The sequence below is a fragment of the Mobula hypostoma genome, chromosome 21, assembly GCF_963921235.1.
Source record: "Mobula hypostoma chromosome 21, sMobHyp1.1, whole genome shotgun sequence".
Lineage (NCBI taxonomy): Eukaryota > Metazoa > Chordata > Chondrichthyes > Myliobatiformes > Myliobatidae > Mobula > Mobula hypostoma.
The window spans coordinates 25,974,042-26,118,220 of NC_086117.1; positions in this window are offsets into that span (position 1 = coordinate 25,974,042).

Below are 144,179 nucleotides of genomic sequence, written 5' to 3' on the forward strand. Positions count from 1 at the left end.
TTTAGACCCATATTAACAAAAGTAAAAGGAATCGTAAGTTCAACATAAATTTAGTATCAGAATTGCTGAGATACATCCTAGGATGTGCTGGGACACATCATCACTGATACAACTCGGGGTCATCAGGTGTTTTGAGTCTTTCAACATCATACACTCACCCAGGCAACCTAGCCAGGTTGATCAGGCCCTGGTTTATCTCCCAGCAGCACTGGACCACAGGTCACACCTCCTGATCCATAGCTATCTGGAGGCTCGCTCAGCAGCCTCTGTGACGGTCCTGATGTTTCATTTCTTTGCAGCCCCCGTAATGCCAAGGAGAGAGTAGGTTCTGCACAGCAAGCAGCCAGCAAAACCTCTACACTTCCACCTCGAGAGACCCACATTGTGCCCTCCACTCCTGTCTCTGGCATTGCTCTATCGGCTCCTGGTGTTTGGCTTTATTACGCTCAAACACCTCCTCAATCCAGTCTTCCCAAGGAATTTGACCACCTACCTTGTAATTTCTGACACAATGACCATGCCAAGCCTCAGGAATTCATATATGTCACCATATACAACTGTGAGATTCATTTTCTTGCAGGCATACTCAATAAATCTAATAACCATATTAGAGTTCACTGAAAGATTGCACCAATAGGGCAGTCAAATAGTGTGCAAAAGACAGCAAACTATGCAAATGCAGAAAGAAAGAATAAAATAGATAATAATAAATAAATAAGCAATAAATGTCGAGAACATGAAATGAAGATTCCTTGAAAGTGAGTTCATAGGTTGTGGGAACAGTTGGGGTAAATGAAAGAGTGAAGTTATCCCGCCTGGTTAAAGGGTAATAACTGTTCCTGAACCCGGAGGTGTGAGTCTTGAAACTCCTGTACCTTTTTTCTGATGGCAGATTTGAGGAGAGAGCATGACCTGGGTGGTAGGGGTCTCTGATGTTGGACACAGCTTTCTTACAACAGTGCTCCATATAGATCTGCTCAATGGTGGGAAGGCCTTTATCCGTGATGGATTGATAAAGTCCTTCTTTTTGTGGCATTTTCCATTCAAGGACATTGGTGTTTTCACATCAGACCATGATGCAGCCAGTCGATATACTCTACGCATCTGTAAACGTTTGTCAACATTTTAGATGTCATGCCGAATCTTCACAAACTTCTAAGGAAGTGGATGTGATGCCATGCTTTCTTCGTAATTGCACTTTCATGCTGGGCCCAGGACAGGTCCTCTGAAATGATAACACAGAGGAATTTAAAATTACTGACCCTCTCCACCTCTGATCCACTGATAAGGTCTGGTTCATGGACTTCCAATTTCCTCCTCCTGAAGTCAATAATTAGCTCTTTGGTCTTGCTAACATTGAGTAAGAGGTTGTTGATGTGGCACCACTCAGCCAGATTTTCAATCTCCCTCCTATATGCTGATTTGTTACCACCTATGAATGCAGCCTACGACAGTGGGGTCATCAGCAAACTTAAATATGGCATTGGAGCTGTGCTTAGCCACAGTTATAAATGTAAAGTAAATGGCAAACTGTAAATCGGTGTAATTGTTAAAATGATTTAGTATCTCATTTGACAATAATACTGAAAAGTTCATATAATTGCAGAGTGTGTGAATATTAGTCTTGTTTTTAGGGACTCCTGATATCAGGAATGCTTGTAGAACATTTATTTTTTTGGTTAACTGAAGGTAATCGGGAAAGTAAGGGTTAATGAAATTGTAGATTTTATCTTGGTTTTGAATAGATTTTCATCTCTAATGGATACTTGCATTATCTTTGATTGACCTTAAACATCAGTTACCTTCCATTTCCATATTACTGCTGACTCACCAAAATGCATGTTGCTGGTTACAGAATACTACTTATCACATTACTATAATTTTAGATCCTATTTTCCTATTGGTGAAATGTGAAATTGGCCATTTATCTCATTGCTCTTTGTTGGACCTTGCTGTGAACAAAGCAATAGATGACAGGGTTGTTCAAAGTGACAGTCCAGAGGATAAAAATCTTTGGATCTGTGACTTAAAAGTTATTTCAACAGAATTACAGCCTTTGATAATCCTGAAGAATGAGTGGGTAAAAATGAATGAAAAAATGCAGCATGAGTCTATAGATAAGTCCTCAGGAATAGTTTCTGAGGTAGCAATGATGATTTGGGATGCCTTTTTTTTTCACACCATAAACTCTCCTTCAAATCATCTATTCGAGAAGGAGCTGGAGTTAGATCTATTGTAATTGTTATGCACGTGTTCATGTAGTAAACTACAAGTTTGCCGAACCAGTACCAGTTAAAACATGTCCCTTGGTTGTTGTTGGGTAGGCATGGTTGTGGTAATCTTTAGATATAAGATTTTACTTTGCTTGATGTGGCCCAGCATGTTATGCTGGCTCTTTAATCAGTTTGTATGATTTTTTTCTTTAAGGAGTATGGAAAGTGGCTAGAGTGTTAATAAACCATTCACACCAGGTATATTTGTCACCACCTAACTTTGGAACCTGAAGCAAGGAACAGATTTACTTGCAAGTGTGAGTGTTAATACAGACGAGCACAGAACACCTCTGGTTTAAACTGGCTGCTTCTCCTTTCTCTAATATTCCTGTACAACACTGAGAAATCTAACATTTGAGGACACTCATTACAAATGCTGCTAGCATCATGTTCTTATTCCTCTCCGCACCTTGTGGTGCATCAGGCAGCAACTTTGCCATTTCTTTACCATTTTGTCTGTTTTTTTATGAGGCTGAGTTGCTAGCTTGATGCTCAACCCAGCATAGGTGGAACGCGTGCAAGGAGACGGCCAGGTTCAAACTTGGGACCACTTGACTGGAAGTCCGGTGCTAACGTCATGTCCACCTATAAAAGCTTCTTTTGACGCAATGGTGTCATTTATGCAGAATGAACTTTTGTCCTGTTTCAATTCACAAATTTTTGAGCTACGTCGTATTCATCTTGGGATATCTCCAGTTTCTGCTTTAGAGAATATATTTTACCACAGAACAATCAAGCCAATGGTTCATCAGAATCAAAGCAGATGGGTGAATGTGTTGGGAAGGGAATTGTAGGAAAAGCCTTAAAAATTGACATGTGAAGAATTGAAAGTTGCTAACTTACCTTTGAAATCACAGATGATTCTCCAGTAATTTTGGATTTCCTTTTCAATGGGTAGCATTAATATTTGATAGGCTGGATTTTGACATTGAGTGTTGTGGAGACTACATGATAATGAATTGACAATACATTTAAAATCAATGCCGTTTGTTTTCCATAATGCAATGCCACAATTTACACTGATATTCTCTGTGCTAAGATTATAGAGCTGTATAGAATGAATGTGTGTTTAACATTTCGTTCAATTAACTCTGCTGAAGAGGTCAGGAGGTAGCAAAAAAGGATCAGACTATACATTCTTAACAAAGCAAAGGATTTGTCTTGTGATTCTTCTGGTTCCTTGCCAAGGAAAGAGAATCAAAACTTTATTGATAAAGAATTTATGATTTCTATAAGATTATAAGACGTAGAAACAGAATTATAATTTCAATAATCACAACAAAAATATTCTTTCAACTGGTAGACCATGAGCATAAGTTGACAAAGATTTTATAAGAGCATTATAATTCTGAATTCCTTTAGAACAATACTGTCAATAGCTCAATACAAAATATGATATTCTTCTTGACTGATTTGTTTTTATTGACTTTTTTCCCCAAGAAAATCATAAAAAAATATGTAAAAGACAAAATATTGGATACTTGGCATTTTTTGATTCTTAGCAATCAGAGCCAGCATTTACTTACTCATCCCTAATTACCCTTGGGATGGCTACCTCCTTGAACCGTTGCAGTCCTTGAGGTGTGAGTATGCCCACACTTCTGTTAGGGGGGGAGTTCTAGGATTTTGACCCAGTGATAGTGAAAGAATGGCAATATATTTCCAAATCAAGATGGGTATGGCTTGAAGGGCAACTCCTGGGTAGAGGTGTTGCCATATTTCTGCTGCTTGTTTCCTTCTAGTTGGTAGAGGTCATGGGTTTAGATGGTGCTGCCTGAGGATTCTCAGTGAACAGATGCAGTGCATCCCCGAAGTAGTACGAATTACTGAAGCTGCATGTCAGTGGTGAAGTGAGTGAAATGTTGTAGATGGGGTGCTATTAAGTGGGTTGCTATGTTCTATGTTGAGACTGTTATGTTGTTAAGTTGCTCTTGTCCAGGCAAGTGGAGAGTACTCCGTCACACTTCTGACTTGAGCCTTGTAGATGGTGGACTGCCTTTGAGGAGTTAGGAAGTGAGTTACTTGCTGCACAGTTCCTAGACCCTGACCCACTCGTGCAGCCACATTGTGTATATGGCTACTCTAGTTCAATTTCTGGTCAGTGGTAATCCCCATGCTATTGATAGTACAGATTATGTATTGTAATGTCTTTTAATGTTAGGAGGTGATAACTGGATTTTATCTTTTTGGATATTGCCATTGCCTAGCACTTGTGTGACATGAATATTACTTGCCACTTCTCAGCCCATGCAAAGTCTTGCAGTATTTGGGTATGGCTGCTTCATTGTCTGAGGAGTTGCAATCATGGCAAGTACCCTTCTTCTGACCTTACAATTGAAGGAAAGTTACTGATGAAACAGCTGAAGATGGTTGGGTCTGGGACATTATCTTGAGGAACTCCTGCAGAGATGTCCTGTAGCAACAATGAAGCATTCTCATAGGAGTAGTGTAGACCTAGTTTTTGGTGCGTTATGAATCTATTCTTGTCTGTTACTCTGCCTCATCCTGCATTGCACCAGGTGAAATACAGAAAAGCAGAAGAGAACAACATTAGAAGCCTGGTGTAGCACTATTTTCTGTCAACAGAGCTCTCTTGGTGGGGTAAATGAATAAGTGGAGAAGTGAGTCAGTTTACGAAAATCAGGAGAGGCGTTAGTCAAGGGTGTGTTTTCTCCCCTGATTTGTTTAATGTGTACAGTGAAGCAATATTACAAAAAATAAGAGACATCTTTGGAATCAAAGTTGGCGGTGAAAACACCAATAATTTCAGATATGCAGATGATACTGTGTTAATTGCAAGTATGGAGGAAGATACAGTTGTTGAAGAAAGTGCAAAAATGGGTCTATCTATCAATCGCAAAAAGACAGAATACAAAAAGACAGATGATATCCAAAAAGAAGGAGAATCCTATCTACAGGCATAAACAAGTACAGAACTTTTGCTACTTAGGAAGCTGGGTGACATCAGATGGTAGGTGCGACATGGACATCAAAAGAAGAATAGGGATGGCAAAAGACACCTTTAGGAGAATGAAGAGTATACTGACCAATACTAAACTAGGCATGACAACCTGCCTCAGAGTACTGAAATGTTACGTTTATCCAGTTATGTTATATGGACCAGAATGTTGGACAATATCTAGTAACATGAGGAAACAAATTGAAGCAGCAGAGATGTGGTTTTTGAGGAGGATGCAAAGAATATCATGGACGAAACGAATATCTAATGAGGATGTCATGAGCAGAGCAAGCACAAAAAGAAATAATGTATGAGATCATGAAAAGGCAACGTAACTTCATTGGACATATGATTAGGAAAGAGGAGTTAGAATGCACGGTAATTATGGGAAGGATTGAAGGGAAGAAAGCAAGAAGAAGGCAAAGACAAATGATGATGGAGACAGCAGCCAGAGAACTGGAAATGAATACCAATGAACTGAACCACTTGACCTGAAACAGGAGTGTGTGGGCCATGGCAGTCAAAGCTCAATCTGGGCATGGCACCTGATGATGATGATGATGATGATGATGAAATATTTTTCTCCATTGAGTGCCAGATTGGTACGCATGCTCTTGTGGTTGAAGAAGTTGAAAATCAAGTTTATATGATTAGTTGTCAAGCTTGACAGCCCAGTTCCACCTAAATGATGACTAACAGCCTTGAAGCAAATCTAATTCAATAAATTTTGCATTAATATTAATTTTTAAAGTCTGGAAATTGGAGTCTATTTGTTTTATTTAAGGATTGTTTTTGATATGTGCATCAGACATCAATTTAGAAATATTAGTAATTGTACTTTTAAATAAATAAATGTTTCAGTACTAATTTTTTGTGGATAGCATTAGATCAAGTGTCAGTTTAATTTATTGAATCCTAAATCACCCAGCTCCTCAGAAATAGGAGGATGTTATTCAGCCCTTCAGCTGGCAGTTCTTAGTTCAACTTTACCACAACTGCATTTACAGGCTTTGCAGTGTTTCTGCTGATATGTGTACCTAACAGAATCTAGCCTTCAGTTTGGAAATTTGTAAGTTCCAAGCCCAAAACTATATACAATAATCTAAAGCTCTAAAAAATCTCAGCTAGACTTCCTTACTTCTATAGCACAACTTCCTTTCCACTGAAGTCATCATACCATTTGCTTTCCCAATTACTTTTTGGACCTGCTTGTTTGCCTTTTGCATCTCGTAAGTCAGCATATCAAGATGACTCTATAGAGCAACTTCTACTTTTATTCACCGTTGAAGAAATATTTTTCTTCTGTTTTCTTACCAATCTAAACAACCACACCATTTCTCCACATTATTCTTCATCTGTCCTTTGTCCACTCACTTAATCTTTTTATACCTCTTTTCAGATTCTTGTCAAGAAATTTAACATGTATTGATACATATATTTTCACTCTTTGCAATTAAAAAAAGATTTTTTCTTGAATTGAAACATAATTTTCATTTTTATATTATATTATGACACCCTAGAAATTTGACTTGGGATTTTCTAGTTCAAGTCAGTCTGACAATTAGCACAATTTATGTAGTTTCTTTATCATTCATATATTGAATGATATTATTACTTATGTAGTGGGGTAACTTAAACCAAGTTGTCTCAGGCATCATCGAGCATTCCTAAGATGACTATGTTTTAATAATTCGGCACTGAACTGTCTCCCTGTAAGCAATTCTTCTCCTTCCTTTTGATTTTTCTGGCCATCGCCTTCCTTGTCCATGCCCCAAATCCCAGCCTCTCACCCCCTCATATACTGAGTACAGTCTCATCCACTAGCAGGTCAGGCCCACTGGAGGTTGTAACACCATAAGCTGTAAAAGCACAATTAGGCCATTCAGCCCAACCCTACTCTGCTGCCTTTTCCCTGTAACCTTTTACACCCTTGCTAATCAAGAACCTATCAACCTCAGTTTTAAATATCCACAATGACTTGACTTCCACAGCCATCTGTGGCAATGATTTCATGACCCCATGACTAGAGAAATTCCTCCTTATCTCTGTTTAAAGGGATATCCTTCTATTTTGAGGCTATGCCCTTTGGCACCAGACTTCCCAATATTGAAAACATCCTCTCCATGTTCACTCTATTTAGGCCTTTCAATAGTCAGTAGGTTTCAATAAGATCCCCCCCATCCCTCCATTCTTCTAAGCTTCAGCTATTATAGGCCCAGAGCCATTAAACACAATCATACATTAATCTTTTCATTCCCAGGATCATTGCTGTAAACCTCTGGGCCCTCTCTGATACCAGCACATCCTTTAGTATGCTGGCAGGAGGGTGCAACATTGATCCTGGATCTTTTGAAGTCTTATCAGATCAAACACGGGCAGGAAAACTTGCTGATTACTTGTTCCTCAGCCAATGAATCACCATTACCCCATATAGAATAGCAGTTTAGAGAAGCACCAAGGGAAGCAAAGACACAAAACAAACTCTTAACCCAAGAGTGGCTGGGTTGTACCTACAATGAACGTTGGCTGAGTCTTGTAGAACTTAATTGTCAAACTGAGTCCATGGCAAGTATTGAGTGAACCAGCAAAAGGGATAAATTTACTTTGAACTTTACTTCTTTATGTGTTACAGATAAAACTGTTCTTGATGGAATTGGCATTTGGGACCAATGCATCACCCTTTGGATGGAGACAAAATTCCCTTGTTGCAAGAAGGAAATCCTTCATTTTTGTGACATTTATCAGTGCGATAGGTTCAGAGAAGATCTTGCATTCCAAAGCTAGGCATCCATGAAGCTCTGTAGGCCATCAGCAACAGCAGATTTATATTCCATCAGAATCTACCTTCATGAGCCAGCATGTTCTGCACTATACCGTATGTATCAAGCTTGGGGATCAACTGTGGTTCAATAGCAGGTGTAGAAGGATGTGGCTGGAACTCGTATCATGAAGAGATGACTATGCAGCAAAGCTGCTACACAGAGCTATGCATGTGAAGCAACAAAAAAACACCATGCAACTAACAGAGTAAGCAGACACAGTCTGATGAAAGCTTTGCAGTTTTGTCACACCACAGAGTAATTATACACCTGATGAGAGGAAGAGGTATCAAAATTATCCCCATAATCCATGAACCTAAATCTTCATTGCTAAAGGCAAGGTTGATATCCAATGCAGCCATAAGTGACAAGTGGATGATCTATCTTGACTTCCTTCTAAGATCCTTGACTCCAGAGAAGCCATTAATCAATTCATGTGTAATGTGGAGGGTAATGGATAATCAAACAACTAGTGCGAAGTAAAGGCTACAAGAACATCTCTATTCTTCATGATGATAAGGTGAAACATGTCTGTACTGAAGACAGCTAAAGCATTCACAACCATGTTGAGCCGGAAGAGCCTAGTGGATGTTCGAACTCTGCTTCCTCCTGAGACCCCTACCAGAGCAGAAGCTAGCCTTCAGCCAGTTTGATTAATTCCATGTGACATCAGGGCATGTTTAAGAGGTCTATATAAAACAAATCAATGGGTATTTCTAGCTGTGGTACTGAAGAATTATTCTTCAGAACTAGCTGTGCCTCAATTGAAGCTTCTCTAGTACAATTCAAAAGTTCAAAGTAAATTTATTATCAAAGTACTGTACCTACAGTGGCATGCAAAAGTTTGGGCACCCTGGTCAAAATTTCTGTTACTGTGAATAGTTAAGTGAGTAGAAGATGAACTGATCTCCAAAAGTCATAAAAGTAAAGATGAAACATTCTTTTCAACATTTCAAGCAAGATTAGTGTATTATTTTTGTTTCGTACAATTTTAGAGTGAAAAAAAGAAAAGGAGCACTTTGCAAAAGTTTGGGCACCCCAAGAGATTTGAGCTCTCAGATAACTTTTACCAAGGTCTCAGACCTTAATTAGCTTGTTAGGGCTATGGCTTGTTCACAGTCATCGTTAGGAAAGGCCAGGTGATGCAAATTTCAAAGCTTTGTAAATACCCTGACTCCTCAAACCTTGTCCCAACAATCAGCAGCCATGGGCTCCTCTAAGCAGCTGCCTAGCACTCTGAAAATTAAAATAAATGATGCCCACAAAGCAGGAGAAGGCTATAAGAAGATAGCAAAGCGTTTTCAGGTAGCCATTTCCTCAGTTCGTAGTGTAATTAAGAAATGGAAGTTAAGAAAGGCAAATCAAAACCCCTGTTTGACTGCAAAAGACCTTCAGGAAGATTTAGCAGACTCTGGAGTGTGGTGCACTGTTCTACTGTGCAGCCACACCTGCACAAATATGACCTTCATGGAAGAGTCATCAGAAGAAAACCTTTCCTGCGTCCTCACCACAAAATTCAGCATCAGAAGTTTGCAAAGGAACATCTAAACAAGCCTGATGCATTTTGGAAACAAGCCCTGTGGACTGATGAAGTTAAGATAAAACTTTTTGGCCGCAATGAGCAAAGGTATGTTTGGAGAAAAAAAGGGTGCAGAATTTCATGAAAAGAACTCCTTTCCAACTGCTAAGCACGGGGGTGGATCGATCATGCCTTGGGCTTGTATTGCAGCCAGTGGCACGGGGAACATTTCACTGGTAGAGGGAAGAATGAATTCAATTAAATACTGGCAAATTCTGGAAGCAAACATCACACCGTCTGTAAAAAAGCTGAAGATGAAAAGAGGATGGCTTCTACAACAAGATAATGATCCTAAACACACCTCAAAATCCACAATGGACTACCTCAAGAGACGCAAGCTGAAGGTTTTGTCATGGCCCTCACAGTCCCCTGACCTAAACATCATCGAGAATCTGTGGATAGACCTCAAAAGAGTAGTGCATGCAAGATGGCCCAAGAATCTTACAGAACTAGAAGCCTTTTGCAAGGAAGAATGGGAGAAAATCCCCCAAACAAGAATTGAAAGACTCTTAGCTGGCTACAGAAAGCATTTACAAGCTGTGATACTTGCCAAAAGGGGTGTTACTAAGTACTGACCATGCAGGATGCCCAAACTTTTGCTTCGGGTCCTTTTCTTTTTTTTGCCCTCCCTCCAAGCCACACACCATCCTGACTTGGAAATATTCGAATTATCTCTTCTTGGGATTCCAGGCGGGTGCAGGTATCGATTATAACCAACGTTTGGATGACAATCTCTGCCATCTTCATCAGAGGTGATGCCTGGGCATGTCTAGTCTGGTGTAATTTATCTCCTCGTAGTCCATCCCTCCTGATTGGTTAGTTCTCATCCAGTCAGGTTTCCGCTCACCCATCTTGTTTACAATCGAATTCCAGTTCTTACTTAGAGTGAGACCTTTGTCTTTGTTAAAATTCTTTTCCTCTAGTTTTATTTCAATGGCTTCCTTTACCAGGTGGTCCCAAAAGCCAATGACGCAGCACAGTAGTTTTGTGCCTTCAACGCCAAACCGAAGGCCATTGCAAATGCAGTGTTCTGCTATCACAAATCATCATTCCTTCACCATGGCTGGGTCAAAATTGTGTAAGTCCCTCCCTAACAGCATGTTGGATATATGCACCCTCAAGGACTGTGGAGGTTCAAGAGCAGCTAGGGATGAGGAATTAAACACTGGCTCAGCCTGTGAAGCCCACAGTCCTTGAATAAACATAAAGAAACAAATACCTCCAGATCTCATTATAGCCTGAACACGACATGAATTCCACAGGCAATGTGAGAGTGATGTTCTTGATGTCAGGGTAGTGGAAGGGAACATTTTCACTGTCTGAAGTCAAATCTTCAAATTGAGAACTTGGATGCAGAGCATATGCACCCTGTGGGCTATCAAATGCAGATTGCTAAGGCAACCCTGTACAATACATAGTGTCTGTGTTGGAGCTAATTGCTTTCTGTCTCAAATCAAGTGATTCGGTGCCTTCATGATCATACTTTTGTTGTTAATTCACTACCATCTGGCCAGGTGGAAATTTCTGGCTATCTGCCAAGAGAGTTGTAGGAATTGGGCTATAGTAAAGGGGGAGGAAGAGTTAAATGTGCGCACTTAGTTTGAGTATAGTTTGCAGTCAGTAGGGACGGTGCATTAAAGAGAGGGTGGAATATGAGAAGTAGAGTTGCTAATAAACATGATCGTTGTCTTCATTGTTCTCTATGTTGCTTCTGACCATAGTTTCTTCGATAACTGTTCCACTTTTGGTCAGCACCTTCTCTACCTTTATTCTCATTCTCTTGCTGCTACCATCACATACAGTTTCAAAGTTCAAGGTAATTTTGTTTTCAATGTACGTGTATGTCACCATATATTTCCTTGAGATTAATTTTCTTGAAGACATTCACAATAGAACAACAAAATACAACAGAATCAGTGAAAACTACACACAAATGAAGACTGACTAACAACCAATGTGCAAAAGAGGACAAACTGTGCAAATAAATAACCAACTGAATAAATAAATAATGCTGTGAGCATGAATTGTAGGGTCCTTGAAAATGAGTCCATAGGTTGTAGAATCAATTCAGAGTTGAGGTTACTCATATTATTTCAGAAGCCTGATGGTTGAAGAGTAATACGGTTCCTGAACTTGGTAGTGTGGGATCTAAGACTCTTGTACCTCTTTGTTAATGGCAGCAGTGAGAAGAGAACATGGCCTGGATGGCGAGGATCCTTAATGACAGACGCTGCTTTCTTGTGACAGCACACTTTGTAGATGTGCTCAATAGGGGGGAGGGCTTTGCCTGTGATGGACTGATCTGTATCGGCCACTTTTTGTAAGCATTTCCGTAGAAGGGCGTTGGTGTTTCCATACTAGGCCATGGTGCAACCAATTGGGATATTCTCCATGTGCATCTATAGAAGTTTTGTCAAAATTTTAGATGACATGCCGAATCTGCAAACTTCAAAGAGAATAGAAGTGCTGTCATGTCTTCTTTGTAATGGCACCTATGTGCTGGTCCCAGGACAAATCATCTGATGTGATAATGCCAAGGAATTTAAAGTTACTGACACTCTCCACTTCCAATCCCCTAATGAGAATTGCTCGTGGACCTCTGGTATCTTTCTTCTGTAGCCAATAAACTCTTTGGTTTTGTTGCCGTTGGGTGAGAGATGCTTCTTTTGGCACCACTCAACCAGATTTTCAACCTGTCTCCTATAAGCTGAGTCATCACCACTTTTGATTCGGCCAACAGCAGTGGTGTCATCAGCAAACTTAACTACGGCATTAGAGCTGTGCTTAACCTCACAGTTATAGGTACAAAGTGAGTAGAGCAGGGGGCTAAGCACACAGCCTGACATGCTATTCGGTGATGACCCAAGTGCAGATAGAGAGACACAAAAGTGGAATGAATAGTTCAGTTTTTATAAGAACTGTACAGAACAAAGGAAGATAATAAATTTTATCCCTTCTTGCTAACATCGTTAGGTGGCTAGGTATCCTCTTTTACTGGGCACCTGGGACATGATGCCTGGAAGTGTCCTGGAGAGCCACAGTAGAGACAGCAATCTGTTCTCCTGCGTCGATCTTGTTCCTCCTGAGATACGGGCAGGACCTCCCCCCCACCTGCATGGGTTCCTCCATGGACTGTGTGCTGAGTGATGAGAGAGAGAGTGTGAACACAGATGGTGATGTAAAGATTGGGAGGCTCAGGGCATTCTCTCTCTGCACCATTCAGATGTCCGATTGTCTATACAAATGGCTAGGTTTATCAGATCATCCAGGCTGTCTGGTTCATCACGCACTGCAGTCTCATGCTGGACAGTTGCACTTTAGCCCATGCCGGAAAGCAGTGTTGAGGGATCTCTCGATCCACTCCACTTCAACTGCAAGAGTGCAGAGCTTTACTGTGTAGTTCGCACTATCCCTTTCCCTTGGCACAGGTCCAGGAGTCAGTGGTCAGCCACATGTCCATGTACTGGAAAATTAAACACACTCTTCAACTCAACTACAAATTGCTGGAAAGACTGAGCTGCAGGAGAATCTTGTTCTCGTAGATCATTGAACAGACTGAGTGGGTGTCCGTCTAAAAGATTCACCATGTAAGCCAGTTTACATGCATCTCATCACCGAACTGACCTGGCTGGACTGGAAAGTCAGCTCACACTGGGTAATAAAGTTCCTGCAGCTGTTGGGGTCGCTGGAGTATCTGCCTGGTGGATGCTGAGGGTGGGAATGTCCTGGCAGAAGGCTGATGCTGGGAGTGGGACTGTCCTGGCACAAGGCTGATGCTGGGAGTGGGACTGTCCTGGCACAAGGTTGATGCTGGGAGTGGGACTGTCCTGGCACAACACTGATGCTGAGAGTGGGAATATCCTGGCAGAAGGCTGATGCTGGGAGTGGGACTGTCCTGGCACAACACTGATGCTGAGAGTGGGACTGTCTCGGCAGAAGGCTGATGCTGAGAGTGGGACTGTCCTGGCAGAAGGCTGAAGCAAGAGTGACAATGGCTGCCATCTGATTCTGGCTGTCTGTATTGAGGTGCTAAACCATCAAGGCGACTGCTGACACCCATTTTTCCTGCTTGGACTAGGCTTGCTGCTCTGGAAGTGGTTGTTGCACTGCATGAACCATTTCTGCCAACCTAGCCTCCACTGACTTTAACTTCTCCTCCATCTGACCAATGAAATTCAGGGCTGGGTCCACTGGGTCGATTTTTTGGTTGAGTGTCGCTGACACGTTTGTTGATGGCCCAAGTGCAGAGGGAGAGAGACAGAAGCAGAATGAATAGTTCACAGAGTTTTAATAGGAACTGTACAGAATAAAAGGAAAATAATAAATGCTAGGCCAACAGGACAAAAAAAATCTAACTTTGTCACTGCAGCTCAGAAACAGTAACTTAATACCAAATTAATACCACTCCTTCACAGCATTAATCTAAATGTAACCTTCTTTGTCGGAACATGGACTAAGGTAAGCAGAGAGTGTTGCTGTCACTGTGCTTCCGTCAAGACTTGACAAGACTGAAACAAAAGGAAGGGAGTTAAATACAACCACAAAGAAACTCAAATTGGCTGGGATGTGCATTCTCATGAGTGTGATTAATGACCCCTGCCTGTGAGGACACAGACCCTGTGGCAGAGTCTGTGGTTGTGACATAGCCTTGTGGTGTACCTGGGCTGGTGGTGATTGTGGAGGGAGTTATCTCAGCAAAAGAGGGGGAAGTGTTTGAATGATTGTCATCTAGGTATCTTGGGTTTTGTTGATCTAAATGTGTGTGGGTGACTCATCTAAATATGCTGTCAAAGTTGAGTAGCTGGCAATCAAAGCGACAGTGCACAGAGTATAAGAGGGGTTCTAAGGCCATAATGGGCCATCTAAATTATAGTCTTATTGGAGATGGGCAGTATTCCTCAGATGCAAAGAAATCCACTCCATCCTCCTCTCCCTTTATCCTGCAGTAGCTGGGGCATCTCTTGTAATCTTCATGCGTTCTTCTACTATTTTCACGTTGTTGACCCCATTCAAGATACCAATGAACAACCACTCATTCTGATGACTCTTGTAAAGAGACTTGCTTGAACTCCTTGAAGAATTTTGGGAAAAAATATTGACATGAGTCTTAAGTTGTCAACATGTCCTAAGAGTCCAACGGTGTTTTGCAAAGCCTTCTTCAAACTCCCAGATGCAAATCACCAAATAAGGTACACAGCTGGCTTAACGAGTGCTAGTATGGAACACTACCAGATGATTATCATTACAACTGTATTAAGAGAAAATTTAAACTATTTCAAGATAGGTTTTCATATTAAATCTTGGCTAGGCTGATGTTTGAGTTTAAGAACCATCTTGGACTCTTAAGCATCCCTTTAATACAAGGAATTTTACAGGTGGGAAACCATCTCCTCAGCCCAGCAAATCTGTACCCAACCATCAAATGTGCATTTACACTAAGTCCATTTTATTTTCCACGTTCTCATTGTTGTCACCCACACTTTAGGAGCAATTTATAGTATCCGATTAGCCTAACAGCCTAAAATAGCAGAGGAAAACTGACCCTAGTATTTCACCATTAAACTCTCTAAAATAATTGAAGCGTAAATGACTGGATGGTTACAGGTTTAATCCATATCTGTAAAGAGGCAATTTTTACCTTGTAGATGATCTAATTCTTATTTTCTTGGACAAGAGAGGATCTGTGCTAGCTAAGGTTCCCCATTTACAATTGCATTCTTATGAGTCTTATTGGAAGTTGTACCTGTGATGTCAGGTGAACTGTAATACATTGCATGAATGAATAGCTTCCCCATTCTTCATGTCTAGGCTCACACATAAAATACATTGCTCCTAGCGGGGTACTTCTGAAGATTGTTGATTCAATGAAACTCCATTCTAGAGAGAGCCAGTGGATGAGATAGTTGGTCACGTTTTTAATCCTATGTTTCTACCATTTTAATAACTTCATCTATAACTTGATCTTTCTTAGTATATAGATTATTTGATGCAACAATAATAATTACTCTGTGGTGAGTATGACACGTGATTAAATTGTTCCTCTGCTCACGTGCATACACTACTTCATCTTAATATACTAGATGGAATACTCCCTTGTACATTCATAAATTGTTTTGTTTTAAAGTTCTATATAGTATATATCCCCATTTTACATTATTTCTGACCAGTCTAATTGCTCTTCAAGATTCAATACACATTTATTATCAAAAAATGTATAAATTATATACCTTGAGATTTGTCTGCTTACAGGCAGCCGCAAAGCAAGAAGTCCGAATAACCCAATTTTTTAAAAAACCACTGCACAGAGAAGAAGAAAAAAATACAACTCATGCAAACAATTGAAGCAAGCCAACGGCATTCTGAACCAAACTGAGTCCTCAGATCTGCAGCCGGAGTAGGCCTGAAGCCTCGGTCCTAGTTGCTTAGTGAGACTCAACAAATATATTGTACATCTTATACATATCATAATCTGATCCAAATTATTAGCTAGTTTTTAATTCATTGATTGTTGCTGGAAGAAATGTATTAAATCTTTCCGAATATAGACAATATATAGATCATTCAGCCCACGTAATATCATCTTAGGGATTGTCCAGTGTAGATATTTTCCAGTCTTCCTCAAAGTTAGTCAGGCATATTCTAGAATATTCACCCATCCTTGCATTCTGTTAAGCAACACACATAAAAAATGCTGGTGAACACAGCAGGCCAGGCAGCATCTATAGGAAGAGGTACAGTCGACGTTTCGGGCCGAGACCCTTTGTCAGGACTAACTGAAAGAAGAGATAGTAAGAGATTTGGGAGGGGGAGGGGGAGATCCGAAATGATAGGAGAAGACAGGAGGGGGAGGGATGGAGCCAAGAGCTGGAAAGCTGATTGGCAAAAGGGATATGAGAGGATCAGGGGATGGGTGGCCTAGGGAGAAAGAAAAGGGGGAGGGAGGAAGCCCAGAGGATGGGCAAGGAGTATAGTGAGAGGGACAGAGGGAGAAAAAGGAGACAGAGAGAAGAAAAATAAATAAATAAATAAATAAATAAATAACACATGGGGTACAAGGGGGAGGTGGGGCATTACGGAAGTTAGAGAAGTCAATGTTCATGCCATCAGGTTGGAGGTTACCCAGATAGAATATAAGATGTTGTTCCTCCAACCTGAGTGTGGCTTCATCTTTACAGTAGAGGAGGCTGTGGATAGACATATCAGAATGGGAATGGGATGTGGAATTAAAATTGTGGCCACTGGGAGATCTTGCTTTCTCTGGCGGACAGAGCGTAGGTGTTCAGCGAAACGGTCTCCCAGTCTGCGTCGGGTCTCGCCAATAAATAGAAGGCCGCATTGGGAGCACCGGACGCAGTATATCACCCCAGCCGACTCACAGGTGAAGTGTCGCCTCACCTGGAAGGACTGTCTGGGGCCCTGAATGGTGGTGAGGGAGGAAGTGTAAGGGCATGTGTAGCACTTGTTCTGCTTACAAGGATAAGTGCCGGGAGGGAGATCGGTGGGAAGGTTTGGGGGGGGGGCAGGGGAACGAATGGACACATGAAGTAAATCCCATGGTAATCTTCTTTATCTCTTTTTGGGCCTTGCCCTAGCCTTGTGCCTGCTTTTTGCTCACAGCAAACCACACTCAGCTCATGTATTGTACTGGGAGACTGAGCTAATACAATATATCCTAAATGATTATATTTTTTATATGTGGTCAAAGTGCATGTTACAGAATGTGGAAAAATACCCTTTAATCCAGGTTTATGTCCTGCTGAAGGGTTTCGGCCCGAAACGTCGACTGTACTTCTTTCCATAGATGCTGCCTGGCCTGCTTTTCCTCCAGCATTTTGTGTGTGTTGCTTGGATTTCCAGCATCTGCAAATTTTCTCTTGTTCGTTGTCAAAGTGCTCGTGTTTTCTGATTTGTTCTATTTTCCACTTGTATTTTTGTTTATAACCCTATTCCTTCCATAGCAAGACATGTTGAAACACTTCTGGGCCAGATCATTGCAGATGGATATTAAGCGGTTGTCCAGATTGTTTTGTAGATAATAAGAATGCAGGTGGATGTAACAAAAATGCTTGGATAAGACAAGCAATATGTTTAGTGCAACAAAGTCTGTAGCATGAGTGATACAAGGTGGGACTATATTAAACTGCATGACAGTAAGTAACTGAACCAGTCTGGCATAATAATATTCATAGCTATTATAGTTCACTTAATTTATCCTGGAATCAAAATTTATCCAAAAAGAATGGGGCTGAGTTGGATACAGAAAGAGTGCTGAGTTTGCAACACAGTAGTGTAGTGGTTAGCACAACAATATTACAGCTTAGGATGGCAGAGCTGGGAGATCATTTCCGGCACTGTCTGTAAGGAGCTGGTATGTTCTCCTTGTGACTGCATGGATTTCCTCCGGGTGCTTCATATTCTTTCCACAATCCAAAGACATACCAGTTAGTAGGTTAGTTGGTCATTATAAAAATTGTCCTGTGATTAAGTTAGAGTTAAATAGGGGGGTGGGGTCATTGCACGGTGCAGCTCGTTGGGTCAAAGTGGTCTGGTCTGCACTGTGTCTCTAAATAAAACACACAATTATCCTAGATCTGTTCAATATGGTATAAACCATACACTAGATCTGATTATCCATTCATCTCAGCAATCAGCTGTATCATTGATTGGACCAGAAGAAGTGAGACAATGTCATGAGTACTCAGCATCAATTCAAGATATCCTACATCAATTAAATCCAGCCTTCACCTTTTAAGAATGGTGGAAGTGGCCGATCATGGGTGATAAAAGTCTTCTAGACATATATTGGAGAAGCAAGTATAGGCCTGAAAGTAGGGATTGCAACCTGGATCTTTTGCTACAAAATCTTCAAAGATTTCAGCTGCCTGTTCAGGGTTAATGAACACATCTTTGAATGCCCTATCCCAGCAGTCTCGTGCACCATAAAGGAAAAAAAAAACAAAGGTAATGGAACCAAGTAATATCTCAGCTATGATCTTGATGACCTTTTAGAATTAGCCGTGCAGCGACAACATGACCTCCCATATGATGATGTATAAAAGTGTCTATGCACATGTGGTCTGTAAAGGCAGAACATTTCCACTCTGACTAATTATCGTTGTTTCTATAGTCACTAGAAAAGTGGTGGAGGGCTTTGTTCACAGTATTATTTAAACAGCGTTGTTTTCACCAGTGACCGGTTTACCAGAGCTCAGTCTGTTTTATTTCCTGTAGGACCACTTAGCTCAGACCTTGTTAAAACCTTGGGGGTTGCTGGGGCAGCATGGCTCAAAGGTCTGAGAGGACCTATTCCAAGCTGTACTGTATCGCTAAAAAAAATAAATAAACCTTGGTCCAAACATGAACCAAAAGAAAAAAAAACAGGACTCCAGAGATGAGCTGTGACTAATCACCCCTTGACATCAAGACATTTGACTGAGTTTGCCTTCAAGGAGTCCAGGTAATACTCAAGTCAATGGGAATTGTGAAAACTCCACTGACTGTAATTATGTCTCTCACAGAGGAAGAGTATTATGATTATTTCAGGTCAATTATCTGCTTTGGGGCTGTGCCCTGGTTCCATCTGGTTTCGGCTGTTTCGTCAATCAGCTTAAAAGTAAGAAGTGGAGATGTTCATAGGTGATGGCACAGTGTTCAATTCCATTTGCAACTCCTTAGAAAATGAATGCTATCCCTCCAGGCAGCAAAGTTTATGCAACATCTTTACATTTGTGGATGTTGCATTTAACTTCTGGCTACACAGGTGTCAGCAAATGACCATCTCCAGCAAGAGAGTCTACCCTTGATATTCAATCAACTATTGTCAATAAGTCATTCCCCCATTAAGATTCTGGACCCCACCATTCTTAACTTGCCCTTTGGTCTAACTATGTGGCAACAAAGGCAAATCAGAAGTCGATTTGAGTCTGGCTACGAACTGATCTGACTCCCCATACTCCTTCTGTAGAATCACACATATTTACAACGCCAAGAAACCATATGGTTCATCATTTCCTGCAAGTTGAATATGGAGCTTGGTCCATTTTCACCCAGTACTTGATCAATAACTTTGTAAGCTCTGGGGATTCATGTGCTCATTCAGCTGCTCAAGGTCAATTTAGTTGGGTTGGTGAAGGGACAAATTTAGGGAAAAGGGAAGGAACACTTTGTACTGTTGCATTCAGTTATCAAAGTAGACACAGAGATTGAATGGAGACACTTAAGGACTGCAGGCACTGGAATCTAGAACAAAACACAAAATATTGAAGGTACACAGCAAGTTAGGCAGCATCTGTGGAGGAAATGGACAGTTGACTATAAGACATAGGAGCTGAATTAGGCCATTTAGCCCATTGAGCCTGCACTGCCATTCCATTATGACTGATTTATTTTCCCTCTCAACCCAATTCTCCCTCTCACTGTAACTTTTGACAATCTCGTGAATCAAGACCCTATCAAGCTCCGCTTTAAATATGTGGCAATGAATTCCACAGATTTGCTACCTTCTGGCTTAAGAAATTCCTCTTCATCTCAATTCTAATGGATGTCCCTCTGTCCTGAGGCTGTGTTGTCTGGTCCTAGACTCCCCTACTATGGAAAGCATCCTCCTCATGTCCACTCTATCTACACCTTTCAATATGTTTCAATGCGATCCCCCCTCATTCTTCTGAACTCCGGTGAGTACAGGCCTAGAGCCATCAAACGCTCCACATATGTTAACCCTTTTATTCACAGAATCATTCTTGTGAACCTCCTCTGGACCCCCTCCAGCACCAACACATCTTTTCTCAGATATGGGGCACAAAACTGCCCACAATGCTCCGTGCAGTCTGACCAGTGCCTTATAAAGCCTCAGCATTACACCCTTGCTTTTATATTCTAGACATCTTGAAATGAATGCCAACATTGCATTTGCCTTCCTTACTATCGACTCAACCTGAAAGTTTGTAGTTTGCAAGTAGGGAATTCTACATGAGTACTCTTGAGTCACTTTCAACTCTTGATTTAAAAAATTTTTTTCTCCATTTAGAAAATAATCTATGTTTTTATTCCTTGAACCAAAGTTCTTCACTTTCCTACACTGTATTCTATCTGCCACTTCTTTGCCTATCCTCCCAATCTGTCTTGACGTTTTGGGTCAAGACCCTCATCTGGTCCAAAAGATAGAGGGGGAGATAGCCATTATAAAAAAGGTGAGGGGAAGAGGTAGGTGGATTCAGGTGAAGCAGGGTGATAGGCTGATGAAGAAGGGGTGAGTGGAAATAGTGACTGAAACGGGGAGGTGATAGGTGGAGATGACAAAGGGCTGAAGATGATGAAACCTGATGAGAAAACATGGAATCACGTGAGGGAAGTGGGGAGGGCAGATGAGTTGAGTGAGTAATGGGAACCAATGGGAAGAGTGTGTAGGTGGTGGGAAGATGGAATAGGTGGAGAAAGAGAAAGAAACGCTGATGGGGGGCTGCAGTGAGTATAGGAAGAACTGGGTAAATCAAGAAGAGAGAGAGGAAAAGGACCAAGGGGAGCAGTTCACCTGAAACTGGAGAATCTCATGTGGATAGACAATGAATGCTGTTGGTCTATATGTGATGGTAGCCTGCAAGTCTGATCACATTACCTGTTCCTACGAACAATATAAGGAATTTATATTTGAATAAAAGTATTATTCCAAAAAGATCATTCCACTTTAATGAAGGGGTCATAACCTCAGATGACCTCTCCACAGAACGGCAGTTACTGTTTTATTCCTTGTAGTTGTCCTAATACTGAAGGATTGCATTAGGCGTTTCTGTGAGTTTCTTTTTCCAGATGAGGCTTAGTCAGTGCTAGCATTCTTACCTCAGATTTAAAGCTAGTGAGTTTAGGTCCCAATCTAAGCATTCCTGGTGAATGAAGTCAAGAATTCCATTTGCCTAAATTGGATAATCACTGAAAACTGGAGTGAGGATCACAAAGACTACATCTAGAGAGATGTGTGTAGAGTCCATCTCTTGAAGAAAAGTATGGGATATATGTACACGCAGAAGCATTTAACCAGCAGGTTCAGACGCAGCCCCCAGAGGAAATGATGGAATGACCTTAAAAATGATGGTAGGGTTACTAGTTCCTAATTTGCAGACCTTATACATATGAAGGAACTCCCATAGTATTAAATGCAGAACTCAAATGTTCATTTTTACGAATGGCAGAACTAGTTTCCCCTCTTCACTTTCTTATCGGTCTTATGTGTGTTTTTATGCCTTTCATTGCAATACTTGGGAAGTATGGTTACTATATCAAATAATTTTTGTGTATTCAAACAACAAACAAAATGCTGGAGGAACTCAGCAGATCAGACAGCGTCTAAAGTTCAAAGTACATTTATTATCAAAGTACGTATACTATATACAACCCTAAGATTCATCTCCTTTCTGGCAGCCAATAGAACTCATTAAAAAAAGACTGTCAAGCCCCCTATGTGCAGAAAAAACAATATGTGCAAACAATTAAATGAAGCAAAATAATGTTCAGAACTGAAGTTCACGAAAGTGAGTCCACAGCCATGGAGTCAATCACAGCCAATCCAGAAGCCTGTTAGTTGTAGGTCACAGCCTCAGTTCAGCATAGAGACAGTAAACCTTGTCGAGCTGTGAGTTGAATACAGGCCCGATCCTCTCCTCCATCCTGACCAACCTTTTCAATTGGATCCAGTGCTTAAATTGGCCAGACTTCGCTCTAGAACCTGGACCCTGCTGCTTTGATACATTCTCGGACCAGGGCCCCACTGTCTTGATTCAGCCTGTGCCGGACCGTTCCAATTTGGCTTGATGCTTAAATTGATCAAACGTCGGCATATTCCCTGCTCTCGGGCCTGGGCCACGCCACCTCGACTTTGCCTCACCTTGGTTCTACCACTTCAAATCGGCTCCAAGTCTATTCCAGCAATGACCATACATTGGCTCATTCTCCACTCATGGGCCTGGGCCCCGCTGCCTCGATTTGGCCATACATGCCACACCACAACTATCCTGCGCCTTTGAGACTTCAGTTCACACCGCAAAAATGCCAGGTCATACAGGCGGTTCAAAAGCTTAACTCTGAAAAGGAAGTTACAGGCCTTTGATTGCAGTGATCATTTTTTGGAAAAAGTGTGATTAATAGAGTGGCTAGTAGTTTGTTTACTGTCAACAAGTCGTCGCTGTGTCTCACCAGTGCCATCTTAAACTGGAGACAGTCAATGACCCCAAAACATTGATCATCCATTTGCCCCCACAGATGCTGCCTGACGCACTGGGTATCTTCAGCGCTTTTTTTTTGTTCCAGAATGCAGCAATCTCTTGAGTCTCAATTTTTATGTATTTTCTGATTTATGGAAAAAAATCCATTTAAGGATGCCTGTAAAAATGGAACCCATTCATTACCTGGAGATGGCCTATATTCTCATATCTAAACTATAGTCTTGCATACATACATAAAAAAGGAAAACAATTCTGAAATAGCCTGCTGATTGAGTAACATGTTTGGAGAGAGCAGCAGAGTTATTGGTTTAAGTCAAGGTCCTATCATCAGAGCTAGAAAGAGTTGGAACTCAATTGTCTTAGGTCGCAGAGAAGGTGAGTGGGTGGAGAAGGCATAGGTAATATATGATAGGTTAGGGACCAAAATCAAGTGAATGAGACCATTGGTAGTGAGTAAGCTTGTTCATCTATTTTGATCTGTTTGGAGAAGATTTAAGTAGATGAAAATGATAAAGAACAGAGGAGAGATGGATAAGTTATGCTAGATTGAGATACATAGAAACATAGAAAATAGGTGCAAGAGTAGGCCATTCAGCCCTTCGAGCCTGCACCGCCATTCAGTATGATCATGGCTGATCATCCAACTCAGAACCCTGTACCAGCCTTCCCTCCATACCCCCTGATCCCTTTAGCCACAAGGGCCATATCTAACTCCCTCTTAAATATAGCCAATGAACTGGCCTCAACTGTTTCCTGTGGCAGAGAATTCCACAGATTCACCACTCTCTGTGTGAAGAAGTTTTTCCTGATCTTGGTCCTAAAAGGCTTCCCCTTTATCCTCAAACTGTGACCCCTCGTTCTGGACTTCCCCAACATCGGGAACAATCTTCCTGCATCTAGCCTGTCCAATCCCTTTAGGGTTTTATATGTTTCAGTCAGATCCCCCCTCAATCTTCTAAATTCCAACGAGTATAAGCCTAGTTCATCCAGTCTTTCATCATATGAAAGTCCTGCCATCCCAGGAATCAATCTGGTGAACCTTACAAAACAGTTCACTTGCTGGGAATCTGAAATAGGAGAAATACCCAGCAAGACAGGCAGTATCTGTGGAAAGCATGCCCATCTTCCTTTTACACCCTTCTCACTGTACTCCTACTCCAAAATGAGAAAGCACAACAATTTTATGGTGTGCTGGTGTTGTGGTTAGCACAAACCTTTACAGTACCGGTGATCCAGGTTCAATTCCTGCCGCTGTCTGTAAGGAGTTTGTACGTTCTCTCCGTGACCGCGTGGGTTTCCTCCGGGTGCTCTGATTTCCTCCCACAGTCCAAAGATGTACCAGTTAGTCAGTTAATTGGACATTGTAAATTGTCCCATGATTAGGCTGGAGTTAAATAGGGGGATGCTGGGCTCTAAAGGTCAGAAGGGCTTGTTCCATGCTGTATCTCAATGAACAATAGATAGATTTCAACCCGATCAAGTGGTATTATAAGAGCAGGAAGTGTGGGGGATACCTGATTTCCTGATGCTTGTAGGTACAAGGCTGTAATTTAGTGTTAGCTTTACTTGGATCAAATTCTGGGGTGCATGTGGAACTAGAGGTATGGAAAAGATAACTTGGAAACAATTTCTTACAGGGGTGAGTTGCATTAAAAACTGCTTCAAGGGAATTGGTAAGGGCTGAAAGCTGGAGAAAATTGCTGGCTGTGAATTTTGAAATTATTTGTGGGTTGGAAAGTTCAGCTGAAAACCTGTCTGAAATGTCAAGGGCCATAGAAGAATTTAACATAAACATGCTAAAGGTTTTCACCAAAGTTTGGAGCCCATCCTTTTAAGCATGAAAGTGTTAAGTAATTTCATTTGTACATTTGTGGATATAACCATTTTTTTGGCTTCAATTCACAAAGACCACCCACTGACAACTTACCAGTAGGACTGAGAGAGCAGCACTGGCTACGTTGAGCAAGAAATCTTACTTTTTTTTCTCAGAATGACAACTTTTGTGATCCCACAAGTATGCCCTGGTTTGCTTTTGTTGTTGCCTGTCGTACTCTTAAAAAAAAGAGAATAAAATGTACTCAGCATTTTTGAATAAAGAATATCAGTAGCATCTCTTTTGAAGCAGTGGAAGGTAAATTGTCAAATGTTGTAACCTTCTGTAGCTTCAGTCACGAAGGATACTGAATCATAAAAGTTTACACACACAGTGACCTTGACAACCACAGGAAATGTAGATCTTGCATGCTCAGAGCTGAGGCAAAATTAGGTGATGAAATATTCCCTGAATATACTGCCCAGTTATGGCTTTGTACTAGTACCCTTTTTCCCATTTTAATCAACTTGTTCTGGTCTCTGTGTTCATTCTCCCTGTTACACTGCAGTCCTAGGGTGATGCCTACTGGTGTACCAGTTTTTTGATCAGCCATCTTTTGCCAATGCTATGAAGTCAAAATGTGCACCTATCAAAATCCCTACAACTATTAGCAATTTTTAAGACCTATGGAAGACACCAACCACTTGTAGATTATAACAATAGCCAATAAAAATTGATCAAAAACCTGAAAGTCATTGAAAAACCTTTTATATACCACCGATGGACGGTTCCCTCTGTTGCTGAATACTTGTTCAGGTGAGCAAACTTAAAACAGGTTGATAGCAGGAGCTTCAACCTCCAATTTGGGAGCACTGGCATCAAATGGACACTTTGCATTAATTGCTTTTGTAATGCCCCTCATCTGCATACTGCTGGCAAGCATTTTCTTCAATAATCTTCAATAATATTGCAACTCAGGGCATTGGAGTTCGGGGTCCAATTCCGAAGCTGTCTGTAAGAAGTTTGTGCATCCTTCCCAAGGATGCGTGGGTTTCCTCTAACAGTCCAAAGACGTACCGATTAGTAGTTTAATTGGTCATTTAAATTGTCTCGTGGTTAAACTAGGGTTAAATAGGTGGGTTGCTGGGAGGTGTGGCTCATTGGGTCAGATGTGCCTGTTCACACTGTACCTCTAAATAAGCAAATAAATAAACAAACAAATAAACACATAAATAAATAAATGGATGGATGGATAAATAAATGCTGAGGTCCTCACTAGTATCTGGCCAGCCAGACTCACCACAAATTAGATTAGATTAGATTAGATTCAACTTTATTGTCATTGTGCCGAGTACAGGTGCAAAGCCAATGAAACGCAGTTAGCATCTGACCAGAAATGCAAAGAATAGTGTTATTTACAAAATAACTGCAATAAAAATTAAGTGCTACAGCACACAAATATAAAAGTACTGAGACAGTGCAATATGGGTGCAATACTACTTAGCGCTATAATGTGAGTTTCAGCAGGGTCACAGTTGCAGTGAAGAAGCTCTTCCTGTGCCTGCTGGTGCGGGAGCAGAGGCTCCTGTAGCGCCTACTGGATGGGAGGAGAGGAAAATGTCCAGGGTTAGGGTGAGATGCATCCTTGATAATGCTTTTCGCCCTGCCCAGGCAGCATCTCCTTTACATTAGGTGCCTTGATAGAAGCTATCCGATGCACGTTATACCTAATTGTTTCTGAATAGTTGGTTGACATCCTGTCTCCAAAAGGAATAGAGTGGTCGCTCCTAAACGGCACTTAAATTAAAATAAAAGAGATGCTTGATTACAGAAATGATTCACTGAATCATCTGCTTAATATTAAAATAGGAACAAAAATGGTTTTGGCTTCTGCGCAAGGAAGTATATAGGATGCAATATTCCCTGCTCGTAATTATGTCAAAGGCTGACATTGGCATGTGTATTCAGTAGTCCTTTATATCAGTTGAAATTGTTTATCTTTCAACAATCGGCAGTGTTCATTCATCTCTGTGAACAGCTTCTGCATTGCAGTCACTCTTATCTATCAGCAATTTTAATGTGTGGTGTGGCCTCTTAGAGTTTAATCCTCCTGTATCTAAGCCTCCTTCGTGGCCAGTATCCTACACGGACCATTGCTAAACAAGACTTGCTTGCTATGTCCTTGATAGTGATGCATTATTAAACTAATAGGAGGTTTGGAATAGATCTTGTCATTTGATCACATTAGTTGGATATTTTAGACCTGTTAGCTTGACATCGGTGGTTGGGAAGTTGTTGGAGTCGATTGTCAAGTGTGAGGTTACAGAGTACCTGGAGGCATATGACAAGATAGGCAGAACTCAGCATGGTTTCCTTAAAGAAAAATCCTGCCTGACAAACCTATTACAATTTTTTGAGGAAATTACAAGTAGGCTAGTCAAGGGGGATGCAGTGGATGTTGTATATTTGGATTTTCAGAAGGCCTTTGACAAGGTGCCACACATGAGGCTGCTTAATAAGATAAGAGCCCATGGAATTACGGGAAAGTTACATACGTGGATAGAGCGTTGGCTGATTGGCAGGAAACAGAGAGTGGGAATAAAGAGATCCTACTCTGGTTGGCTGCCGGTTACCAGTGGTGTTCCACAGGGGTCCGTGTTGGGGCCGCTTCTTTTCACATTGTACATCAAAGATTTGGATTATGGAATAGATGGCTTTGTGGCTAAGTTTGCTGACGATACGAAGGTAGGTGGAGGGGCCGGTAGTGCTGAGGAAACGGAGAGTCTGCAGAGAGACTTGGATAGATTGGAAGAATGGGCAAAGAAGTGGCAAATGAAATACAATGTTGGAAAGTGTATGGTTATGCACTTTGGCGGAAGAAATAAATGGGCAGACTATTATTTAAATGGGGAGAGAATTCAAAGTTCTGAGATGCAACAGGACTTGGGAATCCTCATGCAGGATACCCTTAAAGTTAACCTCCAGGTTGAGTCAGTGGTGAAGAAGGCGAATGCAATGTTGGCATTCATTTCTAGAGGAATAGAGTATAGGAGCAGGGATGTGATGTTGAGGCTCTATAAGGCGCTGGCGAGACCTCACTTGGAGTACTGTGGGCAGTTTTGGTCTCCTTATTTAAGAAAGGATGTGCTGACGTTGGAGAGGGTACAGAGAAGATTCACTAGAATGATTCTGGGAATGAGAGGGTTAACATATGAGGATCGTTTGTCCGCTCTTGGACTGTATTCCTTGGAGTTTAGAAGAATGAGTGGGGACCTCATAGAACCGTTTCGAATGTTGAAAGGCATGGACAGAGTGGATGTGGCAAAGTTGTTTCCCATGATGGGGGAGTCCAGCACGAGAGGGCATGACTTAAGGATTGAAGGGCGCCCATTCAGAACAGAGTTGCGAAGAAATTTTTTTAGCCAGAGGGTGGTGAATCTATGGAATTCGTTGCCATGGGCGGCAGTGGAGGCTAAATCATTGGGTGTATTTAAGACATAGATTGATAGGTATCTGAGTAGCCAGGGCATCAAAGGTTGAGAAGGCGGGGGAGTGGGACTAAATGGGAGAATGGATCAGCTCATGATAAAATGGCAGAGCAGACTCGATGGGCTGAATGGCCGACTTCTGCTCCTTTGTCTTATGGTCTTATGTTGAATGTAATGCATAAAATAGCATTATCACAAAATAATTAAAAGTGCAGTAGTTAAATGGAAAGTTTAAAAGTTTATGTTTACTAATGTACTTTTTGAGAAAGAAAATATACTTCTGTGATTTTTTTCATTACCAGTTTTATCACTGATATGTACATTTCAAAAAGGACCTCAATTTCTTCCAATGTGGATGCTGAGTATATTTATGAAGAATGGTCTTGTAGCAGTCAGCATAACTATTTCAAATATTGAGCGGTAGTTGGGGAGGTTTGATGCAACATTGAACTGGTTTGAAGTTGTTCAGTGCTTGAAACTGTGCTGGCTGGCTGTTAAATCTGCAAATAGAATTCTGTCAGAGGTTAGATATTCCTGCTGTATAAAGTTAGGATCATCCAAAACTCAGCTACTCATACTATAGAAGTGCACCAGTTCTTCATTTCTGTGCTTGCTGACCTACATTGTCTTTCAGTTTAGTTTTTTAAAAATTTCATTATATCTTCCTTTAGCCATGCAACCCTTCATAATCTCCACATTTCTCCCATCTTCACCTCTGGTCAACCCTGACTTATTTTGTTCTTTCAAGTGCATTTATTATCAGTGAATGTATAAATTAGACAACCTTGAGATTTACTTGCTCACAGGTAGCCTCAAAGCAAGAAACCCGAAAGAACCCAATTAAAGGGGGAAAGAAAGAATAAAAATAAAAATAAAAGACCAACACCCGATGCGCAAGAGAAAGAAAAAAAATACAAATCATGCAAATCATTGAAGCGAACAACATTTCGAACAAAAAATGAGTCGACAGATCCAATCCCGGAGCAGCCCAAAGCTTTGCTTATCAGTTCATCATGTTAACGGGCACGGAGCACAGCAGCCGGGGCAGTCTTCATAGCCTCAGCTCCATGGAGATGACCATCATGGAGAATGAGCGAAATCGGCCCTTGTCGCTACCGACACCCTGTCCTTTCAGTCTATCTGGGCTGACGTTTACATTGACTCGATGACATTACAGCAAAAGTCTCCGTGCCCTGGAGAGAGGAGTGAATGTCACTGAGAGCGAACGAAACCAGCTCTTGCCTCTGATCAGGGCTGGCGTTTAAATTGTCTAAACAGCGCATTGTACCTCGCTGTACGACCCAGGTACCACTGTTGCAAAAGGGTCCATGCCTAGACCAGGCTGCCCGCTGACTTGATCTGGGCACAGATTTTGCCGCCCAGTGACCCGCTCCAGGCCCCAATTTCACTGCCCAGCCCAAAGCTGCTCTCAAGCTCTTTGAATTAGCTTGGTGCCCAGAGTGATCCTACCTCGCTCCTGGGCCCGAAACGTCGACTGTACCTCTTCCTAGAGATGCTGCCTGGCCTGCTGTGCTCACCAGCAACTTTGATGTGTGTGTTGCCTGGGCCAGTTGTACAGGCATCGGAACTCCATCTGCATTGATTCATCCCCAGACTCACCCCTTCACTGTTTGTAGTGATAATTTAACACAATTTACCTCAGAAAAGGTATTTTTAGTGATATTTTTCATTAGAGTTATCAGTAGAGTTCTTGCTTTCACCCTTCAGAAAGCAGCTTCTAGAGTCGTCTCTTTAAACTTCCCCGAATCCTTTAAGAGGCTCTGACATCCTAATGTCTCTTTGGTTTACTGTCAGTTTTTGTTGAATTGCTCCTTCCGTGAAGTGCCATGAGATGTGTTGCTAGATCATTGCGAATAAAGTTTGTTCATCAGAGAGCCCAGTGGAGGAGAATCCAACTCAAGGGGATGAACACCCAAAAAACATAAAGGACCATAGTTGGCACCAAACTAATAGATGTCCTATTTTTCTTTCCATTCTCTAATTTCAATAATATTCCCAACAAAAGTTTCTTTGGCCATCTTTCCAAACCAATCCCACTTTCCTTCCAGTGGCCTGCAGCCACTCTGCTCAGAACTCTGTTTTACCCAAGTTCTTTGCTTTGTTCCCAACCCCCCTCACCCCCCTGATTCATTTATTATTAAGCAATGACATCATATTGGTCACCTTATTGTTCCTGCTCACTTACCGTTTCACATCTTCATCTGAACTTTAGCCTTTTTCTTTTAGATTTGGAAAACTGAACATCATCAAACAATAAGCTAGTATTTTTAAGATGCTCATGTACCTCAATGCCTCCACGGCCTCTAACCTCACTATTTAACCTTACAAGCCCAATATATCTTCTGTTTCAGCAGGTTCTTGTGCTATAGAGCTGACTTGTTCTTTTCATATCTTCTGTTGTCCAGATGCCATCCTGTACGCTCATCCACAGGAAGAGCTGTAATAGCTCTTCCTGTATCTTCAACACTTTGAACAAGTTCCAATTTCCTGGCCATGTCTTTTTTTTCAAATGGAGATTCGTGTTTTACAATTGCACCCAACACCAGGTTTGCCTTCAGGCAATCTGCTGCTTACTTTAGAAGCTCAGCTGGTTTCCTTCTGTCACCACTGTTTTCTGCTTGGCTGAACTTATTCTCACACTGACTAGCTTCTCTGTGTGCTCCACTCACTCCCACCTATGTAACGGTGTTTCTATGAATCTATAAATTTGATCTATGCCAAACTGTTCTTATTTGCAAGCTTAATCAACTGCTCACCTCTTTTCCCCACCTCTCTCTTTTGTTCCCAAAACATTAATGACAATAGCATCACACTTACATGCTTCTAGCATGTACTAAAAAAATCATCAATTTCTACACAAAAAAAAAGTGCTGCAGGTCAGGTAGAGTTAATACTTCACGTTGATGACTTTATTTCAGAACTGAGAAAAATTAGAAATCAAAATGCTTTAAGTTGCAGGGAAGGGGGGAAGGGTGTGAAGAGAACAAAGGAAATGTGTGATAGGGTAGAAACCAAGGGGGACTGAACGATACGACCGGTAGTGGTGCTGGCTGAGAAATCGCAGCTGATTTGTTTGGATGGGATGTGATGAATGAAGGCACAAGAGAAAAACAAAAATGCTTTAACTGGGAGACATAAAATACTGCAGATGTTGAAACTCTGAAAAAGAAATAGAGAATGCTGGAAATTCTCAAGCAGATTAGGCGGCATTTGTAGAGAAGAAACGTTAAGGTAGCACATCAGGTTGATGGGCTTTCATCAGAACTAAATGGTGAAGGCTGGTTATCTGAATTTGTTCCGTTCACTGTTAAGCTTGGAGGACTTCAAAGTGCCCGGAAAGAAGATAAGCTGTTGTTTTTCAAGCTTATACTGGGACTTTCTGGAACAGTGTAAGAAGCCAAAGCTCGAGGGATCGGTGTGACTGGATAGTCATGGCATCTATTTTAATAGTGCAGTTTTTCATACTAGTATCTCTGATACATCTTTTGTCCTCAATCGTGTTGATTTGGCCGATATCTACATGGTTCTATCCCACTTCCTGCACTTGTACTCCCATGTCTGCATTTCCTTGGCAGGATTTCTTTTCCTCTCCAAACAAACTGACAACTTATCATCTTTCATTCTTCTTCGCATGTGCAGAAGATGCTATATCTGCCCTTTTACCTTCTCCCCTCCTTGTGGCTAGACACAAAACATCCAGCTTAGTGAAATTATGCCGTATTGTACTTTCAACTTAGCATATTGTATCAGTTATGCAAACTGCAGTCTCCACAAGGAGACCAAATGGAGACTGCATATCCATTTTCTGGAACACTTTCATTTATTCCACAGACCCTGAACTCTTGGTTGCCTTTTTCTGATCCACACCCACTTCATCCTTTCTGACCTTGACCACCTACACATAGGCTAGTAAACCTCAGTGTTGAAATTGGAAAGGTTAAAAGAGTAGGCACATTACACCTTTCCAAATTCAACATTGCGTTCAGCTATTTTGGATCATAGCTACTCTATTTTTTGGAAAGCAAAAAAATTGTAATGATTCTGGTTCTCCATTTACACCTCTTTTAGATCTATCCTTTTTTAAAAGTTGTTACCGTTATCTTCGTTATATCATTATCTTCCTTTAAGACCTCTTGCCATTCACTATATCAAAGACCTCTTTTATTCAAATTTGTTGCATCCCCAAGTTTTCACAGTTCTGTCCAATGGTCATCAAACTGGAACATGGTGTTTTTTGCTACACATATGTTGCCTGACTGCTGACTGTTCTTACATTTTCTGTTTTTTTTGCCCTAGATTAAAATATTATTAATAGAACATAACAGTGAGATATGGATCTATTCCAATTATTGTCCAACCTACACAAATACTTTAACATTTTGTGAAAGTTATTATATAAAAATGTACCAATGAAACATTTTTTACTTACTGTATATAGTATGTCAATCTATTACACAAAAAGATGTGTTGCTCAAGTTTTAAAAGTCACCAGTGTAGATGTTTCTTGTTGGAGAAGAGAAATACAACTGTGAAGAAGAACTGTGACTACTTTTGACACAGCCTTTTTGCTAGACCTCTTCAGAAGGTGCAGGTTAGAGCTGGATTATGTTTCCTTGAGTTCTGAAATGTTTTTACTCAGAAGCTGATTAGTATTGCATACAACATGCCAACAGGTACTTTGTGAGAAGGCACATCAGTGGAAAGATCAGTAGCGCATGAGGCCTAAGGAATATATGACCTCATAGTAGAAAGTAGACAAGTGGGACAGACCCATTGGCCCACAAAGTCTACACCAACCATGATGCCAATCTAAATTAATCCAATCAGCCTGAATAAACTGAGTATCCCTCTAATGCCTCTTACACATTGCTATTGTATTTGCTTCTACCTCCTCCCATGACAGTGCACTCCAGGCACTTAATTTTCTCTGTGTTACGAATAACTTGCCTGGCAAATCTCTTCAAAACTTTTCTCCTCTCACCTTAAAGCAATGCCCTATTGTATTTGACATTTCCAATATGAGACAACGACTTGGATTATCTACGCTCAACTCTATCTACCCTACCCCATCTCAATAAGCTTTGCAATCTCAAAGAGCTTTCTTTCACTTGTTCTGCGGTGGATTGAGTTGGTAGGGAAGGGAATTGGATTGGGTTGTGTTTTGGATCACTGGGGGGAGAGATGGCATGCAGCAGGTCTGTGGGGTGGAGTGTTATGTGGTAGATTGGTGAACATTGGGGCACATCAGGTGAATGTAAACTGAGGCAAATATAGGGTGGTGGGGAGTGGGGGAGCGTCGACAGCTGCTTTGAATGCTAAGTGTTTAAAGTGAGGAGTTAGTTGAGGTTGGTTTGGCTTTAGACTCCATGGCACTAGGCTGCACACATGGTTCATGCCATCTGCAGGTGAAGTGTGCAAGATCCAGAAGCAGGAAATACAGTTGGATTCCACCACAGATGCCAGGGCTGTCCTATGCACAAATGCCTGGGACGCAAGGAGGGCCTGAAGAGCTTGCAGTGAGTCCATTATTTTCACCGGTGATTGATTATTTTTCAATTGAGATTTAATTGCAAATCCTGATTATACACAGGCATTGATATCTGGCCTGCTTGATCGATAAATTCAGACAGATAGTATTGAAGATTATTTAACTGTGGGTCCATTCAGACTGAGCCATGGTTCAGCCCATATCTGCATGGTTTCTGGTTGAATGCTGGATGGTGATCACAAAGTAAACAATAGCAGATTTATTGCTCCTTCATATTTAGACCAAATGAGACCAATCGGAACACTCCTACTGCTGCTTCACGAAATTATCCAGCTGGGCACAGGTTCGAATATCAAATTTGGCACTGAAGAAGGGGAGGGTAGTGATGGGGATTTATAAAGAAATCTGAGTGCTCAAAGCCTTAGCAGCTCAAACAACAGCCACACACACTGCTTGAACTTTGAATGAGGTGGAGTTAGCAGTATAGCGTTATAGACAGTCAAGAGGACAGTGCAGACATCAAGCTAGAAGGAGAAGAAGGGGTAGATGAAGGCAACATTGCAGAGATGAAAAGGACGATGAAGGTGCAAAGTTCAGCTCTGGCTTGACCAGAATACAATATTTCGTACATTATCTTTCAGCTGAGCAAATGAATGGAGGGAACATGAAAACTAGTAATTTGTTGGGGGAACATACATCAAAGTTGCTGGTGAACGCAGCAGGCCAAGCAGCATCTATAGGAAGAGGCGCAGTCGACGTTTCAGGCCGAGACCCTTCGTCAGGACTAACTGAAGGAAGAGTGAGTAAGGGATTTGAAAGCTGGAGGGGGAGGGGGAGATGCAAAATTTGTTGGGGGAATTGTTTATGGCAGGGTTTAGAAACACTGACTTTAATCTTATTCATTTTAGAGGGTTAGAATGCAACTTTAATTAGAAAAGTCCAATTGCTATCACCTTCTTAAATTGTTATGAGATAAATATTTTTCCCTATTTATTAGTGTTCTGTACTACAAGATTATTGTTAAGGTTTTTTTCCCTGGATTTGGATGGGATTTAGAGCCCATATCTTGCCTTCAGTTGTTGTCTTAGAAAATAGAACAGTACAGCGCAGTACAGGCCCTTTGGCCCAGAATGTTGTCCTGAACTACTGAATATAAACTAACATCATAGTCAATCTCTTTCCTTCCTACGTAGCCCATTACTCTCCATTTTTCTTAAATCCATGTGCCTGTCTTCAGAGCCTATTGTATCTATCTCGAGCACGACCCCGAGTGTGTGCTGTAGACACCCACCACTCTCTGAGTAAAAAGTAACAGACTTTGAAATCTCTCCCAAACTTTCCTCCACTCACGTTAAATTGATGTCCTCTAGTAGTGGTCATTGCCACTCTTCTTCAGCCCACCCAATCATCACAAACCCCTGTCTCACCCCTCCCTTTCTACTGGCCATCTCCCCCCTCTGCTCTCAGTCCCGAAGAAGGGTCTCGACCCGAAACGTTGACAGCTCCTTTCCTCCTGCGGATCAAAGTAAATTTACTAGCGAAGTACATATGTGTCACCATATACAACCATGAAATTTATTTTCTTGCGGGCAATCACGGTAAATACAAGAAACACATTAGAATCAATGAAAGATGCAACCCAACAGGGTGGACGAACAACCAGTGTGTGCAAAAGACAACAAGCTGTGCAAATACAACAAGAAGGAAAAAAAGAAATAATAATAATAATAAATATCGAGAGCATGAGATGTAGAGTCCTTGAAAGTGAGTTCATAGATTGTCAGAACAGTTTGGTGATGGGGCAAGTGAAGTTGCCGCTCGACCAGCTAAGTTCTGTCAGCAGATCGTTTGTTGATCCTGATTATAAGCTCCTTCATTGATCGCTCATAAACCCGCCCTCTCCTGTGGAGGGAGACCAGCCCCAGAGCCCTCAGAGGATGGAGATCCCTCATCCCCAGATTTCTCCAGCACAACCTGCATAAGACCTTTCGCCAAGACTATTCACCATTGTCTGGGAACCTGAATGTTTCCCTCCCCTACTGCCTGATGATACCATTGACTGGTAAATTGATTTATTATTGCCACACATACCGAGGTACAGTGAAAGGTTTGTCTTTCATACTGCTGGCACAGGTCAAATAATTATACAGTGCACTGAGGTAGTACAAGGTAAAGGAATCACAGAACACAGAATGAAGTGTAACAGTGTGCTCAATCATTTATTGAACCTTATAAGCTAAAGTAAACCATCTCACACTCTTCATCCTTTCTTTACCTCCCTTTGTTGAAACTAGAATCCAATAAGCCACCTCCTTTTTAATTAATTATTTCCCCTCAGTCCAATTTCCTCCTGCAATCTTCAGTGTTTTCAAACATTGCATTTTTATCACACTGTTTACTTCTTCCTGATTTACTTCCTCTTTTATTTTACATACCAGCGTTGCCTGAGTTTTAAGTTCTTCAATTTAATTTCTCAGTTGTAAAAACATTTGAAATCCTGAGAGCTGGGATGCTTCAGATGAGGATAGCAGTTCACTGCATAACAAGGTCTATGATCTCAGTCAAGCCAGATAGGACAGCAGGTTCATGTTTACAAATCTGTAAAGTTTTAAGGGGACATTTTGTTTGGGATTGTTTCCCTTCCCATAACTTGAGTCATCAGCAAAGAGGTCGGCTGTGGTTTTCCCTACTGCTAATCCTGGTGGGAGGGAGGAAGTGTGAGGTCACGTTGGAAAGGGAATGGATGAGTTTACTGGCACAGTGGCCCACTTAGTAGAGATGTTGCCTCTAGGCGCCAGTGGCGCAGGTTCAATCCTGATCTTGCATGCTGTCTGCGTGGAGCTTCATGTTCTCTCTGTGACCACAGGCTTTCTCCCAGGTGCTCTGGCTTCCTCCCACATCACAAAAACATGCTGTTGGGAGGTTAACTGGCCGCTGCAAGTTGCCTCTAATATGAGATAAGAATTTGGGGGGAGATTGATGAGAATGTGGGGAGAATTTAAAAAAAAACGATTAATGTAGTATTATGCAGATGGGGGGGATGATGATCGGCATGGATTTGATGGGCTGAAGGGCCATATATATTATCTTTCTGACTCTCTGTATGACTTTATGGAATGCTGCAGAGGTAAGTACTCCTTCTGCTTGCTCACTGGCTCTGCAGCAAATGAAAAATCACACCCTTGCAATAATTGTCCTCTCCTTCAGCTGTAAGCTTTCTTAAGGGTCCTTCCAGAATTAAATAACAAGGCTTTAAGGTGAGAGAGGGGAAGTTTAAAAGTGATGTGCAGGCATTTATACAGGTACGTGACCATCCAGACAATGGAGGGATATGGATCAGGTGCAGGTAGATAGTTTAGTTTATCCAGCTTCATGGTCAGCACAGATTTGTGGGCTGAAGGGCCTGTTCTTGTGCTGTACTGTTCTCTGTTCTATTTTCTAAAATCACCGGGACACTACTGCAAGTAATCCGGGAGACAATTGCATCTTCACTATTCAGATTATGTGCATTAACTAAATGGATTGAACTAGGCCTCATGAGGCCTAAAACCATGGCATAAAACCAATGCCCTGGACCAGCCTGCTTTGCTGTCTCGTTACATGACAAACTTTCATCTGCAGTTTGTCACATAGCTAGATCAAACAGAGTTAGTATTCCACGAGAGAGAAAGGAAGTTTCAGGCATAAAGTCCTCTTGAAAGATTGAAATGTGTTGCCCGTCTCCTGGTCAAAGGTTTGCCACCCCTCCCTCTGGATTGAAAGTAGGTGAGGTTCTGAATTGCTTGGGCTCAGGTTTGCTGTTTTAATGTTTTTATTTTTTTTATTATACTTAGAGATAATATCTCAAGTTCCATCACACTGAGCGCTGGTGCCTCCCAGGGCAGTGTGCTCAGTCCACTGCTGTTCACACTGATAATACAACAGAGGTTGTCCTCATCAGCAACAATAATGAGTCGGCAAACAGAGAGGAGGTAAAGAGGCTTGTCGAATGGTGTGAGAACAACAACCTGAGTCTCAACATGGACAAGACAAAAGAGATGATTATGGACTTTTGAAAGGCGCAAGTCAACCACTCTCCATTGCACATCAACGGCTCTGCCGTGAAGAGAGTGAAGAACACAAATTTATTTGGTGTGCACATAATGATTGATCTAACCTGGACCCACAACACCTCTTCGTTAGTCAAGAAGGCGTAGCAGTGCCTACACTTTCTGATGAAATTGAGGTGTGCAAGCCTCCCTGTCCCATTCTATCAACTTTCTACAAGAGCACCTTTGTGAGTGCCCTGTCTGGCTGCATCATTGTGTGGTACGGAAGCTGCAAGGCATCAGACCGCAAGACCCTACAGAGGATAGTAAAAACCACTGAGAGGATCACCCACCCCCCCCCCATTTTTGATATTTACTGGAAGCATTGTATATGAAGAGCTCAAAGCATTGTTGAGGATCCCTACCATCCATCCACAACCTCTTTGACCCACCACCATCAGGAAGGAGGTATAGGGGCATCAGGACTGGGACTGCCAGACTGGGTAACAGCTTCTTCCTCCAGGCTGTGAGATTAATGAATACCCTGCCACCACCAAGGTCTCATCACTAGCACAAAGAGCTCTTTACTGTACTGTTCTGCTTACTTGTTCTGTGCCCTTCGCATGCATTTTGAATTATATTTTATTAACTTATTTATGGTAATATTTTGTTTTATGTGTTATGTGTAATATATGTATTGTGGGTCACCATGGTCCAGAGGAAGCTTGTTTCATTTGGTTTCATATACAGTGCTGTGCAAAAGTCACATATATGATACACAGACACAGGCACACACACACACACACACACACAAACACAACCAGGGCGCCTAAGACTTTTACACAGTACTGCTGCCATAAAAAAAACAAATTTGATGACATTTGTGAGTGATGATAAACTGATTCTGATATGGGTCTCCATTGTGGACTGAGAGTGGGAAGGGGGCAGGAAGAAAGGAATCATTATTGGGAAAGGGGGAAGGGGAAGGGGGAGGGGAGGGAGCAGGAAGCATTAGAGAGACATTCTGTAATGATCAATAAACCAATTGTTTGGAATCAAATGACCTTGCCTGGTGTCTCAGGGCTGGATGTGTCTGCTCCCTGCACCACCTCCTGCCCCACTTCTTCCTCCTCTGCCACCTGTCCCACACCCATCCTGTGGCGCTCCACCCTTGACATTCTCAACATCCTTTGCTTCCATAAGATTTATAAACTCGCTGTCCACTCTACACTGACAAATACAGTACTGTACAGAAGTCATAGGCACCCTAGCTAGTGTGTGTGTGTGTGTGTGTGTGTGTATCTAAGACTTTTGCACAGTACTGTATGTACAGTTAGCTGACAATAAACTTGAACTTGAGATGCAACACAATAACAGGTTGTCCTGACCCAATGATCTCGCGCTGCCCAATTACACCCATGTGACCAATTAATTTACTAATTCATGTGTCTTTTTAATGTGGGAGGAAACTGGAGCACCCAGAGCAAACCCACATGGTCATGGGGAGAACGTACAAACTCCTTACAGTCAGCGGCAGATCTGAACCTGGGTAACTGGAGCCAAACTAGCTTTATGTTGGCTGTAATACTTTCCAAAAGCTTAACCTGCCATTTGGCCCAACGTGGAGGGAAAATTACGTTCCATTATTCTATTCAACAATTGTAACTAAGTTCAGTTCAACACATAGAAAACTACAAACAGAAACATCTTGGAGTGCAACAATATTGGCCCATATGCAACTTTGTAAGTGAAATCCTGCTTGTAAGTGGATGACCTTAAAAGTTATTCTTTTGTTAGACAAATGAAAGTTCCCACACCATAAAAGGTATTACTCATTGTGGAACTCAGCCATACACAGAAAGAAAGTGCTTAGTGAGAATTGGTCTCTGCCAAAACAGCAATTCTCAACTGGGTAACATTAGGGAATTAGTACAGATTTGGCACCCCTGAGATGAGGAAGGATGCATCAGACTTGTCTTCTTTCTAGTGGCTTCTGATGGAAAGCAACCTTGTTTGGTAATCGAACAAATACAAGATGGGGTTTAACATGACGATATTTGAGGATGCTGAAGGGACAAATGTCATCAACTAGGCATCTTGGGACATTAATAGGTCATCAGAGATTTTTTAAAAAATAAGACATAGACATTCATGTTTGGTCAGTAAGTTGTTGTTGGATATTGCTGTCTGACAAACGGCATTATCTGTCTCACGCTGATAACATCACACAGTTTTGGAAACTGTGAATATTGTTGAAAGCTACAGTTAAGTTTATAAGACCATAAGACATAAGAGAAGAATTAAGCCATTTAACCCATTCTGTCTGTTCCTTCATTCGATCATGGCTGATTTATTTTCCCTCTCTACAAATTCTTCTGCTCTTTTCCCTGTAACCTTTGAGACTTTTACTAGTCAAGAGCCTGTCAATCTACACACTAAATATACCTTGTGACTTGGTCTCCACAGCTGTCTGTGACAACGAATTCTGCAGATTTACTACACTCTAGCTAAAGAAATTCCTCCTCATCTTGTTCTGAAGGAACATCCTTCTATCCTGAGGTTGTGCCCTCTGGTCCCAGCTTCTCCCACTGTTGGAAACATTCTTTCTACATCTACTCTATCTAGGCCTTTCAGTTTTCAGTAGGAGTCAATGGGATCCCTCCTCATTCCTCTAAACTCCAATGAGCACAGGACCAGAGCCATCAAACGCACCTGGTATGTTAATCCTTTCACTTCTAGGCCCATTCTTGTAAACTTTCTCTGGACTTTCTGCAATGCCAGCACATCCTGTTTTAGATATGGTGTCCAAAAATGCTCACAATCCTCCAAATGTGGTCTAACCAATGCCCTATAAAGCCTGAACATTACATTCTTGCTTTTATATTCTAGTTGTCTGAAAATGAATGCGAACATTGCACTTGCCTTCCTTACTACCAACTCCACCTGCAAGTTAACCTTTAGGGAACCCTGCACTAAACTTCCCAAGTCCTTTTGCATCAACAATTTCCAAATTTGCTCCCTATTTTGAAAATAGTCTACACCTTTATTCCTTCTACATGAGTGCATGGCCATACACTTCCCTATGCAGTGTTCCATCTCCACCTCCTTGTCCATTTTCCTAATCTGTCCAAGTCCTTTTGCAGAATCCCTGCTTCCTCAACACTACCTGCCCCCCAACTACCTTCATCTCATCTGCAAACTTGACCACAAAGCCATCAATTCCATCATTCACATCATTATCATATAATTTGAAAAGTAGCAGATCCAACACTAACCCTAGTGGAACACCACTAGTCATCGGCAGCCAACAAGAAAAAGCCCCCACTGTTTGCCTTCTGCCAATCAGCCAATCTGCCAATCTTTTAACCATGCTTTTATCTTTCCTGCAATACCGTGGGCTCCTATCTTGTTAGCAGCCTCACCTGTGGCACCTTGTTAAAGGCCTTCTGAAAATCCAAGTAAACAACATCCACTGACTCTCCTTTGTTTATCCTGCCTGTTACTTCCTCAAAGAATTCTAACAGTTATGACAGGCAAGATCTCTCCTCTAGGAAACCTTGCTGACTTTGCCTGATATTATCATATGCCTCCAAGAACCCTGTAACCTCATCCTTAATAACGGACTCTTGGACAGCCATTGAAGTCAGGCCAAATGGCATATAATTTCCTGTCTTTCTTAAAGAGTGGTGTGACATATGCGATTTTCCATTCCTCTGGAACTATTTCATAATCTTAGTGATTCTAGAAAGATCATTACTAATGCCTCCACGACCTTTTCAGCTACCTCCTTCAGAACCCTGGGGTGTTTTTCATTTGGTCCAGGTGGCTTATCTACCTTCAGACCTTTCAGCTTCCCAAGCACATTCTCCTTAGTAATAGTGACTACACTCATTTCCGCCCCGTGACTGTACTGAATTTCTAGCACCCTATTGATGCCTTACACAGTGAAAGGGGACAGAAAATAGTTATTCAGTTAATCCACCACTTGTTTGTTCTCAATTGCTACCTCTCTAGCATCTTTTTCCAGTGTTCCAGTGTTCACTCTTCCCTCTCTTTTACCCTTTATATATCTGAAAAAAAATTTGCTATCTTCTTTTATATTAATGGTTAGTTTACCTTCATATTTAATCTTTTCTCTCCTTACTGTTTGTAGTTGCCTTCTATTGTTTTTTGTTATACTGTCTGCCTTCTCTTGTTCTTATGCAGCCTTTGACTTCCCTTGTTCGCCACAATTGCCTCATCCTTCTTTTAGAATGCTTCTTCTTTGGGATGAACCAATCTTGCATCTTCTAAATCATTCCCAGAAACTCCAGCCATTGCTGCTGTGCCATTATCCCTGCTAGTGTTCCCTGAATTTCTTGCAGGTGCTGACATTTATGTAGGCAGTTGCAACCTGATCAGGCAGCTTTTATAGTCACACGTGCACAACACCAGGGCCAGCCTCTGAGCTAGTATAGACCATTGTTCCCTTCACCATCTGCTTCTGGAGAGCCATGATTTACTGAGGGATCTCAAAGTTCATTCCCTGAGTAGTGGAGATCAGATAGAACGTCTTCAATGAATGCCTACTAAGGTGTTCTCTGACTTCCCAACTGGAAAGGAACTTCCAATGTTGCCTCTTCTTTCTTCTTCTCCTCCTTGTCCTTCCCCCTCCATTTCCTGCTCCCAGTCTGAAACACTATCAACAGACAATAGACAATAAATAGATAATAGGTGCAGGAGTGGGCCATTCAGCCCTTCGAGCCAGCACCACCATTCACTGTGATCATGGCTGATCATCCACAATCAGTACCCTGTTCCTGCCTTCTCCCCATATCCCTTCACTCCACTATCGTTAAGAGCTCTATCTAACTCTTTCTTGAAAGAATCCAGAGAATTGGCTCCACTGCCTTCTGAGGCAGAGCATTCCACAGATCCACAACACTCTATGTGAAAAAGTTTTTCCTCAACTCCGTTCTAAATTGTCTACCCCTTAGTCTTAAACTGTGGCCTCTGGCCTCTATCCTGAAACACTGACATTGTTTCTCATCCTACAGGGTACATTCTTCATTGCTTCAGGCCTAAAGCATGCTTATGTTTCTTGTTTCACATCTTCTGCCTGACTTATTCTAGAAACTGGTGTTTCCAGCCAGTCTGTCTTCAGTTCAGATATTCAGCTTCTGCCCTTTTTTGACTTTCAAGGAATGAATATATAACACGGGGCTTTTCAAAATTCAAAGTTCAAAGTAAATTTATTATCAAAGTACATATATGTCACCACGTACAACTCTGAGATTCTTTTTCTTGCAGGCATACTCAATAAATACATAGAATAATAACCAAAGAGAATCAATAAATTTAAGTTTTAAGGCATAGTTTTAAGGTGCTTGGAAATAGGTACCGAGGGGATGTCAGGGGTAAGTTTTTCACACAGAGAGTGGTGGGTGCATGGAATGTACTGCCAGCGACAGTGGTGGAAGCGGATACAATAGGGTCTTTTAAGACCCTCTTAGATAGGTACATGCAGCTTAGAAAAATAGAGGACTTTGCGCTTGGGAAATTCTAGGCAGTTTCTAGAGTAGGTTACATGGTCAGCATAGCATTGTGGGCCAAAGGGCCTGTAATGTTCTATGTTAATAAAAGGCCACATCAACTTAGGCATTCAACCAGAGTGCAGAAGACAGCAAACTGTACAAATACAAAAAGAAAGAAATAATAATCATAAGTTAGTAAGCAATAAATATTGAGAACATTCGATGAAGAGTCCTTGAAAGTGAGTCCATAGGGAACATTTCAATGATGGACAAGTGAACTTGAGTGGTATCCCCTTTGGGTCAATTATCTACTGGTTGAGGGGTAACAACTTCTCCTGAATCTGGTGCTGTGAGTCCTGAGGCTCCTGTACCTTCTTCCTGATGGCAGCAGGGAGAAGAGATCGTGACCTGGGTGGTGGGGATCTCTGATGATGGATACTGCTTTCCTGTGACAGGGTTTCATGTAGATGTGCTCAATGGTGGAGAGGCCTTTACCCATTTATGGACTGGGCCGGCTCCATTACTTCTTGTACGATTTTCCATCCAGGTCTTTGATGTTCCCATACCAGGCTGTGGTGAAGCTAGTTAATATCTTCCCCACTACACATCTATGCATGTTTGTCAAAGTTTAGATATCATGCCAAATCTTCACAAACTCCTAAGGAAGTAGAGGTACTGGAGTGCTTTCTTCATATTTGCTGGGCCCAGGACGGGTCCTCCAAAGTAATATCACAGAGGAATTTAAAGTTACTGACCCTCTCCACTTCTGATCCTCTGGCTCATGGACCTCTGGTTTCCTTCTCCTGGAATCAATCATCAGCTCTTCAGTATTGCTGAGATTGAGTGAGAGGGTGGTGATGTGGCACCATTCAGTCAGATTTTCAATAACCCTCTGATATGTTGATTCATCATCACTTTGATTCGACCTATGACGGTGGTGTTATCAGCAAACCTGAATCTGGCATTGGAGCTGTGCTTAGCCACACCGTGATAAATGATCCAAAATACAAAGTTGTTTTCACTATACTCACATTCACCTCTCGTGGAAGAGCTTTAGACAGTTTTGAGCAACTGAGTATTCATCGGGTATCCCTTATCTCCAATTTGACATCCATTTGTCTGATGATAATGGACAGAAAAAATTGTAGGTGGAGAAGGCTAGAGCAAAGTAAAGCAATTAAGGTTTCACTTCTCATATCATATCATATTTTTAGGAATGGTTGTTAATTGTGGAGAACTGTTCACCAAATCCTCTACAGTGTGAAATAAAAAGTGTTCACCCCCCCCAAGAAGTGTTCATGTTTTATTGTTTTACAACATTGAATCACAGTGGATTTAATCTGGCTTTTTTTTTGACACTGATCAACAGAAAAAGACTCTTGCATGTCAAAGTGAAAATGGATCTCTACAAAGTGATCAAAATTAATCACAGATATAAAACACAAAATAATTGATTGCATAAGTATTCACCCCTCCCCCCTTTAATATGACACACCGAATCATCACTGATGCAGCCAATTAGTTTTAGAAGTCACATTAAGGTATCCTTGCTGTATATAAACGTGTGCGGTCAAGGTGTTTCAATTGATTGCAGTAAAAATACACCTGTATCTGGAAGGTCCAACTGCTGGTGAATCAGTATCCTGGCAAAAACTACACCATGAAGACAAAAGGACACTCCAGGCAACTCCACACAATGGTTATTGAAAAGCACAAGTCAGGAGATGGATACAAGAAAATTTCCAAGTTGCTGAATATCCCTTGGAATATAGTCAAGTCAATCATCAAGAAATGGAAAGCATATGGCTCAGCTGTAAATCTGCCTAGAGCAGGCTGTCCTCAAAAACTGAGTGACCGTGCAAGAAGGGGACCAGTGAGGGAGGCCACCAAGAGACCTGTGACAACTCTAGAGGAGTCACGAGCTTCAGTGGCTGAAATGGGAGAGACTGCACATACAACAACTGTCACACCAGTCACAGCTCGATGGGAGATTGGCAAAGAGAAAGCCACTGTTGGATAAAAAAAACTCACATGAAATCTCAGCTAGAGTTTGCCAGAAGGCATGTAGGAGAGACTCTGAAGTCAGATGGAAAAAGGTTCTGTGGTCTGATTAAACCAAAATTGAGCTTTTTGGCTACCAATCTAAACACTATGTTTAGTGTAAGCCAAACACTACACATCATCAAAAACACACCATCCAGACAGTCAACCATGAGGGTGGCTGCATCATGCTATAGGAATGGCTCACTGCAGCAGGTCCTGGAAGGCTTGTGAAGGTAGATGGTAAAATGAGTACAGCAAAATACAGGTTCCAGATGTAGTCTGGAAGAGTACTGTGACTTGGGAGAAGATTTGTTTTCCAGCAAGACAATGAACCCCAAGCATAAATTCGAAGCTACAAGGGAATGGCTTAAAAACAACAAAGTTAATGTCCTGGAGTGGCTGAATCAGAGCCCAGCCCTCAATCCAACTGAGAATATGTGGCTGGACTTGAAAAGGGCTGTTCACTCATGATCCCCATGCAATCTGACTGAGCTTGAGCAGTTTTGAAAAGAAGAATGGGGAAAAATTTCAGGGTCCAGATGTGCAAAGCTGATAGAGATCTATCCACACAGACTCAAGGTTGTAATTGCTGCCAAAGGTGCATCTACTAAATACTGACTTGAAGAGGGTGAGTAATTATTTAATCAATTATTTTGTGTTTAATAATTGTAATAAGTTTGGACCAATTTGTAGAAATTTGTTTTCACTTTGACATGAAAGAGTCTTTTCTGTTGATCAGTGTCAAAGAAGCCAAATTAAATCCAATGTGATTCAATGCTGTAAAACAATAAAACATGAAAACTTCCAAGAGGGGTGGATACTTCTTATAGGCACTGCGTGTTTAGCAATAAATGGCCTAGATTAAAGCGAACTGGTGTATTCAAACAATCAGGACATTTTCCCATTGATTCCATAGATTTAATTTTTGACTGGAATCTTTGATCCACACTCAGTTAAACACTACCTTTCTACCAAAAGCAGCCACTCTCACCTCTGTTCTGAAATTCAGTTCTTTGGCCTATTTGATAATAACACTCCCTTCACTTTGTTGATGACTTAGAGTAGGTTGGGAGGTCATTAATTGGATAGGATTATCTTGCTTATCGTGGGCAGGACGTCCACATTGTCAGGTAAATACCAGTACTATAACTTTGCAACAATTGGCTGGAGACAATAAGTTCCAGAAGGTTAACTTGCAGATTGATTCGGTGGTAAGGAAGGCAAATACAATGTTAGCATTCATTTCTAGAGGACAAGAATATAAAAGCAAGGATGTAATGCTAACCCTTTATAAGGCGTTTGTGAGACTGCACTTGGAGCATTGTGAGTAGTTTTGGGCCCCTTATCTAAGAAAAAGATGTGCTGGTATTGGAGAGAGTCCAGAGGAGGATCATGATAATGAAAGGGTTAACATATGGGGATGTTTGATGATTCTGGGTCTGTACACACTGGATCTTAGAAGAATGGGGGGGGGGGGAATCTCACTAAAACATATTCAATATTGAAAGGCCGAGAGGAAGTGGAAGTGGAAAGGATGTTTCCTATAGTGGGGGACCAGAAGGCACAGCTTCAGAGTAGAGGGACATCCATTTAGGAAAGAGATGAGAAGGAACTTCTTTAGCCAGCGAGTAGTGTATCTGTGGAGGCCAAATAATTGTGTGTATTTAAGGCGGAGGTTGATAGGTTGTCAGGGTGTGAAAGGTTACAGGGAGAAGGCAGGAGAACGGGGTTGAGAGGGAAATAGATTGGCCATGATGAATGATGGAACTGATTCAATGGGCTGAATGGCCTACTCTGCTCCTTTGTCTTATGTTCTTCTGGCTTGTGGATGGCATCACCTGTACGAGGGAGGTATTGTGCTCAAAGGGAGCAGCACAGATTTTCCAGGTCTAATTGCAGCCAATACTGGCAGGAGGTTGCCAGAAAAAGATGGTCGTCACTTGACTGACCAGCGTTGCAAAAAAAATCCATGAAAACATGATCTTACAAGATTGATCAAGATGAGTTCTCATAGCTTCCCTTCAGTGCAGCAACAACTCACTTTATTTCTATTTGCATTCTGTTAACAATCCCTCTCTCACTGCTCAGACATACCTTTCCCCTTCTGCCCCTCTTGCTTGTTCTCCTTTTCCCATCGTGTTACTCAGCTGTACTTTGTTGCTCTCGCTCACTTCAGCAACTTCCCCTTGTACGGACTCTTGCTTTCACTCCCTGGATTAATCCACACAATCATCCAAGAAACCCACAACAGGGTGTCGATTCAACCACGCCTCACAGCAGTTCCCTATTGTAGGGTACTAGAACAGGCACCTGGTGGCTCACCTGAGAACAGCAGGTTGCCTTCTATGGAGGTGAGAGTGGTAGGTGTGACTTTCCCACATGTACCAGGAGAAGCAAGACTTATCCTAGTTTTGCCAGACGTGATTTAATTTAACACCACAATCCAACTTATCAATAGGTTTCAACAGGTACGTTTAATGTCAGAGAAATGTATACAATATGCATCCTGAAATTCTTCTTTTTTGCAAACATCCACAAAAACAGAGGAGTGCCCCAAAGAATGACTGACAGTTAAATGTTAGACCCCCAAAGCCTCCCCCAGCTCCCTCCTCCCACGCACAAGCAGCAGCAAAGCAACAAGCCCCCCTCTACCCCACCAGCAAAAAAGCATTGGCACCCCCCCCCCACCGAGCACTCAAGCGTGCAGCAAAGCATCGATAAAGGCACAGGTTTACAGTACCCCAAAGATTACTCGTTCACCCGGTAATTCAACATACCATAGGCTCCTTCTCTCCATAATAAGGGAAAAAGAGGCATTCCCGTTTCACAGCGAGAAGGGAGACATAACAAAAACAGTTCACTGATTTACGATGTTAAAAGTCTGTTGCATCGCTTTTTCCGAGCTCTGTGCTCAAAGAACTCGGGCCTCTGGGTACACAGCCAGCAGCCAGCTTGCTGCTTTAGATCTTCCGTCTCCTCCGATGCATCAGGCTGTGGCGGCGCCAGCCTTGAATCCGCCCACCTCCAGAGCCACGGAAATCTGGCACCCTGAAGGTGTGCGAGTCTTCCAGGCCACGTCCTTGGCATACCGAAAAGCGGCCGGTCGTGAGGCCCTGAGAGCGGGTCCCATTTCCACAAAGAACCGAAGTCAGTGTGTAATTCCCGGTGTGTAACTTCAAAAGAACCTCGAAACGGAAAAAAAAGGGATGCAGGTGTTATTGCCTGCAGGGACCATGCCTTTAACCAACAAACCTCATTTCCAATCATTTGCAATAGTGGAGCCTTAAAATATCAGTGTGACATTAGAGTGAAATATTACCCTTTAGTGGTGTACAACCATCTGTAGTATACACGTCACCGAGCTGCACTTGGACAAGCAGATGTGCCCACATGAGTCAAAAGTTTTAAGCATTTACAGCACTAGAGCGGTCCACTGCTAGTACTTCCATCACGATCTAGCACAATATATTGAGGAAACAGTTCCACCCACCTGTGTTTTATACTGTATGTATTTCTACATGTGTACAATCCAAGGTGAACGTACCTATTTAAATTAGAATCACCACTGCACATGTACTGGGTATCAGTCCCAGACGGATGCTGTACAGGAGAATGGCTAAGGATGCTTGTGCCATGCCACACAAGGTCACTGACATGATGAGAAATTGTAACAATGGCTGCATTGTAGTTTGCAATCTAGTGCATACTCATAATTCCAGACACAATCAGATTACAGGTGCTGCTTGACCTACTGAGTTCTTCCAGCAGTTTTGTGTTTTTTTTCTCCAGATTCCATCATCTTCAGCCTTCCCATGCAGAAGGTACATTTGTAAAAAGATAAATACCTCAGTCTGAGACATTAGTGGTGTAACATCTGTAGTTCTGCTTTGCTGCAGGACCACCTAACCTGTATTTTAGGTAGGGAATGGAGTTTCCTAGAGAAACCACTGGCATTATCTGAAGAACAGGAGGAACCACAAGTGCCTGATGCAGCACTTAAAGAGCACCCTCAGTGCACCATACACCCACCGTAACAGAATATCAATCCAGATACTAGCAGTGTGAAGAAAGAGATTAGATTACGTGGGCTCATTTCACAAGTGAAGACACGTGGAACAAGTGGATCAGCCAAAAGGATCTAATGATGATGAGAGAGGACGTGGAAGAACCTGAGGCCTGGTACCAGGCAAGTAACCTCTTCCTCAATGTCAGCAAGACAGAGGAGATGGTTATTGACTTCTGGAGAACTTACACCACTCACTCCCTCTTTACATCGGCAGCACAACAGTGGAAACTGCAAGCAGTTTCAAACTCCTGGGAGTGTACATCTCGCACAATCTCTCGTGGTCTCAGAACACATCCTATTCAATCAAGGAAGTTCACCAACACCTCTACTTTCTGAGGAGGCTGAAGAGAGCTGGACTACGCACACCAATACCCATGTCCTTCCACAGATGCGCAGAAGACCAGAATTTCTCCCGCAGTTGTAGGCTGCCGGGCATTCTCCTTGCTAGTAACCCCAAACGATTATTTCATCCTCCTTTGCCCTTGTGTACTGGAAATGACATTAAACAGTCTGGAATATCTCAGATCCCAGAGGTTGAGTCCTTAAGATGGACTCCCTGAGAGGGAGGCATTTAGGCAAAATACTGGGACCAGTCTCCAGACAGTCAGACTGGCTTAGTGCAATAAGCAGGGGTTTCATCTCCTAAGTTACAGAGAAAGGTTGAACAAGCTAGGTCTTTATTCTTTGGAGCGTAGAAGGTTGAGGGGAGACTTGATAGAGGTGTTTAAAATTATGAGGGGGATTCATAGAGTTGACGTGGTTAGACTTTTTCCATTGAGAGTGGGGGAGATTCAAACAAGAGGACATGGCTTGAGAGTTAGAGGACAAAAGTTTAGGGGTAACATGAGGGGGAACTTCTTTACTCCGAGAGTGGTAGCTGTGTGGAATGAGCTTCCAACAGAAGTGGTTGAGGCAGGTTCTATGTTGTCGCTTAAAGTTAAATTGGATAGATATATGGACAGGAAAGGAATGGAGGGTTATGGGCTGAGTGCAGGTCGGTGGGAATAGGATAGGGTAAGACCGGCATGGACCAGAAAGGCCGAGATGGCCTGCTTCCGTGCTGTAATTGTTATATGGTTATATTGAGAAGTCAATGTACATATTCTCCCAAGAGTAGATGTAGAACCTGAAGTATCTCTCCCATGAACGAAAATGAGTCACTTCTGTGCCGGGCAATGGGAATGCTAGGGAGAGGCGGCAGTAGAGGAAAAGGTTCTAACCCTCCAGAGCTCTCCTTACTGTGAACCAGCAATGGGGTAATACTCACAGGCAGCACCTTGCTGTTTTGCAGGTCATCGGTGTGGAAGAGACAGACGTTCGATTTGCCAGTATTACATTATGGATAATACTTAATATGCATAACATTTTCTGACTGCTATCATCAAGGTGCAATTGACAGTCTAGGGATTGAGGAGACTGTCCTCCGACATAAGGCCAGGATTTCTTCTGCAGTTGTAGGCTGCTGGGCATAATCTTCGCTAGCGTCCACAAACCTTCTTCCTCAGACTACGAGCATACCAATATGTACCTTGGAGTCTGGAACCAGTTGATCAATGGCATAAGCTCATTGTGGGCATCACAAATAAGCATTTGTACCCCTAGAGACAAGAACAGAGACAAACTCCCAATAGAAACAACGGAAACTTTGCAAGACCAGATCCAAAGCACAAAATATTCAGACTTCTATTTAGTGGTTTCTGATTCATTGGTGAAGTAAATTTTCTTTGTTTCGAGAATTTTGTTATAGTAATGTGCTATTTCTGCAGATCATGGATAGTTAATCTGACTGCTTGCCAATTCTGATCTTGCTTTTTATCCTTCACTTCCTCATTCTTAATCAACCAAGATAAATTGGGTGATTGCTTTAATGTGTTTGCATCATTGTCACTTTAAAGCACCACATGCAAATTAATATTAGGATGAAGCCACTCACTTCCTTTAGCCAGCTCAACCATTTAATATAATCATGGCTGGTCTGACTGTAACCTTAACTCTGAATTCCCGTCCAGCTACAGCAACCTCTTAGTCCCTTGTGCATCTATCTCTGCTTAAAGTATTCAAAGATTGATGCACCACCGTTTCAGGAAGTGTGTTCCAAACATTTACGACACTTTCAGAGAAAATGATATACCCCTTGTTTAAAATGAGCAACTCCTTATTTTAAAAAAATGCTTATTTCTATGTGGTCTGACAAGAGTGAATGTCCTTCCACATCTACCCTGTCAAAGATTTTATATATTTTGCTGTTTCATTCATCTAAATTCCAATCACCACAAATCTAGCCTGTTTAATCTTTCCTCATAAGGCAACCTCCCTATTCAGGAATTAGGCTAGTAAACTTGCCCTGGTTTCATTGCCATGTCTTCATCAGACGACAATGACCTGGTTGTTTCTGTCAAGCTATGACGTTAGGTTTGTAATTGGTTAAGTTTTTATGCTAAATGGATTGGATTAAAGGAATTACTTGCATTTTCAAATAAGAGCATAGGGCTTCTGATCAGGTGAAATGACCATTTGCAACTGTTACCTAGAATTCCTTATATAAAAAAAAGTAGATAGTTATTTTTTAATTCATTGTTTGGGATGTGAGAAAATAGTTGGATTAAAGTTCATGGTAACTTGTTTGATTTGCCTTCTTGCATCCATGTAAAACTCTATGAATCATGTCCTTTCCAGTGAAGTCAACATTCCATCAGTGTTTCTAATTACTTATTGTACCTGTAAACAGACTTTTGGTGTTTCATGTGCTAGAACTCCCCCGGGTCTCTTTTACTTTTTGGAAGAAGAATTTCTTCACTTTGGTGAGGCATTAATCTTTGAAATTCTCAACCCACCCTCCCCCAGAGAACTTTGGAGGAGAATCATAGATTATGTTCAAGACGGAGATTGATAAACATCTCCAGTGGCATGGACAATGCATAGTAATCAAGAGGAGGTTTCCTTTCCCATGTTTGCCCTGATGCTATAAAACACACTGCAGTTTGGAGTTAAGGTCTGCCAGTTCTACTCCCTTCCATCTGTATTATCATTGAGTCTCCTCTTACTGTGAGCTTGTCCTGCTGGTAAGTGAGTTTGTTGTGTCCAAGCTCAATTGGTGGTCTGACAATTTCATTCTTTCTGTTTCAGTGTGTCAGTTATGCTCAGTAGTTCACACAAACCACATCGGTGGGAAGGCTGCATGAGATACGAATAGCAGACTTCCTCGCCTGAAGGGCATTAACAAAGCAGAAGGGTGTTTGCAACAGTTTGGTCCCTTTTGTGGAGATCATTGTGAATAATGATTTTGTTTTAAATTCCAGGTTGTTAATACAAGTTCCACAGCTGCCATAGTGGAATTTAAGCTGGAATGTAATTCTGTTAAATTACATGTCGCGCACTTGTACCCTTACGAACTTATTGAATATCCAGTACAAGTCTCCCCCCCCCCCAGGTTATGAACAGCTGACTTATGTACAGCTCATGCATACAAGCAAGTGGTAGGGAGACGAGCGGGGATGGATTTGCCAACTGCTGTGGAGCTGCAAGGGTCTTCTGCTGCCTGGGAGCTCAGTTCACACCTGCGTTTCTGACTTGTGAACTGTCTGGGTTGCGGACATCTCACAGAAACAAAACCAAGCTGCATTCTGGGGAGGAGCTGTATGCTTTACATTGCTCTGCCTCTAAATATCCATTAGTGTATAATGGTAAGTGTTCTTAAGTGGGCCATTTGTAAGGTTGGGTAAAGGAGAGAGCTGTTGGTCATGAAGGTACTCAGTATTCAATATCAATCCACATTGTAGCAGGCTAGGAAAGTGCGTGCAGTGTGTACAATGAGGAATAACAATGTTTTTGTAAGGTTAAGAAAGAAGAAAAAATGTAATAAGTCTTCTGTTCTGAGAAAGTCTTTGATGCAATGTCTGATTGACACTGAGAAGTGAGATGTCCATTTCAAGCTAAGTAACTTGCTGGATGTTACTTGTATTTGCCATTTAGTGGTAGCGTAGGTAGCATTAATCAATTTTATCACATGAACTGAAGACTCTCAGGAAGATATTTTAGCGATTTAAATCACCCTCTCTATTTGTGAGTGCGTTGGAAATGAATGTATTGGAAAGTGTGGATATTTGAGGCATACAAGAATTTCCAAAAGTCAAATGCTGTCTCACAGTGCATCCAAAAAAAGTGCTCTCCTCAGGGAAGTTGTGCATGGGGCTTCTGTTGTCCCTCATTTTCTTCCATTTTTCCCAGCTCTGGCTGGTAGTCCTCGTGTTAGTTTTACCCTGATGCTCCTGCTGTTTACCTCACTTGCTCCACCTGAGCCCACCTGAAGGCCAAATGATGCAGTGCACAGCGGACCGTAATAATGTAAAAGACACTGACCGGTAAGTGGCTCGGAGTACCGGCCGAGTTGTTCAAAGAGCAGACTTACAGTTTCAGCAGCCCTCTTGTCCACTAAGCTCCCGGCAGTGGCCTGATTTCACTATAGCATTGTTCATCAGAACTCAGATCAGAATGAACAACCAGGAGGCTGCCCTTGTTCATCAAAGTCCATCCTTCTTTATATCCCTTGAATTGTGGGATCTGCCTGCATGCCTAGAAAGTCCTCGAACGAGAGTGTGCCCTCCCTTTCTGTCCGTGACTACCCGTGGATTATCAAAAGGAGTTCTGATAGCTACACGAATGTCGGCTGAGTACCTGCACGTTGGAGAAGTTTGGAAAGTTGTGCAGGACTATTTGTGAAGGTAGCAAATACCTATACCTGTCTGTTTGCTCCCGTGGACTGAAGCAGAAATGCATGAAGTCTCAATTGGAGTAGAGAGCATTAATGACTTCCCAAAGAGCAGCAAACTGAGATATGTGGCATATTTCCAGCCTGAAACGATCCTGGGGCCAAGAGTGACTGTGACCTTGACTTTGGAAAGGAATAGATTGTGGAAAGCCTATATCTGAGATTTTATGTGTTCACAAGTCTCAATGTTGGAAGCACATATGTGAACATTGTCCCTTTAGGGAGTCTGAAATAAAACTGTGGCTCTCTGAAAACGCTTGATGAATAAAGTTTAGTTAAACAGACGTTCTGTGCCTTCAAGTTCAAAGTTTAAGTGTGTATATGTCACCATATACTACCCTGAGATACACTTTTTTGGGCATTCACAGTTAAACAAAAAATACATTAAATCAATGAAAGACACGTGGACAATCCATGTCATCCTTCAAGAGAACTGTATGTGTGGACAACTGCCCGTTAATGGTCTGTTCTGCTGGCAGCAAAGTGATTCAAAATGCAATGAGGAGTATTCATTTTGTAGGGTATGTTATCAAACCCTAATGGATTTTTCTTGTCAGGCTAAATGTGGATTGGCGGAGTTCCTATAGAAGACCGCGAAAAGATTTAGCACCATTTTGTAGCTTACATTCACACCGGACATTCATACGATTTTTGCAGTTAAATATTTTAACAAATATTTTAACTGTGGATACGATAGGGTCTTTTAAGTCTCCTGGATAGGTACATGTAGCTTAGAAAAATAGAGGGCTATGGGTAACCCTAGGTAATTTCTAAAGTAGGTACATGTTCGGCACAGCATTGTGGGCCGAAGGGCCTGTATTGTGCTGTAGGTTTTTTTCTGTGTTTCTAAATAAATGCAGATACTAAAAATCTGAAATTAATAACAAAATTCTGAAAAGAGCAATTGAAAGTAATCTGAGGAGAGAGGAATGGGTCAATATTATGTTTTAAGCTATAGAGAGGATGAAAAGAACAAAGTGGGTGTCTGTTATAGAACAGAGACCAAGGTTATTCTGTTGACATGATACTTTTCATCCTGTCCAATTAATGGTTGAGCGAGGACAGCTAGAGAAAGGGATAAAAGACAAAAGGACATGTTGGAACTACGAGATGTAGAACATAGTATTTGCTGTGTCCTTATTGTTTCTCACCTTTCCCTTCTCAATCAGAGCTCCTTGTGTCCTCAACTTCTACCCCTTTCAGACTTCATGTTCAATGAGACACCTTTTGTCATTTCTAAACACAAGAGATTCTGCAGTTGCTCAGAATCTTGAGCAACACACAAACACACACACACCCCCACACAAAGTATTGGCGGAACTCAGCAAGTCAGACAGTATCTATAGAGGGGAATAATTAGTTGACCGTTCAGTCCAAGGCTCTTCATCAGGGCTCATTTGTAATTTCTGCTGCTTCCTCCAACTGTCTGCCAACAAACACATCTTCCACGCTCCTCCTCTTCCCATGTTCTGAAGGGACTTTAACTTTTGTCATTCCCTGGCTCACTATTCTATCTCCACAAACCACTTCCATAACGTTAGCAGAAATGCAATATCTGCCATTTTATGTTGTCACTTGCCACCATTCAGGGACTCAAGCAGTCCTTCCAGGTGGAACAGCAATTAACCTAAACTCTCCTGACGCAGAGCCAAGCCCGTATGCCCACTATATCCATCCTGACTATCAGGTATCTATCTATAATCATCAAACTTACAAGCACATGGTTTGTAGGCTCTTCTGTGTTAGTGATTTAACTTACTTGCTTACTGCCCATTATGCCACTGGCGTTTAGAGCATCAATGAAGGTCCTTCATCTCTGGCGGTGTTCAGGGCTTCCATCAGCAAGTCAGGAGCTTCCTCTTGGTTTTCAGTACTACCAGTCATGCAAGTCCTGGGTGAGTTTCAGGAATACCGTTGCATTCAGATGTAGAAGGATTCTTCATTGCTGTGTCCATTAACAGTTTTGTTCGACCAGTCAGGGTTGTTCGGCCTGAGCTGAACCCCCGAACCTGAAGGACAGGTGGACCACTCTCAGTCTGGCCTCTACCCTTTGATCTGTTTGACGTGGGTAACCCTAACAAGAGCCACAGCACAAAGCCCTGACTCCAGCTGACTTAGCTCTCTGGGTCATTGAGGCATGCAAGCCTCCAGACCCAACGGCAAGCTTGTGGTTCTCTTGGAGGAGTGATTTAACTACCCATGCAGGTTATTTCTTTTAAATATCACTCTACCTATCTCCATCACCTACTCGGGCAGCATCTGGGTAAAAATGTACTTCTTCGGATTCCCTCTAAACCTCTTATCTCTTATCCTAAAACTAAATCCTCTGGTTTTAAATGCCCCTGCAATGAAATGCTTCCTGTTTTCAATACCCTCATAATTTTGTATACCTCAATGAGGTCCTGCCTAAAGACTCCTTCAAGTGTCCCAGCATTCTCCCAGTGGTCACAAACGCAAATCTGCACCATCACCCATCACACTGTATCTCCTAGCACCAAGCCAATCATGCCACCTTTTGCAAGGTACAGCATTAACTAAAGGTTTTAGGATGGTCAGTCAGTGAATACCTCCCTCTTTGGTCATATTTGCCAAGGAGTCACCAAATATTTCTACAGGTCCTAGAAATCCCATTGCAAAAAGTTTGTGAATACCTTCCTTTTCAGGGACTGAGGCAGCAGAGGGGCATACATAAACAGTTCCATCTGTGGTTTGCCAGTGGCTCCCATGTGTTATACAGTAGGGAAATTCAAACTGGCCACGGCAGCCACCAGGATCTCTCTGTGCTCTTCTCTGTCCTTGCTTTTTGGGCAGAATCCTCACAATTTCAGCAGGCAAAGAGATCAGTTGTCGAGCCACTGCTTATAGAGCATTACAGCACAGAAACAGGCCCCCTGCCCCATCCAGTCTGTGCTGAACTGTTATTCTGCCTCGTCCCATTGACCCACACCTTGCCATTGTCCTCCCATTCATGAACTTACCAAATTTCTTTTATATGAGAGAAGTGAACCTGCATCAACCATATCCGCTGGCAGACCATACTACACTCGAAAACACCCTCTGAGTGGAGACATTTCCCTCAGGTTCCCCTTAAAAATTTCATCTTTCACCTTTAACCTATGACATCTATTTATAGAAACATAGAAAACTTACAGCGCAATACAGGCCCTTCGGCCCACAAAGCTGTGCCGAACATGTCCTTACTTAGAAATTACCTAGGGTTACCCATAGCCCTCTATTTTTCTAAGCTCCATGGACATATCCAGGAGTCTCTTAAAAGACTTTCCACCTCCACCACCACCGCCGGCAGCCCATTCCACGCACTCACCACTGTCTGTGTAAAAGAACTTATCCCTGACATCTCCTCTGTACCTACTTCCAAGCACCTTAAATCTATGCCCTCTCGTGCTAGCCATTGCAGTCCTGGGAAAAAGTCTCTGACTATCCACACAATCAATGCTTCTCATCATCTTATACACCTCTATCAGGTCTCCTCTCATCCTTCGTCACTCCAAGGAAAAAAGGCCAAGTTCACTGAACCTATTCTCATAAGGCATGCTCTCCAATCCACGCAACATCCTTGTAAACCTCCTCTGCACTCTCTCTAAAGTTTCCACGTCCTTCCAGTAGTGAGGTGACTAGAACTGAACATAGTACTCCAAGTGGGGTCTGACCAGGGTCCTATATAGCTGCAACATTACCTCTTGGCTCTTAAACTTAATCCCACCATTGATGAAGGCCAATGCACCGTATGCTTTCTTAACCACAGAGTAAATCTGTGCAGCAGCTTTGAGTGTCCTATGGACTCGAACCCCAAGATCCCTCTGCTCCTCCACACTGCCAAGAGTCTTACCATTAATACTATATTCTGCCATCATATTTGACCTACCAAAATGAACCACTTCACTCTTACCTGGGTTGAACTCCATCTGCCACTTCTCAGCCCAGTTTTGCATCCTATCAATGTCCCGCTGCAATCTCTGACAGCCCTCCACAATATCCACAACACTCCTAACCGTTGTGTCATCAGCAAATTTACTAAACCATCCCTCCACTTCTTCATCCAGGTCATTTATAAAAATTACGAAGAGTAGGGGGTCCCAGAACAGATCCCTGAGGCACTCCACTGGTCACCAACCTCCATGCAGAATATTATCCATCCACAACCACTCTTTGCCTTCTGTGGGCAAGCCAATTCTGGATCCACAAAACAAGGTTCCCTTGAATCCCATGCCTCCTTACTTTCTCAGTAAGCCTTACATGGGGTACCTTGTCAAATGCCTTGCTGAAATCCATACACACTACATCTACTGCTCTACCTTCGTCAATGTATTTCGTCACATCCTCAAAAAATTCAATCAGACTTGTAAGGCACGACCTGCCTTTGACAAAGCCATGCTGACTTTTCCTAATCATATTATGCCTCTCTAAATGTTCATAAATCCTGCCTCTCAGGATCTTTTCCATCAACTTATCAACTACTGAAGTAAGATTCACTGGTCTATAATTTCCTTGGCTATCTCTACTCACTTTCTTGAATAAGGGAATAAGACCCGCAACCTTCCAATCCTCTCGAACCTCTTCCGTCCTCATTGATGATGCAAAGATCATCACTAGAGGCTCAGCAACCTCCTCCCTCGCTTTCCACAGTAGCCTGGGGTACGTCCCATCCGGTCCCGGTGACTTATCCAATTTGATGCTTTCTGAAAGCTCCAGCACGTCCTTTTCCTTAATATCTACATGCTCAAGCTTTTCAGTCTGCTGTAAGTCATCCCCACAATTGCCAAAATCCTTTTCCTCGTGAAGCAAAGCATTCATCTGCCATCTCCTTTGGTTCCATACACACTTTTCCACTGTCACACTTGATTGGTCCTATTCTCTCACATCTTATCCTCTTGCTCTCAACATACTTGTACAATGCCTTGGGGTTTTCCTTAATCCCGTCTGCCAAGGCCTTTTCATGACCCCTGCTGGCTCTCCTAATTTCATTCTTAAGCGCCTTCCTGCTAGCCTTATAATCTTCTAGATCTCTATCATTACCGAGTTTTATGAACTTTTCTTAAGCTCTTCTTTTCTTCTTGACTATATTTATTACAGCCTTTGTACACCACGGTTCCTGTACCCTACCATCTTTTCTCTGTCTCATTGGAACGTACCTATGCAGAACCCCATGCAAATATCCTCTGAACGTTTGCCACATTTCTTCCATACATTTCCCTGAGAACATCTGTTTCCAATTCATGCTTCCAAGTTCCTGCCTGATAGCCTGATATTTCCCCTTACTCTAACCAAATGTTTCCCTGACTTGTCTGTTCCTATCCCTCTCCAAAGCTGTGGTAAAGGAGATAGAATTTTGATCATGAGTCTCACCCAAACTCAGTGGGAAAAGCCTGCTTGCATTTATCCCATCTGTGCCCCTCATAAAGGCCACATTTAAGGAATATCTTTCAAACTGATTTTTTTCTGCCATTTTAGCTTTAACAAAGGCAGCTGTTAAATCAAAATAGAAATTTGTTTCCCTGTTTAATCTTTCAAAACCTTGAATAATTTTTATTGTTGGTTTTGATGCTGTTGGCTGTAATTGTACTCACCTGCTATTTGTCGAGCGTAAAACATATTACCTAGAATTTCCAATACGTCTCAATTTTCCTAGAATTGAGTGGCGGCAGGAAATGGTAAGTAGTAATCTAGGTCCATTAGCATTGTTTTAACTGCAGGCATTGTAACAGGTGGGCAGCTTCAGGGTGAAGACAAGAACTGATAATCATAATCAAAAGCTTTTGCAGACAGATTCATTGCTCAAATTTAATTTCTAAATAGTTTTGATTTTCCTTTTATTAACCTGGTTAATTTTTTCGAGCTTATTTTTAAATTTTCTTTCTCTTTGTCCTCGATGAAATTTCACCAAATTGACTTTCCTTTTTGTAAGCTCGAACAAAAGTTGTCAGTAATGTAGGCGGGTAGCGTGATGCTATTACAGCTCGGGGCGTTGGAGTGCGGAGTTCAGTTCCGATGCTGTCTGTAAGGACTTTGTACGTTCTCACCGTAACCACATGAGTTTTCTCAGGGTGCTCCAGTTTCCTCCCACAGTCCAGAGATATACCAATTCGTAGGTGAATTGGTCTTCGTAAATTGGCCTATGATTTGGGTGGATTGTTGGACCGGAAAGGCCTGTTCTGTGCTGTATCTCTAAATAAATAAATAAACAAACAAACAAATAGACTGCCCCATCATAGGGTGGAATAGTAGATCAAGGAAGCACAGATGATGCTGTTCCTTTCCTCTATATGTGTACTATAAGCCCTGTCATAAAATGAACCCCTACAGGTATTTTTCCTTTAACTTGGAGATTTTCTGGAACGATACTTTGCCTAAAACTCGGATATTATAAAGACTATTTGCATGGACTGGGCTTGTGTTCCCTCAAGTTCAAAACGTTAAATGATGACCCATTAGAATGGACGACAGGACCAAAGAATTTGAGGAAATATGCAGATAAAAATTCTTATCTTCGGCAGTGAGGGAATTTTGAACCTTTCATCATCGATGCCTCCATCGTTTCCTCTGTGAAAGTCTTGTTACAGCTACCCAAAGGGTTACCTGATTGCCCTCTCTCAACTCACCCGTACTGAGAACCTCGTTCATGTCTTTGTACTATTCCATTGTATTTCTGGCTGACTTTACTTGTCCCACTGTCCATAAGTTTGAGGCTTTCCTCCGTGATCCTGACCACAGTTTACATATCACCACAGGTTGATGTTTAGCAGACCCTTGAAGTACTGAGTGCCACCATTGGCGAACAGGAAACAGCTTACCCCGACGCCTTTCAAATCATCGTCAGGGACTTCAGTCAGGCTTGTTTGAATAATCAACGGCATAGCACCTGCAGCACCAGGGGTCCCAACACACTCCACCACTGCTATACTATGATTAGGAACGTTTACCATTCCATACCATTCCATTCCATTTCGGGAAATCAGATCACTTGGCTGTCTTCCTACCTGTGTACAGGCAGAGGCTAAAGAGCAAAGCTCCAGAGATAAGGACAACAACAAGGTGGTCACGGGAAGCAGAGAAGTGGCTACGGGATTGCTTTGAGTCAATGGGCTGGACCTGTTCAAGGACTCATCAGAGAATCTGAACGGATACACCGCAGTTGTCACAGATCTTATAAATCCTGTTGTAGATGAGTGTGTCTCCACAAAATCATTCAGAGTCTTCCCCAGTCATGAACCATGAGATCTGCAATCTGCTGAGGGCTTGATCAGAAGCATTCGGGTCTGGTGACCAAGTTAAATACAAGAGGTCCAGGTACAATCTTTGGAAAGCCATTTCATGTGCAAAGTGACAATTCCAGACCAAACCTGAATCACTGAAGGATACTCAACAGCTGTGGCAGGGCCTGAGTGTTATCACCTCCTACAAAATGAAACCAAGCAACATGAGTAACAATAAGTCTACACTCCCAGACAAGCTCAATGACTTTTACTCTCCCTTTGACCATCAAAACATGGAGCAACCTTCACAGTCTCCTAGATCCTCCGATGACTCTGTGACTTCAGTCTCTGAAGCCAATGTGAGAACATACTTCAGAAGGGTGAACTCACAGAAAGCATGCAGCCCAGGCGGAGTACCTGGCCAAGTACTAAAGACCTTTGCTAATCAAATTGCTGGAGTGTTCACCAATATCTTTAACCTTTCGCTTCAGCAGGCTGAGGTACCCCATCTGCTCCAAGCAGGTTCAATTATACCAGTGCCCAAGAAGAACATGGTAATCTGCCTCAACAACTATCGTCCAGTAGCACTTACATCTACTGTGATAAAGTGCTTTGAGAGGCTGGTGACGTAACATTTCAACTCCTACTGTGAAGTGACTTGAATCCACTCCTCACTTGCAGACCCTAGCCAGTTTGGAATAGCAGCAACGTCTCCTCCACAATCTGCATCAGCAAAGGTGCACTACAAAGCTGTGTGATTATCCCCCTGAGCTACTCACTTTATACTTATGACTGTGAGCTAAGCACAGCTCCAAAGCAGTACTCAAGTTTGCTGATGACTCTGCTGCCATTGGCCAAATCAAAGATGGTGACTAATCAGCATATAGGAGGGAGATTGAAATTCTGGCTGAGAGGTGCCATAACAACAACCTCTCACTCAATGTCAGCAAGACCAAGAAGCTAATTATTAACTACAGGAGGACGGAATCAGAGGTCCATGAGCCAGTCCTCATCAGGGGATCAGAAGCGGAGAGAGTCATCAATTTCAAATTCCTTGGGGTTATCATTTCAGAGGATCTGTCCTGTGTCCAACACATATGTGCCATTCCAAAGAAAGCCTCTGCTTTCTTAGCAGTTTGCAAAGATTCAGTATGTCATCTAAAACTTTGACAAACTTCTATAGATGTGTGGTGGAGATTGTAGTGACTGTTTGCATTATGTCCTGGTATGAAAACACCAGAATGATCTAGAAACATGGCACTGTGAGAACGTGGTTTGTTGTGGCACCACTCAGCCAGTTTTTCAATCTTCCTCCCATATGCTGATTAGTCACCACCTTTGATTAGGCCCTTGAATGAAAAATCTTACAGAAAGTAGTGGATATGATCCAGTCCATCACGGGTAAAGCCCTCCCCACCATTGAGCACATCTACACGGAAAGCTGTTGCAGGAAGTCGGCACCATTATCAAGGACCCCCACCATCCAGGCCATGCTCTCTTCTCGCTGCTGCCATCAGCAACAAGATACAGAAGCCTCAGGACCCACATCACCAGGTTCAGGAGCAGTTATTACCCCTCAAGCATGAAGTACTTTAACCAGTGAGAATATCTTCTCTCAACTTCACTCACTTCATCACTGAACTGTTCCCATAACCTATGGACACACTGTCGAAGACTCTTCATCTCATGTTCTCAATAGTTATTGTTTGTTTATCTATTTATTATTATTTCTTTATTTCTCTTTTTATATTTACACAGCTTTTTGCACATTGGTTAGGGCAGTCTTTCATTGATTCTATTGTGTTTCTTGTATTTACTGTGAATGCCTGCAAGAAAGTGAATCTCAGGGTTGTATATGGTGACATATATGTACTTTGATAATAAATTTACTTCGAACTTTCTTGTTTTTGTAATTCATTTTTTATTGAATTTCATCATCAAACAAACATTTCCACAAGATGTATTTCAGACACTGTACATGTATATCATATAATCATATTTGTCACAAATCTCCACATAATACTTACCTGAGGTATACACTTAGAGAAAGGAGAGGAAAGAAAGAACAATTGAAAGAAGAAAACTATGTACAGTGTAAGGAATGATCTTTTTTTATATAACATATTCATTGACTTGTGAGAATAAAATCAGGCCTATGAGGTGTTATGTAGTTAAACCATTTTTTCCAGTATGAATAAAATTGTTCCAACCTATGATTAACAGATGCTGTTATCTTCTCCGTTTTGTAAATGTCCATTGTAATTTCCAAAAATACATTTAAAGTCGGGCTCTCCTGTGATAACCATTTCCTGGTAAGGGTCTTTTTATCAGCCACCAGCAGTATATTCATTAAATATTTATCTCTTTTCAACCATTCTTGAGGTATAAACCCAAAATATATGGTCTTACTCTCTAAGAGTATTTCACATTTAAAGATGTCTTGTAGGGCATTATGTAACCCACTCCAATAGTCTTTGATAACGAGGCATCCCCAGAAGATATGATAATGGTTTGCATTTTGATTTCCACAATTTCTCCAGCAAACAGGGGGGGTTACTATCATAATGGGATTTCTGAGAGGGTGTAATAAAATATCTTACCAAGTTTTTCCACCCGAACTCCCTCCATTTCTGTGAACTGGTACACTTCCATTACTTTGAACTTTCATACCCAAAATTTTGCTGTCAGCGTGGTAAAATTCTGCTGTCACTCTTCTGCTCAAATACCTGAATCAGAAGGGCCCTGATTTAAAAATTCTTACTCTTGCTTTCAAATACTTCCATTGTCTCACCATTTCTTAGGTCTTTAACTTTAACCACCCAAGCCCTTTATCTATCAAGATCTCTGCTTATCTCTTTTTCTAAGTTTCTGATCAAACTTGAATTGATCCACCTTTGGAAACAGTGATTTCATCTGCCAAGGCATTTCTTAAACATTTTCTCCTCACTACCTCTCCTTCCTTCTTAAGGGCATTCCTTAAAATCTAGGATTTTATTTCCCTTCCCTAATATTCCCTGTGTGGCTTGCAATAATTTTAGTTTGTTGATGCTTTTGCAAATGACTTGGACACTTTGCTTCACTAAAGGTACTCTGCATGTAGTTGGCTGAGTATCTAGCTAAATCTGGATATTAGTAGACAAACAAAATAATTGTGATTTGACTCCTAATTCAATTCTCCTTAGGAGATGTGACTGGCAGCCATCTCAGACTGTGGTGTTGAATCTTAAGTTTTGAATGCTGTCTGTCATTGTTTGAATCTGTTATTCTGCTTGGTGAACTTTGCAAAAAATATAGAAAATGTATTTCCTTTAACCCTCTAGTTCTTTATGTAAATATCCTTTTACTGCCCAAACTCCAAGATGACCCTCAACTTCACTTGCCATCAGGCAGACAGAACACTTCTGTCTTTCCTGGTATACTGATCTTTTGATAAATGCTCAAACTAACGTTGAGGAAGTTCCAATCAGAAGACGACCAACCCAACCATGATATAACCCTGTCTGAGAAGGAAATCAGTAGCACAAACCCCAGAGATAGTGAAAGAACTGTGTTGATTGGCATGCTGATTCATGTTGGGTGTTAGCTGACAAATAAATGTTGGCAATTCTCTCCAAACAGTGGCTGCGGGATCTTTACATCCAATTGAGAAGGCAGATGGGGACAAAGTTAAACATCGTAATGGAAGGGTGCTGAAATCCCTCGTTGCTGTGCTCAGATGTTAGAGTGATAGAGTTATACAGCATGGAAATAAGTCCTTTGGCCCAACTGATCCAAGATGACCAAAGTACTCCATTCAAGCTAGTCCCATTTGCCAGCTTTTGGCCCATAACCTTCTAAACCTTTTCAATCCATGTACCTGTTCAACTTCCTTGTAAAATTTGTTATTGTACCTGCCTCAGCCACTTCCTTTGGTAGCTCATCCACATAGATACCACCCTTTGTGTAAAGGAATTGCCCGTTAAGATCTTAGTAAAGCTTTCTCCTCCTACCTTAAACCTATGGCCTCTAGATCTTGATTCCCTAACTCTGGGGAAAAAGACTGACTACATTCACCCATCTAAAGGGCTGGAGATGAAGGAATCTGAAAGGAGAGGAGAGTGGGCCATGGGGGCAAGGGAAGATGGAGGGGCACCAAGGGAAGGTGATAGGCAGGTGAGAAGAGGTGAGAGGCCAGAGTGGGGAATAAAAGAACAGGGAAGGGGGAGGTAGATTTTTTTTTTACCTGAAGGAGAAATCATTGTTCAAGCCATCAGGTTGGAGGCTACCCAGGTGGAATATGAGGTGTTGCTCCTCCACCCTGAGAGTGGCCTCATTGTGGCACAAGTGGAGACCGGGGACTGGCATGTCAGAATAGGAATTAAAATGGTTGGCCACCCGGAAATTCTGCTTTTGTCAGATAGAGCAGAGGTGTTCGACAAAGTTATCCCCCAATTTACAACTCTCACCAATATAGAGTCCCTATATACCTCTATCTCCCTTAAAGCTCTCCACTTCTTTCTCAAAAAAAAACCCAATCAGATCCCCTCCACCACCACCCTCCCCTGTCTGGCAGAACTGGTCCTCACACTCAACAATTTCTCCTCCGGCTCCTCCCACTTTTTCTAGACTCAAGGGGTAGTCATGGGCATCTGCATTGGCCCCAGCTATGCTTGCCTTTTCATTGGCTACATTAAACAGTTCACATTCCAAGCCTTCCCTGGTAATGCTCCCCAGCTCTTCCTTCGCACCACCGATGACTCCATTGGTACTGCTTCATGCACCCATGCCAAGCTCATCAATTTCATAAACGTTGCCTCCAACTTCCACTCTGACCATTTCTGACACCACTTTCCCCTTTCTGCATCTCGCTGTCTCTACCTTTGGAGACAAACTGTCTACCAACATTTTTTTATAAACCTACCAATTCCCATGGCTGTCTTGACTATACCTCTTCCCACCCTGTCTCCTGCAAAACATGCTATTCCCTTTTCTTAGTTCCTTCATCTCTGCTGCATCTGTTTCCAGGATGAGGCTTTCCTTTCCAGAGCATCAGAGATGTCCTCCTTCTTCAAAGAACAGGATTTCCCTTCCTCCACCATTGATGCTATCCTGAATAGCACCTCCTCCATTTACTGGACATCCACGATTACTCCATTTCCCCGCCACCTTTAACAGGGATAGAGTTCCTCTTGTCCTGACCTACCACCCCATGAGCCTACGCATCCAACATATCATTCCCCACAACCTCTGCTTCTTTACCTCCCCTCCACTTGCCACAGGGATTGCTCCCTCTGTAATTCCCTTATCCATTCATCACTGCCCACTAATCTCCCTCCTAGCACTTATCCCTACAGGTGGCTGAAGTGCTACACCTACCCATTCACCACCTCCTCACCTCCATTCAGGATCCTATCAGTCCTTCCAGGTGAAGCAACACTTAACCTGTGCATCTGTTGGGGTTGTCTATTGTATCTGGTGCTCCCAATGTAGCCTCCTCTGCAACGGCATCGTTGTGTATTTAACATTTCAGTAATATTTGAGTAATATTGTAAATATGTTGTTTGATTAAGCATACTTTGTTGGTTTTAATAATTTATTGCAGAGTACGTGTAAAAGTGTGTGAACAGCATGTCATAATGTTACCACATCATTTGTGCGTGCCCTGCTAAAGTAAAAACGGACTGAGACATGCATCTCCTGGCTCTGTGTTTAGTTTTGTGTTTTAGAGTTACAAAACATAACAGCGTCAACAAGTAAATTTTAAACAAACCCGAGATGATTACCTACCTGCTGAAGCACAACAAGACATTTGAGTTAAAAAGAAGACAGAAAACGGACAAATTCATAAAACGTGTTCGTAAACACTGAGTACTGGATGATAATAATCATAAATAAATTTTTAAGAAGGAGCAGAAATGGCTGGCTGAATCAGAAACATAGACGCATTTGACTGTACAACAGATAACTGGCTAATGTATACCGATGAATTGAGCGTATTTTAAAGCAAATAGAATAGCCAATGAGAAACGAGTACCAGTTCTGCTGATTGCCATTGGTGGAAGAGCACACAGTTTGGTTAGCAGTTTGTCTGTTCCAACCAAGCCATCTGAACTGAGCTTTGCTGACATAGTGAAAATAATTCAGGAACATTTAGAACTGAAACCATTGTTGATTGCTTTAGGTTTCATAAGTGGAATCAAAAGGAAGGTGAGTCAATTTCAGCATACGTATCTGAATTGAAGAGATTGTCTGAGCATTGTCAGTTCAGTGTGGGCTTAATGATGCACTGAGGTCATTTAGTTTGTGGAACCTTATTAAAAAAGCATTCTAAATTGGCTCTTATCTGAGGCACAACACATTTAAAAGAGCAGTTGAAATCGCTGTATCAATGGAGACAGCAGACAGAGATGAAATTGCATTGCAGTCAGGAACGAAGTGAGTGTGAACAAAATTGCAGTGTCTAAACAGAAACCTGCCTGGCCAAACAAATCGTGTTACTGTTGTGGCAGGGGCTCACGTGCACCAAACCAATGCAGGTTTAAAGGTGAAACTTCTGGAAAATGCAGAAATTGCAGAAAGTAGGACACATACAAAGAGCATGTTGGGCAGACAAAAATTAATGGACCGTACAGGATAGTGTATAGATAAAAATTCAATTTGTAGTTGCAAAAGGAGCATTAGCTTGCATGCTGTTGATGAAAAATCTGATAATGACAAGAGTGACACAGGACTGAGTAGCCTTGAGATTTACTATGTGAAAACTTACAGGAGACAAGCAATATGGCTTACACCAGAAGTGAACAGCAATTTAATTAAAATTGAATTGGAGGCTGGTTTGGTTCTTTCAGTCGTTCCACAAAATGAGTTTGAATGACATTTCAAAGATATTGAACTGAAGTCTGCAGATATCTAACTAAGAATTTATACTGAAGAAAAGATAACTCCAGTGGGAATGACATTTGTACAGTAAAATACAACATTGGGCTTGTGTGTGGTAAAAACAAGAGGGCCAACATTGTGAGGCTGTGATTGGCTGAGCCAACTGCAACTTGACTGGAGATCCATCCACTATTTGCTTGCCAAATTCCCTGTAATAGAGTCAACTAAAAACAGATTAAGAAAGGTACTCGATGATGCCACAGTAGTGTTCAAGGATGGCATTGGAAAACTTAAATATGTCAAAGGTAAGATAGTCTTAAATGAAAATACCACACCCAGGTTTTACAAATCCCATCTGGTTCCTTATACCATCCACAATAAAGTAGCCAGTGAGCTAGATTGCATGGAGACTGAGGGAATTCTTTGCAAGGTTGAGTGGAGCCCATGGGCAACACTAGTGGACCCAGCAGCCAAGAGGTCTTCATCAACCCAGTACTGAAAGTAGATCAATATCCTTTGCCCAGGACAGAGGATATCTTTACAACCCTTTCTGGAGGGAAACACTTCAGCAAAGTGGACTTAGCTGATGCCTACCTACAGATGGAGATGGAAGAGAGTCCAAAGTATTTCTCACCATAAATGCGCGCAAAGGGCTTTATTGTTATAATAGGCTTATTTTTTGGAGTAGTTTCTGCACCTGCCCTCTGGCAGAAAGTTATGGACCGAGCGCTGCAGGGCTGCCCAAACACTCAGTGTTATCTGGATTACATTATTGTTACCATTAAGGATGACAAGGAATATCTCCTAAATCTCAAGACAGTGTTAAAAAGATTAGAAGATGATGAGCTCAGAGCATGATACAACAAGTATAAATTTGTTAAACCAAGCATCACTTACTGTGGTCACACCATTGACACACAAGATTTACACAAGTATGCTGAGAAAATTCAAGCAGTGGTAGATGCCTCATAGCCAAAGGACATCTCATAGATGTGGTTCTTTTTTAGGATTGTCAATTACCATAACAGGTTCCTGCCAAACCTGGCTATTGTGCTCCAGATGGGGAAGAAATGGCAATGGACAAAGCATTGTGAGGTGGTTTTCCAAAAGGCAAAGGAACTGGTGACATCAGACACTGTACTCACACACTATGATCCACATTGTCCAGTGAAGCTTGTCCGTGATGCCTCGCCTTATGGTATAGGTGCAGTCATGTCACATGAATGATGGAAGTGAATGCCCCAGCAACACACATCAAAATTGCTGGTAAATGCAGAAGGCCAGGCAGCATCTCTAGGAGGAGGTACAGTCGACGTTTCAGGCCGAGACCCTTTGTCAGAATGCCCCATAGCCTTTGCATTACGTTGCCTTACTGCTGCAGAGAAAAGTTACACACAGATTGGCAGAGAGGCCTTGAGTATGGTTTGGGGTGTAAAACATTTCAGTCAGTACTTGTATGGGAGGGAGAGAGTTTACTCTCATTACTGATCATCAACCCCCTAGTGTCCATTTTCAATCCACAGGAGGGTGTTCCACTAACGGCAGCAGCACAATTGCAGAGATGGGCTCTGTTTCTTGGAGGACACAATTACAAGGTCGAATTCAAGAGGATGACTAATGCTGATGGATTGTCCCATTTACTCTCGGAAAAGGAAATACCTGAAAAATTTACAAAAGAGGACACTCCTTTTGACATTTTCGCCCTAACACAAATTGAAAGGCTCCCTATTACGGAAGAGATGAGCCATGCTGTCTCAGTTCTGCATGACAACTCAAAAAGGGTGGAATGTGCCGCAGAAATCACAGTTCCCCCATTTTTACCAGAGCCAGGATGAACTTGCCCTTGATGGGTGTTGCCTCTTGTGGGGATTGAGAGTCTTTGTACCACCCAAGCTGAGAGCTAAAGTGTTGGAGGAGGTCCATGCTGGTCTTCTAGGTATGGTCAAAATTAAAGTGTTGGCTCGAAGCTTTGTCTGGTGGCCTGGGATAGCTCAACAGATCGAGCAGCTTGCCACGCACTGTGCGGGATGCCAACATGCCCAGAAGATGCTAAGAGCAGCGCCACTCCGTCCCTGGGAATGGCTTACATTCATCTGGCAGAGGATTCCAGTGGATTTTGCCGGACTATTCATGGGCACAAATTTTTTGGTAGTAGTGGATGCAGCTACAAAGTGGTGAGAGGTATTCCCGATAGTCTCCACTACAGCCTCACACACTGTTGACGTACTGGGAATCCTCCTCTGTAGGGATGAGGCTCCAGAATACACCGTGTTCCAGAACACTTAGCCAGTGACTACAGTTCATTGCGGAACAGTTCAGTCATTCCAGAAAATGAATGGAATAAGACATACTCCATCTGCACTGTACCATGCAGCTATAAATATCTCGGTGGAAAGGTTTGTCCAGAGTCTAAAGAACCCACTGTGAGTCATGCCAACAGCACACGCTACACTGACATTGAATCAGAAGCTCGACAATTTCCTCTTTGCATTTTGCAATGCAGCACACTCCACAGCCAACAACTCACCAGCTATGCTGTTCTTGGTCCGTCCTTTGCATTCACACTTGGATCTCCTCAAACTCAATCTCAGAAGGACAAGCAACTGGAACAATGTGAGGAGTCCTCAGACAAGGAGGTACGATGTTTCACTCCTAGACAAGCAGACCTGACGAGGGACTACAGAGGTGTTCAAAAGTGGGTACTCGGAAAGATTAAGGACAGAAATGGACCTCTCTCCTACACAGTGGAGATTGCGTCTGATATCATCTGGAGATGACACATCGGTCAGTTGAGGAGAGCAGAGTCAATTGTTAGAGAAGAATGGTGGTCAGAGCTGTCAGAACCACTTCCTGCGGTCTCAGAGTCAACTTCTGCAACCACCAGGGAGGAGGCCCCAGAATCTGAGATTGTTTCACAGTCATGTCTCACCCGCCAAGCAGAGTGACCCTCCCCCCTCCCATCTGAAAAGACATTATCCCACACATACTTAAGAAATCCTTCACAGAAATTAAGTCTTTAGGACTAAAAGGAACAATTAAAAATTTGCTATACTGTGGCTGTAACTGTCTATATATTAGTTGTATTTCATATGTGTGTACAGTGGCATTCAAAAGTTTGGGCAACCATGGTCAAAATTTCTGTTACCGTGAATAGCTAAACGAGTAAAAGATGACCTGATTTCAAAAAGGCATAAAGTTAAAGATGACACGTTTCTTTAATATTTTAAGTAAGATTACTTCTTTATTTCCATCTTTAATAGTTTCAAAATCGCAAGAAAGGAAAAGGGCCTGAAGCAAAAGTTTGGGCACCCTGCATGGCAGTATTTAGTAACACCCCCTTTGGCAAGTATCACAGCTTGTAAACACTTTCTGTAGAGTCTCTAAGAGTCTTTCAATTCTTGTTTGGGGGATTTTTGCCCATTCTTAGAGTCAGAGTCATAGAATGCTACAACACAGAAACAGGCCCACCTAGTCTGTGTGAACCATTAATCTGCCTAAGCACATCATCCTATACCCAGACCATAACTGACCATACCCTTCCCATCTATGTACCTATACAAATGTCTCTTAGAGGTTGAGATCAAACCCACATCCACCACTTGTGTTGGTAGCACGTTCCACACTCTTACTACCCTCTGAGTGAAGAAGCTCCCCCTAAATATTTCACCTTCCACCCTTAAGAGAGTGTTTGGGGGTTGGTGTTCTGTTAGTTCTTTTGTGCAGGGAAGGGACTGTTTTGGGGGGGGTGGCAATAAGGTTGATCTTCCTCTTCTGTACTGTGTGGAGGGGTTTGTTTTTCCTCTTCCGTTTTGTGTGGGGAAAGGGTTTGTTTTTAAGGGGTGGGGTTGATGTTCCTCTTTTGTTTTGTGCGGGAAGGGGTTTTTTTTTAGGGGGTGGTTGATGTTCCTCTTCCATTTTGTGTGGGGTGTTTTGGGGTTGATGATTGGGATGCCATTCCATTTTTTTTTAACGGGGGGGTGGGTTTGATGCTTCTCTCTGAATGACTTTAATGTTCTTTCCTTGTTTCATGGCTATCTGGAGAGGACAAATTTTTGAGCTGTATATGGATACATACTTTGATAATAAATGAACCTTCCTTGCAAAAATCTTCTAGTTATGTGAGCTTCTTGGGCTGTCTTGCATGCACTGCTCTTTTGAGGTCTATCTGCAGATTTTTGATGACGTTTGGGTCGGGGAACTGTGAGGGTCATGGCAAAACCTTCAGCTTGCGCCCCTTGAGGCAGTCCATTGTGGATTTTGAGGTGTGTTTAGGATTATTATCCTGTTGTAGAAGCCATCCTCTTTTCATCTTCAGCTTTTTTTTACAGACAGTGTGATGTTTGCTTCCAGAATTTGCTGGTGCAATATTTAATTGAATTAATTCTTCCCTCGACCAGTGAAATGTTCCCCGTGTCACTGGCTGCAACACAAGCCCAAAGCATGATCGATCCACCCCCATGCTTAACAGTGGAGAGGTGTTCTTTTCATGAAATTCTGCACCCTTTTTTCTCCAAACATACCTTTGCTCATTGCGGCCAAAAAGTTCTATTTTAACTTCATGAGTCCACAGGACTTGTTTCCAAAATGCATCGGGCTTGCTTAGATGTTCCTTTGCAAACTTCTGACACTGAATTTTGTGGTGACGATGCAAGAAAGGTTTTCTTCTGATGCCTCTTTCATGAAGGTCATATCTGTGCAGTAGAACAGTGCACCACCACTCCAGAGTCTGCTAAATCTTCCTGAAGGTCTTTTGCAGTCAAACAGGGGTTTTGATTTGCCTTTCTAGCAATCCTACGAACAGTTCTCTCAGAAAGTTTTCTTGGTCTTCCAGACCTCAGTTTGATCTCCACCGTTCCTGTTAACTGCCATTTCTTAATTACATTACAAACTGAGGAAACAGCTACCTGAAAACGCTTTGCTATCTTCTTATAGCCTTCTCCTGCTTTGTGGACATCATTTATTTTAATTTTCAGAGTGCTAGGCGGCTGCTTAGAGGAGCCCATGGCTGCTGATTGTTGGGACAAGGTTTGAGGAGTCAGGGTATTTATAAAGCTTTGAAATTTGCATCACCTGGCCTTTCCTAACGATGACTGTGAACAAGCCATAGCCCTAACAAGATAATTAAGGTCTGAGACTTTGGTAAAAGTTATCTGAGAGCGCAAATCTCTTGGGGTGCCCAAACTTTTGCATGGTGCTGCTTTCCTTTTTTCACTCTAAAATTGTACAAAACAAAAATAACACACTAATCTTGCTTAAAATGTTGAAAAGAATGTTTCATCTTTAACTTTATGACTTTTGGAGATCAGTTCATCTTCTACTCACTTAACTATTCACAGTAACAGAAATTTTGACCAGGGGTGCCCAAACTTTTGCATACCACTGTATGTATGTGTGTGTGTGTGTGTGTGTATAAATGTATGTGTATCATGATGCCACTATGTCACATGTTTTGGAGTTACAAATCATTTTACTTCCTAGTTCCATTCCCGTTCTAACATGTCAGTCCATGGCCTCCTCTTGTGCCACGATGAGGCCACACTCAGGGTGGAGGAGCAATACCTCCAACCTGATGGCATGATGTTCAATTTCTCCTTCTGGTAAATAAAAATACCCTCACCCTTCTTTTTCTATTCTCCACTCTGGCCTCTTACCTCTTCTCACCTGCCATCACCTTCCCCTAGATCCCCTCCTCTTTCTCCGTCTTCTATAAGCCACTCTGCTCTCCCATCAGATTCCTTTCTCTCCAGCCCTTTACCTTTCCCACCCACCTGGCTTCACCTGTCACCTTCTAGCTATCCTTCTCCCCCACCTTTTTATTCTGGCCTCTTACCCCTCCCTTTCCAGTCCTGAAGAAGGGTCTCAGCCTGAAATATCGATTGTTTATTCACTTCCAAGATGCTGCCTGACCTGCTGACTTCCTCCAGCATTTTGTGTATGTCCATTATATCTAACCTTCCAGACCAGTCTATCATGTGGAACTTTATCAAAGTCCTTACTGAATTCCATATAAACCATGCCTACTGCCTGGCTCATCAACTTTTTGCAACAATAACAAATGTTAACTTGGATTCTGTGTGTAAGTCTATGGAAGGAGACGCAAACCCATAACTGACTAATTCAAGTGAGGTTATGGGTGTAGGAACACTTTTCCTGTGGAGATATTTGTGAACAATTATCCATCAGCTTCCCTATATCAGCATTTTTAAACCATGCCTGAATATTGTTAATTTTTTTAGCTTTGTAGTTGAACTTTATGAATAAGAAGCTGAGGGCTGCTAATTATGGAAGGATAATATCTTTTTTTTACTTCTGATACTCAGTGCTTCAAAATTAAAATCTCAGAATACTGGTGTGTACATTGGAGTGACAGGAAGGATAGCCTGGGGCAAGTAGTCTGAATATAGGGTCACACTAAAATTAGAGAGAGAAATGTGCAAAGCAAACATCTGTTGGATAGATTAAAAGTCCCAGCTGTGGTTCAGTGAGGTTGTTGACTGGAAATACAGTGTTTTCATTCAGCAGGACCCTGTCTTTCAAAGGATGCAAACTTAATAGTGAACTCTCCGTGATTAGTTCTACAGTAGTCGGGGGAAGGCAAGAGGCGCACAGAAAGAAGTGTTTGTGATATCAGGAGTCATAAACAACTTGTTGCAGGTCAAACACCATCGGTGGACAGAGGAAGGAATTGTCAACATTTCAGGTTAAATCCCTGCTTCAGGGTTTTCCTTCCCTCCTACAGGTGCTGCTCAACCGTCCAACAGATTGTTGCTCCCGATTCCAGCGTCTGCAGTCTCCTGTATCTCCATGATATTCAAATCCTCAGTGTCAGACCGTTTGTGAAGAAGCTTATTAACATTATTGGGTAAAGCACGGAAAGGTGAATCAGCAAAATCTTCTGAGAATACACTGTATCAAATATGACTGTCACGTGCAATCATCACTGTTCGGTCATTCGAATTACTTGCCACCAGTGGGTTTCGAGATAACGTGCTGTCCTGTGCTCTCCGGGCTTTACCTACAAGTCATAAACACCAGAGATACGGCAGATGCTGAAAATCTTGAGGAACACACGCATCATGCTGGAGGAACTCAGCAAGTCAAAATTCGTTCCTTACTTCAGATCCTTTTATGGTTTCCTCCCAGAAAAATTCCTGTGGGCCAAATATCATTGATGGCCATTATTATTTGCCTATGGACATTGGATCTGCCTTCATTTCAGTGTGAGCAGGAAGCATTCTTGCTCTGTGCTCTTTTTCAGTGGGATGGCAGGCTCTGAGAAACTGCACTTGCCTTATCAATTAAAAAAAAATCAATTTTGCAATAAAGGTGAACTTCAGTAAAATTTCATTCCTGTCCATTCTACATGGTTACAGAAATCAATGACCATGTTCCTATCATGTTGCTATCAGCTTTCCATGTAGAATCACTTCTTTAAGCACACGCTGTGACCCTTTTGCTGAACGCCTCTATACAGGCCAGATTGATGAGTGTTATTGATGGCTTTGAAATTACATCATGCCATGAAATTTTGAACAGTCCTAACCTTTGGAAGCTCTTGTAGCTTATTGGAATGATGAAGGTGCATTGACATATTAACTCTAAGTTTTCTTTGCTAAGCCAGACCACAGGAACTAGCTAACTGATGGTAGGAGCAGTATTCCAAAATGGAACTAACTCTGGTGCAGCCTGATGATACAATCTATTGATTGACACAGCTCCTTTTCTTTGTTTAAAATATTAAGTGGGGATTCCCACTGGGTAAAAACAAGTTTGTTAAGTTGGCATTGTCAGGAAGTTGGGGAATAGCAGCCATAGAGGAAAATTCGCAAAGGCAGTTGTCCAAACTGTTGCCGCTAGTGAAAAAAGGAACAAATTCGTAATATTTGAGAAATAACCTTGCAATTAATGTGCATGCTTTAATTAGAACTGTACATTCTCTATAGCATGAGAACTGTAGAGTTGAAATGGCGAATACTAGAGGGCATATATTTAAACTGAGAGGGGGACATTCAAGTGGGATGTGCGGGCAAGTCTTTTACACGAAAGGTGGTGGATGCCCGGTAGGCTTTGCTGGGGTTGGTGGCAGAGGCAGATATGACAGCAGTGTTTAAGTGGCTGTTAGATAGGCAAGTTAATTTGCAGAGAATGGAGGGATATAGACCTTATGCAGGCAGAAGATATTAGTGTAATTAGGCATCTTTGGTTATTTAGTTGGGCTGAAGGGCCATTCTTGTGCTTTTATCAGTGCTGTTTATGCAAATTTAAGGGTTGTATGGGTGTTAACCACTGGAAAATTGTGTCATGGACAGAAGCAGTTAATCAACCGACGTTACAGATTCTCATTTTGTATATTAATAAGAACAAAAATATTTGCATTTATATAGCATTTTAGCAATGTAAGGATAATCAAAAATGCTTTATTGCTATTAAATTGCTTTTGCATTGCAGTCACTGTTGTAATGTGGAAAACATGGCATCTTATTTGCTCACAAGTTTCTACACTAGTGTGGTAATCTTCTTACTGATTATGTTGATTGAGGGATAATTGTCCACCGAACACTGAGACGGACTTACTCTTCTCCAAGACGGCGACATTTGATCCAAGAGGGTAGTAGGGGGCTCAGTCTGCAATATATTTGAAAGCGCATACAGCAAATGTTCAGCAGCACCCTAAATCTTCAGCTCAGATGGTGTATCTTAGATTGGGATTTGAAACATTTTGTTACTGAAAGGGGAGTGGTACTCACTAAACTGCCAAAGTGGAGAATACAGGCCTCACTGTCTAGATTCACCTGTGAAAAGTACCCAGATGACCAAGTTCCAAATACAAGAGCCATCTGCCAGCCAATGGCACATCCGCCTTGAAGATGGTTGGGGAGAAAAGAAAATCAACAGAAGATTTTTTAAGCTATTCATTTCTTGTCAGGCTTAAATATTCATAAAAGGCATCCCTTACCATGCATCTCCAAGACACATATTGTAGAGCTACAGCCAGGTTGTTTATTTCTTTGAGAATATTAACTTAACTTCCCCAATAAGAATGACACAAGAAGCCCACCCTGGCCACTGACTTCAATTTAAAATAAAGAGAGATTCTGTGAAATTGCTATTAAACCTGGTTCATTCCTGTTGGCATTAGAAGTTTGAAGAGATTTGGTATGTCAAGAAATACACTCAAAAACTTCTATAGATTCACTGCAAGGAGCATTCTGACAGGCTGCATCACTGTCTGGTATGAGGGGGCTATTGCACAGGACCGAAAGAAGCTGCACAGAGTTGTAAACTTAGTTGGCTCCATCTTGGGTACTAGCCTATAAAGTACCTAGGACATCTTCAAGGAACGTTGTCTCAGAAAAGCAGCGTCCATTATTAGGGTTTCCCAGCACCCAGGGCATGCCCTTTTCTCACTTCTACCATCAGGTAGGAGGTACAGAAGCCTGAAAGGGACAAACTCAGTGATTCAGGAACAGCTTTTTCCCCTCTGCCATCTGATTCCTAAATGGACATTGAACCCGTGAACACTACCTCACTTTTTTAATATACAATTATTTCTGTTTTTTTTGCATGATTTTAATCTATTTAACATGTATACTGTAACTGATTGATTGATTGATTTTTTCTTCAGTATTATGTATTGCATTGAACTGCTGCTGCCAAGTTAACAAATTTCACGCCACCTGATTCTTATTCTGAGATGTACTCACTGTAGTTCTGGAGCTGGATCATTTCATAGAAATTTTAGAGGGCCAAATTTGATAAAGAGCCACAGGGAAAATAGTTAAACCATGGTTCAGAAATAGCTTTCAAAGATTATCTTAAGGGAAGAAATTCCAGAGTGTGGGACATTGGCAGCAGAAAGCTGGCCCCTTGTGTTGGGATGTAAATTTGGAGGTGACAGAAGTGACCAAAATTGTAGTGGTGGAAAGATCTATGTGATTTACCGATCCTTTAGTAACCCTGGTTCTGGAGTCACCATTGTTTGAACTGAAAATTGGCTCTACTTTCACAGGATATTCGTTGGAGGTGAGGTGCGACACAACAGTAAGAAATACTAGGAAACAGAGCAATAACGCACCCTTGTTTGACACTAGTCTTCGTTGAGATTGATTCTGTTGTAGATTCTTTGGTTAATAGCTTGCATGCCACCATGTCTGGTGTGCCTCTGTCTCAGAAACTATTCAACATTTATGAAACGTGGAATGTCACAAGGTCAGAAAGAAGGCAAATTTAAAATCCAGATTATTCCTTTTTTTTACTAAATTCCTTTCTGTGCTATTTTGAAACAGCTATTAACCTTAATTCAGTGTTGAGATCATAGAGAAAAATTTTATACTTCAATGATTTTCAGACAAGAACAGTGCTAATTATAATCTAAAAGTAAAAAAAATCTGCAGATTCTATCAATCTAAAAGGAACTTAGAGAATACTGGAAATACTTAGCTGGTCAGGCAGTGTGGAGAGAGAAATGGTTAAAATTTGAAGTCCAAGACCTTTTATCAGAACTGGAAAAGGGAGAAAACGGGTAAATTTTAGGTAGCAGAGAAAATGGGGGGAGGCATGGGTAGAATTATGGGAAAATCTCAGAGAGAATAAGACCAAATAATTTCCAGCATCTACTGTTTTTTTCATTTTTATCTACTGGAGAAAGAGAGACTGAATGACAAATCTAATTATAACCTAAAAACAAAAAAAAAATGCATGTGGAAGAAATCAGAAAGAAGTAGAAAATGCTGGAAAAAATCAGCAGGTCTGACAGCTGTGTGGGGAGGGAACCAGTGAATACAGAAAAGCGATTAGAAAATGCAGATCTCTGCTTTCTATCTCACCAATTCAGAATTCATTTTCTCTTTTATTCGTATTTGCCTTTCACTATTTACTTCTCCAGGTGGATTGGCAACAATTAACAAGCCTTCACCATTAAAAGGGCAATGTTATGACAGTGATGGAGAATATCAAGATACAGGTGTCTCTGTCTCAGAAATTATTTGCCATTTATAAAATGTGGAATATCACAAGGTCAGAATGAAGGCAAATTTGGTTGGGAAAATTGGGTTGGTGCTGGATCCCAATAAGGGGAACTTATACAATGCCTACAACATGGCTTTTTAGAACTGCTCATGGTTGAGCCCTCTAGGAGATCAGCTATTCTGGATTGGGGGTTGTGCAATGAAGTGAAATTGAGAGCTTAATGTAAAGGAACCCTTAGGGGACCAGTGGTCATAACATGATAGTATTCACCTTACAATTTGAGAAGGAAAAACTAAAGTCAGATATATCAGTATTGGATAAATAGATGGATACTTTATTGATCTCAAAGGAAATTAGTGTCAAGGTAGCATTACAAGTGTACAAATATTAGAAGAGAAGTAGGAAAGAATAAGAAATGTTACTCAAGCAGTCTAACAGGAGGGGGTCATCACTTCCCTGGCTATAGGTTGACTCACTATAGAGCCTAATGACCAAGGGTAAGAATGACCTCATATAGCGCTCTTTGGAGCAGTACAGTTGTCTTAGCCTACTACTAAATGTGCTCCTCTGTTCAGCCAAGGTGGAATGCAGAGAGTGAGAAACATTGTCCAGAATTGTTAGGATTTTCCGTAGAGTCCGTTGTTCTACCACGGCCTCCAGTGTGTCCAGTTTGACTCCTATAACAGAGCCAGCCTTTCTAATCAGTTTTTTGAGCCTGTTGATGCCATTGCCCCAGCACACCACCACATGGAAGATTGTACTGTGGACAACAGACTGGTAGAGCATGTGAAGGAGAAGCCTGCATACTCCAAACGACCTTAGTCTCCTCAGCAAGTACAGGGGACTCTGCCTCTGCAGTGAAGTAAAGAGAATTACAGAGGCATGAGAGATGAGCTGGCCAAAGTTGATTGGAAGGGGACACTAGCAGGGATGACAGCAGAGCAGCAACGGTTGGAATTTCTGGGAGCAATTCGGAAGACACAGGATAGGCACATCTCAAAGAAGAAGAAATATTCTAAAGGGAGGATGACACAACCATGGCTGACAAGGGAAGTCAAAAGTAACAATAAAAGCCAAAGAGAGGCCATATAATAGAGCAAAATTAATGGGAAATTAGAGGATAAGGAAGCTTTTAAAAACCAAGAGAAGACAACTAAAAAAGTCATAAAGATGAAAAAGATGGAATATGAAGGTAAGCTAGCTAACAACATAAAAGAGGATACCAAATTTTTCTTCAGGTATATAAAGTGTAAAAGAGAGGTGAGAATAGATATCGGACCAGTGGAGAGGTAGTAATAGGAGACATGGAAATGGTGAACAAACTGAATAAGTATTTTGCTTCAGTCTTCACTATGGAAGACACTAGCAGTATGCCAGACATTCTTTTCTGTCAGCCGGCAGATGAGAATGAAGTTGCCATTACCAGGGAGAAAGGCTTGGGAAGCTGAAAGGTGTGAAGATAGATAAGTCACCTGGACTAGATGATCTACACCACAGGGTTCTGAAAGAGGTGGCTGAAGAGATTGTGGAGGCATTAGTAATGATCTTCAAAGAATCAATGGTTTCTGGCATGGTTCTGGAGCACTGGAAAATTGCAAATGTCACTCCACACATTAAGAAGGGAGAGAGGCAGAAGAAAGGAAAATATAGACCAGTTATTCTGACCTCAGTGGTTGGGAAGATGTTGGAGTTAATTGTTAAGGATGTGGTTTCGGGGTACTTGGAGGCACATGATAAAATAGGCTGTAGTCAGCATTGTTTCCTTTTGGGAAAATCTTGCCTACAAATCTGTTGGAATTCTTTGAAGAAATAACAAGCCGGACAGACAAAGGAGAATCGGTAGGTGTTGTGTACTTGGAGTTTCAGAAGGCCTTTGACAAGGTGCCGCACATGAGGCTACTTAACAATTTAAGAGCAAGAGATAACGAGTGGGAATAAAGGGAGCCTTTTCTGCTTGGCTGCCAGTGAATAATGGTGTTCCACAGGGGTCAGTGTTGGGACCACTTCTTGGATAATGATTTGGATGATGGAATTGATGGCTTTGTGGCCAAGTTTGCAGGTGAAACCAAGAATGGTGGAGGGGCAGGTAGTGTTGATGAAGCAGGGAGGCTGCAGAAGGACTTAGGCAGATCAGGAGAATGGGCAAAGAAGTGGCAGATGGAATATAGTGTCGGGAAATGTGTGGTCGTGCACTTTGGTAGAAGAAATAACAGCATAGATTATTTTCTTTTTTGGTTTTCTCAGACGATACTATGTTTAAATTTGGAAAAAATCAGAAGTAATCTTTATGAAACTTCAGTTAAATTTGAACAGACCTGGAGATCTTTTATTCAACATTTTCATTTAATGTAACTTTTTTTTTCTCTTTGACCATATTTACATTCCCTTCTTGGTTTTTAACTTTTTTTAATGGAGTTCGGGTTTGAGGATGTGATTGTTTTAAGTTGTTTAAGTCTACTTGATACCTAGTTAGCCCATTGCTTTGCTTTGCTTTTTAGGTTAGTTACATCGTGGGGGTTTTTTTGGGGTCTTTTTTTGGGTTTTTTCTTCTCTTTATTGATATATATGGAAAATTAGTGTACTATTATATTACCTCATTATTTTATAGCTAAACTGCACTGTTTGTACTTTTTTGTGTATTAATATCTCTTGTAAATTTATATCGCAACAGTGTATTAGTTTCTACATGTTTTACCTTTTGTGTACTAATTCAATAAAAAGATTTAAAAAGAAAGAAGGATTATTTTCTAAGTGGAGAGAAAATTCAAAACTCTGAGGTGCAAAGGGACTTAGGAGTCCTCGTGCAGGATTCTCTGAAGGTTAATTTGTAGGTTGAGTCGGTGGTGAGGAAGGCAAATGTGCAAGCATTCATTTCGAGAGGACTAGAATATAAAAGCAAGGATGTAACGTTGAGGCTTTATAAGGAACTGGTAAGGCCTCACTAGGAGTACTGTGAACAGTTTTGGGTCCCTAATCTAAGAGAGGATGTACTGACTTTGGAGAGGATTCAGAGGAGGTTCACGACTGGGAATGAAAGGGTTACCATATGGGGCCCATGTAATGGTTCTAGGCCTGTACTCACTGGAATTCAGAAGAATGAGGGGGTAATCTCATTGAAACATATCAAATGTTGAAAGATCTTGATAGAGTCGATATTGGGAGAATTTTTCCTATGCTGGGGAAGTCCAAGACCGGAGGGCATAGCCTCAGAATAGAGGGATCTCCATTTAGGATGGAGGTGAAGAGGAATTCCTTTAGCCAGAGAGTAGTGAATCTGTAGAATTTGTTGCCACAGGTGGCTGTGGAGGCCAAGTCTTTATGTATATTTAAGGAAAAGCTTGATCTAGTTAGAACATGAAGGGAAACGGGGAGAAGGTAGGAGATTGGGGCTGAGAGGGAAATGGATCAGCCATCATGAAATGGTGGAGCAGACTCAATAGGCCAAATGGCCGACTTCTGCTCCTATATCTTATGGTCTTATCGTCTTGTCACCTTTTAGCTAGGACCAATGCCATCCGTATTTTGTGCTTGGTAGATTATATCTAACCGATCTCATAGAGTTTTTTGAGGAAGTTACCGTGAATGTTGATGAAGATAAGGCAATGGAAGCTGTCTACATGGACTTCAGCAAAGCCTTTGACAAGGTCCCACATGGGATGTTGGTCAAGAAGCTTCAGTCGCCTGCCATTCAGGATGAGGTAGTAAGTTGGATTTGACAATGGTTTTGAGGGAGAAGCCAAAGAGTGGTTGTGGATGGTTGCCTCTCTGAAAGGAGGCCAGTGACTAGTGGTGTTCCACAGGAATCAGTGCTGGGTCCATTGTTTGTCATCTATATCAACGATAATGCCGTAAACTGGATCAGCAAATTTGCAGATGACACCAGGTTTGGACCATAGTGGAGAGTGAGGAAGGCTGTGAAAGCTTGCAGTGGGATCTGGACCAGCTGGTAAAATGGCAGATGGAATTTAATGCAGACAAGTGTGAGGTGTTGCACTTTGAGAGGATAAACCAGGGTAGGGTGCTGGAGCACGATCAAACAGAGGAATCTGGGAATACTGATCCATAATTCCTTGAAAGTGATGTCAGAGGTAGATAGGGTCATAAAGAATGCTTTTGGCACATTGGCAATCGTAAATCAAAGTATTGAGTACAGGAAATGGGATGTTATGTTGAAGTTGTATGAGACATTGGTGAGGCCAAATTTGGAGTACTAGGTGCAGTTCTAGTCACCTGCCCACAGGGAAGATATCAATAAGCTTGATAGAGTACAGAGAAAATGTGCAAGGATCTTGCCAGGACTTGAGGACCTGAGTTATCAGAAACGGTTAAATAGGTTAGTACTTTATTCCCTGGATCATAGGAGAATGAGGAGACATTTGATAGAGGTATACAGAATTATGAGGGGTATAGATAGGGTAAATGTAAGCAGGCTTTTCTACTGAGGTTAGGTAAGACTGGAATTAGAGGTCATGGGTTAAGGGTGAAAGCTGAAATGTTTAAGGGGAACATGAGGGGGAAACTTCTTCACTCAGAGGGTGGTGAGAGTGTGGAACGAGCTGCCAACAGAAGTGTTGGATGTGGGTTTGATTTCAACATTTAAGAGAAATTTGCATAGGTACATGCATGCGTGGGGTATGGAGGGCTAGAGATGCCAGTTAATGGGACCAGACAGATTTATAGTTCAGCATGCACTAGATGGGCTGAAGGGCCTGTTTCTATGCTGTAGCTTTCTATGACTCTGTGACTCTATTATCCAGTTACTCTTAGTCTCTACTTAGTTATAAGCAATCCCTTTTTTCTCTCTGACCCTCCCTCCTTTTACACTCTTGCCTCTCAGTAGCTTGAAATATGCTTATTTTCTTACTTTTCCTAGTTCTGATGAAAAGTCATTGATCTGAATTGTTAAGTTGGTTTATTGCTCCACAGATGCTGCCTGCCCTGCTGCTGAGGCCTCCATTGTTCAGGGTCGACCATGGACGTTCTGTCTGAGCTGTCGATATGCAAGCCAGGGCAGTACAATATGGAGAGCAAGCTGTTGCCTATGTAGCAGCCTCTCCCTCTCCACGCAGCTGATGAACTCACAGGAACGGCAGAGACCAATATAGTTTGGCACTAGTGGTGTCACAGGAGTTGCCAGTCAGCATTGAACTCAACGTTGGACTGTCTTAGGGACTCTCGCTCCAGATTTTTCTTCGGGGTTTACTGCCGAAGCTTCCCCCAGGAGTGGGTATAGTCAGGAGGTAACAGTGGTTTGAGATCAGAGCTTTCCTTCTCCTAGATGAGCTGGCAGTGATGGCTGATGAGCCCCATCTGCCCGAAGCGACTGGTAGCCCTAGTAATATGCCTTTGCCCCTTCTCCCAATAGTAGAAATGGTTTCACCGGGCTTAGCAGCTAACCTCATGTGAAGTACAGGAGCTAAACTTGGTTGTCAGGGGCTATTTGAGATGCATGTCATTGGGAGCATTTAATAGGTAGTGAGTTTACCCTCCTCCCATCAGGGTAATGAGAAACTCAAAGAACCCTGTCCCGCTAAGTATTTATATTTTCTATTTTTATTCAATTATATTCTATTTCTCACCATATCATAATTGGGGACTTCAACGAGGCTTGTTTGAAGAAATCCCTGCCCAATTACCTGCAGCACCAGAGGTCCCAACACACTAGATCACTGTTATACTAAGATAAAGAATGTCTACCATTCCATGCCCAGACTGCATTTTGATAAATCTGATCACTTGGCTGTTCATCTCCTACCTGCATACAGGCAAGGCTCCACTTATTAGGACAACAAAGAGGTGGTTTGGGGAAGCAGAGGAGCGGCTATGGGATTGCCTCGAGTCTGTGGACTGGGCCGTGTTCAAGGACTCATCTATGGATCTGAATGAATATACCACGGTGGTCATAGACTTTATGAAAATAGTTGTTTATGAGTTTGTCTCCACAAAATCATTCAAAGTCTTCCCCAACCAGAAGCCTGGGATGAACCATGAGATCTGCAAACTGCTGAGGCCCAGATTGGAGGCCTTCAAGTCTGATGTCAGATTGGATTGGCAACAACATCTCCTCCACAATCTCCATCAGCACAGGTGCACCACAAGATTGTGTGTTCGGCCCCCCTGCTCTACTCGCTCTACTTGCTTTGTACTTATGATTGTGTGGCTAAGCACGGCTCCAAGGCCATTTTCAAGTTTGCTGATGACACCACTGTCACAGGGCGGATCAAAGGTGGTGACTAATCAGCATACAGTATAGGAGGGAGATTGAAAATCCGGCTGAGTGGTGCCACAACAACAACCTCTCACTCAGTGTCGGCAAGACCAAGGAGCTGATTATTGACTTTAGGAGCAGGAAACCAGAGGTCCATGAGCCAGTCCTCACTGGAGGATCAGAGGTGGAGAGGGTCAGAAGCTTTAAATTCCTCGGTGTTATCATTTCAGAGGATCTGTCCTGGGCCCAGCATGTAAGTACAATTTCAAAGAAAGCACAGCAGTGCCTCTACTTCCTTAGGAGTATGCAAAGATTCGGCTTAACATATAAAACTTTGACAAGCTTATATAGATGTGTATTGGAGAGTATATTGTCTGGCTGCCTGGTATGGAAACAGCAATGCCCTTGAATGAAAATCCTACAAAATGTAGTGGGTACGACCCAGTCCATCACGGGTTAAGCCCTCCCCACCATTGAGCACATCTACACGGAGCGTTATTCTAGGAAAGCATCAGTGATCATCGGGGACCCCTACCACCAAGGTCATGCCCTCTTCTCACTGCTGCCATTGGGAAGAAGGTACAAGAGCCTCAGAACTCACACCACCAGGTTCAGGAACAGTTATTACCCCTCAACCTTCAGGCTCTTGAACCAAAGGGGTTAACTTCACTCAACTTCACTTGCCCCATCACTAAAATATTCCCACAACCAATAGAGTCACTTTCAGGAACTCTTGATCTCATGTTGTCGATATTTATTGTTCATTTGTTTATTATTATTATTTGCGCAGTTTGTTGTCCTTTGCAGCCCAGTTGAATGCTCAATGGTCTTTCATTGGCTCTATTATGGTTATTGTTTTATTATGGATTTATTGAGTATACCCGTAGGAAAATGAATCTCAGGGGTGTAAGTGGTGACATATATGTACTTTGATAATAAATTAACTTTGAACTTTATTTCCTGAATTATTTCAACAAGATGAGCAAGACTGCCCTTCTGTTCCATGCATCAATTTTCCGAGCCTATTCTTTAAAACATGCTTAATTTCATCACATGCAGTATAAAGATCTTTTCCCACCCAAAAGGCTAAATGTATGAGGACAGGCAAAGAGAACGTTATCTGGTTTTATAGAGTCATAGAAAGGTACAGCACAGAAACAGGCCCTTTGGCCCATCTAGTCCATGTCGAACCATTGAAACTACCTACTCTCATCGATCTGCACCTTGACCATAGCCCTCCAAACCCCTACCATCCATGTACTTATCCAAACTTCTCTTAAACATTGAAACAGAGCTTGCATGCACCACTTGTGCTGGCAGATCGTTCCACACTCTCACAGCCCTCTGAGTGAAGACATTTCCCCTGCATCAACCTGCATCCCTAGCTCTCCATACCTCACCTATGCATGTACCTATGCAAATTTCACTTAAATGTTGAAATTGAACCCACACCCACCACTTGTGCTAGCAGCTCGTTCCACACTCTCACCACCCTTTGAGTGAAGAAGATTCCCCCCTCCCCGCAAGTTCGTCTTAAACTTTTCACCTTTCACCATTAACCCACGACCTCTGGTTGTAGTCCCACCCAACTTCAGTTGCATTTCCCCTATCTATACCCCTCATAATTTTGTATGCCTCTATCAAATCTCCTCTCAATCTTCTATTTTCCAAGGAATAAAGTCCTAACCTATTCAATCTTTCCTTATAAATATGGCCTCCAGAACTGGCAACATCCTTTTCTCTGGACTCTTTCAACTTTATTTACAGCTTTCCTCTAGGTAGGTGACAAAAACTGCAGTCAAAACTCCAAGTTAGGCCTTCCCAACATCTTATACAACTTCAACATAGCATCCCATCTTTTGTACTCAATACTTTGATTTAAGAAGGCCAAAAGCTTTTTTTTAGAACCCTACCTCCCTGTGTCGCCACTTTCAATGAATTATGGATCTGTATTCGCGGATCCCTTTGCTTTACCACACTCCTCAGTGCCCTACCGTTCATTGTGTAAGACCTACTCTAGTTGGCCCTACCAAAGTTCAACAGCTCTGCATTAAATTCTGATGTGTGTATATATATATATATATATTTGAATTATTTGCCAAATCTGACCATTTGTTGTACATAAAAAAAAACCACAAAACACTCCTGCACCAAGAATCAGTAGAGGAGGGTGGAAAGTAAGAAAGGATGGCATCTAGGGAAAGTTGAGAAGTTCAGAAGACTGGATATTAGGTACAGAAATCATTTATTCAATTCAATTGGCAGGAGGCTTGATGGGTAGAGAACACAGATTTAAAATAATTGGCAGAAAAAGCTGAGAGAAATTAGGAAGAATTTTTCAGGATGGGCTAATAAATTGAAGGGGAATGGGAGAGTGGGGTAACTAGAATTATTGATTGTCTAAAGTTGTTGTTTTAACAGCCCCATAGATCTTTCCAGAAGGGAGCTTTTGGAAAAGGCAGTTTGCAGGGTGAGTAGTATCTGCAATGGTTTTTTTTCCTGCCCGCTTCCTTGTCCTGGACACATCCAAGTCCTGCGGTGATGGCAGCCTGTGGCCAATGACCTTTTCCTGCTGCCCTGACAGGTCGCTGTAGTTTCTGTATGCCGTGAGAGGACACAGCAGTAATGGCGGATGTGAGGACAGTGTGGAATTGCACCAGTATGTTCTGGGGAAGATGGAGCTTTGCCAACTGCTGCAAGAAACACATTCTCTGCCGAGCCTTTTTGTTATAGAAGGAGATATGGCTTTTCCACATGAGGCCCTGTGAGATAGTGACACCCAGCAACCTGAAAGTTGAAACTATAGAGTGGTTGATGATGAGTGGGTTGAGAGGAGACTGTGTCTCCTGAAGTCAATATGCATCTCCACGGTTTTGAGGGCTTCAGGCTACAAGCTGTTGTGGTTGCACCAGGACACAAGCCTGTTTACTTCCTGGTGGTGCTTGGATTCGTCACCTCCGGTGATTAGTCCAATGGCGGTGGTATCATCCGCAAGCTTTAACTGATAGATCACTGGATGCGCACGTCATTAGTGTAGAGACAAAGTAGGAGAGGGGAGAGAACACAGCCCTGTGGCACACCAGTGCTGACTGAGTGGGATGTGGACATGTGCTCGTCTGGTCTCACAGCTGCTTCTTGTGCCTCCTAGTTTTGAAACCCCTATCCTGGGGAGGAGATGCTTCCCCACCACTAAAGGAGTTTTGTAACTGGATATATGGTCATACGGTTATAAACGTAGAAGAAGGGGGCTGAGCCAAATTGGGAAGTTCTTTCAAGCAGGTATGAGTGGCCATTTTTGCTGCTAGATTGCAGAAGAAGAGGAAACTTTTTAATGTTAATTGCATGAACTTCATTTTTCAGCTATTAACATAATATGCTGGAAGGAAGGACATCAAAGTAGTTGAGAGTTGGAGAAGAATTCAAATTTTCCCCTCTTTAATATATTTCTAGAGCTGTATGACTGGGGAAAACAAGTGGTATAATTCTGAAGCAACACGCTCAAAATGCTGGGGAGCTCGACAGGCCAGACGGCATCGATGGAAAAGAGCAAACAGTCGACGTTTCAGGCCGAGACTCTTTCTCGGGACTGGAAACAGGTTGAGAAGTCAGAATAAGGAGGTGGGGGAAGGGCAGGAAGAAGTGCAAGGTGCAGGTGATAGGTGAAACCGGGAGAGGGGGAGGGGTTGACATTGAGTAGTGAAAGAGATAAAGGGCTGGAGAAGGGGGAATCTAATAGGAGAGGACAGAAAACCATGGAAGAAAGGGAAGGAGAAGGAGAACCAGAGGGAAGTGATGGGCAGGTATGGTGAGAGAGGGAAACAAGAGTTGGGAATGGTGAAGGAGAGAAGCCCTCCTCCCCACTTCTCCCTCACCATTCCCCATATTGAAGGACTTCTCCCCTTCCTTTCTCGGCCTGAAACGTCAACTGTTTACTCTTTTCCACAGATGCTGCCTGGCCTGCTGAGTTACTCCAGCATCTTGTGTGTGTTGTTTTGGATTTCCAGCATCTGCAGATTTTCTCTTGTTTGGTATAATTCCGTTTTCTTTCAGATTTTGGTTCATCTTAATTGCATAAAACGTCCTTGCAAAATATTGCAGCCTGTATTAGCTGTTTATTCTTCAGTGTGGTAGTGAATGAGTTAAACTGCTCTTGACATTTACTGGTAGAGGAGACTGACTCATAGATGCATTAGTCTCAGGCCACCACTGCTGCCTGCGTTCTCCACTGAACACACAGCATTCACAGCGCTTTCAATCACCACAGCTCAACTGCTGAACAATAGCACCATTCAGCACATTTGCTGTTAGCTGGAGCTCGAGTAGGAGTTCAGCTAAACTAAAGGCTCTCAGCTGCCAGAGGGACAGCCGCAATACTTTCGTAAACCTGCGCTATCATCCCACAGTCCTGCCTGCAGTCAACACGTGTAAATTTACACAAGGGCATAGAAGGAAAAAATAGTGCAAATGAGTGGCATAACAATAGTGATACGCAGAAATATTTCCCCGATGTGCACTGCCAATGCCTTGGTTGATTAAGGCATTCTTAGCATGTAACTGAGCCACACAGTCTGTTGTGATCCTTTATTAGCTGATGTCAGCTAAGGTGGTAATTGAAGGAGTACAAGTGGCCCCAGCGCTCTGAGCTAGGATGGAAAAAGATCAAAAATACTATCTAGTGTTTTCAGCTCGGAAGTCGGCAGACTTGGTTTTGATGCCCACAATGATGACATCTTGCACATTTACCGTGCCTTTAACCAAATAAAATGTCTTAAACTGCTTTGCAGAGTATTATTGGGCAAAACAAAATGACACTAAGCCACATAAGATGATATTAGGATAAGGGAATTAAATGCCTTGAGTCGCAGAAGAGAAAGCTGAGGAGGTTGGGGAAGGGATTCCAGAACTTGAAACTCGTACAGCTGAAAATACAAGCATTGCAGGATAAAATCAGAAGTGTGCAAGAAGTACGAATTGGAGGGTTGTACAACCTATGAGATTGATCACGTAGGCAAGGGTGAGGCTATGGAAACATTTGATAAGATTTTTTTTCATTGAGGCATTTAAATTAGACCCAAGGGACTATGTTATGTTACCAAGTAGAGCAGGTGATGGGTAAGTGGGTCGTGAAGGGTGGTGGGTGGTGGGGCTTTGCCTGTAAACGTTAGCTCAGGTTTACAGATGCTACACAGCCGGGGTCCAGGCAGGATGGCCAATGGGCCCGTGGGTATTCCGGCTCACGCATGAAAAATTAAAACTTGGATGAGATTTTAACCTGCTCTAAGATCAATCTAACCCTTCCCTCCTACATTGGAAGGCTATGAGGGAGGAAGGAGTTAGATTGATCTTAGAGTAGGTTTAAAGGTCAGCACAACTTAATGGGCCAAATGTCCTGAACAGTGCTGTGGAGTTCTATGCTCTATATTAGAGGTAATAACTGAAAAGAGGATGCCGTATTGAATAAAAATTAAGCAGGTTTCATCTTTACTTCTGGGTTTAGAAAAGTGAGATGTTGAAACATTTAACATTTAGAGGTGGAACTGAAAGACTAGATGCAGGGCAGATATTTCATCTGCTGGGTAATCTGGAATTAGACTAGGTTGACCACTTAAAAGTACAAAGGTGAGGAATCCCTTTTCTCAGGGGGTCGTGGTTTTCGGAATTTTCTAGAGAAGTAGTCTGTTAATGCTGAGTCACTGTGTATACTCCAGGCTGAGGCAGAATTTTGGGCCACAAGGGAAAGAGAAGTTTGGGGGACTGAAAGATTAGATTGTCTATACAGTAATCTTGTTCAATGATGGAGCCAATTAGTCAACTACTTTTCCTATTTATTATGCATTTATATTATTATGTTATTAAGTGAGAGAGAAAAGGATAAAAGAATGGATGTTGGTGGGGTGGCGGCTGTATGAGGTTGTTAAGGAACATATTTCTTGAACTATATCCCCATCAACTTATGTAGAAACAGCTCCAATAAAGCATTTTGTTAGTGCAATGTTTTGCAGTTTGCTCTTAATCATAATTAACAACACTTAACCTACTCAACAGACTCTTGTAAGGTATGGCAAACTACAGCTGCTCTATGGCTCCTGGTTTTGACGAATTTTGACTCTGTTTCACCACAGATAATGTATTACATAAAACAGGAAACCCGATGAAGGGGCTTGGCCTGAAAGATTAACTGCTTACTCCTCTCTTAGATGCTGAGTTCCGTCAGCAGTTTTAATATATTTATTTATTGAGATACAGTGCAGAATAGGCCTTCTGACCCTTCGAGCCACACCACCTAGCAACCCCCAATTTAATCCCAGCCTAATCATAGGACAACTTACAACGATCAATCAAACTACCAACTGGTACGTCATTGGACTGTGGGAGGAAACCGGAACTTCCAGAGGAAACCCACGCGGAAATGGGGAGAACATACAAACCTCTTACAGGCAGCGACAGGAATTGAACCCAGGTTGCTGGTACTGTAAAGCATTGCGCTAACCACTACACTATTTGTCTGCATTGCTGTGAATTTCCAGCATCTGCAGAACCTCTTGTGGTTATAATGTCCTACATGCTGATTATTTTCTATTTTAGATCTGATGTTTAGTCTTAAGTACAGAGAAAATTTACAAGGATTGTTGTAACATGAACAAAGTCACTGGAGAGACGCAGCTGGTAGATATAAAGTACTCTTTTATTCAACAGAATGAGACATTCTGTGAAGAAAGATGGCTTTTTGACCCAATATTATATAAAAATTTTCATGCTAAAGATCAAAGGACAATTTTATATTTACAATGTATCTACAATTCTTCCTTTCAATTACATACAACTTTCACGCCTCCTTCTTCTCACCCACATTCCAGACACCCAAAAGGAACGTTAATCAGCATCGTCTGGTTTTTCAATCAACTGCTGTTCATAGCTCTAAGAGCCTATTGTCCAGAACTGCATTTTACATTTAATCTACAGTCCACATTCAGGTCTAAAGATTGGTTGCTGAAGTTAATATATAACCTAACTCTAGAATACCCCCTAACCAGGATGATGCCAGGACTTGAGGGCATGAGTTATAGGGAAAGGCTGAAAAGGTTAGGACTTTATTACCTAGAGCATAGGAGAATGAGGGGAGATTTGACAGAGGTATACAAAATTATGAGGAGCATAGACAGGCTAAATGCAAACAGGCTTTCACTACTGAGGTTGAGTGAAACTAGAACTAAAGTCATGGCTTAAGAGCGAAAGGTGAAATATTTAAGGGGAACTTCCTCCCACAGAGTGTGATGAGAAGTGTGGAACGAACCGCTAGTGGCAGTGGTATTTGCAGGTTTGATTTCAATATTTAGGAGAAATTTGATTAAGTGCATGGATGGGAAGGGTATGGTCCAAGTGCAGGTCGATGGGACTAGGCAGATTAATAGTTTGGCATGGACTAGATGGGCCAAATGGACTGTTTCTTTGCTGTAGTGTTCTATGACTCCATGACTTCTATGACTATTCCTTTTATTTTGTATGTTTTAATACATATCCTTAGTTGCAGTGGGCTATAATGCCATATGTGCAATGCTCACATAGTAAAAGAGTATTTTGCCTGTTTGACCACAAACAATGTGGTTTGGAAAAGAAAGGCTGAAAAGGATAGGACTTTATTCCATCCCTCTGCTGAATAGATCTGTAAAGATTTTACAACAAAACCAATGAACAGAACCAATGAACTACTTGGCCTGAATTTTCCTGAAAAATGCCACTATTTTCCTCTGTAACTGTCAGAAAGTTTGGTATTGCTGTGCAAGTGGAGTGACCACAAAAGTATTGAACTTCCTGAGAGATGATTGCTTTCCCAATTGTGCCCTGACAACGGATTCCTCGTAAGGTTTCGACATTTTGTAGTTTCCTGGCAGACTTGCTGAGGAATCTCCCACCAAACTGTACCAGTTTCAACAAGTCTGATTATTTTAATAGTGAGAAACTGTTGTGATGGGAAAGGTGAAGTTTGGGGAATTTAAATGTATTTAATTGATTTTGAATGTTATGGAACATAGAACAGTACAGGCCCTTCGCCTCATGACGTTTTGCCTTTTAACCTACTCCAAGATCAATCTAACCCACAAAGCCATCCATTTTTCTTTCATCCATGTGCCTGTCTAAGAGTCTCTTAAATGCCCCTAATGTATCTGCCTCTACCAACATCGCTGGCTATGCGTTCTATCCTGTGTAAAAAAAAAATGCATCTTACACACCTCTATCAAGTCAGCTCTCATCCTCCTTTGCTCCAAAGAGAAAAGCCCTGGCTTGCTCAGCCTATCCTCATAAGGCATTCCCTCTAATCCAGGCAACGTCCTGGTAAATCTCCTCTGCACCTTCTCTAAAGCTTCTACATCCTTCCTATAACAAGGCAACCAGAACTGAACACAATACTACAAGTGTGGTCTAACCAGAGTTTTACAGAGTTGAAACATTACCTCACAGCAGTTGAACTTAATCCCCTAACCAATGAATGCCAACGGACTGTATGCCTTCTTAACCACCCTACCAACTTGTGTGGCAACTTTGAAAGTCATAGTCATAGTCATAGGTTTTTGTTACAGTTGCACCATAAATAATTAAATAGTAATAAAACCATAAATAATTAAATAGTAATATGTAAATTATGCCAGGAAATAAGTCCAGGACCAGCCTATTGGCTCAGGGTGTCTGACCCTCCAAGGGAGGAGTTGTAAAAGTTTGATGGCCACAGGCAGGAATGACTTCCTATGATGCTCAGTGTTGCATCTCGGTGGAATGAATCTCTGGCTGAATGTACTCCTGTGCCCAACCAGTCCATTATGTAGTGGATGGGAGACATTGTCCAAGATGGCATGCAACTTGGACAGCATCCTCTTTTCAGACACCACCGTCAGAGAGTCCAGTTCCATCCCCACAACATCACTGGCCTTACGAATGAGTTTGTTGATTCTGTTGGTGTCTGCTACCCTCAGCCTGCTGCCCCAGCACACAACAACAAACATGATCGCACTGGCCACCACAGACTCGTAGAACATCCTCAGCATCATCCAACAGATGTTAAAGGACCTCAGTCTCCTCAGGAAATAGAGATGGCTCTGACCCTTCTTGTAGACAGCCTCAGTGTTCTTTGACCAGTCCAGTTTATTGTCAATTTGTATCCCCAGGTATTTGTAATCCTCCACCATGTCCACACTGAACCCCTGGATGGAAACAGGGGTCACCGGTGCCTTAGCCCTCCTCAGGTCTACCACCAGCTCCTTAGTCTTTTTCACATTAAGCTGCAGATAATTCTGCTCACACCATGTGACAAAGTTTCCTACCGTAGCCCTGTACTCAGCCTCATCTCCCTTGCTGATGCATCCAACTATGGCAGAGTCATCAAAAAACTCCTGAAGATGACAAGACTCTGTGCAGTAGTTGAAGTCCGAGGTGTAAATGGTGAAGAGAAAGGGAGACAAGACAGTCCTCTGTGGAGCCCCAGTGCTGCTGATCACTCTGTCGGACACACAGTGTTGCAAGCACACGTACTGTGGTCTGCCAGTCAGGTAATCAAGAAACTATGACACCAGGAAAGCATCCACCCGCATAGAAAGATCGATGAATGTGGGCCCCAAGATCCCCCTGTTCCTCCACTCCGCTAAGAATCCTGCAGGGATCCCAGAAAATATCCCTGCAGAACGGCCCTAGTCAATAACCTCCAGGCAGAGTAGGCACCATCTACTACCACCCTCTGCCTTCCTTGAGTGGGGCAATTTCGAATCCATGCAGCCAAGTGTCCCTGAATCCCTTGCCTCCTGACTTTCTTAACGAACCTACCATTGGGAACCTTGTAAATCGCTTTACTAAAATCCATTTGCACCACATCCACTCGTCTACCTTAATAAATTTGTTTTGTCACTTCCTCAAATAGAGTCAATCAGGTTTGTGAGGCACGACCAGCCCCTCACAAGTCATGCCCACTATCCCGAATCGAACAATGCTTCTTCAAATACTCGTAAATGCTGTCTCTAGGAATCTTCTCCATTAGTTTTCCCACAACTGAGGTAACACTCACTGGTCTATACTGTGATTTCCAGGATTAACCCTATTCCCTTTTGTATGTGTTGTACCTTCTGCAGGAGGAGATTCCAGTGATCCAAATCCCTGCACCAATTCCTCAGCGGCACATTCATCTGCCATTTTATCCTGTTCTTACTCTCACTAGTGTATGGCATCGGCAGCAATCCAGAGATTACTTCCCTTGAGGTCCTCGTTTTTTAGCTTTCTAACTCCCTATCATAGTTCTTCAGGACATTAACCCTTTTGCTAGCTATATCATTGGTACCAATATGTACCACGACTTCTGGCCACTCGCTCTCTCCCTGCGGAATGCTGTGGACCCGATGTGATACATCGCTGACCCTGGCACCCAGTGAGGAAATTGGAACTAGCTGGGTGGGCACTGTGATTGGCATAGACTGGTTAGGTTGAAGGGCATGTATCGGTGCTGTATTGCTCTGTAACTCTGCAACATACCATCCGGGAGTCTCTCTCTGTCCATAAAAGCTCTTGTCTGTTTTGGATACCATGACCACCACCGTCCTCTTCTCCTCTTCTAAGCCACTGAGCCAGGCTCAGTGCCAGAGACCTGGTGGCTTTGGCTTTCCCTTGGTAGGTTGCTCCCCCACCCAAATGTAGTCAAAGCGATGTAATTGTTATTGAGGTCTATGGCCACAAGGTTATTCAGCACTGTCTTCCTATTTCCTTTCTCTTTCCCTCTGCCGGTAGTCACCACAGTACCTGCCTACTGCAGCATTGGTGTGACTACCTCTATATAGCCCCTGTCCACCAACTCCTCATTGTCTTGAACGACACTTAGCTCATCCAGCTCCAATTCCACTTTGCAAACCTGATCTGTAAGGAGCTGTAGCCAGATGTGCTTCTCTCAGATATAGTCACCAGGGAGACTGGAGGACTGCTGGACTTCCCACATCATGCAAGAGGCATATGTCACTGCCCTGGGATCCTTTCTACTGGTACCTAGTGTTTTAACATTTTAATTGGAAAATGATTTTATTTTTGAGTGCTGTGAATAAGTGGTATTTGAATATTCAAATTACTTGACAGCTTTGACAGTAGTCCCCAAGCTTAATTTGCTGTTAAAACATAATGATAAATCTGACACTCTTAGAGGGGTAGAAATTTTTTTTTATGGTATTTTATTAAGAACATAGAACAGGCATAACAGGTAGCGCAGTGGTACGTCAGGTAGTTCACTACCACAGAGCTCCAGCACTATGGGTTCAAAATGGCGCCATCTGTATGGCCACTTGGGTTTTCACTGGGTGCTTGTGTTTCCCTCCACATACCAAAGGTCTGCAGTTTTTTAGGTTAACCATAAGGCCATAAGAGTTGTATGTGGTGACATATATGTACTTCGATAATAAATTTACCTTGAACTTTACAGGAGCAAAATTAAGTTATTCAGCCATCGAATCTGTTCTGCCGTTCAATCATGGCAGCTTATTTTCAGTCCCATTTTCCTGCCTTTTTCCTGATAACCCCTATCAACCTCTCCCTTAAATACACCCAGTGACAGCCCTCTGTGGCAACAAATTCCACAGAGCCACGGCACTCTGGCTGAAGAAATTACTCCTCATCTCAGTCCTTCTATTCTGGTCCTAGACTCTCCGAAGCATCTTCTGTAGGTCCACTCTACCTAGGCATTTCAATATTTGGTAAGTTTCTATGAGACCCCCCACCCCCATAATTCTTCTAAACTACAGTGAATACAGGCCGAGAACCATCAAATGCCCCTGATATATTAACCCCTTTATTCTCGGGGTTATTCTTGTAAACCTCTTCTGGACCTTCCGCAAGGCCTGTATATATGTCTTCAGATACAGGGGTCTGATCAACACCTTTTAAAGCCTCAGTAGTACATCATTACTTTATATTGTAGTTGTCTCAAAATGAATGCTAACATTACAAGTGCCTTTGTGTCTATTGACTCCACCTGCAGGTTAACCTTGAGGGAATCCTCAACCAGAACACCGAAGTCCCTTCTGATTCCAAATTTTCTCCCCATTCAGAAAACAGGCTACATCTTTATTCTTTCGACCAAAGTGCATGACCTCACACTTCCCTACCATGTATTCTATCTACCAATTCTTTGCCCACTCTCCCAACCTTTCTAAATCCTTCTGCAGACTCCTTTCCTCTGTGACACTACCTGTCTGTCCACCTATCTTTGTGTTGTCTGCAAATATGGCACAATGCCATCAATCCCTTGATCTAAATCATTAATGTATAAAGTGAAAAGTTATGGTCCCAACACTGAAACTCCACTAGTCACTGGCAGCCATTCCGGAAAGAACCCCTTTATTCCCACTCTGACGTCTGCCAGTCAGACAATCTTCTAACCCTGCCAGTACCTTTCCCTCTTACACTATGAGCTGTTATCTTGTTTAGCAGCCTCGAGTGTGGCGCTTTCTGAAAATCCAAATACTGTAAATAATATCCACCACTTCTGCTTGTCTAACCTAATTGCTACCTCTTCAAGGAATTCAACAGATTTATCAAGCAAGATCTTCCCTTAACGAAACCCCCAGGCTGACCATCCTAAACAAGAGAAAGTCTGTAGATGCTGGAAAACCTAAGCAACGCACACGAAACGCTGGAGTAACTCAGCAGGCCAGGCAGCATCTATGGAAAAGAGTAAACAGTCGATATTTTGAGCTGAGATCCTTCTTTGGCCCGAAACGTTGACTGTACTGTTTTCCATACTTGCTGCCTGTCCTGCTGAGTTCCTCCAGCATTTTGTGTACGTTGCCCTGACTTCATCCTATTTTAAGTAATCCAAAATTTCATCCTTAATAATGAACTCTAAAATCTTACTAACCACAGAGCTCAGGTTAATCACTCTATAATTTCTTGTCTTTTGCCTTCGTCCCTTCTTAACGAACAGTGTCACATTGTGATTTTTCAGACATGTGGAATCCTTCCTGAGTCCACTAATTCTTGAAACTTCATTACTAATGCCTCCACAATCTCTTTAGCTCCACTTTTCTCTCCCCATACCAATTTTTAGTTGCAGTCTGTTGACTTGTAAAGCTTCCCAGTACACTGTCTATGCCTTCTGTTTTGCTTTTATGCTGTTTTTGACTTCCCTTGTCAGCCATGGTTGCCTTGTTCTCCCCTTCCTTGGGAAGAAATTCTGTTGTGACTCCAAAATTACTCTCAGAAGCTCCTGCTCCACTGTCTTCCCGGGTACGATCCCCTTTCAAACAGCTCTGGTTAGTCCCTCATGCCTCTTTAGTTACCTTTACTCAACTGTACATTGATATAGACAACAAACAACAATTGTCAGGTGAGTTCTATCATGTTATGGTCATTGTCTCCTTAGGGTTCCTTCACCTTAAGCTCCTTGATCAGGTCTGCCTCATTACAGCAAACCCAAAATTGCCTTTTCCCTGGTGGTCTGTCCAGAAACCACCTAAAAAAGCCATCTTGTATACATTCCACAAATTCCTTTCCTTGCGGCCACTACCAGCATGATATTCCCAGTCTATCCATATATTGAAATTCCCCATGGTCACTGTTACCTTTCTCACATACATTTTTAAAATCTCCTCCTATATTTTGTGCCCCATAACTTAACTACTATTTGGAGGCCACCTATCTCAGTTCACAAGTTTTCCAAAAAAAATGAAGAACATATTAACAGACAGAAAAATGAGTACGTACACTAAAAACAGAGTACTGCAGTGCTACATTTATTCTATCCTGACTTATGGAAGTGAATGCTGGACCATTTCCCCAGCAATGGAAAAGAGACTAGAAGCAGCTGAATTATGGTTCTACAGGAGAATGTTAAAAATATCATGGACCACACACACATCAAATGAAGAAGTTCTCGGAAGAGCCCAAGCAGTTCGATCACTCATACCCACAATAAGAGAAAGACAACTCAGATTCCTAGGACACATCATGCAGAAAGATGAACTAGAAAAACTCATACTCTCTGGAAAGACTGAGGGGAGCAAACCTAGAGGAAGACCTCGGCTAATGTACATCAAAAGCATAGCCAGGTGGCTACACATCGAGGAAATGGAAGTCATCCAAAAAACAAAGGATAGATCTATATGGAAAACCATGGTCACCAAAGTCCGCATCGGATATGGTACCTCGACAGACAGACTGAATGTCTTAACTCTAGCACAAATATTCTGCATCTCCTGATCCTACATTGTTTCTTGTTAGTGATTTAATCTCAAATTTTACCAAAGGAGCCACCCCTACTCCTCTGTCCACCTGCCTGTCTTTTCAATAGGATACGTACCCTTGGAATGTAGCTCCCAGCTCCCAGCTCTGACCCTCTTTCAGCCACATCTTCTATTTGCTCATGATTTGTTCAAGATTTAAAAAGCAAAGCTTTGAGCCAGTTTTCTCTGAGTTGGACAATCCACACCAGGGGTGCATGAAAAGGGTGGCAATTGAGATTTTGAAGGCAGGGCAGTTTTTCTGATTTGAGGAATGAACAATCAGCACGCAGTACGTAAAAAGAGCTACCTTTCAGTCAGGCCCGCGTTCAAGATTTAAAAAGCAGCACTTCAAGCCAGTTTTCCCTGAGTTGGATAATCCACACTGGGAGTGCGTGAAAAGAACTACTTTTTAATCAGGGTGGTGATCGAGATTTTGAAAGCACAGTTTTGTGGCGTTTTTTCTCATTTGAGGAGCAACCAATCAGCAAGAGAGGTTCATTAGAAAGGGCCAATAAGAGTAATTCAAGTGCAAGCGGAGTGGCCATTCATTTGGAGTGTGCCAGTGTTTAGAGTGGCTTTGGCTCACCAGGCTTGGGTGAAGTACATTGTCTTGTAGGTTACTCTCTCTCTCACTGTCCTTGTCTGGTCATTCCTCATCCGTTAGGGTATCATAGATTAGTGAGAATGGATCTGGATGGTATATTGCTTCCCTGGTGCCAGGTTCAAGGATGTCTCAGATCGGGTCCATGGCATTCTCAAGGGTGAGGGTGAGCAGCCAGAAGTCTTGGTACACAGTGGCACCAATGCCATAGGTAGACAAGGTGAGGAGGACCTGAAGAGACATTTTAGGGAGCAAGGTAGAAAGCTGAGAAACAGGACCTCCAGGGTAGTAATCCCTGGACTGCCGCCTCTGCCACATGCCAATGAGGGTAGGAATAGGATGATTTGGCAGGCAAATACGTGGCTGAGGAACTGGTGCAGGGGGCAGGGGTTCAGATTTATGGATCATTGGGATCTCTTCTGGGGAAGGTATGACCTGTACAAAAGGGACCGGTTACACCCGAAGCTGAGGTTGTGCAATATCCTTGCGAGCAGGTTTGCTAGAGTTATTTGGGTGGGTTTAAACTAATTTGGTAGGGGGATGGGAGCTGGAGAGATAGGGCTGAAGATGAGGTAGTTGGTTCACAAACAGAGGTAACGTGTAGTGAGATTGCTGGCAAGGAGAGGCTGATGATGGGGCAAAATTGCAGTCAACGGGATGAGTTGCAACGCAAAAGGTGGAGAAAATTGAAAAAGGTGAATACAGGACTGAAGATGTTATATTTGAATGCACACAGTATATGGAATAAGGTCGATGAACTTATAGCAGTTACAGATTGGCATGAATTATATTATAGGCATCACTGAATCATGGCTGAAAGAAGATTATAGCTGGGAGTTTAATGTCCAAGGATACGCATTGTATTGAAAGAACAGGCATGAAGGTAGACGGGGTGGCATTGCTCTGTTGGTAAAAAATGAAATCAAATCATCAGAAAGATATGACATAGGATTAGAAGGTTTTGAATCATTGTGGATAGAGCTAAGAAACGGCAAGGGTAAAAAGACCTGATGGAAGTTGTATACAGACACCCGAACCCGAATAAGGATGTGGTATACAAACTACATGCATGCCGAAAGGGCAATGTTACAATGGTCATGGGGGATTTCAATACGCAGGTAGATTGGGAAAATCACATTGGTGCTAGATTCCAAGCGGGGGAAATTCTACAATGCTTACAAGATGGCTTTTTAGAGAAGCTCACGGTTGAGCCCACTGGCGGATCGGCTATTCTGGATTGGGTGTTGTGCAATGATCTGGAATTGATTAGGGAGCTCAAGGTAAAAGAACCCTTAGGAGAAAGTGATCATAAAATGATTGAATTCACCCTGAATTTGAAAAGGAGAAGCTAAAGTCAGATGTATCAGTATTACAGTGGAGTAAAGGGAATTACAGAAGCATGAGTTCTATTCTATACAAAAAGTTCTATTCAAAAGGTTCAAAGGAACATCTGAACAAGCCTGATGCATTTTGGAAACAAGTCCTGTGGACTGATGAAGTTAAAATGGAACTTCTTGGCCGCAATGAGCAAAGGTATGTTTGGAGAAAAAAGGGTGCAGAATTTCATGAAAAGAACACCTCTCCAACTGTTAAGCACGGGGGTGGATCGATCATGCTTTGGGCTTGTGTTGCAGCCAGTGGCATGGGGAACATTTACTGGTAGAGGGAAGAATGAATTCAATTAAATACCAGCAAGTTCTAGAAGCAAACATCACACGGTCTGTAAAAATGCTGAAGATGAAAACAGGATGGCTTCTACAACAGGATAATGATCCTAAACACACCTCAAAATCCACAATGGACTACCTCAAGAGGCGCAAGCTGAAGGTTTTGCCATGGCTCTCACAGTCCCCCGACCTAAACATCATCAAGAATCTGTGGATAGACCTCAAAAGAGCAGTGCATGCAAGATGGCCCAAGAATCTCACAGAACTAGAAGCCTTTTGCAAGGAAGAATGGGAGAAAATCCCCCAAACAAGAATTGAAAGACTCTTAGCTGGCTACAGAAAGTGTTTACAAGCTGTGATACTTGCCAAAGAGGGTGTTACTAAGTACTGACTATGCAGGGTGCCCAAACTTTTGCTTCAGGCCCTTTTCCTTTTTTATTATTTTGAAACTGTAAAAGATGGAAATAAAAAAGTTTTCTTGCTTAAAATATTAAAGAAATGTGTCATCTTTAACTTTATTCCTTTTGGAAATCAGTTCATCTTTTACTCGCTTAGCTATTCACAGTAACAGAAGTTTTGACCAGGGGTGCCCAAAATTTTGCATGCCAAAGAGGAAGAAGTATTATAAAAGGCAAGATAACACAACTGTGGCTAACAAGGGAAGTCAAAGCCAACATAAAAGCCAAGTAGAGGGAACATAATAGAACAAAAATTAGTGGGAACTTAGAAGATTGGGAAGCTTTCAAATACCAACAGAAGGGAACTAAAGGGTCATTAAGAAGGTAAAGATAGAAAACAGAAGTAAGCTGTCCAATAATATTAAAGAGTTTCTCAGGTATGTGAAGTATAAAAGAGAGGCGTGCATGGATATTAGACTGCTGGAAAACAATGCTGGAGAGGTAGTAATGGGGACAAGGAAATAGTGGACAAACTGAATAAATATTTTGCATCAGCCTTCTCTGTGCAAGACACTAAAAGTATGGTGGAATTTCCAGCTGTTAGGGGTCATGAAGTGTGTAAAGTTACCATTACTAGGTAGAAGGTTCTTGGGTACTGAAAGGTCTGAAGGTAGATAAGTCAGCTGGACCAGATGGTGTACACCCCAGAGTTCTGAAAGAGGTGGCTGAAGAGATTGTGGAGGTATTAGTAATGATCGTATCACTTGATTCTTGAATGGTTCAAGAAGACTGGAAAATTGCACATGTCACTCCACTCTTCAGGAAGGGAGAGAGGCTGAAGAAAGGAAACTATCGGCCAGTTAGTCTGACCTCAGTAATTGGGAAGATGTTGGAGTCGATTGTAAAGGATTGGTTTCATGGTATTTGGAGGTACATGATAAAATTGGCTGTAGTCAGCATTGCTTCCTCAGGGGAAAATCTTGCCTGACAAATCTGTTGAAATTCTTTGAAGAAATAACAGGCAGGATACACAAAGGAGAATCAGTTGGTGTTGTGTGTTTGGATTTTCAGAAGGCAAGGTGCCACACATGGGGCTGCTGAACAACCTACAAGCCCATGGTATTACAGGGAAGATTTTGGCAGTGATTAAATATTGGCTGATTGGCAGGGGCAAAGAGTGGGACTAAGGGGAGCCTTTTATAGTTGGCTGCCGGAGACTAGTGGTGTTCTGCAGGGGTCTGTGTTGGGACCGATTAATTTTACATTATATGTTAATGATTTGGATGATGGAATTGAAGGCTTTATTGCAAAGTTTGCAGACACTATGAAGATAGGTGGAGGGGCAGGTAGTTTTGAGGAAGTAATGAGGCTACAGAAGGACTTTGATAGATTAGGAGAATGAGCAAAGAAGTGGAAGATGGAATACAGTGTTGGGAAGGCTATGGTCATGAACTTTGGTAGAAGAAATGAAAGTATTAACTATTTTCTAAATGGAGAGAAAATATGTTAAAAAAAACTGAGGTGCAAAGGGACTTGAGATTCCTTGTGAAGGATTCCCTAAGGGTAAATTTGCAAGTTGAGTCTGTGGTGAGGAAGCCAAATGCAATGTTAGCATTCATTTCAAGAGGACTAGAATATAAAAGCAGGGATGTAACTTTGAGACTTTATAAAGCACTGGTGAAGCCTCACTTGGAGTATTGTGAGTAGTTTTGGGCCCCTTATCTTAGAAAGGATGTGCTGAAACTGAAGAGGATTCAAAGGAGGTTCATGAAAATTATTCCCAGGTTTGAATGGCTTGACATGTGAAGAGCATTTGACGGCTCTGGGCCTGTATTCACTAGAATTCAGAAGAATGAGGGGGAACCTCATTGAAGCCTATCGAATGGTGAAAGGCCTTGACAGAGTGGATGTTTCCTGTGATGGGAGGGTCTAAGATCAGAGGACACAACCTCAGAATAGAAGGGTGTCCCCTTAGAGATTAGGAAGAATCTTTTCAGCGAGAGAGTGGAATTTGTTGCCACAGGCAGCTGTGGAGGCCAGGTTTGTTTGTATATTTAAGGCAGAGGTTGATAGAATCTTGATTGGTCAGGGCATGAAGGGAAACGGAGAGAAAGCAGGAGTTTGGGCTGGGAGGAAAAATGGTTCTGCCATGATGAAATGGTAGGACAGACTCAATGGGCCAAATGGCCTAATTCTGCTCCTACGTCTTACGGTCCTCTAGTCTTTATGATATTGTACCCACCAATTTTGATCTGGGCTGTAAACTCATTTATCTTGTTACATATACTACATGCTTTTAAATAAAGCATTCTTAGTCCTGTGTTCACCACCTTCTCTTTCAAAGTCATCCCTAAGCTGCCTGAAGTTAGATTCCTAATTCTTTCTAAAATTTGGTATCTTTTTAATTGCAGAGTCTTTAATAAACTCCAAAGTAGCTGGATATTTGGAGAAGATTTTATGAACCGATGACCCCACACTCAAATAACACAAGGAACCTACAACCCACAATGAGATGTACATTTTTCTTGATAGCAAACAAAAATAGTGAAAGGCATTGGTCAGTCATGGTCTTTGTGCAGTTAGAGTTATAAGCAATTGTCAAAGCCAAAATCAGTGGATGAGGAACAAAACTGGATACATGCAGGTAAAGTGCAAGTCAACCAAACTGTAACTGGAACATCTCAAAGGACTGAATAGCCCACCCATGTTTCTATATTCTGGAGTACTCATTAGGAACACAGTCAAACCTACTTCAAATGGAAGAGAATATCCAATTAATACTTGAAAGATTGTGATTAGAAGTTTCAAAATTGTAATACAATTTTCTTGCAACAACACACGAGCTGCTGGAGGAACTTAGCTGGTCTGGTGGCAGTTTTGGAGGAAAGTGGACAATTGACACGTCAGGTCTGGAACCTTCATCTGGGGGCTAAGCACAAGCTAGAGGAACAGCACCTCATATTCCACCTGGGCAGCCTACAACCTGGTGGTATGAACCTTAAACTCCTCAGCTTCCAGTGGCTGCTCCACACCCATCCCACCTTACCCCCCCCCCACCTCCTAATCTACCTAGGCCACATTTCCATGCCCCTTACCCTTCCTCCCCCCATTCCGATCTGTGCCTCATCCACACACTCCTCCTTCTGGTTCTCCTCCCCACTTCCCTCCCTTTATTCTGTGTTGTACCTTCATCTCCTATTGGACCGCATCATCTTCAGCCCTTTGTCATTTGCATTTACCTCCTCCCAGATTCTAACGTCGTTCCCACCCTCCCCTCCTACACCTGCTGTGCACCCATACCCCCTTCACCTGGATCTACCGATCACCTGACAGCTCCTGTTCCACCCCTTCCTTTCAACTTTTTACACTGGGTATCTCCCCTCGATCTTCCAGTCTTGAATTATTCATTGTGATACCACACATAATAGGCCCTTCCAGCCCTTCGAACCAATATACCCAGCAATCCCCCAATTTAATTCTAGCCTAATCACAGAAAAATGTACAATGACCAACTAACCTACCAAATTCTTGGACTGTGGGAGGAAACCGGAGCACCTGGAGGAAACCCACACGGTCACGGGGAGAACGTACAAACTCCTTACAGGCAACAGCGGGCTTTTCCTCCATAGATGCTGCCTGAACTACTGAGCTTTTCCAACATCAGGCACGTTGCTGTAGATTTCAGCATCTGCGGTCTCCAGTGTCAACAAAATCTTTCTGTATGTTTCTTTTTTATATGACTATGATGTGGCTGGTTTTACTCTGTATTTTTTTTTGGAGTGGGCTGTTAGGATTTTTAAAAAATATAAACTGGATATCAGAGGACACAGTATTTGAAAATGTTAGCAACACACACATAGTGCTGAAGGAACCCAGCAGAGCAGGCAGCACCTATGGAAATTCGTAAACAGTCGACATTTTGGGCCGACACCTTTCATCAAGATGGTCTTGAAGAAGGGTCTTGGCCTGAAAAATCGACTGTTTAACTCTTTTCCATAGATGCTGCCTGGCCTGTTGAGTTCCTTCAGCATTCTGTGTGTGTTGTTTGGGTTTCCAAAGTCTGCAGATTTTCTTGTCTTCTTGCAAATGTTACTCGTTCGAGAAATGGAGAGGGAGAGAAACCACGTGTGCTATTCATTTGAACATTGGTGATAGGGAATCTTTTAGATGCCATAACCTGTGACAAAATTAATTGTTATTCAAGTGAACATGGACTTGTTACATGCAAATTGTGGCAGGAACTCGATTAAGTTTCTCAATTAAATAATAGAGGGCAATGGCATTAGTCCTATTGATATAGTGTATATTCTCCCCAATGACATAGTAGCCACAAGTAATTTGAAGAGAAATTTATCCATGTTTATGCTGGAGTGCCAATAAGGCATTGACATTGACACTAGCACGATTTTCACAGTCTGCTTCCATACTATGCCACTCCCTCAAAACACCTCCTCATGTGTCCCCTTGTTTTGGGAGTGGATGGAGGTGAGATGTAGAACTGTAGGCGCCTGGCTTTCCAACAAGTCACTGCTTGTGAGTTCAAACTTCAGGCACTCATGACTGATGAACGAAAATATATTTTTTTTAAAACTGCAGTTGCCAGAACTCTGAAATAAAAACAAATTGTTGGAAGATCTGAAACAACACACACAAAATGCTGGAGGAACTCAGCAGGCCAGGCAGCGTCTATGGAAAAGAGTAAACAGTCGACGCTTTGGGCCGAGACGTTGACTGTTTACTGTCTTCCATTGATGCTACCTGGCCTGCTGAGCTCCCCCAGCATTTTCCTTTGGATTTCCAGCATCTGCAGATCTCCCAGTGGCCACACATTTTAATTCCACATCCCATTCCCATTCTGACATGTCTATCCACGGCCTGCTCTACTGTAAAGATGAAGCCACACTCAGGTTGGAGGAACAACACTCTATATTCCGTCTGGGTAGCCTCCAACGTGACGGCATGAACATTGACTTCTCAAACTTAATGCCCCACCTCCGCCTCGTACCCCATCTGTTATTTATTTATTATTATTATATATATATTTTTTTCTCTCTCTCCTTTTTTTCCCTCTGTCCCTCTCACTATACTCCTTGCCCATCCTTTGGGTTCACCCTCCCCCTTTCTTTCTCCCTAGGCCTCCCGTCCCATGATCCTCTCATATCCCTTTTGCCAATCAACTTTCCAGTTCTTAAGCCTGATTTATACTTCTGTGTCAATGCGACACCATAACCTACGCAAGTGGTTTACACACATTGTGAGCATTTATACTTGTGCGTTGGTGTGTCTGCGTCACTCTGCAATTCGGGCACGTCGTGCATGCGCACACATCTGCCCGCGCAAGGCTTCATCGTCATGGTAGTCTTTCTCAGGGTAAATAAGTTTAAAGCGAGTGTCTTTTTTCGTAAAAACGAAATGTATCCTCCATAATTTCGGAGGTCTGTAAGGCTTTATGGAAAGCATTGCAGCCAGAGTTGCTTCCCTGCCCTTCAGTCGCCCAATGGGAAGCTATTGCAGAGTAGGAGGAAATGCAATGCTACCAAGCGGACCAATCACAGTTATTCGGTCTGTGTTGCTGTGACGCGCAGTTACAGTTTAGGAGAGGTGTGCGTCAGGCTCTGGCATAGGGATCCGCGTCGGTTCTGCGTAGGGTTTGTGGCGACGCAGTACTTACGGCGTCAAGTTGACGCAAAAGTATAAATCAGGCTTAAGCTTCATCCCTCCCCCTCCTGTCTTCTGCTATCATTTCGGATCTCCCCCTTCCCCTCCCACTTTCAAATCCCTTACTATCTCTTCTTTCAGTTAGTCCTGACGAAGGGTCTTGGCCCGAAATGTCGACTTTACCTCTTCCTAGAGATGCTGCCCGGCCTGCTGCGTTCACCAGCAACTTTTATGTGTGTTGCTTGAAATTCCAGCATCTGCAGATTTCCTCGTGTTTGCATTTTTTAATTATCTGCAGATTTTCTTGTGTTTGCTGAAACATCTGTGGGTGAAGAAACAAAGTTAACATATTTTCTGGTGTGTGCCTGCGTGCGTGTGCATCTATGCATGTGCGTCTGCGTGTGCGTGTGTCCATGATGATATCTTTTTCATGGTTTTTTACAAGGCGCGGAGCGAGAGAGAGACTGTGTGGCCGTCACTCCTCACACAGACATTTTCACAGTATTTTCCCTTTATTTTACGGGGTCGAGTTGCGATCTCGACACTCCACCCAGCAGGGATGGAAAGCGTACTCGGGAGCGGACCCGATTGATTTCGAACCCGGGAACCTCCGCTCCTGGGTCCGGCGCTGATGTCATTGTGCCACCAGCCGGCCCACAAAGTTAACATTTCAACTTGAAGAATCTTTGTCAGAAATGGGAAAGAGGAAATTCCAGACCTTTTTAAATTACAGGCAATATGGGATACATTAGACAAAGGGAACATCTCCAGCAGGTTGTGGTGAAGCTCATTGTAGGGATAAATAGTCAAAGAAGTCATCTAGTTGATAGTTAAAGGAAGAGGCTAAAGAGGGAGAACACACATAATGGAACATGAAACCTGAGAAATGAACACAGCAGAGGGAGAAAACACAGACAAAGGAACTCAAAAACTGTAAATTGCAGAACTGTAGGAGATGCCCAGCAAATCAGTGCAATTGGAGAGAGAAAGATTGACCCAATATTACAGAGGATGACTGACGGCAGGACTGATGAAGGGCCTGCGTCCGAAACGTTGACTGTTTACTCTTTTCCATATATGCTGCCTGGCCTGCTGAGTTCCTCCAGCATTTTGAGTGTGTTGCTTGGATTTCCAACATCGGCAGGTTTTCTCTCATTTTTCATAAAAGCAGGGAGAGCACTCTTCTTGAAGTTGTTGAATTTAGTATCAAGTCCAGAAAGCTGCACATGGTGCTGTTCTCAACTTTATCTTGGGCCTCATTAATAAAGTGTGGAAGGCGCATGCAGAAAGGTCACAGTGGGTCTACTCTCCCCTGTTTATAACACTAGTGTTGCCAAGGTAGCTGGTGGAGTAGACAACTCTCACTGAGAAGTTGATTTTCTTGGGGAGTGGCAGGTTATTATACAGATGTTGGACCTGTCAGCGTAACCAAACTATTCCCATTCTATTTCTGTCTAACTCAGCTGTAATCCACCCAATTGACTCTTGTCGTAATCTTGCTTGTGTTCGGAAAATACTAGCAACCATGGCTTTCAGGGTCATTGAATTTTGCACTGTTACAGTTGATTGTGTGATAGAATCAATGGTAAATATTGATGTAATGAGAAATATTTATCTTGGATTTATATCACACCTTTCATAATCAGAATGTCTTGCATTATTTTACAGACAGCGAGTGTACTTAAAGCTTAGCCATTGTTGTTCTGTTAGCAAGTCCATCAACACTCAAGAAGCTCGACACCACCCAGTACAAGGCAGCCCACTTGATTGTTACCCTTCCACAAGCATCCAATCCCTCCACCATCGATGAACAGTTGCAGCAATGTGTACTATCTACAAAATGCACTGCAACATCACACCAAAGTTCCTAAGGCAGCACCTTCCAGACCCACGGCCACTGCCATCTAGAAGGACGAGAACAGCAGACACCTGGGAACACCACCACTTGGAAATCCCCCTCCAAGTCACTCAACATCCTGACTTGGAAACATATCGCCATTTCTTCATTGTTGTTGGGTCAAAATCATGGAATTCTCTCCCTAACAGCACTGTGGGTGTATCTACACCTCAGGGACTGCAGCGGTTCAAGAAGGCAGCTCATCACCACCTTCTCAAGGGCAACTAGGGATGACCAATAAATGCTGGCTTAGCTGGTGATGCCCACATCCCATATGTGAATAAAAAATACTTAACCCACATATGCCTAATAAGCTCCTACAAAGGACACTAGATTGACCAAAGGCTTTGTTGAGGGATAAATATTGACCCCAATATGTGACTTATCTGGTAGTGCTACAAGATCTTTTACATCCACCAGGCACTGCCTTGGTTTACTACATCAAGCACAGTCAGGGCGTTATTGCTACCTACAGCTCGACAGGGTGGAATCCTTTGATTTCCCATAGAAACATAGAAAACCTACAGCACAATACAGGCCCTTCAGCCCACAAAGTTGTGCCGAACATGTCCCTACCTTAGAAATTACTAGGGTTACCCATAGCCCTCTGTTTTTCTAAGCTCCATGTACCTATCCAAAAGTCTCTTAAAAGACCCTATGGTATCCGTCTCCACCACCGTTGCCGGCAGCCCATTCCACACACTCACCACTCTCTGCGTAAAAAACTTACCCAACATCTCCTCTGTACCTACTCCCAAGCACTTTAAGCCTGTGCCCTCTTCTGGCAGCCATTTCAGCCCTGGGAAAAAGGCTCTGATTATCCACACAATCAATGCCTGTCATCATCTTAAAAACCTCTATCAGGAAACCTCTCATCCTCCGTCGCTCCAAGGAGAAAAGGCTGAGTTCACTCAACCTGTTTTCATAAGACATGCTCCCCAATCCAGGCAACATCCTTGTAAATCTCCTCTGCACCCTTTCTATGGTTTCCACATCCTTCCTGTAGTGAGGCAACCAGAACTGAGCACAGTACTCCAAGTGGGGTCTGACTAGGGTCCTATATAGCTGCAACATTACCTCTTGGCTCCCAAACTCAATCCCATGGTTGATGAAGGCTAATATACTGTATGCCTTCTTAACCACAGAGTCAATCTGCACAACATCTTTGAGTGTCCTATGGACTCAGACCCCAAGATCCCTCTGATCCTCCACACTGCCAAGAGTGTTACCATTAATACTATATTCTTTCATCATATTTGACCTACCAAAATGAACTACCTCACATTTATTTGGGTTGAACTCATCTCTGACATTGATAGACATATGAAGGACTTTCCAAGCTACTAAAAAAGTTTTCTCAAAGTTCTCTGTAAATTATGAAAATCTAAGCACATTTAAATGAATCAGTTCAAGGAACTGTTAATTACCTGAAATTTGCCTCTCTCACATGCAGCTATTCCTCTCCATTGAAATGAAAGGAGTAGTTGAATGTTTGTCACCATGAAAGCACACTGGTGTTCAGCTGCGTATAAGACAATGATTTCCACAGTTGTGTATGCTTATACACCTCCAAGAGGACCGCAACTTTATCGTAGGGTTTGGAAGCTTGTGTGCCTCAATGGCCCGGAGACCTATATTGGCTGGAGTCAGGGGTTTATGCTTTGGCTCTTGGTAGGGTCACCCATGCCAAACAGGTCAAAGGGTAGAGGCCAGACTAAGAGTGGTCTACTGGTCCTCCAGGTTCAGGGGTTCAGCTCAGGGCTAACAACACCGACTGGCTAAAAAAATATGTTATGGAAACATAACTATACAGAGAGAAATGGATGACCTTCATTGCTGCCCTAAACTCCAAGTGCATACTGGTCAGTAAGTAATTATGCTTATACAAGTCCTGAACAAACTCACAGTTTGTTTTGTGGAAATTATGGGCCGTTAACAGTTCATGGCACTTCGCTATAAAATGAAACAATAAGAAATAACTTAAACCTTTTCATGAATAATGTCTACCAAGTTTACCCACCTCTATTTTACCTTGTTCATAGCAAAGTGCAGGAAAGAAAATGCATTTTGATGAAAAGGAAACACATTTATATAGCATACTTTAATCTGGTACTGTATTTTATTGCCACGGTATACCTTTGAAATACAATCAGTTTAATGCAGGAAATATGGAAGTCAGCAAGATTCACAGTACAGATCATCTGCTTTTAGTGATATTGGTTTGTGGTCAGGACTCTGGGGAGAGCTCCTTGTTGTTCTTCCAGTTAGTGGCCTCTGATTTTGAGAGGACAGATGACACCCCAGTGTAACATCTCACCTAAAAGATGGTATTGAAGAGTGAACCTACGCACTGTGTCCACACCATTGCTCACTTCAAATGGAGGAAGCAACTCTGGTGTGGAGTTGGTTTGAATTTATGGCTAATGCTGAACTCAGCCAGATAGGTAGCTGAGGAACTAAAAATGGTTTAAAACTGCAAGTTGTCATTGTAAGTCGGTGGTATTGTTCTTAGCTCTGTCGGAAGGTGGTAAATTGAAGCACCACTCCAGACTCATGGATGTCCAATCCAAGCTGTCACGCCAGGTGTGAGAATTGAGAAAGTGACTCATGTTTTCTAAATTGCAAAAGTGACTGCACCTCTCAAGTAATTTATTATATGTGAGTGCTTTAGGACCAGCGCAATCATTTAATTACACTTATCCCCAGACACTTAGAAGATAGATGAGCTGAAGTGTACTCTTGGAAAGTATACCTTGTGGTTTTTTTTTTAACCTTCCCTGAGCTTGTAAGGTCATTATACTTCTGTCTCTAAGTTGCCATGACATGCAATACCATAGTTGTGCTTTTGAGGCCTTATGAGGCATTGGTCAGACTGCACTTAGAGTATTGTGAGCAGCTTTGGCTCCTTATCTAAGAAAAGGTGTGCTGGCATTGGAGTCCAGAGGAGATTCATAAGAATTATCCCAGGAATGAAAGAGTTAATGTATGAGAGCATTTGATGGCTCTGGGCCTGTGCTTACGGGAGTTTGGAAGAATGAGGGGGCATCTCATTGAAACCTATTGAATACTGAAAGGCCTAAATAAAGTGGATGTAGAGAGTACGTTTCCTACAGTCAGGGAGTCTACGACCAGAGGGCACAGCTTCAGAATGCAAGGAGATCCTTTCAGGACAGAGGTGAGGAGGAATTTCCTTAGCCAGAGGGTGGTGAATCTGTAGAATTCATTGTAATCGATGGCTGTGGAGGCCAAGTCATTGGGTACATTTAAAGCGGGGGTTGATAGATTAGTAAGGGTGTCAAAGCTTACAGGGAACAGGCAGGAGAGGGATAATAAATCAGCCATGATGGAATTGTGGAGCAGACTTGATAGCGAATGACCTGATTCTGCTCCTATGTCTTTTGGTAAACCATGTATATAGGTTGTAACCGGGTTACCTGTCTGGACACGCCCCTCTGCGGACTGCTCCTGTGGCTCCTCCCACAGATCCCTGAATAAAGGCGATTGTGTCACTGCTCCTCCCTCTGTCCAGGACAGACACAGCATGGACAAGGACCCATTTTACTGTTAATAAGAGCCTTTCAGTATTTACTCTACTTCCAGTCTTTTGGGGTCATTGATAGTGCATCAGTTCTACAATCTGTTATGGTCTTTGTCAATTTGAAATCTCAGCTCTCTGGAAATTACTGCACGGCTGTCACATATTTAAAAAAATAATAAAATTTTGCCTATTATTTGATCTTTTCGTTTGTTCCAGATCTTTAAGAACTCCAGCAGGATACTCACCTTTGCCTCAGTAGAATGATGACAGGAATGATAGAAATAACTTACAAGAGTGGTTAGAAAAGCTGGGATTGTCCTCCTTGCAGCAGGGAGGATTAAGCTGAGATCTAATAGGGCAGTCAAAATCATGAGTATTTTTGAGGGAAGGTAAGTAACCCAAAGACAAAAACAACAGGTAGTTTCAAAAAAGGCACAGAAGTGAGAGGGGAAGGATTTTACTTACAAAGCAATTTTGTTTCTGATAACAAAAATCTGCGGTGGAAGCAGATTCACGGGTAACTTTGGTTAGAGCGATTTTTGGGTTTCGCACATTCACATTTAGCAAATTGCTTCAGCCACCAATCTTTAAAGCTGAATATAAATTGTAGATTTAGTTTAAAATGCAGCTCTGAACAACGGATTCCTAAAAGCCGTGACTCACAGACCAGACAATGCTGATTAAAATTCATTTTGATGCCTGAAGTGTGAGTGCAAATCAGGAGGTGCGAAGTTTGTGTGTAGTTTCAAAGAAAGCGTTGTGGATGCATTGTAAATATGGAATTGTCCTTTGATGTTTAGCACATGAAATATCGAGCCCCACATTGGGCCAGCCAGACCTTTGATGCCTGCTGTATCTTATTTTGTCTAGTGAAGAAACTGCTTCATATCTAAAAGAACTTTTCTCCAGTGACTTCATTCACATATCAGCACTTTTAAAAAAAAGAGACATTTGCACAGCTGTGAAGGGCCAATGGGGAAATGCGACTAAATGTGCCACCATCTAAGGAGTGAGCATGGACACAATGAGTGGAACCTGCGCTCCATCATTCTTCGAGTTGAGGTTGATCCTCAAACTTTTAAAGTTGGTTTGCCAAATGTCAACTATTCTCTTCTGATCAATATTTCACTAGTTCAGCAACTGTAGATCCATGTTTCTTCACATTTTTCCCACATCTCAGTTGATTACACTGCCAGTCCTCTCCAAGCTGTTTCCAGTGTATAAATATCTCCCTGCATCTCAATGGCCACAGTGGATCTGTGGCATTGTCTGAACAGAGCACACAATATCTAGTACTTAACTGTTCAAAATTCTGCATTTGCTTTGTTGTTTGCTGTTTTACCGTGACTGGACATTTTGACTGAAACATGTAGACTGCCTTGCAAGTTCACCCTCATCCTTTTTGCCTGCCCTTTACTGAGATAGCGGCTCAGACTTTCTATCCCCGCCCCAGATTCACTTAATCAGCAGGCAGAGAACTGCAGCATGCGTGAAGGGAGAGGAATAACAGTATTACAAATAGAAGTGATACTGAGGGGAGAAAAGAAATGGAAAGGATGAGAAATAGAGAAAAAGGATCAAAGCAAAAAATCTAAAAAAGGAAAGAGAGCAAAGCAAACAAGGAATTGAATGTTTTATTGTCAAAAGTATATCTTATTCATAAAATGATTACAGGACAAGAATGCATCACCATTCACAAGACAAGATATATTGTTTAATTTAGTTATAAGATTTATATTATATCAGTGGGACAATTTTCTTTTCAGATGCACACTATGACCAATAAGTGAGATATCATTTTACATATTTCAGTTCCTCAGTGTGCTGTGGGCTGTAACTTTTGGCCTACCCATGTCACGCCTTTGTAGTGCATTAAACATCAGCCTACCTTTCATTATAGAGTCCTGATGTTGGAATGTGCCAGTCTTCCACACTTGATTGGGGACAGCTTCTTGTACTAGAAGATCAGCAAGTTTCAAGCAGGTGTCCATCAGTGATGAGCTGAAAGATCCTGTAGCAGCAGTTGGTATTTGTATCAGTGAGCACTCCTGGGAGCTGACTGTGCACCACAGACCCCGTGTTACACAGCTGTACAGGAGGAATATCAACAAAGATGGCTGAGTCCCCTTCCAAACCTCCTGAAAGATGAGGGTCTCCTCCCCTGGGTAGTTTGAGGGCAGTATGTGATGGCATTGAATCTCCAGCTGTACTTGAAGAATGTGACAGACAAAACTTTGCCCACCACCAGCCAAACAAAGTCGTGGCACTTGGTTGAAAGTTCTTGTGAAGAGTCTCCATTGTCTCCTGTTGGGCCTCGAGGACATTCCGAACACACAACTGCCCACCTGATTGTTCTTTTGCACTCATTTTTTTTTAAACATAGGACATGTGGTAAGGCAGCGCCCAACTAAATTGAATATTCTGCAGCAACACCAGGGACAGGTTAAATCTCTGAATATTGTGTCGATTGATATTTGTTCACCCAGGGTCTGTACTCAACCTGATGCACGCACACACAAAGATAGCCATCGGGATAAGGACCACGTTCGGTGTATCTTGACCCCTTTCTCTGGAGATTTGTACGTCACATCTTTGGAAACAATCCATTTTCAGTCTAAAGAATGAATCAGACTTGGGCTTGGTGACTGCTGCAATGCAGAATCCAGCACACCTCGTTCACCAGCACTGAGAGCATATCTCGAGTGGTGACCTGCTTCTTTCAACCCAGTTTGTGTTTCCTTTCATGAGGGACAGGTACAATGAAAAACTTGCTTACAGCAACATTGGTGGCATGTAGGTTCAGACAACGCACAAAACACAAATTTTACATAAATTATGCAACATTGACGTGAATGAAAGGATGGGCAAAAGAAGGCATATGTGCAAATAGAACGTAATCAGAGACAAGTCCAGAGTGTCCCGTGGCTGACGGAGGATTAGGGCAATTCCTTACCTGCAATTGAAAGGAAGACCTGCTCCTATATTTCCAGTTTCTACTTTGCCATGGTTCTGGGCATACTCCTGTTCTCTGTGCATGACCTAGATTCTCAATTCTATATTTTCAGCACCTTCAGTTAATCAAACCTGATAGTAAAGAGAATAAAAGATCATGAAGACACAAAAGACTTCAGGTCAGGCATCTGGAGGGGGAAAAAAAATAAGCTGCTGGAGTAACATCTCATGCTCTCGATATTTATTGCGTTGTTACCTTATATTGTAGTTTCTTCTTTTTGCACTTGCACAGTTTGTTGTCTTCTGCACTTTGGTTGAACACCCAAGTTGGGTGGTCTTTCATTGATTTCATTGGTTACTACTTTATAGATTTGTTGAGTATACCCACAAGAAAATGAATCTCAGGGTTTTATATGGTGACATATATGTACTTTGATAATAAACATTATGGTGAAATTTGAACGTTGAACTCAGTAGGTCAGGCAGCACCTATAAAGGTAAATGGGCAATCTACGATTCAGGCCAAGACCCTTTATCTCCATGGAATAAAGAATCAGACTGACTAATTGTCAAGCAACACAGCCTCACTTTTGCTGCAATTCATTCTGGCCCTGGAGGCCAGTTCTAATGGGTTACAAGCATTGCTTGGCATCGAGTCCTAGATGAACACACCAATGCTACCCGTACACAAGGAGGCTTTGACCTCCATTGACTGCAGTCATTATAACTCTTTTGCCTGCACCCTTCCTGATGGATGCTTGATATAACACACCAGTAAGGCATAAGGGAAAGAATAAGAACAATCTTGTTTAAAACCAGATTTGATCGAGAAGATTTCAGTTTCTCACTCACTAATATGGACTGAACTACTCTCACCTGTGTAGAGCAGTTGCATCCAATGGTGGATTCCCTCTCTAAACTCCATTTTAGCGAGCACACACATTGTGTATGTATTTGATATTCTATTAAAGACCTTCTTTGCATCAGACTGAGCAGACAAGTGCATTCTTTGGTGTTTGATAAGAACAGCATGTAAGGCAGAAATCTTCCTGCTGGGGATGGAGCAGGTTTGATCTGGGTGAATCGGTCAGAGGGCAGACTGTATTCAATTGGTAACAATCTTGGACAAAATGCTGTAGCCCATATTAAGCAGTGAGATAAGTCACCAACTTCAGAGTCCTGACGCAGTGCCTCAACCAGTAACCCCAACAATTCAATTCCCTTCACAAATGCTGCTTGACTTGCTGAGTTCCTCTGACACCTTGTCTTTTGCTCCAGTTTCCAGCATGTACAGTTTTTGTGTCACTATTTGATGAACTCTGCCCTCTTCTTTAACTTGCAGATAGGACGAGTAACACCCTCCTTCTTGGATCTGAGATACTGCCAGCCAGTAGTTATGGTGCTGTATAGTGAGCCTGGCCTGACCCAGTCCCACAGAACCAGCAGAACTCAGCCAGCAAGCCATTGCTGCCAGGAGTTTTATTTGTCAGGAAGTAACAGATAGACCAGCTCAGTTCCTACAAAGTTGACACTGCCACATTCCGTCATCTAAAACCTTCAAAGAGAATGACAGGAAATTCCAGGAAGGGAACATTTTTAAAAGATTTATGGTACATAGCCAGTCAGAAACAGATATGGACTCTGCTTTTATTCATTGGTTCTTCCTGCTTTAGGATTAAGGGGGAAAGTTTTTTTATTTATAATCCTAGACCTCAATACCTTCAAGAAGCATTCTACTGGTCCATTGTTGTCACAAACTTTAGACATTTGGGAATTCAATTATGGGTAACTGCATTTTTGATTCATAAAGCAAAAATAAATGGAATGGGTTTCATAAAGAGAGATATGATTTCAGTGTTCTGTTACCTTTCAGTGTTTAACTTCTATACATTTGTGGGCAAAATGAGGAGAAAAAGCAGAGCCTGGGAGCTCTTTTGTGTGTATATTTTTCTTTCTTCATTGATGTTCTTTGGTTATTTGTTAAATGCTTTTTAACATGTGTGAAATAGTGGAAGTCAGCAGGAAATCACTGGCAAAACTGTATGAGGGGAGCTGCGATTACGCTCAGCTATGCCAGACAAAACAGCCGCTCCAACTGGCAACCAACTCAACAAGCAATGAGCAGCCCCAACAAAGTCAAACCCCGACGCAGGGCAGGGAACAGAGGTCACATCTAAGTTGCTAACGTGGCCGGTCTGCAGCGACTTATCTCAGCAACTGACGAACTCCACACACAGTTCACAACTGATTCAGGAAAATCTTGAAGAAATATGTCCTATGCTTGGTAAAAATCCTGTCCAGTTTCCAAACATGAAGAGGAGTCATTGTGATATGATAGACCTGTTCTCAACATCTGGATCTGGCTGTAGTATGAACAATTGTCTCTCGATCTTTCCTATTCTTACCACAAATGTGCCATTGTATCCAGAGGTTTGTTGTGCATATGAACCCCCCTCACAGCAAAACCACATTCAAATCTTATCAATGTGAAAAGCTTAATGTGAAAAAGATTAAGGAGCTGGTGGTAGACCTGAGGAGAGCTAAGGTACCGGTGACCCCGTTTCCATCCAGGGGGTCAGTGTGGACATGGTGGAGGATTACAAATACCTGGGGATACGAATTGACAATAAACTGGACTGGTCAAAGAACACTGAGGCTGTCTACAAGAAGGGTCAGAGCCGCCTCTATTTCCTGAGGAGACTGAGGTCCTGTAACATCTGCCAGACGATGCTGAGGATGTTCTATGAGTCTGTGGTGGCCAGCGCTATCATGTTTGCTGTTGTGTGCTGGGGCAGCAGGCTGAGGGTAGCAGATACCAACAGAATCAACAAACTCATTCGTAAGGCCAGTGATGTTGTGGGGATGGAACTGGACTCTCTGACGGTGGTGTCTGAAAAGAGGATGCTGTCCAAGTTGCATGCCATCTTGGACAATGTCTCCCATCCACTACATAATGTACTGGTTGGGCACAGGAGTACATTCAGCCAGAGACTCGTTCCACCGAGATGCAACACAGAGCGTCATAGGAAGTCATTCCTGCCTGTGGCCATCAAACTTTACAACTCCTCCCTTGGAGGGTCAGACACCCTGAGCCAATAGGCTGGTCCTAGACTTATCTCCTGGCACAATTTACATATTACTATTTAATTATTTATGGTTTTATTACTATTTATTACATGACGCAACCGTAACGAAAACCAATTTCCCCTGGGATCAATAAAGTATGACTATGACTATGACTATGACTATAAAACAGCATCTGTGTACCAAATACAGTAGATTTAGTCCTATCTATAACCTTTGCTCAATGTGTGCATTTGCCTACAGTGTGCTTCCTTTAGGTGCCAGTTACAATGTTTGATTTAACCAAGTTCTTCTCTGGGCGGCTAACTAAATGGCAGGAGTGGATGAAACGGTTGGTGCCAGTGTGGCAGTTTGACCACCTTGCGATTGAGGTGCTGCCCATCTTACGGCCACTGAGGACAGCAATGGATGTCATCAAAGAGTCACCACTGGTACACTGCTTGGACGGCTGGCACCTCTTCAGCCAAACATGTGAGCATCTGAGGCACCGGCAAGTGGAAATGCAGCTATTGCTTCCCAAAGGCAACACCTTAGGTGGGCACATCTACTCTGGACACCGACTGTGCAGGTGGGACTTGGCTGTTATCTGGGTCTTTTGGGTTTGGAGCGGGAAGAAATGGGTCTTTTCATCTGATTTGCTGGGCATATTCGACAGCTCTCCATTTCACAAGGTTTTACACTCCACTGTCAGTCTCATCAGCCTCAGTCTGCTGCCATAAACCCAGTGACCTCAGCTGATCCCCGCAGCAACCCTTGGCCTCACCCTGTCACACACACAATCTGAATCAGATTTATTTTCACTGACTTGTTGGCTGTAAGATCTGTGACAGCAATACAGTGCAAAGACAGTTTGTGCAAAGTATCTCTTCCCCCCACCTTCCCTGCAACTTGTCTTCCCCGCTTTCCTGGTTCTGACTAAGAGTCTCTGACCTGCAATGTTAAGTCCATTTTTATTTCACTGGTTTTCTGTTTATCTCTTTGGGTGTTGTTGCCATTGGCAAGGCTCTTTAATGAACTTTCCTAATTGGCTCTGGGAAAGTCATGGGAGCCACATTGACAGGATCTCCCAGTAGCCACCCACTCCGACTCTGCTTCCCACTCCCATTCATATATGTCCATACATGGCCTCCTCTACTGCCATGATGAGGCTAAACTCAGGTTGGAGGAGCAACACCTCATATACCGTCTAGGTAGTCTCCAGCCCATTGGTATGAACATAGAATTCTCCAACTTCCGGTAATTCCCTCCCCCTCCCTTCCCCTATCCCTATGTCACTCTGCCCCCTCCCCCAGCTACCTATCACCTCCCTCTTGGTTCCGCCTCCTTCTACTACCCATTGTGCTTTCCCCTATTCCTTCTTCACCTTTCCTGCCTATCACCTCCCTGCCTCCCTTCCCCCACCGCTTTATCTTTCCCCTTACTGGTTTTCACCTGGAACCTACCAGCCTTCTCCTTCCCACCCTCCCCCCACCTTCTTTATAGGGCCTCTGCCCCTTCCCTCTACAGTCCTGATGAAGGGTTCCGGCCTGAAACGTCGACTGATCATTTCCATGGATGCTGCCCGACCTACTGAGTTCCTCCAGCGTGTTGTGAGTGTTACATTGAACTCTGAGTGCTTTTAGGAAGGCAAGTCGAGCAGTTTGACCCAGCAACAATGTGGCAATGTTTGGGACGGGAGGGTGTATAATGTGGAAGGGAACAAGCAAGCTCTGCCTGCTGCATTTCTAGTTTTTCCTGGCAGAAGTGCTTTGGAGATTTGCTACAATGCACTTTGTAGGTGGTAGACACCACCGAGAGAGTGGCCAATAGTGGAGAGGGTGAGTATTTAGATTATGAATGGACTGTCAATCAAGCAGTCAGCTTTGATCTGGGAGTTAGATGGTAGAGGTGACGACCATCACATGGATGTAGTTAGACAGTTTTGTCAGAGATTAACCTTTTCTGACACTTGCATTTCGCCAGTATTACTTGCCGTACATCAGTTATGCATGCAGGCATAAACGGCCTCATTATCTGAAGAGTGGGAAAAGAGCTGATGGTGTGCAGTCATTAGTGTATGGTTCGTACCTCTTGAAAGAAAGGATATTTGACAGAGCAGCTGAACATGTTTGAGATAAGGTTCCCTGCAGAAATCCTTCAGTTATCTCCAGGGGCTGCAATCATGAGTTCCCAGTGATCAAAACCATCTTTCTTTGTGCTGAGAGTGACCCCAGCCAACTGAGAGTTCGCTCTTTGGCCTCCACCACAGTCGATGGCAGAGCATTCCACAGATTCACTACTCCCTGGCTAAAAAAATTCCTCCTTACCTCTGTTCTAAAGGATCACCCCTTCAACTTCGAGGCTGTGCCCTCTAGTTCTGGATACCCCCATCATTGGAAACATCCTCTCCACATTCAACCTATCTAGTCCATTTGGTAGGTTTCAGTGAGATCCCCCCACATTTGATTCCTGCTTCAGTTCTACAAGGGCTTGTGATGAGAGGGCGTACAGAAGCGAGATATGCCAACTAGTGGAATGGTGCTGCAGCAACAACCTGGCACTCAACGTCAGTAAGACGAAAGAGCTGATTGTGGACTTCAGGAAGGGTAAGACGAAGGAGCACATATTAATCCTCACAGAGGGATCAGAAGTGGAAAGAGTGAGCAGTTTCAAGTTCCTGGGTGTCGCAATCTCTGAGGATTTAACCTGGACCCAACATATCAATGTAGTTATGAAGAAGGAAAACAGCGGCTATACTTTATTAGGAGTTTGAAGAGATTTGGTACATCAACAAAAACACTCCAAAACTTCTATAGATGTACAGTGGAGATCACTCTGACAGGCTTCATCACAATCCAGTATGAGGGGGCTACTGTACAGGACCAAAAGAAGCTGCAGAGGATCGTAAATTTGGTTGGCTCCATCTTGGGTACTAGCCTTCAAAGTACCCAGGACACTTTCAAGGAGCGGAGTCTCAGAAAGGCAGCATCCATTATTAAGGACCTTCAGCACCCAGGGCATGTCCTTTTCTCACTGTTACCATCAGGGAGGAGGTACAGTAGCCTGAAGACACACACACAGCGATTCAGGAACAGCTTCTTCCCCTCTGCCATCCGATTCGTAAATGGACATTGAACCCATGAACACTACCTCACTTTTTAATATATATTATTTCTGTTTTTTTTGTGTATATATTCAATATAAGTATACTGTAATTTATTTATTTATTTATTTATTATTATTATTTTATTTTGGGATTTTTTCTTCTATATTATGTATTGCATTGAACTGCTGCTGCTAAGTTAACAAATTTCATGACAATGCCGGTGATAATAAATCTGATTCTGATTCTGATTCTTGGTAAAATTTTGTAGTTTTCCTTCTGTTTTCATTTCTTTTGTTAGTGTTTGGGCCAAGATTGTCTACCTGCTAATCTCTTGATATGATTGTCCTAACCTGTAGTCTTCAACTGCAGGACCCACAGTGCTTCTGGAATCAAGTGGCCCTGGTAGCACTCAAACTGGGTATCATTTGGCATCCACAGCTTTAATGGCAGCAGTGGAGGCCCATCCAAAAGATATTCTTTGGTTAGCAAATACTTCCAAACTAACTACCCACTGCCAATGGGTAGTTAGCACATTGGCTTTGTCAGTCACTTTGGATCCTCCCCCAGAACTTAAGTTGAAGCAAATCATCCTTAATCCTGGGGGACTGTGTAAAAAGAGAACCGCGGAGTATGGTTTTGGCAAGTTTGGTGTTTGTACCAACTTTCCCATGAACTGTTAGAGGCCAGGGGTCCAGGATCATCAGCGCACCCAACACTGGTACAAAGGAGCAGTTTAAACCTTCAGCACAGGTCTATGATGAGCTGGGGGAGCACTGTGGAGGCTGTAGCTGAAAACTTGGGCAAGGATTATCACATCAAGATAATAACAGGTAAACAGAGGAAAGGATTCGGGATGTTCTCAAAGACTTTTTGAAAAAGTTTAAATGGCCCGATCAACGTATGGGTATCCCTGGCTTGCAACTTGTGACCTTTCAAAATGGTAGGGGATCGTACTGGATGACATTTAGAACTGCACGTCCGTTCTTCGAGAGTACACAGAAGCTCAGCATAAATGTTGGAAGGAATGTTCTGCCTTGGAAATTACCTAAACAATGCTCTGGCAAGTACCTCTGTCTACTTGTGGTTGTTTTCACATCAGCTTCACCAATCACCTCAATCCACAGACTCAACATCCTCGATCCCAAGGACTGGCTAATAGAGTAGACTTAATCAGTTGTTAATCTCTTTGGAAGCTCTTGAAACTATCAAATGAGCTATATAAACACTTCTATTTTATTTCTTACTTCTTTCCTTTATCTTGGACAGTTAGAGCCTCCCAATATTACTGACCTTTTGTTTGCCCAGGTAGTTCTGCTATAATGTAGTCACATACATAAGAAACCTCACCTTAAAGGAAGTCACGTTATAGCAGAACAGGCTGTAGAAACAAAAAGTTTAAATAGGATTTTCCATTGCAATTCCACAATAATGCAAATAGTGTTCCTTATTTTATCAATCGGGTTATAACTAACTTATAATATTGAAACACAGAATACAGCAGAACTATTTGTATATTTATTCATGAACTATCTTGGAATTACTTTATTTTTCATCATCACTGATTAATAAAAATTGCATCGAATGTTCCTTATTTTTACATGCTGTCTTTATAGATTCTGGCATAACCCCCAGGACAAGTTTACATTTAGTTCTGGGATAGAATCTGTTACGATTGAAGTCTCCATCTCCAACTTTCTCTTCCTGATTCCCTTGAATATGGTACAGCATAAACAGTATGTTTCTAATTCGGTCAAGACCCACACATCGATAATAGTTACATTATAGATGTCATAGGTCATCTTCCTTATATTGGTAATGCACTTTTGAATGATTTTAGTATTCTCTCACACAAACCTCTCAACTTTTGTTTTCAACTTTTGAAATATTCATCCTTTTTTTCCTTGCATTTTCATTTTTCAGTTTTTATTATGCTCCTGCAGAGTCAGGGTTCTTGAAATCACTCATTACCTTGTCGTCTTTATACAATATTTTGCTATTTTAGTTGCGTCCTGCATTATTCCAAATGCTTTTCTATGCTGGTCTTAAAGTTAAACTTCTTCCTTCCACGTTAGCTTAAAACTTAGTCTGTACTCTGCTCACTGCCGCACCAAGGACATTAATGACATTTTCATAAAGGTCAAGGTTATCAGTTTGGTTTCAAGACTCATCCATCTATTTCAGGAATGTGCTGTACCCATTGTGCACTGGTATTGAAATCATTCATTGATCTAACTAATCTTACTTCCCTTGTGCTCTCTATTTGATTTCCAGTGCACCAACACCACCGACACCCCGAATAGCAGCTCTCACTGATAATGATGGAAATCATCAGATATTCTCATTTTAGCCCACTGTGGTTTATTGCTCCATCATAAGGATCCCCACCACCCAGGACGTAAGACCATAAGACATAGGAGCAGAATTAGGCCATTCAGCCCATTGAGTCTGCTCCACCATTTCATCATGGCTGCTCCCGGATCCCACTCAACCCCACACGCCTGCCCTCTCACCATATCCCTTGATGCCCCGACCAATCAGGAATCTATCAACTTCCGCTTTAAGTATACACACGGACTCGGCCTCCGCCGCAGACTGTGGCAGAGCGTTCCACAGATTCACCACTCTTTGGCTAAAAAAATTCCTCCTTACTTCTGTTTTAAAAGGTCGCCCCTCAATTCCTACTTGCTGGCTCTTGCCTGTCAGCCTTCCGCTATCCATGCCAGTATCTTTCCTGTAACACTGTAGGATTTTACCTCGTTTAGCAGCCTCAAGTGTGGCACCTTATCAAATGCCTTTTGAAAATCCAAGTAAATGACATCCACTGCCTCTCCTTTGTCCACCCTGCTTGCTGCTTCCTCAAAGAATTGTAACAGATTTGTCAGGCAAGATTTTCCTTTCCTGAAACCATGCTGACTGACTTATTTTATAATTAGTCTCCAAGTACCCCGAAGTATGGACATATATGTACTTTCTCTATATTTATTTATCACATATTTCATTGTACCACTGCCATAAAGTTAACAAATTTCCTGACATATGCCAATGATATTAAATTTGATTCTGAAGAAGCAATCCAACAATTAGAACTCTCGAGGTTTGGTTTTGCGAGCTGGTGCCTTACTTTTACATACGACATTGACTGCTTTTCAAAGGACCTCGTTGACTATAACATGCGATGAAACATCCTGAAATTGTGCAAGGTGATGAATAGATTCAAGTTCTTTTATTCCTTTCTTTCTTATTTCCGCTTACTTGGTAATGAATGTAAATTTACTCACTGAGTACATATCCAGATTAATAGGCTCGCCTGATCAGAGTGAAGTGTTTCACCAATGCTGATGGCATAGCATTAATCTGGTGCTGGGGCTTTTCTGGCTACGTTTAGAATACACCTAACATTGTTCCAAAATGGAAGTAGTCCATATCAAGCTTATTGTAAATGTACTGTTGTAACAGATTGCAATTGCATGAGAAAATGTGAACCTTTACAAGGAAATCATTGTTTAAAGAGTGGACTTGTGGGATATGACTTGTTCTGCAGCACCTCCCTCAAGTCTCCATTCTTGAATAATAGTCAGAATCCAGCCTGAGATGGCTATATTAATTAGACTGGGGTTGGGAGGGATTTTTAAAAGTCTAATTTAACTGTAGAGAAAAAGGCAAAAAAATGAGGTAAATTACTTTGATGTTCAAGGATTTTACTCTAAGTATCTGCAAAAGACAGTTGCAAACAAAAATCAATTGTTTGCCAAGTATTTATTCAGGTGCTGAGGATGAATGAATGTCGGAAGCTATATTAAAAATCTTTGAAGATGTTCAATTCTGTCCAGTAATACACTCATCTATAATACCTCTGAGCAGCAGATTTCTCTCTATATATTTCTTAGCTCATATTTAAAGGCTCTACTTTATATTGTAATGAAAGTAGTTATGTAAATACAAGTTTTTCTTCCAAGTAATGAACAGTATTACAGCACATTAATGGGTAATTCATACAAATTAGTTAGAGCCCTTTTCAAATTAGCTGCCATGTTGGCCTATATTGCAGCAGCAAATAAATTTTTTAAATGTGCTTCATTGGGTTCAGGAGGCTTTAATACATCCTGAATTTGCAGAGATCCTATGTAGAGACAAGATCTTTCTTGTTAGGAAGCCTGTGTGGTTGCTGGAGTGTCTATTTTGATGCCCCATTATTCGTATTTTGAGAGTTGGACTGAATAACAATGTGATGAACACATGAATGAGGCGCCGTGATTAGGTAAAACTACCTTTGCTGCGTTTGACTCGGAGGTCACAGAGTCATAGTGCGCTACAGCACAGAAACAGATCGTTCGGCCCTTCTAGTCTGTGCCGACCTGTTATTCTGCCGAGTCCCAGACCATAACCCTCCATATTACCTCTCATCCATGGAGCTTCTCTTAAATGTTGCAACTGAACCCCCATCCACTGGCAGCTTGTTTCACCCTCTGAGTGAAAATAGCTTCCTCTCAGGTCCCCTTAATATTTCATCTTTCACCCTTAACCCATGACCTCTAGACTCACCCAATCTCTGTGGGGAGAGCCTGGTTTCATCTGTCCTATCGATACCCTTCATAAATTTCATATTCCTCTACTCGCCTCACCTTCCTGTGGTCCAGGGAATAAAGTCCGAACATTTTCAATCTTCCTGTGTGTGTGAGTGGGTGTCCGGGTGGCTTTGGTGTCGCTGTTTGTTGTTGCTGTAGCGTGCGCTGCTCTGCTGAATATTGTGGGCATGCTCCGTTGCCGTCGGAAAGTGTAGCCCCACTTGCGGGCTGCCCCCCAGCGCGCCATTCGGTTGTGTTGGTTGTTAATGCAAACAACACATTTCGCTGTACGTTTCAATGTATATGTGAGACATAAATGGGTCTGAACCCGAATGAAACCTCCAGCCACTCCAGTTAAAAGGAATTAGTCTTCTGTGTGTTTGTTCTGTGGGCGCGGGCATTGCTGAGAATAGTTCTGAGTTTGCAGTGTCATTGTTACCAGTTCCATTCCGCAGTATACAAAATGGTTGAGATATCCTGGTTGTGTTACTTCCACAGAATAGTACGAAGCTTTCAGAACAATAAAGGAAGAAATCTCGATTTTAAAATAATTTTGGTGACGTGCATACTTTTCTGCTTTTTATTTCCATTGCAATTTCTGCATAAAGATTTTAGTTACACAATGTAAGCAATAGGAAAGCTGGGGTTAATAAAGTAGCCACAAAAGCTAGCTATGTGTTTATTTAGCAGCACATACAACCTTCAGATGAGACTGTAGGTGGCTCCTATTTAGTGTGTCAGTGGTAGGATTGAATTGCAAGTGAGATGGGTCTAGGTAACAACAGATGTAACTGTACACTGCAGCAGCATGTTAGAATTTCACCAGCTATGTCATGTCTGGAGAACAACTAGGCTGTAAATGTGGTTGTCTTATTTTTAACTGCCAGAATCTGTGGAACTCTCACTCCCTTGTAATTACAGCACTGGGGTGTATTGTTGTAAACAATTTTATAAATCGTGATCATCTGGAAATATGATTTTACAGTGGCATGCTAAAGTTTGGGCACCCCTGGTCAAAATTTCTGTTACTGTGAATAACTAAGCAAGTAAAAGATGACCTGATTTCCAAAAGGCATAAAGTTAAAGATGACACATTTCTTTAATATTTTAAGCAAGATTACTTTTTTATTTCCATCTTTAACAGTTTCAAAATAACAAAAAAGGAAAAGGGCCTGAAAAAAAGTTTGGGCACCCTGCATGGTCAGTATTTAGTTACACCCCCTTTGGCAAGTATCACAGCTTGTAAAAGCGTTCTGTAGCTAGCTAAGAGTCTTTCAATTCTTGTTTGGGGGATTTTCACCCATTCTTCCTTGCAAAAGGCTTCTAGTCCTGTGAGATTCTTGGGCCGTCTTGTATGCACTGCTCTTTTGAGGTCTATCCACAGATTTTTGATGATGTTTAGGTCGGGGGACTGTGAAGGCCATGGCAAAACCTTCAGCTTGTTCCTCTTGAGGTAGTCCATTGTGGATTTTGAGGTGTGTTTAGTATCATTATCCTGTCGTAGAAGCCATCCTCTTTTCATCTTCAGCTTTTTTACAGATGTTTGCTTTCAGAATTTGCTGGTATTTAATTGAATTCATTCTCCCCTCTACCACTGCCACTGGCTGCAACACAAGCCCAAAGCATGATCGATCCACCCCCATGCTTAACAGTTGGAGAGGTGTTCTTTTCATGAAATTCTGCACCCTTTTTTCTCCAAACATACCTTTGCTCATTGCGGCCAAAAAGTTCTATTTTAACTGCATCAGGCTTGTTTAGATGTTCCTTTGCAAACTTCTGACGCTGGATTTTGTGGTGAGGACGCAGGAAAGGTTTTCTTCTGATGACTCTTCCATGAAGGTCACATTTGTGCAGGTGTCGCTGCACAGTAGAACAGTGCACCACCACTCCAGAGTCTGCTAAATCTTCCTGAAGGTCTTTTACAGTCAAACGGGGGTTTTGATTTGCCTTTCTAGCAATCCTACGAGCAGTTCTCTGGGAAAGTTTTCTTGGTCTTCCAGACCTCAACTTGACCTCCGCCGTTCCTGTTAACTGCTATTTCTTAATTACATTACGAACTGAGGAAATGGCTACCTGAAAACGCTTTGCTATCTTCTTATAGCCTTCTCCTGCTTTGTGGGCATCATTTACTTTAATTTTCAGAGGGCTAGGCAGCTGCTTAGAGGAGCCCATGGCTGCTGATTGTTGGGACAAGGTTTGAGGAGTCAGGGTATTTATAAAGCTTTGAAATTTGCATCACCTGGCCTTTCCTAACTATGACTGTGAACAAGCCATAGCCCTAACAAGCTAATTAAGGTCTGAGACCTTGGTAAAAGTTATCTGAGAGCTCAAATCTCTTGGGGTGCCCAAACTTCTGCATGGTGCTCCTTTCCTTTTTTTCACTCTAAAATTGTACAAAACAAAAATAATACATAATAATACAATAATACAAAATAATACAATCTTGCTTAAAGTGTCGAAAAGGATGTTTCATCTTTAACTTTATGACTTTTGGAGACCAGTTCATCTTCTACTCGCTTAACTCTACACAGTATCAGAAATTTTGACCGGGGTGCCCAAACTTTTGCATGCCACTGTACATTAGTGTGGGGCTGAGAAAATTACGTGAGGAGCTTTGATTGTTCAACTGAAGTGTCCTCACTAGACGTATGCGCACTACAGTGGGAGGCTGAACACATTCCCTCCTTGGGCTGCGCTCCTCTATCAAGCTGAGGTTTGGGGAACTGACGAAGGGTCTCGGCCTGAAACGTCGACTGCGCCTCTTCCTATAGATGCTGCTTGGCCTGCTGCGTTCACCAGCAACTTTGATGTGTGTTACATCTGTGTGTGATGGTATTCCTGAGTCTCCACCCAGGACTTGCACGGCCGACCCTGAAGCACACCTGAGGCACGGTGGAGAAGATGGCCTCGGACAGACAGAGTTGGAGGACCTTCATTGGAGGCATAATGGGCAGTAACTAAGTACATTGTTGAAAACAAAATGGTAAATCATAGCCACATTAATAATAATTCCTTTTTCATTTCCTCAAGACCTTTCTTTTAATTAGTCCTAATAGTACTGGAGATGGGAAAAGGTCTGTTTGACCGGATGGCAGAAATTGATGTGATGAAGCCTTCAGGAATATACATTATTAAAGCTGGCAGCTCCTGGACTGAAAAGAAGTAGGTTTCCTGTGTTTACATTTGCAGTTCAGGTAATACGCAGCACTGCATTGGCGAGAACAATTCTCAGTGTGAAGTGCCAAAGCAGAAAAGATTGCGGAGAAATTTTTCAGAGGTGATCTGGTTCCTTGAGTGAAATGTCTTTCCCCTCAAATATTTGGAGTGAGATTTTGAAGAAATGTACTTATTGAGATACAGTGTGGAATCGGCCCTTCCAGACCTTCGAGCCAGGCCACCTGGCAACCTGTCGATTTAACTCAGCTGGATCACGGGACAATTCACCAATTTACCTACTAACCGGTACGTCTTTGGACTGTGGGAGGAAACTGGAGCACCCGGAGGAAACCCACAAGATCATGAGCAGTGGCGGGAATTGAACCTGAGTTGCTGGTACCGTAAAGCGTTGTGCTAACCACTAGGCTACCGTTCCGCCCCATTTGAGATTCTCTCATTTTAATCAAGGAGTCGAATCCCTTTGATATAGTAGACACTGGAAACTGCAGATGCTGGAACCTGGGGGGACCTGGTGGATCAGGCAGCATTTGCGAAGGGAAATAACCGTTGAAACTTTGCGTCGAGACACTGCCATCTGGGCTGGAGGACAGAAGGGAGGCAGCTGGTGTAAAGAGGTGACGGGAAGGGGTGGAGAAAGAACTGGTAAGTGATAGGTGGGTCCATGTGAGGAACGGTGAAGGGCAAATGGAGTTAGGAGGGTGTTGAAATAGCAGTCGAGGCTGGGAGGTGATAGGTGGAAACAACAAAAGGTTGCAGGTGTTGGCATCTGATAGGAAAGGAGGGTGAAATATGGGATCAAGTAGGGGATATAGATCGGTCAGATGGAACAGTAAAGGTCAGCTTCCTAGTGGGAGGAGTGTGTGGGCCTTGGGTAAATGAAGTAATCTTGGTGGAAAAGGAAGAGGGTAATAGCAGACTGAGGAGCGATTTCCCAATTCACAAATTCTCCAATTTCAAGCAGCCAGTTCATCCTCTTTCTCCCTCATGTACCCAATTCTTTTCACAAACCCCCACCCCACCCCCCAACTGCAACCCTGCTATCTGCCACATCACCCTGTTTCTTTCCCTGCATAGACAGGGGGAGCCTATGTGGCACACCATGCTAGTGTCAGCGTTTTAAAATAGCTATTTAATTTGTCCCACCACCTCTGCTCTTTCCCTGGAGTCTTTCAAATTCCTTTCATTAGGCCATGTGGAGTTTTTGTCCATCGCCCCTGACAAAGAGTGACAGGCAGGAGAAATTTCTTAACAAGGGAAGCCTCAAACAACCATTTCACTTCTTTACAATGAATGAATTAAGAAAATTACTCATTTCAAACCATGGTCCCAGTTGAGTGTGAAGGATGCAAACCTGGGTTAAAATTGCATTACACAATAAATCAGTCCTTGAACGTTATGGAATGTGGTTGGTTTCCATTTTAACTTACTGTGTGCAATAGTTTAACATCGTAGTAAGTGTAATGAAAATATATCTCCCTTTATTTAGTACAGCTTGTTTAACTGTGGGTCATACACTTGTCCAAGTGAAACATACATCGCTGTGTATTTCAGTTTCCTGCCCGTTCTCAGTCTAGTTACAGCCCAGTTTAGTTGAAATGAAACTCTGAGCACTTCAGTTCCAAAGATCCATGTGTATTCCATTCCTTGTCCTTTGGCAGTGTTTAATCTCTGATTTAGCACAAGAAGAATTGGGGATAAGGTTAGTAGGAGAGGCAAAACAAAGTAACATTCAAGATCCCTGCTTTTGCTCCTCACCAGATACTTCTGAGGGGCTTGGTGTCTCCTACGATTGAATAACATGTCAGCCCTTACTCTAAACTTCATAAAACTCTTGAGGCCGATAGGGGAAGGGGAGGGAAACAAGTAAGAATTTCTGACATCCTTTTAAAACTGTAGTTTCTGATTCCCTGGCAAAAAGGACAACCTTAGAATCACTGACACGGCCTAAAGATTTTTACAGCTATGAAACCATGAGTGTATCAGGTGGCCGTTTGAACCATCCAACTTACGCAAGTATTTAGAAAGAGATAACCAATTAATTCCATGTCTTGGTTCATTTTCCATTGAAAATTTCCATTTTGATGGTACATATTTCAGAATGAGAATCAGGCTTATTAGCAGAGACGTAGAGTTTGTAGTGAAATTTATGTTGTGGCAGCAGCACACAGTACAATACTGACAAAATTGCCAGAAGTGACAATAAGAAATAGATAAAATTAAATAAATAGTGCAAAAATAGTGTGGGCATGTGGCCAAGTGGTTAAGGCATTGGACTAGCGACCTGAAGGTCATGAGTTCGAGCCCCAGCCAAGGCAACGTGTTGTGTCCTTGAGCAAGGCACTTAATCACACAGTGCTCTGCGACGACACTGGTGCCAAGCTGTATCGGTCCTAATGCCCTTCCCTTGGACAACATCGGTGTCATGGAGAGGGGAGACTTGCAGCATGGGCAACTACTGGTTCCATACAACCTCGCCCAGGCCTGCGCCCTGGAGAGTGAAGACTTTCCAGGCACAGATCCATGGTCTCGCAAGACTAACGAATGCCTTTACTTATTAGTGCAAAAACAGAGCAAAGTAGTGATATTGTTTTCATGGGCTCACGGACAGTTCCGAGATCTGATAGCAGAGGGGAAGAAGTTTTCCCTAAAACATCTAGTGTGTGTCCTCAGGCTCCTGTCGTCCAATTCCTTCTTGAAAGTTATTATTGAACTACTTCTGCCGCCCCTTCAGGCAGGTCTAGTAACTTGTATGTAAATATGTGTCTGCTTCTCTTCTCCTTGCTTCTTTGGCCATTGTTATGCACTCATTCTCCTCTGGTCTCTGGCCCTCCAGCCACTGGAAGCTGCGTTTTCTTATATCAAGTTGATTTTGAACATCTTCATTTACCCTTTCTTCAACCACCACTATCGTGGACAAGCCCAGCCTCCCTGATCTCCCTGTGCAGCAGAAGCTCTGCATCATTGAAGCTGGAGGTTAAAGGGGAAAGGTCATGCTCTAGTGTGGCGGCATTGTTAGAAAACTGACTGGAAATACTCAAGCTGGGAGTTCTGGGCATACTTGGGAGATCATAGCATGATGAGGACAATGAGGCAGTGATTTACAAAATTGAAAGTCCCGGGAATTTTTTTTCAGAGGAGAAATGGCAGCTATTGTGTATCTAGATGTACAGTATGCATAGACACTGTGTGACGTGATTGAACAGGAGAGTCATGTGATCAACCTGTTTCATCATAGTGCAACAAAGAATGGATTACTCATTCTATGGCAAAAGCCTGAAGGGCACTCTTTTGCAAATGAATCGCTACCATTCTTGTTATGTGTACGTGCTATGTCGTAGTAATAGTGCAATCACTCCAGTCAGGTACGATGTCCTCCTCAGGGGTTGTCTATTGGTGGGTCCTCTGGTGGCTGCAGGGGCTGATCCGGGATCCACACATTCAGATACAGTATGGGCTGTGGTTGGGTCTTTTGGTTGTTCATCCTCTCCTTTCGCACCTGCCACTTGTTCTGTACAACACAGAGGGGACAGATCTCGTAGCGCAGCTCCCTCTTGAGCAGATTTTCTCCGGTCCTTTCTATTCAGCGCCATGCTTTCCCAGTTTTTAGTGGAATTTCTTCAGGTGGTCCATGATTCAGTTCTATACAGTACTGCACTGCAACTGCTAAGCTTAATGTCTTAATGCACTTGTGAAGGCATTACAGATTGAAAGACATTAATGACTCCTGATTTAGATGGAAGGCCTGTTGGTCCAAGGACTACACGTGCGTCAATGTGCCTAACACTGTAAGTCACAGAGTTAAGGGCAGTGACATAGACTACCAAAGTTCAAAGTAAATTAATCATCAAAGTACATGTATGTCACCGTATACTACCTTCAGATTCATTTCCTGTAAATGTCAGGAAAATAAAGAAATACAAGGAATTTATGAAAACAACACAGAAGCTAACACTGATGGACAATCAATGTGCAAAAGAAGGCAAATTGTGCAAATAAATGAATAAATAACAAGAGAGAATCTGCAGATGCTGGAAATTCAAGCAGCCCACACAAAATGCTGGAGGAACTCAGCAGGCCAGGCAGCTTCTATGGAAAAAAGGTACAGTCAACGTTTCGGGCCGAGACCCTTCATCAGGACTCGTAAAAAAAGATGAGGAGTCAGAGTTAAAAGATGGGGAGGTGGGGTGTGGAGGAAGAAACACGAGGTGATAGGTGAAACCTAGAAGGGGGGAGGGGGGAGGTAAAGAGCTGGGAATTTTGGGAATTTTGGGAATTTGATTGGTGAGAGAGATACAGGGCTTGGGAAGGGGGGATTTAATGAGAGAGGACAGTAGGCCATGGAAGAAAGGGAAGGGGGAGGAGTAACAGGGGGAGGTGATGGGCAGGTAAGGAGATAAGTTGAGAGGGAAATGTGAATGGGGAGTGGTGAAGGATTGGGGGCGGGGGCATTACCGGACGTTTGAGAAATCGATGTTCATGCCATTAGGTTGGAGGCTACCCAGACAGAATATAAGGTGTTGCTCCTCCAACCTGAGTGTGGCCTCATACTGACAACATGAGCTGTCGAGGCTCTTAAACGTGAGTCTGAAGGTTGTGGAATCAGTTCAGAGTTGAGATGAGTGAATTTTCCACGCTAGTTCAGGAGCCTTATGGATATAACTGTTCCTGAACCTGGTGGTGTGGGACCTAAGGCTCCTGTGCCTACCGCTTGATGGTAGCAGCGAGAAGAGAGCATAGCCTGGGTGATGGGGTTCCTTAATGATGGATGCTGCTTCCTTGCGACAGTGCTCTTTGTAAATGTGCTCATGGTGGGATGCCTTTGCCTATGATGGACTGGGCTGTCTCCATCTCTTTCTGTAGACTTTTCTGTTCTTGGGCATTGACGTTGCCACACCAGCCCATGATGCAAGCAGTCAGGATACTCTTCACTGTGCACCTATAGAAGTTTGTCAAAGTTTTTGATGACATGCTGAATTTGACCTTCCCCACCTCCAATTCCCCAATGAGGACAGTCTCATGGACCTCCAGCTTCTTCCTCCTGTAGTCAATAATCGGCTCTTTGGTTTTGCTGACATTGAGTGATGTCGTTGTTCTGGCACCTTTCAACCAGGTTTTCAATCTCCCTCCTATATGCTGATTCATCACCCTCTTTGATTTGGCCAACAATAGTGGAATCGTCAGCAAACGTAAAAATGGCATTAGAGTTATACTTAGCCACACAATCAAATATAGAATAGGTTCAGATATGTCAACATTGAAAAGGAATGGGACAAAATTGCTGTCCTGATAGGTTACGTTGAGAGACTTGGCATTTATAACAGAACCCAAGAGCATTCAGCTCACCTAATAAATAAATGAATGTGCTCTTTTATGTGACCAATATCATGGTGGCTGGAGAAAAGGCTTTATCTTAAGGACTCAGATGATGTGCTATGCAAATGCAAACATAAAACAATGCCTTTGATTGAAATTGAGTCAAAAGCATTTGGCACACTGACTAATCTGGTGCCATGGTAGGCAAAAGATCTTTTGTTTATAGAAATTGGAAAACTACTGTGAAGCTGTTGGAGGTTGATGAAAGCCATAGGTATGGTTCAGGGAGATAAAATTAGTGAGTGGATTTTTTTCACTAACTTAAGGTTCAAGTACATTTATCATCAAAGTATGTATACACTATACATCCTTGAGATGTGTCTCCTTACGGGCAGCCACAAAAAAAAACAAAGAAACCCAATAGAACCCATTAAAGCAAAAGAAGACCGACGAACACCCAATGTCTAGAAAAAAACAAATCGTGCAAACGATAAAAGTAAGCAAATAGCATTTAGAACTTAAGTTCATGAACTTATTCTTGCTGAGTTTTGGTGTTTTTTGACTGTGCTAAGCAATAGATTTAAGCATGCACTGGTAGATGAATGAATTCAATCAAAGCTATTTAGCACACATATATAAAAGACAAATCTTGTTTGGCAAATTTACTTGCAGACATAACAAACACCGTATATAAGGGGGAACCAACAAGGTGCGTCCATTAAGTTGGCACATAAAAGAGTTAACAGCTTTTGTACTGCACAAGTTATGAGGTTACTAGGTTACGGTTAATATATTAGCAAGGACAGGAGTTTGGCAAATAACAGAAAACAGAGAGTTGGGGGAAATGGGTCATTTTTGAATTGACAATCAATAACTGGTGGGGTACCAGATGGTTCAGTGCTGGATCATAACTATCTATAATCTATATTAATGAATTATGGAATCGAGTGTACATTCGCTGATGATACAATGTAAGTGGGATGGCAACTTGTTGGGAAGGCAGAAAAGTGTCCCAACGAAGGGTCCCGGCCCGAAACATTGACTGTTTACTCTTTTCCACAGATGCTGCCTGGCCTCCTGAGTTCCTCCAGCATTTTGTGTGTGTTGCTTTGGATCTCAAACCTGCAAATTTTCTTGTGTCTTGGAAAGTATATGGATAAGTCAACTGAAAGGGCAACAAGTTGGCAAATTTGAGAATGAAGTTTAAAAATGTTTTGGAAGAAAGAATGAAATTATAAATTGTTATTTAAATGGAAAGTTGCGATGTAAGGGATCCATGGCATGTTCATAATATAATGAGTCACAGAGACCAAGGCAATGGCATTGATTATCATTGGATTACTGGATATTCTATCTTTAGCTACACCACAGTTGAATAAAAGTAAGATAATATTGCTGTTCCAACAGATTCATTGGGAGCCATGGCATTTACAACTGAACCCAAGGATCATTCAAGCATGCAGAAAACATACAGGTAGAACATGAGATTAGGAGGTCTAATGGATTGTCAACACATAATTGAAAGGGTATTATCAAAATAAATTTTTGATGCAGCATTACTTGGGTCTAATGAAACCACATCTGGAGTACTGTTTTGGTCCCCTTGCATTGGAGGCTGTGTAGAGAAGGTTCAGTTAGTTGATTTCCAAGATGAAGCATCTTGGGGATTGATATTATGGATTCCAAGAGGATGTTTCCTAGTAAAAGGGAAATCTAGAATTGGGGAGCAATTTCAGAATAAGAGGGTGCTAATTTAAGATGTAGATAACCAAGAACTTCTCCTCCTATATGGTTAGGTATTCAGAGCTCTGTGAAGGGGAAGTCATTGAATATATTCAGGATGGAAATTAACAGACTCTTAACCTGCAAGGGATTCAGGGGATATGAGGAGAGAGTGGAAATGGTGTTGAGGCCAAAACTGGATCCACCATCATCTTACCCAATGATGAGGCAGGTTCAAGGGCAACTGTCCGACTCCTACTCGTCTCATGTTCAAAACTTCTGAACTTGCTTTCTTGTTGGAAGTAGCATCCGAAAGAGCTGGAATACCTGGCCCACCACAATCAAGTGAGGTAGCTGAAGACAAAGTTCAGGGACCAATAATAAAATCCAAGCTGGTAAGGCAAAGTCCACAGAGTACTGGTGAGTCAACCTGAGCCATTTGCAGTCTTAGTGATGGCCAGCTTTCATCACAGCCGTGTCAGTTTGGAATGCTCAAGTGATTGATTTGATAAAAGTGTCCACATTTTGACAGCCAGCAGACCCAACGCTATAACAAGCAACAAAAGCAATGTCATTGGCAATTCAGTGCAACAAAAAGGAAGACCAGAATATTTGAAACTCCATGCAGATAATGTTCAACTCTCTAATTGTCCCCACTGACGAGTTGACCTTTAAAACTTTTCTTCACAACTTCTCCTCCCCATTACTTTGTCCTATTCATCAACCCCCCCCCCCCCCACCACCAACCCTTCAGCAACTTAAAGCTGGCTTGTTTTCTCTCCTTCCAAGTTCTTACGAAAGGTCCTTGACCTGAAGCATTAACTTTCCGGAGATGCTGCCTGACTTGCTGAGCCTTTCCAGCATTTTCTGTTTTTAATAATGAAAAACTAGAACTGAACTGCCTGTTGGAATTCATGACCCCTTAGGAAGAATGTGAAACTACAAAGAGGGTGCTAAAGTGGTTCCAAGAAACAGGATTTTCAGGTATGAGGATAAATTAGAGGATCTGGAATTGTCCTCCAAGGAACAGATAATGTTGAGAGGGAATTTGACAGAATTGGAAACAGAAGGGAAAAGAGAAAAGAAAGCAAACTTAAAGTAATTGCCAAGAAAATCTAGGGTTGACACGAGGAAAAGTTTCTTTTTATGTCGAGAGCAGTTATGATCTGGAATGCGCTGCTTGAAAGTGGGGTGTACAGATAAACTGTCATTTTCTAAAGCTAACTGCATAAAAGAAAATTAAAAATATTGCAGTTCTATGTAGAAACCACGGAGGAATGGGACTGTACAACAAAGAGTTGCAAAGGATGAAGCATGTGTTTCAAAGATTCAGAATCAGGTTTAATATCACCGGCATATGTCTTGAAATTTGTTCTATTGTACTGTATGAGTGGGAATTTAGGTAGAAAGAAAAAAGCCATAGTTTATGGAGCATAGAACATAGGCAGTCTAGGCCCTTCGGCCCACAACGTTGTGCTGACCCTTTAACTTACTCCAAGATCAATCAAACCCTTCCCTCCCACGTAACCCTCCATTTACCTCTCATTTATGAGCCTATCTAAGAGTCTCTTAAATGTCCCTACTGTATCTGCATCTACAGCATGTTTCACACACCAACTGCTTAGTGTAAAACACCTACATGGAACATAGAAATCCACAGCTCCTTATAGGCCCTTCAGCCCACAATGTAGTGCTGACCATGTAACCTACTCTAGGAACTGCCTAGTGCATAGCCCTCTGTGTTTCTGTGCTCCATGTACCTATCTAAGTGTCTCTTAAAAGACCCTGTTGTATCTGCCTCCACCACCGTCACTGGCAGTGCATTCCATGCACCCACCACTCTCTGTGTGAAAGACTTACCCCTGACATCCCCTCTGTACCTACTTCCAAGCACCTTAAAACTATGCCCCCTCGTGTTACTCATTTAACATCCCCCTATTTTTTGCTCCAAACATTCTAGGATGGTCCTGGAAGAGTGATATTTTTGAGAATGAGTGGACGATCCAAAGGTACTTTAGGTAGCTCAGACTGACCTGTTAGTGAATGGTTAATCCAGTTGCTTATTGTACCCACTCTTCCTTTTGAAAAGTGCGGATGACGCCCATACGAGGGGAACCAGCTCAAATGAAGGAGCATGCTGGTTTTCGGGGGACCAGGACACCAAAGATAGAGGTGAGGGTGTAACTGAGGAGGTCAGCGGTATTCAGGCTGTGAACTGGGAGAAAGGTTTCTTTTGCTAAAGAAGTCTGCGATGAACCAGCTCCATGGGCTCCTCTAGTGAGCTCAGCTTCTTCAAATTGAATTCATATGTTGTCATGATAGGATTTAAACTCACAAATTTCTGTGTGCTATTCCTCTAAGGCCTTTAAATTTTAGTCTAGCAACACAATAGCCATATGGCCATAGCTCCAATATGGTCTTTATCTAATTCATACCCCAGAGTACTGGAAATAGTGAATGGAAGCTGGTGAAGTGTACAGTACTAAATCCAGCTCCTGACAGAGAGTTCTGAACCTTCCTTGTGAATCCGTGCCTGTCGCTGGGATAAGGAGAGGAATTTTCACCACACGTGCTAGGAGCCACTAAGGTGGAATGCAGATTAAATAGTTCTTCTATAAAAGCAGCTTCCTGTTAACGGGGAGTGAGGTTTAGGCTGAGCCCTGCTTAAATCGTTCACATTTTTCTGAAAGAACTTGCATTGAGCTAGTGGTTGCATCATTCTAAATGGCCCAAGTCACTTCTCAGACGCAGCATTACACAAGGATTGACACTGAGCCACGTTTGGAAGCACTACGACAGGTGACCAAATGGCTGGATCATCTTAAAGGTGGAGAAGTTTAGGGGGGGAATTTTAGAGCTTCGGATCGAGGCAGCTTTTGGCACAGCAACAAATAGCTGGAAAAGGGGAACTAGAATTATGTAGGAGATCTCCTACATGACTACAGCAGCCTTAGAGGGCTCTGGGCAAAGATGAGAAGTTTTAAATTAGACCTTTGTAGGACTAGGAATCAGTTAGTTTAGTGAGAATGATATACATACCTAAATCTCTATAAATGTGTAAACTTGGTTCACAATCAGCCTGATTTCCTCCCTTGTGAGACCACTGACAGGTTGGGAAATGGTCATACAGGGAATGTGTATTTCATCAAAGATTATTTTTTTAATATATAGTAAGCCAGTAAGTGAGGCATTGCAGGTATCAATAACTGCGTGTGGCTCCTGCCCTCATGTATACAAACTTGCAGTAGAGACTTTTAAATAGTGATTAGGATTAGGAAACCCAAATGCTAATTTTTTTTTGCAACACACAAAAAATGCTGGTGAACGCAGCTGGCCGGGCAGCATCCATAGGAAGAAGTACAGTCGACGTTTCAGGCCAAGACCCTTCATCAGGACTAACTGAAAGAAGAGATAGTAAGAGATTTGAAAGTGGGAGGGGGGAGGGGGAGATCCGAAATGATAGGAGAAGACAGGAGGGGAGGGGTGAAGCCAAGAGCTGGACAGTTGACTGGCAAAAGGAATACAAGGCTGGGGAAGGGAGAGGATCATGGGATGGGAGGCCTAGGAAGATAAAAGGGGGGAGGGGTGCACCAGAGGAAGATGGAGAGCAGACAAGGAGTTATTGTGAGAGGGACAGAGAGAGAAAAGAGAGAGAGAGAGAAAAAAAGGGGGAAATAAAGAAAGAAAGAAAGGATGGAGTAAGAAGGGGAGGAGGGACATTAACAGAAGTTAGAGAAGTCAATGTTCATGCCATCAGGTTGGAGATTCCCCGTGTTTGCTAATTTTTTTTCACTAGTGCTGTGCTTACTCGTAGTACCATATTCACTGGTGACGTTAATTACCAAAACTCTTGGAATTTTATCCGGAATCCTGGAAGTCTAGCACTGCCCCTCTTTCCCATTATTTTTAAATTCTCTTTAAAGCAGAATCTTCAACACTGACGGGAAGATAAAACCCAGAAGCTGAGGATGATTTAAAAGAGGGCCTTGGTTCAATATGAGAGGTTTCATCAGCTGTATTCTTTCCACATCAAATTGAGCCTGCACTCAGTACAGACGAGGGAGTTCAAAGCCTGGTAAGTTTACCATGCGATAATTCATCTTTGATTACCAAATACTCTCCACACAGCCGGTAGGAAGTAAATGTGCAGCAGCCCAGTTTCCCTAATCAAGGTCTTAACTCAAGTGCTCTGTTTGCATCATCATTTGAACCTAGTGTTCAGCAGCAGAAGTTAATGGGAGACTGATAACCTAATTGCTCTCATCTTAAATGTACCAGTGCCTACCTCCCCACTTGGAGCTAAATTAGCTCTTATTCAGATCACGCTGGCAGACAGAGCAGCTGTGGACTAATAGCCTCTCAGCACAAGGCCAGGATTCAATACTGAGGTTCTGTTAGGAAATTCTGGATTTTTTTTAAATTTAAAAGATGTTTATTTATTTTTTTACAAACGTGAAGTTAACAATAGAAAATTCAACCACAAATACTTTTATTGCCTCAATCCAAAGAAGCTTTTCTAAGATATTAAGCAAATTACAGACAGAGCGTAAGGATTAGAAAACACAGATTGTATTACTCGAAGAAGAAAATGATTGGATAAGAAGAGAAGCAATAATCAAAGGAAATGACAGCAATATGAGGATGCATCCCTCTAGTCACAATAGATAATCCTCTGAAACAGCAGGAGATCATTTGGCCCATCTTGGCTGTGCTGACTCTTTGAAGGAGCTATCCAATTAATCTCAAATTTCTTCTCCTTTTTTTGCTTCCAAAGTACCATTCAATCTGTTTCCACTGTTCTTTCAAACAAGGTGTTACAAATAATAATAAAAAGAGTTATCTCAACATTGGAAGCCAATCATCTCAAAACTGTGTCAGACTCGGTTCATTTATTTATCATGTGTACATCGAAAGATACAGCGAAATGCGTCCTTTGCATAAACGACCAACACAAACGAAGGATGTGTCGGGGTCAGCCCGCAAGCATTGCCACATTACGTGCTCACAATGCTTGGCAGAACAGTGTAGGATACAACAAGCAACGAAACAACACCTCCAGTGAAAAGAGGTTTTCCCCATATACTTAAATCCCCTCGTAATTTTAAACACATCTGTTAAATGTCCACTTGGTTTTTCTTGAAGAACAATTTCAGCTTCTAGAGTTTCTCCAGGTGAAATGTATGGAACCAGATTTACTCCATGATCATCCACAGAGACTTGGAACAAATCACCGATGACCACTAAGAGATGTGGATGATACTGAATGGGAGCTAAACTGTTGATAGCATTATAACAGAGTGAGCTAATTTGTTGGAGTAAATATCCTCTCTAATGTCTAAAATCAGCATACAGGTTGAGAAATAGTTCTCTGGGCTTGTCAAGGAAGCTTTCCTCACTAGTGAGGAGTTCCACACATGCTCCTAACTACGATAGCCACAGAGTTCTTAATCTGCTAAACCACTCATATGATTTCTAGGACAATTCCTAAAAGCTGTGATGTCAGCCTACTTCTAGGAATTCCTACTAGCTTCCCAGATGATTAATTCAATTTAGGCTTGCCCAGTATCTGGTAGGAGGGCAATTTAGTTTCTTCAGCCTGTTCCACCATTCAAGGAGATCATGGCTGATCCGTGATTTCTCCATTTACTTGCTTCCTTCTGCTCTGAGTTGCAGAAAAAAGTTCCAAATTGTTAATACCCTCTTCATTTCAAAGTGTCATCCATCCCCAAGGTGTGCTTCCTTTCTAGGTGTCTTAACAGCCATCAGTAAATCCATCCTTTTATTTTTCAGCTGGGTTTTCATTATGTGAAACAACTTCTTTCACACGTAGAATTATTCCAACGTGTCAGTAGTAGTGGAATACATGAAATTGATCTGCAGTGAGATTTGCAATTAATGTTCTGAAAACTAATAATCCTGATTTACTTCAGTGCGACAGGTTTTATTAAATCTTTGTTCCCTGACACCATGCTGTTTAAAGTTCCTCCAGTGTGTTGTGAGTGTTGCTTTGACCCCAGAATCTGCAAAGTATTTTGTGTTAACACTCAGACTGCAGCCTAAGTAAATAATAAAATACTGAGATCAAGAATTCTGGAGTTCTGGAAAGTTAGTCCATAGGTTGTGGAATCAGATCGGTGTTCAAGTGAGTGAAGTTATCCAGGCCAGTTCAGGAGCCCGATGGTTGTAGGGTAATAACTGTTCCTGAACCTGGCAGTACGGGAACTAAGCGTCTTGTGGCAGCGGGAAGAGAGCATGGCCTGGACAGTAGAGATACTTGATAATAGATGCTGCTTTCTAGTGACAGCACTCCTTGTAGGATGGACTGGGCTGTATCCACTACTTTCTATAGGCTTTTCCATTCTTGGGAATTGGTGTTTCCATACGAGGCACCATTGGCAATCAATATCACAATCTAAGTTGTTATTCTTTATGTACCTTTCATAAAGAGGGTCGGTTTGACTGGTAATGCTCTTTTAACACAAAATGGTGCAAGGAATTTCTAATCCTTTGTTCCTATTTATTGTATCAATTCCTCTTAAAACTTGATGGAACTTACTTGACAGCGTAGGAAATATATAAATCTGTGTTCTCGCCTCATTATCATCATTGTAGCATGCAGCCGGTTGATTGCCTTACTGTATGTCTGTAGTGCAGTTTCGTGAGTAGCCAGCACCATTTGAAGCTAGATAGTGCTGCTGATTGAACTGATACCTACATCTCTTAAAGAGGAAATGTTCATTATCTGTAAAGTGTTGGTGGAGGGGGGAACGCTTGGGGATAACAGAGCGCATGAGAGAGAGGAGGAGATGTAGACAAGTCAGGTCCTATTAAAGAGCATTGGTGGGTGCTGCCATATGCATGGTTATAGGCAGTACACACAGCCACCATGGTACATAGGCCGTGAAGTACTGAACAGTCAAAGTTCAAAGTAAATTTATTATCGAAGTATTTATATGTTACTA